The 144,179-nt window shown below is 60.2% G+C and overlaps 1 long non-coding RNA gene across 2 annotated transcripts; it reads left to right on the top strand.

The window, feature by feature from the left end:
* Window positions 1–49,269: 49,269 nt before the first annotated feature.
* On the top strand, window positions 49,270–106,755 carry LOC139826088 (uncharacterized). Of its 2 annotated transcripts, none has more exons than XR_011736154.1 (3): window positions 49,270–49,324; window positions 50,207–50,266; window positions 105,396–105,799. It is a non-coding gene; the product is annotated as an uncharacterized lncRNA (long non-coding RNA). The 2 variants fall into 2 exon arrangements; XR_011736155.1 differs by lacking the exon at window positions 105,396–105,799 and adding an exon at window positions 106,127–106,755 and having other exon boundaries at window positions 49,273–49,324.
* Window positions 106,756–144,179: the final 37,424 nt, after the last annotated feature.

Consider the following 144,179-nt stretch of genomic DNA (forward strand, 5'->3'; position numbering starts at 1 on the left):
TTTGTCCCATGGGCCCATTGTGACCTTCAAGGGACCCCCCATTGTCCCCAGGGCCCATTGTGACATCCTGGGTACCCCCTTTGTCCCCAAGACCCATTGTGACATCCTAGTACCCCCCGCAGTCCCCAGGGTCCATTGTGACATCCTGGGGATCCCCGTTGTCCCCAGGGCCCATTGTGAAACCGTGGGGACCCTCTTGTCCCCAGGGCCCATCGTGGCACCGTGGAGACCCCCCCTTTGTCTCCAGTGCCCATTGTGACATCCTGGGGACCCCCTTTGTCCCCAGTGCTCATTGTGACAGGGTGGGACCCCCCTTGTACCCAGGGCCCGTTGTGACATCCTGGGGACCCCCTTTGTCCCCAGGGCCTATTGTGACATCCTGGGGAGTCCCCTTTATCCCCAGGGCCCATTGTGACATCCTGGGGACCCCCTTTGTCCCTAGGGTTCATTGTGACATCCCAGGACCCCCTTTGTCCCCAGGGCCCATTGTGATATCCTGGGGACTCCCTTTGTCCCCAGGGCCCATTGTGACACCGTGGAGACCCTCCTTGTCCTCAGGGCCCATTATGACATTCAGGGGACTCCTCTTTGTCCCCAGGGCCTATTGTGACATCCTGGGGACCCCCCTTTTCTCCAGGGCCCATTGTGACGTCCCAGGACCCCCTGTTGTTCCCCGGGGCCATTGTGAAATCCTGGGGACCCCCTCTTTTTCCCCAAGGCCCATTGTGACATCCCACGACCCCCCATTGTCCCCAGGCCCCATTATGCACATCCTGCGGTCCCCCTTTATCCCCCGGCCCCATTCTGACACTGTGGGGACCCCCGTTGTCCCCAGGGCCCATTGTGACATCCTGGGGACTCCCTTTGTCCCCAGGGCCCATTGTGATATCCTGGGGACTCCCTTTGTCCCCAGGGCCCATTGTGACACCGTGGAGACCCTCCTTGTCCTCAGGGCCCATTATGACATTCAGGGGACTCCTCTTTGTCCCCAGGGCCTATTGTGACATCCTGGGGACCCCCCTTTTCTCCAGGGCCCATTGTGACGTCCCAGGACCCCCTGTTGTTCCCCGGGGCCATTGTGAAATCCTGGGGACCCCCTCTTTTTCCCCAAGGCCCATTGTGACATCCCACGACCCCCCATTGTCCCCAGGCCCCATTATGCACATCCTGCGGTCCCCCTTTATCCCCCGGCCCCATTCTGACACTGTGGGGACCCCCGTTGTCCCCAGGGCCCATTGTGACATCCTGGGGACTCCCTTTGTCCCCAGGGCCCATTGTGACATCCCAGGACCCCCCATTGTCCCCAGGGCCCATTGTGACATCCTGGGAACCCCCTTGTCCCCAGGGCCCGTCGTGGCACCGTGGGGACCCTCCCCTTTTTCTCCAGTGCCAATTGTGACATCCTTGGGACCCCTCTTGTCCTCAGAGCCCATTGTGACATCCTGGGGAGCCCCCTTTGTCCCCAGGGCCGATTGTGACATCCTGGAGACCCCGTTTGTCCCTAGGGCCCATTGTGGCACCATGGGGACCCCCTTTGTCCCCAGGGCCCATTGTGACGTCCCAGGCCCCCCCATTTTCCCCAGGGCGCATTGTGACATCCTGGGGACCCCCTTTGTCCCCAGGGGCCATTGTGACGTACCAGGACCCACCCTTGTCCCCAGGGCCCTTTGTGACATCCTGGGGACCCCCATTGTCCCCAGAGTCCATTGTGACATCCTGGGCAGCCCCCTTTGTCCCCAGGGCCCATTGTGACATCCCAGGACCCCCCTTGTCTCCAGACCCCATTGTGACATCCTGGGGACCCTGTTGTCACAAGGGCCCATTGTGACACCGTGGGGACCCCCTTTGTCACTGGGGCCCATTGTGGCATACCAGGACTCCACTTTGTCCCCAGGGCCCATTGTGACACCGTGGGGACCCCTTTGTCCCCAGGACCCATTGTGACATCCCATGACCCCCCCTTGTCCCCAGGGCCCATTGTGACATCCTGGGGACCCCTTTGTCCCCAGGGACCATTGTGACAGGGTGGGACACCCCTTGTCTCCAAGGCCCATTGTGACATCATGGGGACCCCCCTTTGTCCCCAGGGCCCATTGTGACATCCTGGGGATCCCGTTTGTCCCCAGGGCCCATTGTTACATCCTGGGGACCCCCTTTGTCCCCAGGGGCCATTGTGACATCCTGGGGACCCCCCTTGTCCCCAGAGCCCATTGTGACATTCAGGGGACCCTCTCTTTGTCTCCAGGGCCGATTGTGACATCCTTGGGACCTCGTTTGTCCCCAGGGCCCATTGTTGTACCATGGGGACCCCCTTTGTCCCCAGGGCCCATTGTGGCACCATGGTGAACCCCTTTGTCACTGGGGCTCATTGTGACATCCCAGGACCCCCCGTTGTCCCCAGGGGCCATTGTGACATCCCAGGACCCCCCGGTGTCCCCAGGGCCCATTGTGACATCCTGGGTCCCCCTTTGTCCCTGTCGAGGGTTAAGATTGCGGGGTGACAATCAAACCCTGGCAGATGTGTTGTCAACCTCCTCTGCCCCCCACTTCCCCCTTCTGCCCCTCCCTCTCCCCCCTTCCCACTCAGGGCAGGCGATCGGGAGGGGAAGAAGCACAGAGGGGAGAGAGTTGGAAAAGTTCAAGATGTTTTACTGATGCTACTGATGAGAACAGAGAAAATAATACAAATATACAAAACCCATCTTGTAAGTCTGAGCAACTGCAGAGCCAGCACCCAAAGTCCTGGATCAGACTCTGCAGCCAACCAGAGCTGGATTCAGTCTCTCACTGGCCTCCGTTCGCAGGGACGACCAGCAAGGTCCTCTCCTGATGTCGGCCATGAGCAGAAGGGAAGGAAAAAGGCAAAAGGGAAGGAAAAGGGACGAGATTCTCGTGATCTCCCGCTTTTATATGAAGTATTCACGTGAACGGAATGTTATACACAGTTGCTCACCGGTTTCTCGTTGCCCCTCTCGCGAGATGTCCATCTGTGCTTGTCAATAAGTTTCCATTCCATTGCTGGGTTTGCCAAAACATGTGTCTGGTTCTCCAGGAAAATGCAGCTGACATGAAGGCTTTGGCTGACAGGCAAAATTCACTAAAAGAGAAACTTATTTTTACCAAAACCAGGACAGGTGGGGGCGCAGAGGCTGCTGAGACATGGAGATGGACTGGGACACGGGGGTGGGCTGGGACATAGAGATAGGCTGGGACATGGATGGCCTGGGTCACAGAGACTGCTGGGATGTGCAGACGGGCTGGGTCATGGGCACGAGTCAGAGCCAGCACAGGAGCAGGGAGGCTGGGGCAGCTCCATCCTGCAGACGTGCTTGTCCTGGCCATGCCAGCCATGGGATACGTGCCCCAGCACAGACACACACCCGTGGGACACACAGCTGGCCACAGGGACCCCAGAGACACACGCACGCCCCGTGCCATCATTCCAGTTCACTGGTGGAGCCGTGGGGGTCACTGGGGTGGCGGTGGCGGTGGCCAAGGGTGGCGAGGGTGGCACCGAGGTGCTCACAGTCCAAACTGATCACTGTGTTTAAAAAGATAATCGAGGGGGAAGGGCAACCAAAGAGCCAGGAATCCATATTTCAAATAAATCAATAAGGTGAGAGGGTTGTTAATTAGATGAATGAGACAGGTAAACTGAGGCCAGCCCTGGGGAGTCTGTAACCCCTGCAGTGCCAAGCGCTGGGGAGCAGGGCAGGGAATGTGCAGCTGGGGTTGGTGGATGTGTAAGCGGGGGCTTTTTGTCCCATTCCCTGTGCTGTCTTTGGGTAGAACACCTGGTCTTGCCAAATCGTTTATAAAATACGCTTTGCTGAGAGATCCTGCCCGGGGCTGTTCTCTTGGCAAGGGGATTGTTTCCCACAGCAGGGTTTGGCAGCAGAAGTTGGGCAGGACAAGAGGGCCCATGAGGTCAGAAAGCACAGCAGAGCTGGAACGTGGGGTCACGGGCACCAAACCCAGCTCGGGTGGAGCCAAGAGGGTGCCCTCGTGTGCAGGGCCCAAAGCGCCATCTGTAGCATCTGCCCGTCCTTCTGAGTGCCCAGAGCCTCCCTCTTGGGGCCAAATCCTCATGTTTAGGGTCCCAACGTGTCTTTCATCACCCACGGCCTTTGGTCAGGGCCCGCAGCTTCATTTTCAGGTGGAGCTCGCTGCCTGGCAACAACCGCCCGGAAGTCTGTGGACAGCCAGGGGATGAAATGCAGCCAATCACATTTGAGGAGGCGGGGTAAGTCATGTGATTGAAACGTAAGCAGCCAATCGAGATTTGAGACCTGCATGACAGTTGGCGACAGTTGGACAAACTGGGCAGCGCTCAGGGGCGGGCTGTGCTGGCTGCACCAATCACACCTGGTGGGAGTGCAGCACAGGGATGATTGACAAATAGTCTGACCAATCATTTGGTGGGGGGAGCCAGTGGGGAAATCCCAGACAGCCAATCAGAGGAAACAGCAGCTCAGGGAAGGCGGACACTGTGGAGGGAGTAACCCCTCAGGCAGCCAATCAGAGAGAGTATCACCTCAGGGCATGGTGAGCCTCAAACCAGGACAGAATCACTGCCCAGGCAGCCAATCAGCTGCAGGATCAGCTCAGGGGAGGAGACTGACAGCCCTCCCGACCAATGGTGGCGCAGCCCAGGCTGAGCAGGCGGTTGCTCTGCAGGCGGCCAGCGTGAGCTTTGCCATGGCGCCCGTGGAGCTGCCCGAGGCCGAGCAGCGCCCGGCCCAGCCCTGGGGCCCTTTTTCCTCCCTCTGGGGCCCTGGAGATGTCTTGCTGCCTCTGGCCCAGGTGTGTGTGGGCTGCTCTGGCCTTGTTCTCCTGGGCGGGGGAGGGGGCAGGGGGCACTTTCTGGAGAGGAGCTGCTGGGGCTGGAGCTGGAGAGAGCAGGAGAAGGGGAAGCAGCTGGAGGGTGGAGTGCAGGGGATCCCCACAGCTGCTGCTGCAGCTGCACCAGAGACAGCTGCCCCTCTGGGTGAGGAAGAGTCCCTGTGAGCAGCCTCAGCAGAGCAGATCACAAACGTGCACCGCAGGGTCTGTGTAAGTGGGGAAAATCACTGTCCGGCCGTATAGTGTGTGTGTGTGTGGGGTGCGTCTGGGGAGCCTCGTGCTGTGAGAGCTGTCAGACACCCATGTGTTCTCTTAGGTGCAGGATGGACAAACGGCTGGAGCTACAGAATAGGAGGGGAGGGAAAGACAGGCAGACAGAAGGGCCTGAACTCCACAGCTTGCCTGGCAGTGCAGAGAGCAGGAACTGTGGTGAGTCCTGGGCCCTTGGGGTCGTTTCATCCTGTTTTGTGCTCCAGTCCCTCCCTGCTCCCTCCTCTTTCCTACTGTGTCCTTCTTCCTCTTCATCTCTTCTGTCTCTGCCCCTCTCTGCTTCTTCCTCACCGTTTCCTCCACCCTTCTCCAACTCTGTGCAGGGTTTCTCGTGGTTTGCAGTGTCTGCTTTTGAGAGGAACGTATTCCTGACTGTCTCCATCTCTGTATGGTGAAGCTTTCTGCCTGCACTATGATTTTGCTGGGCTGTGAGGCTGTGTTGGAGCAGCAGAGGTCAGAAGTGGTGGCTTTAAAGGCATTGAAGCTGTGGTCAAACTAGCAGGAAAAGCTGGTTTCTTCCCAGAGAGCTGCCTGACAAATATAGCTACAAGTAAAGACCCTTGAAGTTGGCTTTTTTTATTTAAATTTACTATTAATATGTAGCTTTTGGGATTGATTGATTGATTGATTTCTGGGAAGCAAGAAGTGAGAGCCTGTGCACTCCCACAGGCAGAGCTGCCTCCCAAAATAGGTGCCCCCTTCTCCACTTCTGTTCCTTCCATGCTGGTGTAGCACAAGGCCATGCAGCAGTGTGCAGATGTGGTGATTCCAATGTGACTGTGAGGTCAGAGCCCCTCGGTGACGTGCTGTGCTGTGTCTTGGCAGCAGCAGCATCATGGGGCGAGCGTGGGGGCCATGGTCCTCACCCTGTTCCTCCTCCTGGTGTCCCTGCCAGCCCGGGACGCCCAGGCTGCTCCAGCCGAGCGCAGGGAGCAGGTGGGCGGGCAGGGGCAGCACCCAGCCCCGAGCAGCTCAGCAGGGCAGCAGTGGGGCCAGGGCTGGGGCTGGGGCCGGGAGAGCAGCCGGGCTGGGCCGGGCAGGGCGAGCCAGGCAGCACCAGGGTGTGGGCAGGGGGCAGACACCCGCAGGGAGGGGAGAGGGGCTGCGGCTGCTTCAGGGGCAGGTTCTGGGCAAGCAGGGGCTGGGAGTGCTGGCACAGGGCAGAAACCAGCACTGAGTCCCTGTGGGGCCCTCCCTGCCCCCCAGCCTCGTGCCACACGGCCCCATCCCAGGGCGCGCTTTGAGCCTTTGGGCCCGTTGCAAATCAAAGCTGGGATTGCTTTGGCACTTTGGGCCACTTTAGAGCTAAACCTGGGCACATTTGTGCCCTTTGGGATCGTTTCTGCCTATATCTGGGAGTTCTTTGGTTTTCCAGTTTTGTTTATACCCAAATCTGGGGGTGTTTGGGCCATTTTTGGCCATTTTTTTACCCAAATCTGGGCATACTTCGACTCTTTGGTCCAGTTTCACCCTGAATCTGGGCATGTTATACCCCTTTTTGGCCAGTTTTGCTCAAATCTAGTGGTGCTTTGGTTTTTTCTGCCTCTCTTGACCCGATATACTCAGGTGCTTTTGCCCATTTTTTCCCCTGATATGGGCACTGTGATCCCAAATATGGGATGTTTTCATGTTTGCCGACAGCTTTGCACCCAAGTGTGGATGTTTTTGCCTCTTTGGGCCACTTTTTGCCCAAATACTCAGATTGTTTTGCCTGTATTGACCAATCTAGCCCCCAAATATTTGGAATATTTTGTCGTTTTGCCAGTTTTTTCCCCAAATACGGCTATTTTTCTGCAAGATATGGGCACTGTTGTCCTAAATATGTTGTGTTGTGTTTTGTTTTTTCTCTCTTGTCTATGTCCTCTTTTACCTGGAATGCAGGAGTGTTGCTCGGTGAGCCTGGAAACCTCTCTGATCTGTGCTTGACTCCAGGACATGGCCTTGGCAGAGTTGATCGAGCTTCTCAGCTGGGTCCTGGTTAGGAGCCTTGGGCTGTCCCAGAGGTGAGTTGTCACTGTCTGTCTGCTTGAGCGAATAAACACTCGTGTTTTAATAGGTTATTCATGTGTGATTGTACCCAAGATCCTCTCAGAGGCTTTCCAAAAGCGTTTTGTGCCTTGGTGGTATTACACAGACAAGTCATGAATGTTCAATTTGCCTGAAAACCTGCTAGGTCTCAGCAAAAAGGTCACCCGTGCTCTGTTTCTAGCTGTGGGAACACACACCTCTGTATGTGTCTCGTGTCATTATCTCACCCTCTCCCATCACAGCAGGTGACTGAGGAAGCAGGAGATCACAACGTGCCATGGAAGCTCCCACCCATGTTTGACTCCCTGTTTGGTTCCTGCAGTCCATGCTGATCAAGCCTCTTGGTGTAATCCTGTTCCTGAGCCTGAGGGGAATCGCAGGGGTAAGTGTTCAGTGTTCATTGGTTACTGGCCTTTTGCGTTTGTTAGTATTTGGTTTATTATTTGTGAACGTTTTCTTGCAATAGTTGAGCCTTGCAGTAGCCAGCAGGCTCTGATTTAGGAGAAACATGGATGATCATTTTTTGCCCTGGTGCTCCATGCTCCCACGTTAGTGTGGGTTTCCTTTTGTGTGTGTGAGAGGTCTCCTGGTCAGAAGGCCCTGAGAGGCCCCGTGTTGGTCCATCTGGTCCTTGAGGGGTGTTGCATGTGGCCTGGACACAGTAGTTTGGAAGCTGCCGGGTCCCAGACAAGGGGTCTGCAGCCCCTCTGCAGCTTTGGCAATTTCAGCATGCGTCTGGGTCCCGTGTTGTTGCCTGACCCCCGTCCAGGCGCTGCAGGTCATTTCACAACGTGAAATGGAAACGCTTTTCCTTTCTGCTCGATTCCAGCCGTCCCTGTAGGCAGCGGCTCCTTGACTGCTTCACTTGAGTGTGTCCGTGAGCCTCGGGGCGATCCCACAGGTACGACCTGGGAACAAATGAGCGTTTCCATGTTAATTTTCCGTTCCTGTGAAATTTAGCTTGCTGCTTTCTTGGCTGACGCTCGGTCACGCAGAGGGGAAGTGGGTCCAGCTCAGTGCTGTGCCCCAGAGGGCTCTGCCTTGCAAAGCTCTTTGCCAACTGCTCCGTCTCTGCGCCGCTCGCAGTGCCGGCTGCCGAGGCAGCAGCAGGTTGGGGCTGAGTTTAGAGCTGGGTGAGCTCCAGGGAGTCCTTTCTCCTGACAGCTCCAGGCCTGCTTAGTGGCCACTGAGTTTGGGTTTGGGTTAGGGTTAGGCTTAGGTTTTGGAGTTTGGGTTAGGGTTAGGCTTAGGAGTTTGGGTTAGGCTTAGTCTTAAGCTTAGGAGTTTGGTTTAGGCTTAGACTTAGGGTTAGGAGTTTGAGTTAGGATTTAGGGTTAGTCTTAAGGCTAGGAGTTTGGGTTAGGGTTAGGAGTTTCCGTTAGGGTTAGGCTTAGTGTTAGGAGTTTGGCTTAGGCGTCTGGGTTGGGCTTAGGCTTAGAGTTAGGAGTTTGGGTTAGGGTTAAGGGATTGGGATAAGGGTTAAGAGATTGGGTTAGGGTTAAGGGATTGGGTTAGGATTGGGTTTAGGGTTAGGAATTAGGCTTAGGTTTAGGATTAGGATTAGCGTTATGGTCTGGGTTAGGAGTTGGGGTTAGGAGTTGGGGTTAGGAATCTTAACCCTCGACAGGGACAAAGGGGGTCCCCAGGATGTCACAATGGGCCCTGGGGACAACATGGGGCCCTGGGAATTCACAATGGGCCCTGGGGACAAAGAGGGGTCCTCTGAATGTCACAATGGGCCCTGGGGACAAATGGGGGTCCCGATGGTGTCACAATGGGCCCTGGGGACAAAGTAAGGTCCTGGAATGTCACAATGGGACCCAGTAACAAAGGGGGTCCCCATGGTGCGAAAATGGGCCCTGGGGACAAAGGGGGTCCCTAGGATGTCACAATGGGCTCTGGGGACAATGGGGGGTCCTGGGATGTCACAATGGGCCCTGGGGACAAGGGGGTCCCCCGAATATCACAATGGGCCCTGGGGACAAAGGGGGTCCCCACGGTGTCCCAATGATCCCTGGGGACAATGGGGGGTCCTAGGAAGTCACAATGCGCCCAGGGGAGAAAGCGGGGTCCTCTGGATGTCACAATGGGCCCTGGGGACAAGGGGGAGTCATGGGACGTCCAATGGGCCCTGGGGACAAAGGGGGTCCCCAGGATGTCACAATGGGCTCTGGGGACAAGGCGGGGTCCCCATGGTGTCACAAAACACCGTCCTCAGGGATACGGGTCAGTGCCAGGGGTGGGTTATGCTTGGCCTCCATGACCTCGAGGGTCTTTTCCAACCAAAATGAGTTTTTAGGGTTTATCCCAAATGATGGGAACCCCCGCTTCCAGCTCTGCTCTTCACCAAACACCTTTTAGAGGATGAAGAGGAAGGAGACGCAACACCTCAGCATACGGAGGGTCTTCCCCAAAGGGGTGGTCTGGGGTATCCAAAACACAAGGGGTGCTGTGGGCATCCGAAGCACAAGGGGTGGTCTGGGGTATCCAAAACACAAGGGGTGGTGTGGGCATCCGAAGCACAAGGGGTGGTCTGGGGTATCCAAAGCTCTCCTGGAGCAACTGCTGCTTCTTCTTGCTTTCCATCAGCTTCTTGATGTCTTCCCGCGTGGGGACACGCTCGTCATCTTCGTCATCTTCGTCATCTTCGTCATCTTCCTCATCTTCGCCATCAGATTCCGAGGATTATGGAGGAGCGAACAGAGAGAAATGGGCTGGGGAGGGTCCAGCACCGGCCCTGGCTCTTCCTGCCCAGCATCCCAGGCCCATCCCCAGCTGCTCCAGCTTCATCCAAAAGAGGTGGCGAGCTCCAAAAACTCAGTGGCTCCTCCAAGAGCGTCCAATGGGAAGAGGCCCCAGGCAGAGAAGTCGTGGGCTCAAAGGAAAGCACCACGTTGCGAGGATCTCCAGAGGATCCCTGGCCTGCTCCAGAAGATCCCCATCATCAACAAGGTGAGGTCGTCCATGTTGTTTTCAAAGGCGAGGAGGAGCTCAAGGGCCCTCAGCATCGGGGCTCGCGTGCGGTTATGAGAGGGCAAGGAAGGAAGGAAGGAAGGAAGGAAGGAAGGAAGGAAGGAAGGAAGGAAGGAAGGAACCGGGGGTTCCCATCATTTGGGATAAACCCTAAAAACTCATTAATCACTTTGGTTGGAAAAAAGCACCCACCTCCATAGGACCCCATAGGGACCCATAGAGACCATAGAGGCCCATAGGGAGCCACAGAGCCCCATGGAACCCTATAGAGACCCATAGGGACCGTAAAGCCTGTAGAGACCCATAGGGACCCATAGAGACCCATAGAGCTCCATAGGACCCCATAGGGACCCATAGAGACCATAGAGGCCCATAGGGAGCCGCAGAGCCCCATGGAACCCCATAGGGACCCATAGAGACCCAAAGGGACCCATAGGGACCCATAGAGACCATAGAGACCCATAGGGACCCATAGGGACCGTAGAGCCTGTAGAGACCCATAGGGACCCATAGAGCTCCATAGGACCCCATAGGGACCCATAGAGACCATAGAGGCCCATAGGGAGCCACAGAGCCCCATGGAACCCCATAGGGACCCATAGAGACCCAAAGGGACCCATAGGGACCCATAGAGACCATAGAGACCCATAGGGACCCATAGGGACCGTAGAGCCTGTAGAGACCCATAGGGACCCATAGAGCTCCATAGGACCCCAGAGGGACCCATAGAGACCATAGAGGCCCATAGGGAGCCACAGAGCCCCATGGAACCCCATAGAGACCCATAGGGACCGTAGAGCCTGTAGAGACCCATAGGGACCCATAGAGCTCCGTAGGACCCCATAGGGACCCATAGAGACCATAGAGGCCCATAGGGAGCCACAGAGCCCCATGGAACCCCATAGAGACCCATAGGGACCGTAGAGCCTGTAGAGACCCATAGGGACCCATAGAGCTCCGTAGGACCCCATAGGGACCCATAGAGACCATAGAGGCCCATAGGGAGCCACAGAGCCCCATGGAACCCCATAGAGACCCATAGGGACCCATAGAGACCCAAAGGGACCCATAGAGAGGGAGGGTTTTAGGACCCTGGGGGTTCCATAGAGACCCATAGAGCATCAAGGAGCCCCATAGGGACCCATAGAGCCTGTAGAGACCCGTAGAGACCCATAGGGACCCGTAGAGACCCATAGAGACCCATAGGGACCCATAGAGACCCAAGGAGCCCCATAGAGACCCATTAAGACCCATAAGGACCCATAGGGACCCATAGGGACCCATAGAGCCCCATAGAGGCCCATAGGAAACCACAGAGCCCCATGGAACCCCATAGGGACCTAGAGAGCTCCATAGGGACCCATAGGGACCCATAGAGCTCCATAGGGACCCATAGAGCCCCATAGGGACCCATAGAGAGGGAGGGTTTTAGGACCCCGGGGGTTCCTGCTGGGCTCAACTATGGCAAGAAAACCTTAACGAATAATTAACCGAATATTAATGAATGCAAAAGGCCAGGAACCAATGAGGAGTGAGCACTGAGCCCTGGGACAGCGGGGACAGGGACAGCGGGAATGCGACCCTGGGACCCATTGACCCCATTGACTCCCATTGACCCCATTGACCCCATTGACTGACCCCATTGACCCCCATTGATCCCCATTGACCGATTGACCCCCATTGACCCATTGACCCCATTGACCCATTGATCCCCATTGCCCCCCATTGATCCCCATTGACCCATTGACCCCATTGACCCATTGATCCCCATTGACCCCATTGACCCCATTGATCCCCATTGACCCATTGATCCCCATTGACCCCATTGACCCCCATTGACCCCATTGATTCCCATTGACCCATTGACCCCACTGACCCCATTGACCCATTGATCCCCATTGACCCCCATTGAGTCATTGAGTCATTGACTTCATTGACCCCCCATTGACCCCCCATTGCCCCCCATTGCCCCCCATTGATCCCCATTGATCCCCATTGCCCCCATTGCCCCCCATTGCCCCCATTGCCCCCATTGACCCCCATTGACCCCGTTGACCCATTGATCCCCATTGCCCCCCATTGACTCCCATTGCCCCCATTGACCCCATTGACCCATTGACCCATTGACCGCATTGACTCCCATTGCCCCCATTGACCCCATTGCCCCCCATTGTCCCATTGCCCCCCATTGCCCCCCACTGCCCCCACTGCCCCCATTGCCCCCCATTGCCCCCCATTGCCCCCATTGCCCCCCATTGCCCCCATTGTACCCACTGCCCCCATTGCCCCCCACTGACCCCATTGCCCCCCACTGACCCCATTGCCCCCCATTGACCCCATTGCCCCCCATTGCCCCCATTGTCCCATTTCAGGTAAAAGAGGACATAAACAAGAGAGAAAAAACAAAACACAACACATTTGGGTACTCCTGGGTCCTTTGGGGCACTCCTGGGTCCCTCCTGAACTCCTGGGTCCTTTGGGGCACTCCTGGGTCCCTCCTGAACTCCTGGGTCCTTTGGGGCACTCCTGGGTCCCTTGGGGTACTCCTGGGTCCCTCCTGAACTCCCCATAGACCCCCATAATTTCCCCCTTAGGGACCCAGGAGTGCCCTATAGTGACCCATAAGTGACTCATGGAGCCCCCTAAGTGTGTTCGGGTCCCTTCGGGTCCCTTCGGGTGAGTGCGGGCCCCACTCGGGTCCCTTCGGGTCCCTTCGGGTGTGTTCGGGTCCCACTCGGGTCCCTTCGGGTGCGTTCGGGTCCCTTCGGGTGCGTTCGGGTCCCTTCGGGTGCCTTCGGGTGCCTTCGGGTCCCCTCGGGTGCGTTCGGGCCCCACTCGGGTCCCTTCGGGTGCGTTCGGGTCCCCTCGGGTCCCTTCGGCTCCCTTCGTGTATCTTCGGCTCCTCTCGGAGCCGCCTCCGCGCACGCCACGCACAGTGGGCGTGGCCACGCACCCCCCCCCCGCTTCCCATTGGCCGCCGCCTGAGGAAGGGGGCATGGCCTCGCTCGCAGCCACCGCCGCGGCGGGAAACGATCGTGAGGCGGGAAAAGGGGAAGAAAGGGGGCGGGGGGAGGAAGAGGAGGGGCCGGGGGGGGAGCGGAACACGGGTTTTGGGGTAAAAAGGGGGGGATTTGGGAGTTTGGCGCCTTTTGGGGCACTTTCGGGTGGGTTCGGGTCCCTTCGGGGAGACTTCGGGTCCCTTCGGGGAGACTTCGGGCCTCTTCGGGTGGGTTCGGGCCCCTTCGGGGAGACTTCGGGTCCCTTCGGGTGCGTTCGGGTCCCTTCGGGTGCGTTCGGCTCCACTTGGACCCCTTCGGGTGCGTTCGGGTCCCTTCGGGTGGGTTCGGGTCCCTTCGGGTGGGTTCGGGTCCCTTCGGGTTTGTTCGGCTCCACTCGGGCCCCTTCGGGTGGGTTCGGGTCCCTTCGGGTGCGTTCGGCTCCACTCGGACCCCTTCGGGAAGACTTCGGGTCCCTTCGGGTGCGTTCGGCCCCTTCGGGTGCGTTCGGGTGCGTTCGGCTCCACTCGGACCCCTTCGGGAAGACTTCGGGTCCCTTCGGGTGCGTTCGGCCCCGGCCGGGACTCGGGCGCCGCTCGGCTCCGCTCGGGCGCCGCTCGGCTCCGCTCGGGCGCCGTTCGGCTCCGCTCGGGCCCATTCGGCTCCGCTCGGCTCTTTCCGTCTCCGCTCGTTTTCCCGCGCTTTCCCTCAGAGCGCGAAGCGAAGCGCGGGGACCCCCGGGGCCGCTTTTTTCGCGCTTTTCCCGAGGTGACAACAGCGGGGGCTTTGGGGACACAGCTCGGGGAGCCTCAGCGGGAGGGTTTTGGGTTGAAAAAGCGCTATTTTCGGTCAATTTTGAGGTGGTTTGTGGCCCTCCCGGCGGGGCAAGATGGCGGCTCCGGACATCGAGGGGCTGCTGGGTGAGTAATGAGGGGGAATTAGGGGTGATTAGCGCGAATTAGGGGGTAATTAGGGGGCAGCGGGGATACGGGGGGGTGGGGGGGGGTGTTAATTAGCGCTGCTGAAGGTGTTAATTGTTAATGAATGCAGAGGAGGAGCCGTTGCAGGAGCTGCACCCCGGGCTGGCCCCGCTGAGGGGGATTGGGGGGGTGGGAGCGGAGCTGGAGAGGGAGGTGAGACAGGTAAGGGGGCATTGGGGACAATGGGGACAGAGAGAGCGAGTGTGTGCGGATCAGCAGTGATCACCCCAAACCTGCCCCGCAGACACGGCACCCAAAATCCTGCACCCCAAAATACTCTTCCCAAACCTGCACCCCAGATCCTGACCCCAAGCCCTGCACCAAAACCCTGCCCCTCAATCCTGCACCCCCAAATCCTCCACCCCCGATCCTGTCTTCCCAAACCCTGCACCCCAGATCCTGCACCCCCAAATTCGGCCCTACCAAACTCTGCACCCCTAAACCCTACAACTGAAACCTTGCACCCCCTAATCCTGCCCTCCCTACCTTCCTGAACCCCGAAACCTGCACCCCAAACCCTGCATTCCCAAATCTTTCCGTCCTATACCCTACACCCCTAAACCTGCCCCCAAACCCTGTACACCAAAGATTTCCCTCCCAAACCCTGCACCTCCAAATCCTGCACCTCAAAGGCCTGGCAACCCAAGCCCTTCAACCCCATCCCTGCAACACCAAATCCTGTACCCCAAACCAGCACCCCAGAATCCTGCACCCCAAATCCTGCCTACCAAACCTTTCACTGCAAACCCCTGCACCCCAAGATTGTGCTGCCCTAAACACTGAACCCCCAAATACTGAAGACCCGGATCCTTGCCTCCCAAGACTCTGCACCCCCAAATCCTGCACCCAAATCTCTCATCCCCACCACCCTGCACTCCCAACCCCTGCACCCCAAAACTCCACACCTCCAAATCCTGAACCCTGAAACCCCGCACCCCCAAATCCTGTGCCCCAGTCCTGTGAACCCCACACTCTGCAACCTTAAATTTCCCCCCAAGCCCCTGCAACCCAAACGCTGCACTCTTAGACCTGATTTCTAAACCCCAAGGGCCCATTGTGACATCCCAGAACCTCCTATTGTCCCCAGGGCCCATTGTGACATCCTGGGGACCCCCTTTGTCCCCAGGGCCCATTGTGACATCGCAGGACCCCCCCTGGTCCCCAGGGCCCATTGTGACATCCTGCGGACCCCTTTTGTCCCCACGGCCCATTGTGGCACCATGGGGACCCCCTTTGTCACTGGGGCCCATTGTGACATCCCAGGACCCCACTTTGTCCCCAGGGCTTATTGTGACACCAGGGGGACCTCCCTTGTCCCCAGGGCCCATTGTGACATCCCGTGACCCCCCTTTGTCCCCAGTGCTATTGTGAAATCCTGGGGACCCCCTTTGTGCCCAGGGCCCATTGTGGCACCATGGGGAACCCCTTTGTCACTGGGGGCCATTGTGACATCCCAGGATTCCACTTTGTCCCCAGGGCTCGTTCTGACACCTTGGGGACTCCCATTGTCCCCAGGGCCCATTGTGACATCCTGGGGACCCACCATTGTCCACAGGGCCCATTGTGACATCCTGGGCAACCCCAATGTCCCCAGGGCCCATTGTGACATCTGGGGGACCCCCTTGTCCCCAGGACCCATCGTGGCACCGTGGGTGCCCTCCTTGTCACTTGGGCCCATTGTGACACCATGGGGACTCCCCCTTTGTCCCCAGTGCCCATTGTGACATCCTGCGGACCCCCCCTTTGTCCCCAGGGCCCATTTTGACATTCAGGACACCCACCATTGTCCCCAGGGCCCATTGTGACCTTCAAGGGACCCCCATTGTTCCTAGGGCCCATTGTGACGTCCTGGGGACCCCCTCTGTTCCCAGGGCTCATTGTCACTTTCAGGGGACCCCCCCCTTGTCCCCAGGGCTGATTGTGACGTCCTAGGGCCCCTCTGTGTCCCCAGGGCCCATTGTGACACTTTAGAGACCCCTCTTTGTCCCCAGGGCCCATTGTGACATCCTGGGGACCCCCCCTTGTCCCCAGGGCCCATTGTGACATCCTCGGCACCCCCTTGTCCCCAGGGCCCATTGTGACATTCAGGGGACCCCTCTTTGTCCCCAGGGCCCATTGTGACATCCTGGGGACCCCCTCTTGTCCCCAGGGCCCATTGTGACGTCCCAGGACCCCCCATTGTCCCCAGGGCCCATTGTGACATCCTGGGGATCCCTCTTTGTCCCCAGGGCCCATTGTGACGTCCCAGGACCCCAGATTGTCCCCAGGGCCCATTGTGACGTCCCAGGACCCCAGATTGTCCCCAGGGCCCATTGTGACATCCTGCGGACCCCCTTTGTCACTGGGGCCCATTGTGACGTCCCAGGACCCCACATTGTCCCCAGGGCCCATTGTGACATCCTGGGGACCCCCTTTGTCTCCAGGGCCCCTTGTGACGTCCCAGGACTCCCCATTGTCCCCAGGGTCCATTGTTACATCCTGGGGACCCCCTTGTCCCCAGGACCCATCGTGACACCATGGGGACCCTCCTTGTCACTGGGGACCCATTCCGACACCCTGGGGAGCCCCCCTTGTCCTCAGGGCCCATTTTGACATCCTGGGCATCCCCCTTTTTCCCCCTGGACCATTGTAACACCGTGGGGACCCCCTTTGTCCCCAGGGCCCATTGTGACACTGTGGGACCCCCCCTTTGTCCCCAGGGCCTATTATTCCGTCCCGGGACCCCCATTGTCCCCAGGGCCCATTGTGACACTTGGGACCCCCCTTGTCACTGGGGACCCATTGTGACAGCATGGGGACCACCCCTTGTCCTCAGGGCCTATTGTGAACATCCTGGGGAACCTCCATTGTCCCCAGAGCCCACTGTGAGTCCTGGGGACCCCCTTGTCCCCAGGTCCCATTGTGACATCCTGGGGAGTCTCTTTGTCCCCAGGGCCCATTGTGACATCCTGGGGACCCCCTTTGTCCCCAGGGCCCATGGTGACATCCTGGCGACCTCCTTGTCCGCAGGACCCATCCTGGCACCGTGGGGACCTCCCTTGTCACTGGGGACCCTTTGTGACACCATGGGGACCTCCCATTGTCCTCAGGGCCCATTGAGACATCCTGGGGACCCCCTTTGTCACTGGGGACCCGTTGTGACATCCCAGGAACCCCATTGTCCCAAGGGCCCATTGTGACATCCTAGGGACCTCCCTTTGTCCCCAGGGCTCATTGTGGCACCATGGGGACCCCCTTTGCACTGTGTCACATTGTGATATCCAAGAACCCCACTTTGTCCCCAAGGCCCATTTTGACATCCTGGGGACCCCCTTTCTCCCCAGGGCCCATTGTGACATTCAGGGGACACCCCCCTTGTCCCCAGGGCCCATTGTGACTTCCCAGGACCCCCCATTGTCCCTAGAGCCCATTGTGACATTCAGGGGACCCCCTTTGTCACTGGGGCCCATTGTGACATCCCAGGACCCCACATTGTCCCCAGGGCCCATTGTGACATTCAGGGGACACCCCCCTTGTCCCCAGGGCCCATTGTGACGTCCCAGGATCCCCCATTGTCCCCAGGGCCCATTGTGACATTCAGGGGACCCCCTTTGGCACTGCGGCCCATTGTGACATCCCAGGACCCCACATTGTCCCCAGGGCCCATTGTGACATTCAGGGGTCCCCCCCTTGTCCCCAGGACCCATTGTGATGTCCCAGGACCCCTCATTGTCCCCACGGCCCATTGTGACATCCTGGGGACCCCCCTTTGTCACTGGGGCTCATTGAGACATCGTGGGGACCAACTTTGTCCCCAGGGCCCATTGTGACGTCCCAGGACCTCCCGTTGTCCCCAGTGTCCATTGTGACATCCGAGGAGCCCACTTTGTCCCCAGGACCCATTTTGATATTGAGGGGAACCACGTTTGTCCCCAGGGCCCATTGTGACACCATGGGGACCCCCCCTTGTCACTGGCGACCCATTGTGACACCATGGAGACCCCTGCTTGTCCTCAGGGTCCATTGTGACATCTTGGGCACCTCCCATTGTCCCCAGGACCCATTGTGACATCCTGGGGACCCCCTTGCTCCCAGGGCCCATTGTGGCACCATGGGGACATCCCCTTTGTCCCCAGGGCCCATTGTGACATTCCAGGACCCCCCATTGTCCCCAGGGCCCATTGTGACATCCACTGCACCCCCTTGTCCCCAGGGCCCATTGTGACATTCAGGGGACCCCTCTTTATCCCCAGGGCCCATTGTGACGTCCCAGGACCCCCCTTTGTCCCCAGGGCCCATTGTGACATCCTGGGGATCCCTCCTTGTCCTCAGGGCCCATTGTGACGTCTTAGGACCCCCCATTGTCCCCAGGGCCCATTGTGACATTCAGGGGACGCCTCTTTGAAACCCAGGGCACATTGTGACATCCTGGGGACCCCCCCTTGTCCCCACAGCCCATTGTGACGTCCCAGGACCCCCCATTGTCCCCAGGGCCCATTGTGACATCCTGGGGATCCCTCCTTGTCCGCAGGGCCCATTGTGACGTCCCAGGACCCCCCATTGTCCCCAGAGCCCATTGTGACATCCTCTGCACCCCCTTGTCCCCAGGGCCCATTGTGACATTCCGGGGACCCCTGTTTGTTCCCAGGGCCCATTGTGACATCCTGGGGACCCCCTCTTGTCACTGGGGCCCATTGTGACGTCCCAGGACCCCCCATTGTCCCCAGGGCCCATTGTGACATTCAGGGGACCCCTCTTTGTCCCCAGGGCCCATTGTGAAGTCTAAGGACCCCCCATTGTGAAGTCTAAGGACCCCCCATTGTCCCCAGGGCCCATTGTGACATCCTGGGGATCCCTCCTTGTCCCCACGGCCCATTGTGACATCCTGGGGACCCTCCTTGTCCCCAGAGCCCATTGTGACATCCAAGGGACCCCCTTTGTCTCCAGGGCCCATTGTGGCACCATGGGGACCCCCTTTGACACTGGGGCCCATTGTGACACCGTCGACACCCCCCTTTGTCCCCAGGGCCCATTGTGACGTCCTGGGGACCCCCCTTGTCCCCAGAGCCCATTGTGACATCCAGGGGACCCCCTCTTGTCCCCAGGGCCCATTGTGACGTCCCAGGACCCTCCATTGTCCCCAGGGCCCATTGTGACATCCTGGGGATTCCTCCTTGTCCTCAGGGCCCATTGTGACGTCCCAGGACCGCCCATTGTCCCCAGGGCCCATTGTGACATCCTGGGGATCCCTCCTTGTCCCCAGGGCCCATTGTGACGTCCCAGGACCCCCCATTGTCCCCAGGACCCATTGTGACATTCAGGGGACCCCCTTTGTCACTGGGGCCCATTGTGACATCCCAGGACCCCACATTGTCCCCAGGGCCCATTGTGACATCCTGGGGACCCCACTTGTCCCCAGGACCCATTGTGACACTATGGGGACCCCCCCTTGTCCCCAGGCCCCATTGTGACGTCCTGGGTACCACCCTTGTCCGCAGGGCTCATTGTGACGTCTCAGGACCCCCCATTGTCCCCAGGGCCCATTGTGACATCCTGGGGATCCCTCCTTGTCCGCAGGGCCCATTGTGACGTCCCAGGACCCCCCATTGTCCCCAGGGCCCATTGTGACATCCTCGGCACCCCCTTGTCCCCAGGGCCCATTGTGACATTGAGGGGGCCCCTGTTTGTCCCCAGGGCCCATTGTGACATCCTGGGGACCCCCTCTTGTCACTGGGGCCCATTGTGACGTCCCAGGACCCCCCATTTTCCCCAGGGCCCATTGTGACATTCAGGGGACCCCTCTTTGTCCCCAGGGGCCATTGTGATGTCTAACGACCCCCCATTGTCCCCAGGGCCCATTGTGACATCCTGGGGATCCCTCCTTGTCCTCAGGGCCCATTGTGACGTCCCAGGACCGCCCATTGTCCCCAGGGCCCATTGTGACATCGTGGGGATCCCTCCTTGTCCCCAGGGCCCATTTGGACGTCCCAGGACCCCCCATTGTCCCCAGGACCCATTGTAGACATTCAGGGGCCCCCGTTTGTCACGGGGGCCCATTGTGACGTCCCAGGACCCCACATTGTCCCCAGGGCCCATTTTGACATCCTGGGGATCCCTCCTTGTCCCCAGGGCCCATTGGGACGTCCCAGGACCCCCATTGTCCCCAGGGCCCATTGTGACATTCAGGGGCCCCCGTTTGTCACTGGGGCCCATTGTGACATCCCAGGACCCCACATTGTCCCCAGGGCCCTTGTGACATCCTGGGGAGCCCACTTGTCCCCAGGACCCATTGTGACACTATAGGGACCCCCCCTTGTGCCCAGTGACCATTGTGACACCGTGGGTACCACCCCTGTCCGCACGGCCCATTGTGACATCCTAGGGACACCCCCTTGTCTCCAGGGCCCATTGTGACATCCTGGGAATCCCTCCTTGTCCCCAGGGCCCATTTTGACATTCAGGGGACCCCCCATTGTCCCCAGGGCCCATTGTGACATCCTCTGCACCCCCTTGTCCCCAGGGCCCATTGTGACATTCAGGGGACCCCTCTTTGTCCCCAGGGCCCATTGTGACATCCTGGGGATCCCTCGTTGTCCCCAGGGCCCATTGTGACGTCCCAGGACCTCCCATTGTCCCCAGGACCTATTGTGACATTCAGGGGAGCCCCTTTGTCACTGGGGCCCATTGTGACACCATGGAGACCCCCGCTTGTCCTCAGGGTCCATTGTGACATCCTGGGCACCCCCCATTTTCCCCAGGACCCATTGTGACATCCTGGCCACCCCCTTGCTCCCAGGGCCCGTTGTGGCACCATGGGGACACCCCCTTTGTCCCCAGGACCCATTGTGACATCCCAGGACCCCCCTTTGTCCCCAGGGCCATTGTAGCACCATGGGGACCCCCTTTGACCCCAGGGCCCATTGTGGCACCATGGCAACCCCTTTTGTCCCCAGGGCCCATTGTGACATTCTTGGACCCCACTTTGTCCCCAGGGCCTATTGTGACACCATGGGGACCCCTCCTTGTCACTGGGGACCCATTGTGACACCATGGGGACCCCCCGTTGTCCTCAGGACTCATTCTCACATCCTGGACACCCCCCATTGTCCCCAGGGCCCATTCTGACATCCTGGGGACCCCCCCTTGTCCCCAGGGCTCATTGAGACGTCCCAGGACCCCCCACTGTCCCCAGGGCCCATTGTGACATTCAGGGGACCCCCTTTGTCCCCAGGGCCCATTCTGATACCGTGGGGACCCGCTATTGTCCCCAGGGCCCATTGTGACATGCTGGGGACGCTCTTTGTCCCCAGGGCCCATTGTGACATCCTGGGGACCCTCCTTGTCCCCAGAGCCCATTGTGACATCCAGGGGACCCCCTTTGTCCCCAGGGCCCATTGTGGCACCATGAGGACCCTCTTTGTCACTGGGGCCCATTGTGACATCCCAGGACCCCCCTTTGTCCCCAGGGCCCATTGTGACATCCTGGGGACCCTCCTTGTCCCCAGAGCCCATTGTGACATCCCAGGACCCCACTTTGTCCCCAGGGCTTATTGTGACGCCATGGGGATCTCTCTTGTCCCCAGGGCCCATTGTGACATCCCATGACCCCCCTTTGTCCCCAGTGCTATTGTGAAATCCTGGGGACCCCTTTTGTCCCCAGGGCCCATTGTGACACCGTGGGGAACCCCTTTGTCACTGGGGCCATTGTGACATTCCAGGATTTCACTTTGTCCCCAGGGCTCTTTCTGACACCTTGAGGACTCCCATTGTCCCCAGGGCCCATTGTGACATCCTGGGCAACCCCATTGTCCCCAGGGCCCATTGTGACATCCTGGGGACCCCCATTGTCCCCAAGGCCCATTGTGACATTCCAGGACCCCCCATTGTCCCCAGGGCCCATTGTGACATCCACTGCACCCCCTTGTCCCCAGGGCCCATTGTGACATTCAGGGGACCCCTCTTTGTCCCCAGAGCCCATTGTGACATCCTGGGGACCCCCCTTCTCACTGGGGCCCATTGTGACGTCCCAGGACCCCCCATTGTCCCCAGGGCCCATTGTGACATCCTGGGGATCCCTCCTAGTCCCCAGGGCCCATTGTGACATCCCAGGACCCCCCATTGTCCCCAGGACCCATTGTGACATTCAGGGGGCCCCTTTGTCACTGGGGCCCATTGTGACATCCCAGGACCCCACATTGTCCCCAGGACACATTGTGACATCCTGGGGACCCTCCTTGTCCCCAGAGCCCATTGTGACATCCAGGGGACCCCCCATTGTCCCCAGGGCCATTGTGACATCCTGGGGTCCCCACTTTGTCCCCAGGGCCTATTGAAATGTCCCAGGACCACCGTTTGTCCCCAGGGTTCATTGTGACATCCTGGGGACCCCATTTGTCCCCACGGCCCATTGTGGCACCATGGGGACCCCCTTTGTCACTGGGGCCCATTGTGACATCCCAGGACCCCCCTTGTCCCCAGGGCTTATTGTGACACCATGGGGATCTCCCTTTGTCCCCAGGGCCCATTGTGACATCCCATGACCCCCCTTTATCCCCAGTGCTATTGTGAAATCCTGGGGACCCCTTTTGTCCCCAGGGCCCATTGTGGCACCATGGGGAACCCCTTTGTCACTGGGGGCCATTGTGACATCCCAGGATTCCACTTTGTCCCCAGGGCTCGTTCTGACACCTTGGGGACTCCCATTGTCCCCAGGGCCCATTGTGACATCCTGGGCAACCCCATTGTCCCCAGGGCTCATTGTGACATCTGGGGGACGCCCTTGTCCCCAGGACCCATCGTGGCACCGTGGGGACCCTCCTTGTCACTTGGGCCCATTGTGACACCATGGGGACCCCCCCTTTATCCCCAGTGCCCATTGTGACATCCTGGGGATCCCTCCTTGTCCCCAGGGCCCATTGTGACGTCCCAGGACCCCCCATTGTCCCCAGGACCCATTGTGACATTCAGGGGACCCCCTTTGTCACTTGGGCCCATTGTGAAATCCCAGGACCCCACATTGTCCCCAGGGCCCTTGTGACATCCTGGGGACCCCACTTGGGGACCCCACTTGTCCCCAGGACCCATTGTGACACTATAGGGACCCCCCCTTGTGCCCAGTGACCATTGTGACACCGTGGGTACCACCCTTGTCCGCAGGGCCCATTGTGACATCCTGGGGACACCCCCTTGTCTCCAGGGCCCATTGTGACATCCTGGGAATCCCTCCTTGTCCCCAGGGCCCATTTTGACATTCTGGGGACCCCCCATTGTCCCCAGGGCACATTGTGACATCCTGTGGACCCCACTTGTCCCCAGGACCCATTGTGACTACTATGGGTTCGCCCCCTTGTGCCCAGGGCCCATTGTGACACTGTGGGTACCACCCTTGTCTGCAGGGCTCATTGTTTCATCCCAGGACCCCCCATTGTCCCCAGGGCCCATTGTGACATTCAGGGGACCCTCCTTGTCCCCAGAGCTCATTGTGACATCCAGGGGACCCCCTTTGTCCCCAGGGCCCATTGTGACATCCTGGGGACGCTCTTTGTCCCCAGGGCCCATTGTGACACTATGGGGACCCTCCTTGTCCCCAGAGCCTATTGTGACATCCAGGGGACCCCCTTTGTCCCCAGGGCCCATTGTGGCACCATAGGGACCCCCTTTGTCACTGGGGCCCATTGTGACATCCCAGGACCCCCCCTGGTCCCCAGGCCCCATTGTGACATCCTGGGGACCCAGCTTGTCCTCAGGGTCCATTGTGACAGCCCAGGACCTTACATTGTCCCCAGGGCCCATTGTGACATCCCAGGACCCCCCATTGTCCCCAGGGCCCATTGTGACATCCTCGGCACCCCCTTGTCCCCAGGGCCCATTGTGACGTCTCACGACCCCCCATTGTCCCCAGGGCCCATTGTGACATCCTGGGGATCCCTCCTTGTCCCCAGGGCCCATTGTGACGTCCCAGGACCCCCCATTGTCCCCAGGACCTATTGTGACATTCAGGGGAGCCCCTTTGTCACTGGGGCCCATTGTGACACCATGGAGACCCCCGCTTGTCCTCAGGGTCCATTGTGACATCCTGGGCACCCCCCATTTTCCCCAGGACCCATTGTGACATCCTGGCCACCCCCTTGCTCCCAGGGCCCGTTGTGGCACCATGGGGACACCCCCTTTGTCCCCAGGGCCCATTGTGACATCCCAGGACCCCCCTTTGTCCCCAGGGCCATTGTAGCACCATGGGGACCCCCTTTGACCTCAGGGCCCATTGTGGCACCATGGCAACCCCTTTTGTCCCCAGGACCCATTGTGACATTCTTGGACCCCACTTTGTCCCCAGGGCCTATTGTGACACCATGGGGACCCCTCCTTGTCACTGGGGACCCATTGTGACACCATGGGGACCCCCCCTTGTCCTCAGGACTCATTCTCACATCCTGGACACCCCCCATTGTCCCCAGGGCCCATTGTGACATCCTGGGGACCCTCCTTGTCCCCAGAGCCCATTGTGACATCCAGGGGACCCCCTTTGTCCCCAGGGCCCATTGTGGCACCATGAGGACCCTCTTTGTCACTGGGGCCCATTGTGACATCCCAGGACCCCCCTTTGTCCCCAGGGCCCGTTGTGACATCCTGGGGACCCTCCTTGTCCCCATAGCCCATTGTGACATCCCAGGACCCCACTTTGTCCCCAGGGCTTATTGTGACACCATGGGGATCTCCCTTGTCCCCAGGGCCCATTGTGAGATCCCATGACCCCGCTTTGTCCCCAGTGCTATTGTGAAATCCTGGGGACCCCTTTTGTCCCCAGGGCCCATTGTGACACCATGGGGAACCCCTTTGTCACTGGGGGCCATTGTGACATTCCAGGATTCCACTTTGTCCCCAGGGCTCGTTCTGACACCTTGGGGACTCCCATTGTCCCCAGGGCCCATTGTGACATCCTGGGCAACCCCATTGTCCCCAGGGCCCATTGTGACATCCTGGGCAACCCCATTGTCCCAAGGGCCCATTGTGACATCCTGGGACCCCCATTGTCCCCAAGGCCCATTGTGACATTCCAAGACCCCCCATTGTCCCCAGGGCCCATTGTGACATCCTCTGCACCCCCTTGTCCCCAGGGCCCATTGTGACATTCAGGGGACCCCTCTTTGTCCCCAGGGCCCATTGTGACATCCTGGGGACCCCCCCTTGTCACTGGGGCCCATTGTGACGTCCCAGGACCCCCCACTGTCCCCAGGGCCCATTGTGACATCCTGGGGATCCCTCCCTGTCCCCAGGGCCCATTGTGACGTCCCAGGACCCCCCATTGTCCCCAGGGCCCATTGTGAACATTCAGGGGGCCCCTCTGTCACTGGGGCCAATTGTGACATCCCAGGACCCCACATTGTCCCCAGGACACATTGTGACATCCTGGGCACCCCACTTGTCCCCAGGACCCATTGTGACACTATGGGGACCCCCCCTTGTTCCCAGGGCCCATTGTGACACCGTGGGTACCACCCTTGTCCGCAGGGCTCATTGTGACATCCCAGGACCCCCCTTTGTACCCAAGGCCCATTCTGATACCGTGGGGATCCCCTTTGTCCCCAGAGCCCATTGTGACATCCAGGGGACCCCCTTTGTCCCCAGGGCCCATTGTGACATCGCAGGACCCCCCTGGGCCCCAGGGCGCATTTTGACAGCCTGGGGATGCCCCCTTGTCACCGGGACCCATTGTGTCGTCCCAGGACCCCCCATTGTCTCCAGGGCCCATTGTGACATCCTGGGGATCCCTGCTTGGCCCCAGGGCCCATTGTGACGTCTTAGGACCGCCCATTGTGACGTCTTAGGACCCCCCATTGTCCCCAGGGCCCATTGCGACATTCAGGGGACGCCTCTTTGTACCCAGGGCACATTGTGATATCCTGGGGACCCCCCCTTGTTCCCAGGGCCCATTGTGACACCGTGGGTACCACCCTTGTCCGCAGGGCTCATTGTGACATCCCAGGACCCCCCTTTGTCCCCAGAGTCCATTCTGACATCCAGGGGACCCCCTTTGTCCCCAGGGCCCATTGTGACATCGCAGGACCCACCCTGGTCCCCAGGGCCCATTGTGACATCCTGGGCACCCCTTTTGTCCCCACAGCCCATTGTGGCACCATGGGGACCCCCTTTGTCACTGGGGCCCATTGTGACATCCCAGGACCCCACATTGTCCCCAGGGCCCTTGTGACATCCTGGGGACCCCACTTGTCCCCAGGACCCATTGTGACACTATAGGGACCCCCCTTGTGCCCAGTGACCATTGTGACACCGTGGGTACCACCCTTGTCTGCAGGGCCCATTGTGACATCCTGGGGACACCCCCTTGTCCCCAGGGCCCATTGTGACATGCTGGGGACCCCCCTTGTCCCCAGAGCCCATTGTGACATCCAGGGGACCCCCTTTGTCCCCAGGGCCCATTGTGGCACCGTGAGGACCCTCTTTATCACTGGGGCCCATTGTGACATCCCGGGACCCCCTTTGTCCCCAGGGCCCATTGTGACATCCTGGGGGACCCTCCTTGTCCCCAGAGCCCATTGTGACATCCCAGGACCCCACTTTGTCCCCAGGGCTTATTGTGACACCGTGGGGATCTCCCTTGTCCCCAGGGCCCATTGTGACATCCCATGACCCCCCTTTGTCCCCAGTGCTATTGTGAAATCCTCGGGACCCCTTTTGTCCCCAGGGCCCATTGTGACACCATGGGGAACCCCTTTGTCACTGGGGGCCATTGTGACATTCCAGGATTCCACTTTGTCCCCAGGGCTCGTTCTGACACCTTGGGGACTCCCATTGTCCCCAGGGCCCATTGTGACATCCTGGGCAACCCCATTGTCCCCAGGGCCCATTGTGACATCCTGGGGACCCCCATTGTCCCCAAGGCCCATTGTGACATTCCAGGACCCCCCATTGTCCCCAGGGCCCATTGTGACATCCACTGCACCCCCTTGTCCCCAGGGCCCATTGTGACATTCAGTGGACCCCTCTTTGTCCGCAGGGCCCATTGTCACATCCTGGGGACCCCCGTTGTCACTGGGGCCCGTTGTGACGTCCCAGGACCCCCCATTGTCCCCAGGGCCCATTGTGACATCCTGGGGATCCCTCCTTGTCCCCAGGGCCCATTGTGACGTCGCAGGACCCCCCGTTGTCCCCAGGACCCATTGTGACATTCAGGGGGCCCCTTTGTCACTGGGACCCATTGTGACATCCCAGGACCCCACATTGTCCCCAGGACACATTGTGACATCCTGGGGACCCCACTTGTCCCCAGGACCCATTGTGACACTATGGGGACCCCCCCTTGTTCCCAGGGCCCATTGTGACACCGTGGGTACCACCCTTGTCCGCAGGGCTCATTGTGACATCCCAGGACCCCCCTTTGTCCCCAGGGCCCATTCTGATACCGTGGGGATCCCCTTTGTCCCCTGAGCCCATTGTGACATCCAGGGGACCCCCTTTGTCCCCAGGGCCCATTGTGACATCGCAGGACCACCCTTTGTCCCCAGAGCCCATTGTGAAAACCAGGGGACACCCTTTGTCCCCAGGGCCCATTGTGACATCGCAGGACCACCCTGGTCCCCAGGGCCCATTGTGACATCCTGGGCACCCCTTTTGTCCCCACGGCCCATTGTGGCACTATCGGGACCCCCTTTGTCACTGGGGCCCATTGTGACATCCCAGGACCCCACTTTGTCCCCAGGGCTGATTGTGACACTTTAGGGACCCCTCTTTGTCCCCAGGGCCCATTGTGACATCCTGGAGACCCGCCCTTGTCCCCAGGGCCCATTGTGACGTCCCAGGACCCCCCATTGTTTTCAGGGCCCATTGTGATGTCCTGGGGAGCCCCCTCTGTTCCCAGGGCTCATTGTGACTTTCAGGGGACCCCCCCTTGTCCCCAGGGCTGATTGTGACGTCCTAGGGCCCCTCTGTGTCCCCAAGGCCCATTGTGACATCCCATGACCCCCCTTTGTCCCCAGTGCTATTGCGAAATCCTGGGGACCCCTTTTGTCCCCAGGGCCCATTGTGACACCATGGGGAACCCCTTTGTCACTGGGGGCCATTGTGACATTCCAGGATTCCACTTTGTCCCCAGGGCTCGTTCTGACACCTTGGGGACTCCCATTGTCCCCAGGGCCCATTGTGACGTCTTAGGACCCCCCATTTTCCCCAGGCCCCATTGTGACATTCAGGGCACCCCCTTGTCCCCAGGGCCCATTGTGACATTCCGGGGACGCCTCTTTGTACCCAGGGCACACTGTGACATCCTGGGGACCCCCCCTTGTCACTGGGGCCCATTGTGACGTCCCAGGACCCCCCATTGTCCCCAGGGCCCATTGTGACATCCTGGGGATCCCTCCTTGTCCCCAGGGCCCATTGTGACGTCCCAGGACCCACCATTGTCCCCAGGACCCATTGTGACATTCAGGGGGCCCCTTTGTCCCCAGGGCCCATTGTGACATCCCAGGACCCCCCATTGTCCCCAGGGCCCATTGTGACGTCCCAGGACCCCCCATTGTCCCCAGGGCCCATTGTGACATCCTCAGCACCCCCTTGTCCCCAGGGCCCATTGTGACATTCAGGGGACCCCTCTTTTTCCCCAGGGCCCATTGTGACATCCTGGGGACCCCCCCTTGTCCCCAGGGCCCATTGTGACGTCCCAGGACCCGCCATTGTCCCCAGGGCCCATTGTGACATCCTGGAGATCCCTGCTTGTCCCCAGGGCCCATTGGGACGTCCCAGGACCCGCCATTGTCCCCAGGGCCCATTGTGACATTCAGGGGCCCCCGTTTGTCACTGGGGCCCATTGTGACATCCCAGGACCCCCCATTGTCCCCAGGGCCCATTGTGACATTCAGGGGACCCCTCTTTTTCCCCAGGGCACATTGTGATATCCTGGGGACCCCCCCTTGTTCCCAGGGCCCATTGTGACACCGTGGGTACCACCCTTGTCCGCAGGGCTCATTGTGACATCCCAGGACCCCCCTTTTTCCCCAGAGTCCATTCTGACATCCAGGGGACCCCCTTTGTCCCCAGGGCCCATTGTGACATCGCAGGACCCACCCTGGTCCCCAGGGCCCATTGTGACATCCTGGGCACCCCTTTTGTCCCCACAGCCCATTGTGGCACCATGGGGACCCCCTTTGTCACTGGGGCCCATTGTGACATCCCAGGACCCCACATTGTCCCCAGGGCCCTTGTGACATCCTGGGGACCCCACTTGTCCCCAGGACCCATTGTGACACTATAGGGACCCCCCTTGTGCCCAGTGACCATTGTGACACCGTGGGTACCACCCTTGTCTGCAGGGCCCATTGTGACATCCTGGGGACACCCCCTTGTCCCCAGGGCCCATTGTGACATGCTGGGGACCCCCCTTGTCCCCAGAGCCCATTGTGACATCCAGGGGACCCCCTTTGTCCCCAGGGCCCATTGTGGCACCGTGAGGACCCTCTTTATCACTGGGGCCCATTGTGACATCCCGGGACCCCCTTTGTCCCCAGGGCCCATTGTGACATCCTGGGGGACCCTCCTTGTCCCCAGAGCCCATTGTGACATCCCAGGACCCCACTTTGTCCCCAGGGCTTATTGTGACACCGTGGGGATCTCCCTTGTCCCCAGGGCCCATTGTGACATCCCATGACCCCCCTTTGTCCCCAGTGCTATTGTGAAATCCTCGGGACCCCTTTTGTCCCCAGGGCCCATTGTGACACCATGGGGAACCCCTTTGTCACTGGGGGCCATTGTGACATTCCAGGATTCCACTTTGTCCCCAGGGCTCGTTCTGACACCTTGGGGACTCCCATTGTCCCCAGGGCCCATTGTGACATCCTGGGCAACCCCATTGTCCCCAGGGCCCATTGTGACATCCTGGGGACCCCCATTGTCCCCAAGGCCCATTGTGACATTCCAGGACCCCCCATTGTCCCCAGGGCCCATTGTGACATCCACTGCACCCCCTTGTCCCCAGGGCCCATTGTGACATTCAGTGGACCCCTCTTTGTCCGCAGGGCCCATTGTCACATCCTGGGGACCCCCGTTGTCACTGGGGCCCGTTGTGACGTCCCAGGACCCCCCATTGTCCCCAGGGCCCATTGTGACATCCTGGGGATCCCTCCTTGTCCCCAGGGCCCATTGTGACGTCGCAGGACCCCCCGTTGTCCCCAGGACCCATTGTGACATTCAGGGGGCCCCTTTGTCACTGGGACCCATTGTGACATCCCAGGACCCCACATTGTCCCCAGGACACATTGTGACATCCTGGGGACCCCACTTGTCCCCAGGACCCATTGTGACACTATGGGGACCCCCCCTTGTTCCCAGGGCCCATTGTGACACCGTGGGTACCACCCTTGTCCGCAGGGCTCATTGTGACATCCCAGGACCCACCTTTGTCCCCAGGGCCCATTCTGATACCGTGGGGATCCCCTTTGTCCCCAGAGCCCATTGTGACATCCAGGGGACCCCCTTTGTCCCCAGGGCCCATTGTGACATCGCAGGACCACCCTTTGTCCCCAGAGCCCATTGTGAAAACCAGGGGACACCCTTTGTCCCCAGGGCCCATTGTGACATCGCAGGACCACCCTGGTCCCCAGGGCCCATTGTGACATCCTGGGCACCCCTTTTGTCCCCACGGCCCATTGTGGCACTATGGGGACCCCCTTTGTCACTGGGGCCCATTGTGACATCCCAGGACCCCACTTTGTCCCCAGGGCTGATTGCGACACTTTAGGGACCCCTCTTTGTCCCCAGGGCCCATTGTGACATCCTGGAGACCCGCCCTTGTCCCCAGGGCCCATTGTGACGTCCCAGGACCCCCCATTGTTTTCAGGGCCCATTGTGATGTCCTGGGGAGCCCCCTCTGTTCCCAGGGCTCATTGTGACTTTCAGGGGACCCCCCCTTGTCCCCAGGGCTGATTGTGACGTCCTAGGGCCCCTCTGTGTCCCCAAGGCCCATTGTGACATCCCATGACCCCCCTTTGTCCCCAGTGCTATTGCGAAATCCTGGGGACCCCTTTTGTCCCCAGGGCCCATTGTGACACCATGGGGAACCCCTTTGTCACTGGGGGCCATTGTGACATTCCAGGATTCCACTTTGTCCCCAGGGCTCGTTCTGACACCTTGGGGACTCCCATTGTCCCCAGGGCCCATTGTGACGTCTTAGGACCCCCCATTTTCCCCAGGCCCCATTGTGACATTCAGGGCACCCCCTTGTCCCCAGGGCCCATTGTGACATTCCGGGGACGCCTCTTTGTACCCAGGGCACACTGTGACATCCTGGGGACCCCCCCTTGTCACTGGGGCCCATTGTGACGTCCCAGGACCCCCCATTGTCCCCAGGGCCCATTGTGACATCCTGGGGATCCCTCCTTGTCCCCAGGGCCCATTGTGACGTCCCAGGACCCACCATTGTCCCCAGGACCCATTGTGACATTCAGGGGGCCCCTTTGTCCCCAGGGCCCATTGTGACATCCCAGGACCCCCCATTGTCCCCAGGGCCCATTGTGACGTCCCAGGACCCCCCATTGTCCCCAGGGCCCATTGTGACATCCTCAGCACCCCCTTGTCCCCAGGGCCCATTGTGACATTCAGGGGACCCCTCTTTTTCCCCAGGGCCCATTGTGACATCCTGGGGACCCCCCCTTGTCCCCAGGGCCCATTGTGACGTCCCAGGACCCGCCATTGTCCCCAGGGCCCATTGTGACATCCTGGGGATCCCTGCTTGTCCCCAGGGCCCATTGGGACGTCCCAGGACCCGCCATTGTCCCCAGGGCCCATTGTGACATTCAGGGGCCCCCGTTTGTCACTGGGGCCCATTGTGACATCCCAGGACCCCCCATTGTCCCCAGGGCCCATTGTGACATCCTCTGCACCCCCTTGTCCCCAGGGCCCATTGTGACATTCAGGGGACCCCTCTTAGTCCCCAGGGCCCATTGTGACATCCTGGGGACCCCACTTGTCCCCAGGACCCATTGTGACACTATGGGGACCCCCCCTTGTGCCCAGTGCCCATTCTGACACCGTGGGTACCACCCTTGTCTGCAGGGCTCATTGTTTCATCCCAGGACCCCCCATTGTCCCCAGGGCCCATTGTGACATTCAGGGGACCCCCCTTTGTCCCCAGGGCCCATTCTGATACCGTGGGGACCCCCTTTGTCCCCAGGGCCCATTGTGACATGCTGGGGACGCTCTTTGTCCCCAGGGCCCATTGTGACATCCTGGGGACCCTCCTTGTCCCCAGAGCCCATTGTGACATCCAGGGGACCCCCTTTGTCCCCAGGGCCCATTGTGGCACCATAGGGACCCCCTTTGTCACTGGGGCCCATTGTGACATCCCAGGACCCCTCCCTGGTCCCCAGGCCCCATTGTGACATCCTGGGGACCCCTTTGTCCCAAGACTTCATTGTGACATCCTGGGGACCCCCCTTGTCCTCAGGGTCCATTGTGACAGCCCAGGACCTTACATTTTCCCCAGGACCCATTGTGACATCCTGGGGCCACCCCCTTGCTCCCAGGGCCCGTTGTGGCACCGTGGGGACACCCCGTTTGTCCCCAGGGCCCATTGTGACATCCCAGGACCCCCCTTTGTACCCAGGGCCATTGTAGCACCATGGGGTCCCCTTTGACCCCATGGCCCATTGTGGCACCATGGCAACCCCTTTTGTCCCCAGGGCCCATTGTGACATTCTTGGACCCCACTTTGTCCCCAGGGCCTATTGTGACACCATGGGGACCCCTCCTTGTCACTGGGGACCCATTGTGACACCATGGGGACCCCCCCTTGTCCTCAGGACTCATTCTCACATCCTGGACACCCCCCATTGTCCCCAGGGCCCATTGTGACATCCACTGCACCCCCTTGTCCCCAGGGCCCATTGTGACATTCAGGGGACCCCTCTTTGTCCCCAGGGCCCATTGTGACATCCTGGGGACCCCCCCTTGTCCCCAGGGCCCATTGTGACGTCCCAGGACCCCCCACTGTCCCCAGGGCCCATTGTGACATTCAGGGGACCCCCCTTTGTCCCCAGGGCCCATTGTGACATCCTGGGGACCCCCCCTTGTCCCCAGGGCCCATTGTGACGTGCCAGGACCCCCCACTGTCCCCAGGGCCCATTGTGACATTCAGGGGACCCCCCTTTGTCCCCAGGGCCCATTGTGACATGCTGGGGACGCTCTTTGTCCACAGGGCCCATTGTGACATCCTGGGGACCCCCTTTGTCCCCAGGGCCCATTGTGACATTCAGGGGACCCCCCTTTGTCCCCAGGGCCCATTGTGACATGCTGGGGACGCTCTTTGTCCACAGGGCCCATTGTGACATCCTGGGGACCCTCCTTGTCCCCAGAGCCCATTGTGACATCCTGGGGACCCCCTTTGTCCCCAGGGCCCATTGTGGCACCATGAGGACCCTCTTTGTCACTGGGGCCCATTGTGACATCCCATGACCCCCCTTTGTCCCCAGTGCTATTGTGAAATCCTGGGGACCCCTTTTGTCCCCAGGGCCCATTGTGACACCATGGGGAACCCCTTTGTCACTGGGGGCCATTGTGACATCCTGGGGATCCTCCTTGTCCCCAGAGCCCATTGTGACATCCCAGGACCACACTTTGTCCCCAGGGCTTATTGTGACACCATGGGGATCTCCCTTGTCCCCAGGGCCCATTGTGGCACCATGGGGAACCCCTTTGTCACTGGGGGCCATTGTGACATTCCAGGATTCCACTTTGTCCCCAGGGCTCGTTCTGTCACCTTGGGGACTCCCATTGTCCCCAGGGCCCATTGTGACATCCTGGGCAACCCCATTGTCCCCAGGGCCAATTGTGACATCCTGGGGACCCCCATTGTCCCCAGGGCCCATTGTGACATTCCAGGACCCCCCATTGTCCCCAGGGCCCATTGTGACATCCACTGCACCCCCTTGTCCCCAGGGCCCGTTGTGACGTCCCAGGACCCCCCATTGTCCCTAGGACCCATTGTGACATTCAGGGGGCCCCTTTGTCACTGGGGCCCATTGTGACATCCCAGGACCCCACATTGTCCCCAGGACACATTGTCACATCCTGGGGACCCCACTTGTCCCCAGGACCCATTGTGACACTATGGGGACCCCCCCTTGTGCCCAGGGCCCATTGTTACACCGTGGGTACCACCCTTGTCCGCAGGGCTCATTGTGACATCCCAGGACCCCCCTTTGTCCCCAGGGCCCATTCTGATACCGTGGGGATCCCCTTTGTCCCCAGAGTCCATTGTGACATCCAGGGGACCCCCTTTGTCCCCAGGGCCCATTGTGACATCGCAGGACCCCCCTGGGCCCCAGGGCGCATTTTGACATCCTGGGGATGCCCCCTTGTCAACGAGGCCCATTGTGACGTCCCAGGACCCCCCATTGTGTCCAGGGCCCATTGTGACATCCTGGGGATCCCTGCTTGGCCCCAGGGCCCATTGTGACGTCTTAGGACCCCCCGTTGTCCCCAGGGCCCATTGTGACATCCTGGGGATCCCTCCTTGTCCCCAGGGCCCATTGTGACGTCCCAGGACCCCCCACTGTCCTCAGGACCTATTGTAACATTCAGGGGACCCCCTTTGTCACTGGGGCCCATTGTGACATCCCAGGACCCCACATTGTCCCCAGGGCCCATTGTGACATCCTGGGGACCCCATTTTCCCCAGGACCCATTGTGACACTATGGGTACCCCTCCTTGTCCCCAGGGCCAATTGTGACGTCCCAGGACCCCCCATTGTTCCCAGGGCCCATTGTGATGTCCTTGGGAGCCCCCTCTCTTCCCAGGGCTCATTGTGACTCTCAGGGGACCCCACCTTGTCCCCAGGACTGATTGTGACGTCCTAGGGCCCCTCTGTGTCCCCAGGGCCCATTGTGACGTCCCAGGACCCCCATTGTCCCCAGGGCCCATTGTGACATCCTCGGCACCCCCTTGTCCCCAGGGCCCATTGTGACATTCAGGGGACCCCTCTTTGTCCCCAGGGCCCATTGTGACATCCTGGAGACCCCCTCTTGTCCCCAGGGCCCATTGTGACATCCCAGGACCCCCCATTGTCCCCAGGGCCCATTGTGACATCCTGGGGATCCCTCCTTGTCCCCAGGGCCCATTGTGACGTCCCAGGACCCCCCATTGTCCCCAGGGCCCATTGTGACATTCAGGGGACCCCCTTTGTCACTGGGGCCCATTGTGACATCCCAGGACCCCCCTTTGTCCCCAGGGCCCATTGTGACATCCTGGGGATCCCCATGTCACTGGGGCCCATTGTGACGTCCCAGGACCCCGCATTGTCCCCAGAGCCCATTGTGACATCCTGGAGACCCCCTTTGTCTCCAGGGCCCATTGTGACGTCCCAGGACCCCCCATTGTCCCCAGGGTCCATTGTTACATCCTGGGGACCCCCTTGTCACTGGGACCCATCATGACACCATGGGGACCCTCCTTGTCACTGGGGACCCATTGTGACACCATGCGGACCCCCCCTTGTCCTCAGGGCCCATTGTGACATCCTGGGCATCCCCCCTGTCCCCCGGGACCATTGTAACACCGTGCAGACCCCCTTTGTCCCCAGGGCCCATTGTGACACTGTGGGGAACCCCCTTGTCCCCAGGTCCTATTGTTACGTCCCAGGAACCCCCATTGTCCCCAGGACCCATTGTGACACCTTGGGGACCCCCTTGTCACTGGAGACCCATTGTGACAGCATGGGGACCACCCCTTGTCCTCAGGGCCTATTGTGAACATCCTGGGGAACCTCCATTGTCCCCAGAGCCCACTGTGAGTTCCTGGAGACCCCCTTGTCCCCAGGTCCCATTGTGACATCCTGGGGAGCCTCTTTGTCCCCACGGCCCATTGTGACATCCTGGGGACCTCCTTGTCCCCAGGACCCATCCTGGCACCGTGGAGACCTCCCTTGTTACTGGGGACCCATTGTGACACCATGGGGACCTCCCATTGTCCTCAGGGCCCATTGAGACATCCTGGGGACCCCCTTTGTCACTGGGGACCCAATGTGGCATCCCAGGAACCCCATTGTCCCAAGGGCACATTGTGACATCCTGGGGACCCCCCTTTGTCTCCAGGACATATTGTGACACCGTGGGGACCACATTAGTCCCCAGGGCCCATTGTGACATCCTAGGGATCCCCTCTTGTCCCCAGGGCCCATTGTGACGTCCCAGGACCCCCCATTGTCCCCAGGGCCCATTGTGACATCCTGGGGACCCTCCTTGTCCCCAGAGGCCATTGTGACATCCAGGGGACCCCCTTTGTCCCCAGGGCCCATTGTGACATCCTGGGGACCCTCCTTGTCCCCAGAGGCCATTGTGACATCCAGGGGACCCCCTTTGTCCCCAGGGCCCATAGTGACATCCTGGGGTCCCCCCTTTGTCCCCGGGGCCCATTGTGATATCCTGGGGATCCCTCCTTGTCCCCAGGGCCCATTGTGACGTCCCAGGACCCCCCATTGTCCCCAGGGCCCATTGTGACATTCAGGGGACCCCCTTTGTCACTGGGGCCCATTGTGACATCCCAGGACCCCCCTTTGTCCCCAGGGCCCATTGTGACATCCTGGGGATCCCCATGTCACTGGGGCCCATTGTGACGTCCCAGGACCCCGCATTGTCCCCAGAGCCCATTGTGACATCCTGGAGACCCCCTTTGTCTCCAGGGCCCATTGTGACGTCCCAGGACCCCCCATTGTCCCCAGGGTCCATTGTTACATCCTGGGGACCCCCTTGTCACTGGGACCCATCATGACACCATGGGGACCCTCCTTGTCACTGGGGACCCATTGTGACACCATGGGGACCCCCCCTTGTCCTCAGGGCCCATTGTGACATCCTGGGCATCCCCCCTGTCCCCCGGGACCATTGTAACACCGTGCGGACCCCCTTTGTCCCCAGGGCCCATTGTGACACTGTGGGGAACCCCCTTGTCCCCAGGACCTATTGTTACATCCCAGGACCCCCCATTGTCCCCAGGGCCCATTGTGACACCTTGGGGACCCCCTTGTCACTGGAGACCCATTGTGACAGCATGGGGACCACCCCTTGTCCTCAGGGCCTATTGTGAACATCCTGGGGAACCTCCATTGTCCCCAGAGCCCATTGTGATTTCCTGGAGACCCCCTTTGTCCCCAGGGCCCATTGTGACATCCTGGGGTCCCCCCTTTGTCCCCAGGGCCCATTGAAATGTCCCAGGATCACCGTTTGTCCCCAGGGCTCATTGTGACGTCCCAGGACCCCTCGTTGTCCCCAGTGCCCATTGTGACATCCTGGGGACCCCCCTTGTCCCCAGGGCCCATTGTGAAATCCGGGGAACCCCCTGGTCTCCAGGGCCCATAGTGGTACCGTGGGGACTCGTCCTGTCACTTGGGTCCATTGTGACACCATGGGGACCCCGCCTTTGTCCCCAGTACCCATTGTGACATCCTGGAGACCCCCTTTGTCTCCAGGGCCCATTGTGACGTCCCAGGACCCCCTATTGTCCCCAGAGCCCATTGTGACATCCCAGGACCCCCCATTGTCCCCAGGCCCCATTATACACATCCTGGGGTCCCCCTTTATCCCCAGGGCCACTGTGACACCATGGGGACCCCCTTTGTCCCCAGGGCCCATTGTGACGTCCCAGGATGCCCCATTGTCCCCTGGGCCCATTGTGAAATCATGGGGACCCCCTTTGTCCCCAGGGCCTATTGTGACATCCCAGGACCCCCCATTGTCCCCAGGGCCCATTGTGACACCGTGGAGACCCTCCTTGTCCTCAGGGCCCATTATGACATTCAGGGGACTCCTCTTTGTCCCCAGGGCCTATTGTGACATCCTGGGGACCCCCCTTTACTCCAGGGCCCATTGTGACGTCCCAGGACCACCTATTGTTCCCAGGGCCCATTGTGACATTCTGGGGGCCCCAAATGTCCCCAGGGCCCGTTGTGACATCCTGGGGACCCCCTTTATCCCCAGGGCCTATTGTGACATCCTGGGGACCCCCTTTGTCCCTAGGGTTCATTGTGACATCCCAGGACCCCTCGTTGTCCCCAGTGCCCATTGTGACATCCTGGGGACCCCCCTTGTCCCCAGGGCCCATTGTGAAATCTGGGGAACCCCCTGGTCTCCAGGGCCCATAGTGGTACCGTGGGGACTCGTCCTGTCACTTGGGTCCATTGTGACACCATGGGGACCCCGCCTTTGTCCCCAGTACCCATTGTGACATCCTGGGGACCCCTTTGTCCCCGGGGCCCATTGTGACATCCTGGGGACCCCCCTTTGTCCCCAAGGCCCATTGTGACACCGTGGGGACCCCACTTCTTTCCAGGACCCATTGTGGCATTCTGGGGACTTCCTTTGTCCCCAGGGCCCATTGTGACATCCTGGAGACCCCCTTTATCCCCAGAGCTCGTTGTCACACCATGGGGACCCCCTTTGTCACTGGGGCCCATTGTGACATCCCAGGACCCCCCATTGTCCCCAGGGCCCATTGTGACACCGTGGGGACCCCGCCTTTTCCGCAGGGCCCATTGTGACGTCTCAGGACCCCCTTTGTCCCCAGGGCCCACTGTGGCACCATGGGGACCCCCTTTGTCCTCTGGGCCCATTGTGACATTCCAGGACCCCACTTTGTCCCCAGGGCCCATTGTGACACCGTGGGGACCCCCCTTGTCCCCAGGGCCCATTGTGACAATTAAGGGACCCCCTTTGTCCCCAGGGCCCATTTTGACATCCCAGGACCCCACTTTGTCCCCAGTGCTCATTGTGAAATTCTGGGGACCCCCCTTGTCCTCAGGGCTCATTGTGACAGCCGAGGACCTTACTTTGTCCCCAGGGCCCATTGTGACATCCCAGGACCCCCCACTGTCTCCAGTGCCCATTGTGACATCATGGGGACCACCCTTTTTCCCCAGGGCTCATTGTGACGTCCCAGGACCCCTCGTTATCCCCAGGCCCCATCGTGACATCCTGGGGACCCCCCTTGTCTCCAGGGCCCATAGTGGCACTGTGGGGACTCATCACTTGGGCCCATTGTGACATCCTGGAGACCCCCCTTTATCCCCAGGGCCCATTGTGACACCGTGGAGACCCCATTTGTCACTGGGGCCCATTGTGACATCCCAGGACACCCCATTGTCCCCAGGGCCCACTGAGACATCCCGGCGACCACCCTTTGTCCCCAGGGCCCATTATGCACATTCAGGGGACACCCCTTTGTCCCCAAGGCCCATTGTGACATCCTGGGGAGACCCCATTGTCCCCAAGGCCCATTGTGGCACCATGGGGACCCCCTTTGTCCCCAGTGCCCATTGTGACATCTTAGGACCCCACTTTGTCCCCAGGGCCCATTGTGACATCCTGGGGACCACCTGTGTCCCCAGGGCCCATTGTGACATCCTGGGGACCCCCTTGTCCCCAGTGTCCATTGTGGCATCCATGTGGACCCCCGTTTTCCCCAGGGCCCATTGTGGCACCATGTGGACCCCCTTTTTCCCGAGGGCCCATTATAACGTCCCAGGACCCCCCATTGTCCCCTGGGCCCATTGTGACACTGTGGGGATCTCCTTTGTCCCCAGGGACCATTGTGACACTGTGGGGACCCCCTTTGTCCCCAGGGCCCATTGTGACATCCTGGGGAATCCCTTTGTCTCCAGGGCCCATTGTGACGTCCCAGGACCCTGCTTTGTCCCCGGGGCCCATTGTGACATCCTGGGGAACCGCTTTGTCCCCAGGACCCATTGTGATGTCCCAGGACCCCCCCTTGTCCCCAGGGCTCATTGTGATGTCCCAGGATCCCCATTGTCCCCAGAGCCCATTGTGATGTCCTGGGAACCCCCTTTGACCCCAGGGTCCATTGTGACACCATGGGGACCCCCTCTTGTCCCCAGGGCCCATCGTGGCACCGTGGGGACCCCCTTGTCACTGGGGACCCATTGTGACACTATGGGGACCCCCCTTTGTGCCCAGGGCCCATTGTAACATCCTGGGGACCCCCTTGCCTCCAGGGCCCCTTGTGACATCAAAGGATCACCCTTTGTCCCCAGGACCCATTGTGACATCCCAGGACCCCACTTACTCCCCAGGGCCCATTGTGGCACCATGAGGACCCCCTTTGTCACTGGTGCCCATTGTGACATCCCAGGACCCCCCATTGTCTGCAGAGCCCATTGTGACACTATAGGGACCCCCCTTGTCACTGAGGACCCATTGTGACACCATGGGCACCTCCCCTTGTCGTCAGAGCCCATCGTGACATCCCAAAACCCCCAATTGTCTCCAGGGCCCATTGTGACATCCTGGGGACCTCCCTTTCTCCCCAGGGCCCATTGTGACGTTCCAGGAACCCCCATTGTCCTCAGGGCCCATTGTGACATTCAGGGGACCCCCTTTGTCTTCAGGGCCCATTGTGACACCATGGAGACCCCATTTGTCACTCGGGCGCATTGTGACATCCTAGGACCCCCCATTGTCCCCAAGGCCCATTGCGACATCCTGGGGACCCCCCTTTGTCCTCAGGGCCCATTGTGACATTCAGGGCACCCCTCTTTGTCCCCAGGGCCCATTCTGATACCATGGGGACCACTTTGTCCCCAGGGCCCACTGTGACATCCTGGGGACGCCCTTTGTCCCCAGGGCCCATTTTGACACCATGAGCACCCCCCTTTGTGCCCAGGGCCGATTGTGACATCCTGGGGACCCTCTTTGTCCCCAGGGCCCATTGTGACATCCTGGGGACACCCCATTGTCTCCAGGGCCCATTGTGAACATCCTGGGGACCCCCTTGTCCCCAGGGCCCATCGTGGCACCGTGGGGACCCCCCGTTGTCCCCAGGGCCTATAGTGACACCGTGGGTACCCCCTTTGTCCCCAGTGCCCATTGTGACATCCTGGGGACCCCCCTTGTCCCCAGGGCTTATTGTGACATCCTGGGGACCGCCTTTGTCCCCAGGGCCCATTGTGACATCCCAGGACCCCAAGTTGTCCCCAGGGACCATTGTGACACCGTGGGGACCCCCTTTGTCCTCAGGGCCCGTTGTGAACATCCTGGGGACCCCCTTGTCCACACGACCCATCGTGGCACCGTGGGGACCCCCCGTTGTCCCCAGGGCCTATAGTGACACCGTGGGTACCCCCTTTATCCCATGAGCCCATTGTGACATCCTGGGGACCCCCTTGTCCCCAGGGCCCATTGTGACACCATGGGGATCGCCTTTGTCCCCGTGGCCCATTGTGACATCCCAGGACCCCGCGTTGTCCCCAGGGCCCATTCTGACATCCTGGGGACCCCCCTTGTCCCCATGGCTTATTGTGACATCCTGGGACCGCCTTTGTCCCCAGGGCCCATTGTGATGTCCCAGGACCCCCCATTGTCCCCAGGGACCATTGTGACATCCTGGGGACCCCCCTTGTCCCCATGGCTTATTGTGACACCCTGGGACCGCCTTTGTCCCCAGGGCCCATTGTGATGTCCCAGGACCCCCCATTGTCCCCAGGGACCATTGTGACATCCTGGGGACCCCCTTTGTCCCAAGACCCTATTGTGACATCCTGGGGACCCCGCCTTGTCCCCAAAGCCCATTGTGACATCCTGGGGACCCTCTTTGTCCCCAGGGCCCATTGTGGCACCATGGGGACACCCTTTGTCACTGGGGCCAGTTGTGACATCCCAGGACCCCACTTTGTCCCCAGGGCTTATTGTGATACCATGGGGACCCCCCTTGTCCCCAGGGCCCATTGTGACATTCAGGGGGACTCCTCTTTGTCCCCAGGGCCTATTGTGTCATCCTGGGGATCTCCCCTTGTCTCTAGGGCCCATTGTGAGACTGTGGAAGACCCCCTTTGTCCCCAAGTCCCATTGTGACGTCCCAGGACGCCTCGTTGTCCCCAGGACCCATTGTGACTCCATGGGAACCCCCCCTTGTCCCCAGGGCCCATTGTGACATCCTGGGACCCCCCTTTGTCCCCAGTGCTCATTGTGAAATCCTGGGGACCCACTTTGTCCCCAGGGCCCATTGTGGCACCATGGGGAGCGCCTTTGTCACTGGGGACCATTGTGACATTCCAGGATTTTACTTTGTCCCCGGGGCCCATTGTGACATCCTGGGGATCCCCCTTTGTCGCCAGGGCCCACTGTGACACCGTGGGCACCCTCTTTGTCCCATGGGCCCATTGTGACCTTCAAGGGACCCCCCATTGTCCCCAGGGCCCATTGTGACATCCTGGGTACCCCCTTTGTCCCCAAGACCCATTGTGACATCCTAGTACCCCCCGCAGTCCCCAGGGCCCATTGTGACATCCTGGGGATCCCTTTGGCCCCAGGGCCCATTGTGACAGGGCGGGGATCCCCCTTGTCCCCAGGGCCCATTGTGAAACCGTGGGGACCCTCTTGTCCCCAGGGCCCATTGTGGCACCGTGGAGACCCCCCCTTTGTCTCCAGTGCCCATTGTGACATCCTGGGGACCCCCTTTGTCCCCAGTGCTCATTGTGACAGGGTGGGACCCCCCTTGTACCCAGGGCCCGTTGTGACATCCTGGGGACCCCCTTTGTCCCCAGGGTTCATTGTGACATCCCAGGACCCCCATTGTCCCCAGGGCCCATTGTGAACAACCTGGGGACCCCCCTTTTTCCCCGGGCCCATTGTGGCGTCCCAGGATGCTTCGTTGTCCCCTGGGCCCATTGTGACATCCCGGGGACCCCTTTTGTCCCCAGGGTCCATTGTGACATCCTGGGGCCTCCCTTTGTCCCCAGGGCCGATTGTGACATCGCAGGAGCCCCCATTGTCCCAAGGGCACATTGTTACATCCTGGGGACCCCCTTGTCCCCAGGGCCCATCGTGGCACCGTGGGGACCCCCCCTTTGTCTCCAGTGCCCATTGTGACATCCTTGGGACCCCCCTTGTCCCCAGGACCCGTTGTGACATCTTGGGGACCCCTATGTCACCAGAGCCCATTGTGATATCCTGGGGAGCCCCCTTTGTCCCCAGGGCCCATTGTGCACATCCTGTGGACCCCTCTTTGTCCCCAGGGCCCATTGTGATATCCTGGGGACCCCCTTTGTCCCCAGGGCCCATTGTGCACATCCTGTGGACCCCTCTTTGTCCCCAGGGCCTATTGTGACATCCTGGGGACCCCCTTTGTCCCCAAGGCCCATTGTGACACCGTGGGGACCCCACTTCTTTCCAGGACCCATTGTGGCATTCTGGGGACTTCCTTTGTCCCCAGGGCCCATTGTGACATCCTGGAGACCCCCTTTATCCCCAGAGCTCGTTGTCGCACCATGGGGACCCCCTTTGTCACTGGGGCCCATTGTGACATCCCAGGACCCCCCATTGTCCCCAGGGCCCATTGTGACACCGTGGGGACCCCGCCTTTTCCGCAGGGCCCATTGTGACGTCTCAGGACCCCCTTTGTCCCCAGGGCCCACTGTGGCACCATGGGGACCCCCTTTGTCCTCTGGGCCCATTGTGACATTCCAGGACCCCACTTTGTCCCCAGGCCCCATTGTGACAATTAAGGGACCCCCTTTGTCCCCACGGCCCATTTTGACATCCCAGGACCCCACTTTGTCCCCAGTGCTCATTGTGAAATTCTGGGGACCCCCCTTGTCCTCAGGGCTCATTGTGACAGCCGAGGACCTTACTTTGTCCCCAGGGCCCATTGTGATATCCCAGGACCCCCCACTGTCTCCAGTGCCCAGTGTTCAGTGTTCATTGGTTACTGGCCTTTTGCGTTTGTTAGTATTTGGTTTATTATTTGTGAACGTTTTCTTGCAATAGTTGAGCCTTGCAGTAGCCAGCAGGCTCTGATTTAGGAGAAACATGGATGATCATTTTTTGCCCTGGTGCTCCATGCTCCCACGTTAGTGTGGGTTTCCTTTTGTGTGTGTGAGAGGTCTCCTGGTCAGAAGGCCCTGAGAGGCCCCGTGTTGGTCCATCTGGTCCTTGAGGGGTGTTGCATGTGGCCTGGACACAGTAGTTTGGAAGCTGCCGGGTCCCAGACAAGGGGTCTGCAGCCCCTCTGCAGCTTTGGCAATTTCAGCATGCGTCTGGGTCCCGTGTTGTTGCCTGACCCCCGTCCAGGCGCTGCAGGTCATTTCACAACGTGAAATGGAAACGCTTTTCCTTTCTGCTCGATTCCAGCCGTCCCTGTAGGCAGCGGCTCCTTGACTGCTTCACCTGAGTGTGTCCGTGAGCCTCGGGGCGATCCCACAGGTACGACCTGGGAACAAATGAGCGTTTCCATGTTAATTTTCCGTTCCTGTGAAATTTAGCTTGCTGCTTTCTTGGCTGACGCTCGGTCACGCAGAGGGGAAGTGGGTCCAGCTCAGTGCTGTGCCCCAGAGGGCTCTGCCTTGCAAAGCTCTTTGCCAACTGCTCCGTCTCTGCGCCGCTCGCAGTGCCGGCTGCCGAGGCAGCAGCAGGTTGGGGCTGAGTTTAGAGCTGGGTGAGCTCCAGGGAGTCCTTTCTCCTGACAGCTCCAGGCCTGCTTAGTGGCCACTGAGTTTGGGTTTGGGTTAGGGTTAGGCTTAGGTTTTGGAGTTTGGGTTAGGGTTAGGCTTAGGAGTTTGGGTTAGGCTTAGTCTTAAGCTTAGGAGTTTGGTTTAGGCTTAGACTTAGGGTTAGGAGTTTGAGTTAGGATTTAGGGTTAGTCTTAAGGCTAGGAGTTTGGGTTAGGGTTAGGAGTTTCCGTTAGGGTTAGGCTTAGTGTTAGGAGTTTGGCTTAGGCGTCTGGGTTGGGCTTAGGCGTCTGGGTTGGGCTTAGGCTTAGAGTTAGGAGTTTGGGTTAGGGTTAAGGGATTGGGATAAGGGTTAAGAGATTGGGTTAGGGTTAAGGGATTGGGTTAGGATTGGGTTTAGGGTTAGGAATTAGGCTTAGGTTTAGGATTAGGATTAGCGTTATGGTCTGGGTTAGGAGTTGGGGTTAGGAGTTGGGGTTAGGAATCTTAACCCTCGACAGGGACAAAGGGGGTCCCCAGGATGTCACAATGGGCCCTGGGGACAACATGGGGCCCTGGGAATTCACAATGGGCCCTGGAAACAAAGAGGGGTCCTCTGAATGTCACAATGGGCCCTGGGGACAAATGGGGGTCCCGATGGTGTCACAATGGGCCCTGGGGACAAAGGGGGTCCCCACGGTGTCCCAATGATCCCTGGGGACAATGGGGGGTCCTAGGAAGTCACAATGCGCCCAGGGGAGAAAGCGGGGTCCTCTGGATGTCACAATGGGCCCTGGGGACAAGGGGGAGTCATGGGACGTCCAATGGGCCCTGGGGACAAAGGGGGTCCCCAGGATGTCACAATGGGCTCTGGGGACAAGGCGGGGTCCCCATGGTGTCACAAAACACCGTCCTCAGGGATACGGGTCAGTGCCAGGGGTGGGTTATGCTTGGCCTCCATGACCTCGAGGGTCTTTTCCAACCAAAATGAGTTTTTAGGGTTTATCCCAAATGATGGGAACCCCCGCTTCCAGCTCTGCTCTTCACCAAACACCTTTTAGAGGATGAAGAGGAAGGAGACGCAACACCTCAGCATACGGAGGGTCTTCCCCAAAGGGGTGGTCTGGGGTATCCAAAACACAAGGGGTGCTGTGGGCATCCGAAGCACAAGGGGTGGTCTGGGGTATCCAAAGCTCTCCTGGAGCGACTGCTGCTTCTTCTTGCTTTCCATCAGCTTCTTGATGTCTTCCCGCGTGGGGACACGCTCGTCATCTTCATCATCTTCGTCATCTTCGTCATCTTCGTCATCTTCGTCATCTTCGTCATCTTCGCCATCAGATTCCGAGGATTCTGGAGGAGCGAACAGAGAGAAATGGGCTGGGGAGGGTCCAGCACCGGCCCTGGCTCTTCCTGCCCAGCATCCCAGGCCCATCCCCAGCTGCTCCAGCTTCATCCAAAAGAGGTGGCGAGCTCCAAAAACTCAGTGGCTCCTCCAAGAGCGTCCAATGGGAAGAGGCCCCAGGCAGAGAAGTCGTGGGCTCAAAGGAAAGCACCACGTTGCGAGGATCTCCAGAGGATCCCTGGCCTGCTCCAGAAGATCCCCATCATCAACAAGGTGAGGTCGTCCATGTTGTTTTCAAAGGCGAGGAGGAGCTCAAGGGCCCTCAGCATCGGGGCTCGCGTGCGGTTATGAGAGGGCAAGGAGGGAAGGAAGGAGGGAAGGAAGGAGGGAAGGAAGGAGGGAAGGAAGGAAGGAGGGAAGGAAGGAGGGAAGGAAGGAGGGAAGGAGGGAAGGAAGGAAGGAGGGAAGGAAGGAAGGAGGGAAGGAAGGAAGGAGGGAAGGAAGGAAGGAGGGAAGGAAGGAAGGAGGGAAGGAAGGAAGGAAGGAAGGAAGGAAGGAAGGAAGGAACTGGGGGTTCCCATCATTTGGGATAAACCCTAAAAACTCATTAATCACTTTGGTTGGAAAAAAGCACCCACCTCCATAGGACCCCATAGGGACCCATAGAGACCATAGAGGCCCATAGGGAGCCACAGAGCCCCATGGAACCCCATAGAGACCCATAGGGACCGTAAAGCCTGTAGAGACCCATAGGGACCCATAGAGACCCATAGAGCTCCATAGGACCCCATAGGGACCCATAGAGACCATAGAGGCCCATAGGGAGCCGCAGAGCCCCATGGAACCCCATAGGGACCCATAGAGACCCAAAGGGACCCATAGGGACCCATAGAGACCATAGAGACCCATAGGGACCCATAGGGACCGTGGAGCCTGTAGAGACCCATAGGGACCCATAGAGCTCCATAGGACCCCATAGGGACCCATAGAGACCATAGAGGCCCATAGGGAGCCACAGAGCCCCATGGAACCCCATAGGGACCCATAGAGACCCAAAGGGACCCATAGGGACCCATAGAGACCATAGAGACCCATAGGGACCCATAGGGACCGTAGAGCCTGTAGAGACCCATAGGGACCCATAGAGCTCCATAGGACCCCAGAGGGACCCATAGAGACCATAGAGGCCCATAGGGAGCCACAGAGCCCCATGGAACCCCATAGAGACCCATAGGGACCGTAGAGCCTGTAGAGACCCATAGGGACCCATAGAGCTCCGTAGGACCCCATAGGGACCCATAGAGACCATAGAGGCCCATAGGGAGCCACAGAGCCCCATGGAACCCCATAGAGACCCATAGGGACCGTAGAGCCTGTAGAGACCCATAGGGACCCATAGAGCTCCGTAGGACCCCATAGGGACCCATAGAGACCATAGAGGCCCATAGGGAGCCACAGAGCCCCATGGAACCCCATAGAGACCCATAGGGACCCATAGAGACCCAAAGGGACCCATAGAGAGGGAGGGTTTTAGGACCCTGGGGGTTCCATAGAGACCCATAGAGCATCAAGGAGCCCCATAGGGACCCATAGAGCCTGTAGAGACCCATAGAGACCCATAGGGACCCGTAGAGACCCATAGAGACCCATAGGGACCCATAGAGACCCAAGGAGCCCCATAGAGACCCATTAAGACCCATAAGGACCCATAGGGACCCATAGGGACCCATAGAGCCCCATAGAGGCCCATAGGAAACCACAGAGCCCCATGGAACCCCATAGGGACCTAGAGAGCTCCATAGGGACCCATAGGGACCCATAGAGCTCCATAGGGACCCATAGAGCCCCATAGGGACCCATAGAGAGGGAGGGTTTTAGGACCCCGGGGGTTCCTGCTGGGCTCAACTATGGCAAGAAAACCTTAACGAATAATTAACCGAATATTAATGAATGCAAAAGGCCAGGAACCAATGAGGAGTGAGCACTGAGCCCTGGGACAGCGGGGACAGGGACAGCGGGAATGCGACCCTGGGACCCATTGACCCCATTGACTCCCATTGACCCCATTGACTGACTCCATTGACCCCCATTGATCCCCATTGACCGATTGACCCCCATTGACCCATTGACCCCATTGACCCCATTGACCCATTGATCCCCATTGCCCCCCATTGATCCCCATTGACCCATTGACCCATTGATCCCCATTGACCCCATTGACCCATTGACCCCATTGATCCCCATTGACCCATTGACCCCCATTGACCCCATTGACCCCATTGACCCCCATTGACCCCATTGACACCCATTGACCCCACTGACCCCATTGACCCATTGATCCCCATTGACCCCCATTGAGTCATTGAGTCATTGACTTCATTGACCCCCCATTGCCCCCCATTGCCCCCCATTGATCACCATTGATCCCCATTGCCCCCCATTGCCCCCCATTGCCCCCCATTGATCCCCATTGCCCCCATTGCCCCCATTGACCCATTGACCCCCATTGACCCCCATTGACCCCGTTGACCCATTGATCCCCATTGCCCCCCATTGACTCCCATTGCCCCCATTGACCCCATTGACCCATTGACCCATTGACCGCATTGACTCCCATTGCCCCCATTGACCCCATTGCCCCCCATTGTCCCATTGCCCCCCATTGCCCCCCACTGCCCCCATTGCCCCCCATTGCCCCCCACTGACCCCATTGCCCCCCACTGACCCCATTGCCCCCCACTGACCCCATTGCCCCCCATTGACCCCATTGCCCCCCATTGCCCCCATTGTCCCATTTCAGGTAAAAGAGGACATAAACAAGAGAGAAAAAACAAAACACAACACATTTGGGTACTCCTGGGTCCTTTGGGGCACTCCTGGGTCCCTCCTGAACTCCTGGGTCCTTTGGGGCACTCCTGGGTCCCTCCTGAACTCCTGGGTCCCTTGGGGCACTCCTGGGTCCCTTGGGGTACTCCTGGGTCCCTCCTGAACTCCCCATAGACCCCCATAATTTCCCCCTTAGGGACCCAGGAGTGCCCCATAGTGACCCATAAGTGACTCATGGAGCCCCCTAAGTGTGTTCGGGTCCCTTCGGGTCCCTTCGGGTGAGTGCGGGCCCCACTCGGGTCCCTTCGGGTCCCTTCGGGTGTGTTCGGGTGCGTTCGGGTCCCTTCGGGTGCGTTCGGGTCCCTTCGGGTGCCTTCGGGTCCCCTCGGGTGCGTTCGGGCCCCACTCGGGTCCCTTCGGGTGCGTTCGGGTCCCTTCGGGTGCGTTCGGGTCCCTTCGGGTGCGTTCGGGTCCCTTCGGGTCCCCTCGGGTCCCTTCGGCTCCCTTCGTGTATCTTCGGCTCCTCTCGGAGCCGCCTCCGCGCACGCCACGCACAGTGGGCGTGGCCACGCACCCCCCCCGCTTCCCATTGGCCGCCGCCTGAGGAAGGGGGCGTGGCCTCGCTCGCAGCCACCGCCGCGGCGGGAAACGATCGTGAGGCGGAAAAAGGGGAAGAAAGGGGGCGGGGGGAGGAAGAGGAGGGGCCGGGGGGGGAGCGGAACACGGGTTTTGGGGTAAAAAGGGGGGGATTTGGGAGTTTGGCGCCTTTTGGGGCACTTTCGGGTGGGTTCGGGTCCCTTCGGGGAGACTTCGGGTCCCTTCGGGGAGACTTCGGGCCCCTTCGGGTGGGTTCGGGCCCCTTCGGGGAGACTTCGGGTCCCTTCGGGTGCGTTCGGGTCCCTTCGGGTGCGTTCGGCTCCACTCGGACCCCTTCGGGTGCGTTCGGGTCCCTTCGGGTGCGTTCGGGTCCCTTCGGGTGCGTTCGGGTCCCTTCGGGTGGGTTCGGGTCCCTTCGGGTTTGTTCGGCTCCACTCGGGCCCCTTCGGGTGGGTTCGGGTCCCTTCGGGTGCGTTCGGCTCCACTCGGACCCCTTCGGGAAGACTTCGGGTCCCTTCGGGTGCGTTCGGCCCCTTCGGGTGCGTTCGGGTGCGTTCGGCTCCACTCGGACCCCTTCGGGAAGACTTCGGGTCCCTTCGGGTGCGTTCGGCCCCGGCCGGGACTCGGGCGCCGTTCGGCTCCGCTCGGGCGCCGTTCGGCTCCGCTCGGGCGCCGCCCGGCTCCGCTCGGGCGCCGTTCGGCTCCGCTCGGGCCCATTCGGCTCCGCTCGGGCCCATTCGGCTGCGCTCGGCTCTTTCCGTCTCCGCTCGTTTTCCCGCGCTTTCCCTCAGAGCGCGAAGCGAAGCGCGGGGACCCCCGGGACCGCTTTTTTCGCGCTTTTCCCGAGGTGACAACAGCGGGGGCTTTGGGGACACAGCTCGGGGAGCCTCAGCGGGAGGGTTTTGGGTTGAAAAAGCGCTATTTTGGGTCAATTTTGAGGTGGTTTGTGGCCCTCCCGGCGGGGCAAGATGGCGGCTGCGGACATCGAGGGGCTGCTGGGTGAGTAATGAGGGGGAATTAGGGGTGATTAGCGCGAATTAGGGGGTAATTAGGGGGCAGCGGGGATACGGGGGGGTGGGGGGGGTGTTAATTAGCGCTGCTGAGGGTGTTAATTGTTAATGAATGCAGAGGAGGAGCCGTTGCAGCAGCTGCACCCCGGGCTGGCCCCGCTGAGGGGGATTGGGGGGGTGGGAGCGGAGCTGGAGAGGGAGGTGAGACAGGTAAGGGGGCATTGGGGACAATGGGGACAGAGAGAGAGAGTGTGTGCGGATCAGCAGTGATCACCCCAAACCTGCCCCGCAGACACGGCACCCAAAATCCTGCACCCCAAAATACTCTTCCCAAACCTGCACCCCAGATCCTGACCCCAAGCCCTGCACCAAAACCCTGCCCCTCAATCCTGCATCCCCAAATCCTCCACCCCCGATCCTGTCTTCCCAAACCCTGCACCCCAGATCCTGCACCCCCAAATTCGGCCCTACCAAAGTCTGCACCCCTAAACCCTACAACTGAAACCTTGCACCCCCTAATCCTGCCCTCCCTACCTTCCTGAACCCCGAAACCTGCACCCCAAACCCTGCATTCCCAAATCTTTCCGTCCTATACCCTCCACCCCTAAACCCTGCCCCCAAACCCTGTACCCCAAAGAATTCCCTCCCAAACCCTGCACCTCCAAATCCTGCACCTCAAAGGCCTGGAAACCCAAACCCTTCAACCCCATCCCTGCAACACCAAATCCTGTACCCCAAACCAGCACCCCAGAATCCTGCACCCCAAATCCTGCCTACCAAACCTTTCACTGCAAACCCCTGCACCCCAAGATTGTGCTGCCCTAAACACTGAACCCCCAAATCCTGAAGACCCGGATCCTTGTCTCCCAAGACTCTGCACCCCCAAATCCTGCACCCAAATCTCTCACCCCCACCACCCTGCACTCCCAGCCCCTGCACCCCAAAACTCCACACCTCCAAATCCTGAACCCTGAAACCCCGCACCCCCAAATCCTGTGCCCCAGTCCTGTGCACCCCACACTCTGCAACCTTAAATTTCCCCCCAAGCCCCTGCACCCCAAACGCTGCACTCTTAGACCTGACTTCTAAACCCCAAGGGCCCATTGTGACATCCCAGAACCTCCTATTGTCCCCAGGGCCCATTGTGACATCCTGGGGACCCCCATTGTCCCCAGGGCCCATTGTGACATTCAGGGGACTCCTCTTTGTCCCCAGGGCCCATTGTGACATCCTGGGGACCGCCCCTTGTCACTGGGGCCCATTGTGACGTCCCAGGACCCCCCGTTGTCCCCAGGGCCCATTGTGACATCCACTGCACCCCCCTGTCCCCAGGGCCCATTGTGACATTCAGGGGACCCCTCTTTGTCCCCAGGGCCCATTGTGACATCCTGGGGACCCCCCCTTGTCCCCAGGGCCCATTGTGACGTCCCAGGACCCACCATTGTCCCCAGGACCCATTGTGACATTCAGGGGACCCCCTTTGTCACTGGGGCCCATTGTGAAATCCCAGGACCCCACATTGTCCCCAGGGCCCATTGTGACATCCTGGGGACCCCCCCTTTGTCCCCAGTGCCCATTGTGACATCCTGCGGACCCCCCTTTGTCCCCAGGGCCCATTTTGACATTCAGGGGACCCACCATTGTCCTCAGGGCCCATTGTGCGGTCCCAGGACCCCCCATTGTCCCCAGGGCCCATTGTGACATCCTCGGCACCCCCTTGTCCCCAGGGTCCATTGTGACACTATGGGGACCCCCCCTTGTGCCCAGGGCCCATTGTGACACTGTGGGTACCACCCTTGTCTGCAGGGCTCATTGTGACATCCCAGGACCCCCCATTGTCCCCAGGGCCCATTGTGACATTCAGGGGACCCCCCTTGTCCCCAGGGCCCATTCTGATACCGTGGGGACCCCCTTTGTCCCCAGGGCCCATTGTGACATCCTGGGGACCCCCCTTGTCCTCAGGGTCCATTGTGACAGCCCAGGACCCCCCATTGTCCCCAGAGCCCATTGTGACATCCTCGGCACCCCCTTGTCCCCAGGGCCCATTGTGACATCATGGGGACCCCCCTTTCTTCCCAGGGCCCATTGTGACGTCCCAGGACCCCCCATTGTCCCCAGGGCCCATTCTGACATCCTGGGGATCCCTCTTTGTCCCCAGGGCCCATTGTGACGTCCCAGGACCCCCCATTGTCCCCAGGACCTATTGTGACATTCAGGGGACCCCCTTTGTCACTGGGGCCCATTGTGACACCATGGAGACCCCCGCTTGTCCTCAGGGTCCATTGTGACATCCTGGGCATCCCCCATTTTCCCCAGGACCCATTGTGACATCCTGGCCACCCCCTTGCTCCCAGGGCCCGTTGTGGCACCATGGGGACACCCCCTTTGTCCCCAGGGCCCATTGTGACATCCCAGGACCCCCCTTTGACCCCAGGGCCCATTGTGGCACCATGGCAACCCCTTTTGTCCCCAGGGCCCATTGTGACATTCTTGGACCCCACTTTGTCCCCAGGGCCTATTGTGACACCATGGGGACCCCTCCTTGTCACTGGGGACCCATTGTGACACCATGGGGACCCCCCCTTGTCCTCAGGACTCATTCTCACATCCTGGACACCCCCCATTGTCCCCAGGGCCCATTGTGACATCCACTGCACCCCATTGTCCCCAGGGCCCATTGTGACATTCAGGGGACCCCTCTTTGTCCCCAGGGCCCATTGTGACATCCTGGGGACCCTCCTTGTCCCCAGAGCCCATTGTGACATCCAGGGGACCCCCTTTGTCCCCAGGGCCCATTGTGGCACCATGAGGACCCTCTTTGTCACTGGGCCCCATTGTGACATCCCAGGACCCCCCTTTGTCCCCAGGGCTTATTGTGACACCATGGGGACCTCCCTTGTCCCCAGGGCCCATTGTGACGTCCCAGGACCCCCCATTGTCTTCAGGACCCATTGTGACATTCAGGGCACCCCCTTTGTCACTGGGGCCCATTGTGACATCCCAGGACCCCACTTTGTCCCCAGGGCTTATTGTGACACCATGGGGACCTCCCTTGTCCCCAGGGCCCATTGTGACATCCCGTGACCCCCCTTTGTCCCCAGTGCTATTGTGAAATCCTGGGGACCCCCTTTGTGCCCAGGGCCCATTGTGGCACCATGGGGAACCCCTTTGTCACTGGGGGCCATTGTGACATCCCAGGATTCCACTTTGTCCCCAGGGCTCGTTCTGACACCTTGGGGACTCCCATTGTCCCCAGGGCCCATTGTGACATCCTGGGGATCCCCCTTTGTCCTCAGGGCCCATTGTGACACCATGGGGACGCCCCCTTTGTCCCCAGTACCCATTGTGACATCCTGCTACCCCCCTTTGTCCCCAGGGCCCATTTTGACATTCAGGGGACCCACCATTGTCCCCAGTGCCCATTGTGACATCCTGGGCAACCCCAATGTCCCCAGGGCCCATTGTGACATCTGGGGGACCCCCTTGTCCCCAGGACCCATCGTGGCACCGTGGGTGCCCTCCTTGTCACTTGGGCCCATTGTGACACCATGGGGACTCCCCCTTTGTCCCCAGTGCCCATTGTGACATCCTGCGGACCCCCCCTTTGTCCCCAGGGCCCATTTTGACATTCAGGACACCCACCATTGTCCCCAGGGCCCATTGTGACCTTCAAGGGACCCCCATTGTTCCTAGGGCCCATTGTGACGTCCTGGGGACCCCCTCTGTTCCCAGGGCTCATTGTGACTTTCAGGGGACCCCCCCCTTGTCCCCAGGGCTGATTGTGACGTCCTAGGGCCCCTCTGTGTCCCCAGGGCCCATTGTGACACTTTAGAGACCCCTCTTTGTACCCAGGGCCCATTGTGACATCCTGGGGACCCCCCCTTGTCCCCAGGGCCCATTGTGACATCCTCGGCACCCCCTTGTCCCCAGGGCCCATTGTGACATTCAGGGGACCCCTCTTTGTCCCCAGGGCCCATTGTGACATCCTGGGGACCGCCTCTTGTCCCCAGGGCCCATTGTGACGTCCCAGGACCCCCCATTGTCCCCAGGGCCCATTGTGACATCCTGGGGATCCCTCCTTGTCCCCAGGGCCCATTGTGACGTCCCAGGACCCCAGATTGTCCCCAGGGCCCATTGTGACATCCTGGGGACCCCCTTTGTCACTGGGGCCCATTGTGACGTCCCAGGACCCCACATTGTCCCCAGGGCCCATTGTGACATCCTGGGGACCCCCTTTGTCTCCAGGGCCCATTGTGACGTCCCAAGACCCCCCATTGTCCCCAGGGTCCATTGTTACATCCTGGGGACCCCCTTGTCCCCAGGACCCATCGTGACACCATGGGGACCCTCCTTGTCACTGGGGACCCATTCCGACACCCTGGGGAACCCCCTTGTCCTCAGGGCCCCTTGTGATATCCTGGGCATCCCCCTTTTTCCCCCTGGACCATTGTAACACCGTGGGGACCCCCTTTGTCCCCAGGGCCCATTGTGACACTGTGGGACCCCCCCTTTGTCCCCAGGGCCTATTATTCCGTCCCGGGACCCCCATTGTCCCCAGGGCCCATTGTGACACTTGGGGACCCCCCTTGTCACTGGGGACCCATTGTGACACCATGGGGACCACTCCTTGTCCTCAGGGCCTATTGTGAACATCCTGGGGAACCTCCATTGTCCCCAGAGCCCACTGTGAGTCCTGGGGACCCCCTTGTCCTCAGGTCCCATTGTGACATCCTGGGGAGCCTCTTTGTCCCCAGGGCCCATTGTGACGTCCCAGGACCCCCCATTGTCCCCAGGGCCCATTGTGGCATCCTGGGGACCTCCTTGTCCCCAGGACCCATCCTGGCACTGTGGAGACCTCCCTTGTCACTGGGGACCCTTTGTGACACCATGGGGGCCTCCCATTGTTCTCAGGGCCCATTGAGACATCCTGGGGACCCCCTTTGTCACTGGGGACCCATTGTGACATCCCAGGAACCCCATTGTCCCAAGGGCCCATTGTGACATCCTGGGGACCCCTCTTTGTCTCCAGGACATATTGTGACACCGTGGGGACCACATTAGTCCCCAGGGCCCATTGTGACATCCTAGGAATCCCCTCTTGTCCCCAGGGCCCATTGTGACATCCCAGGACCCCCCTTTGTCCCCAGGGCTCATTGTGACATTCTAGGACCCCACTTTGTCCCCAGGGCCTATTGTGACACCATGGGGAACCCTCCTTGTCACTGGGGACCCATTGTGACACCATGGGGACCCCCCCTTTGTCCCCAGTGCCCATTGTGACATCCTGCCCACCCCCCTTTGTCCCCAGGGTCCATTGTGACATCCTGGGCAACCCCATTGTCCCCAGGGCCCATTGTGACATCTAGGGGGACGCCCTTGTCCCCAGGACCCATCGTGGCACCATGGGGACCCCCATTGTCCCCAGGGCCCATTGTGACATCCCAGGAACCCCATTGTGCCAAGAGCAGATTGTAACATCCTGGGGACCCCCCTTTTTCTCCAGGACGCATTGTGACACCGTGGGGACCTCATTAGTCCCCAGGGCCCATTGTGACATTGTAGGGACCTCCCTTTGTCCCCAGAGCTCATTGTGGCACCATGGGGACCCCCCCGTGTCACTGGGGACCCATTGTGACACCATGGGGACCCCCCCATGTCCTCAGGGTCCATTGTGACATCCTGGCCACCCCCTTGCTCCCAGGGCCCATTTTAGCACCATGGGGACCGCCTTTGACCCCAGGGCCCCTTGTGGCACCATGGCAACCACTTTTATTCCCAGGGCCCATTGTGACATTCAGGGGACCCCATTGTCCCCAGGGCCTATTGTGACACCATGGGGACCCCTCCTTGTCACTGGGGACCCATTGTGACACCATGGGGACCCCCCCATGTCCTCAGGACTCATTTTCACATCCTGGGCACCCCCCATTGTCCCCAGGGCCCATTGTGACATCCCAGAACCTCCTATTGTCCCCAAGGCCCATTGTGACATCCTGGGGACCCCCATAGTCCCCAGTGCCCATTGTGACATTCCAGGACCCCCCATTGTCCCCAGGGCCCATTGTGACATCCTCGGCACGCCCTTGTCCCCAGGGCCCATTGTGACATTCAGGGGACCCCTCTTTGTCCTCAGGGCCCATTGTGACATCCTGGGGACCCCCCCTTGTCACTGGGGCCCATTGTGACGTCCCAGGACCCCCCATTGTCCCCAGGGCCCATTGTGACATCCTGGGGATCCCTCCTTGTCCCCAGGGCCCATTGTGACGTCCCAGGACCCCACATTGTACCCAGGACCCATTGTGACATTCAGGGGACCCCCTTTGTCACTGGGGCCCATTGTGACATCCCAGGACCCCACATTGTCCCCAGGACCTATTGTGACATCCTGGGGACCCCACTTGTCCCCAGGACCCATTGTGACACTATGGGGACCCCCCCTTGTGCCCAGGGCCCATTGTGACACTGTGGGTACCACCCTTGTCCGCAGGGCTCATTGTGACATCCCAGGATCCCCATTGTCCCCAGGGCCCATTGTGACATTCAGGGGACCCCCCTTTGTCCCCAGGGCCCATTCTGATACCGTGGGGACCCCCTTTGTCCCCAGGGCATATTGTGACATCCTGGGGACGCCCTTTGTCCCCAGGACCCATTTTGACACCGTCGACACCCCCGTTTGTCCCCAGGGCCCATTGTGACATCCTGGGGACACTCCTTGTCCCCAGAGCCCATTGTGACATCCAGGGGACCCCCTTTCTCCCCAGGGCCCATTGTGACATTGCAGTACCCCCCCTGGTCCCCACGGCCCATTGTGGCACCATGGGGACCCCCTTTTGTCACTGGGGCCCATTGTGACATCCCAACACCCCACTTTGTCCCCAGGGCTTATTGTGACACCATGGGGACCTCCCTTGTCCCCAGGGCCCACTGTGACATCCCATGACCCCCATTTGTCCCCATTGCTATTGTCAAATCCTGGGGACCCCCTTTGTCTCCAGGGACCATTGTGGCGCCATGGGGAACCCCTTTGTCACTGGGGCCCATTGTGACATCCCAGGACCCCACATTGTCCCCAGGACCCATTGTGACATCCTGGGGACCCCACTTGTCCCCAGGACCCATTGTGACACTATGGGGACCCCACCTTGTTCCCAGGGCCCATTGTGAAACCATCGACACCCCCCTTGTCCCCAGGGCCCATTGTGACATCGCAGGACCCCCCTGGTCCCCAGGGCGCATTGTGACATCCTGGGGATCCCCCTTTGTCCCCAGGGTCCATTGTGACATCCTGGGCAACCCCATTGTCCCCAGGGCCCATTGTGACATCTGGGGGACCCCCTTGTCCCCAGGACCCATCGTGGCACCGTGGGGACCCTCCTTGTCACTTGGGCCCATTGTGACACCATGGGGACCTCCCCTTTGTCCCCAGTGCCCATTGTGACATCCTGCGGACCCCCCTTTGTCCCCAGGGCCCATTTTGACATTCAGGGGACCCACCATTGTTCCCAGGGCCCATTGTGACCTTCAAGGGACCCCCATTGTTCCCAGGGCCCATTGTGACGTCCTGGGGAGCCCCCTCTGCTCCCAAGGCTCATTGTGACTTTCAGGGGATCCCCCCATGTACCCAGGGCTGATTGTGACGTTGTAGGGCCCCTCTTTGTCCCCAGGGCCCATTGTGACATCCTGGGGAACCCCCTTGTTCCCCGGGCCCATTGTGATGTCCCAGGACCCCCCATTGTCCCCATGGCCCATTGTGACATCCTGGGGATCCCTCCTTGTCCCCAGGGCCCATTTTGACGTCCCAGGACCCCCCATTGTCCCCAGGGCCCATTGTGACATCCTCTGCACCCCCTTGTCCCCAGGGCCCATTGTGACATTCAGGGGACACCTCTTTGTCCCCAGGGCCCATTGTGACATCCTGGGGACCCCCTCTTGTCCCCAGGGCCCATTGTGACGTCCCAGGACCCCCCATTGTCCCCAGGGCCCATTGTGACATCCTGGCGATCCCTCCTTGTCCCCAGGGCCCATTGTGACGTCCCAAGACCCCCCCATTGTCTCCAGGGCCCATTGTGACATTCAGGGCACCCCCTTTGTCACTGGGGCCCATTGTGACATCGCAGGACCCCACATTGTCCCCAGGGCCCATTGTGACATCCTGGGGACCCCTCTTTGTCCTAAGGACCCATTGTGACGTCCCAGGACCCTGCATTGTCCCCAGAGCCCGTTGTGACATCCTGGAGACACCCTTTGTCCCCAGGACCCATTGTGACGTCCCAGGACCCCCCATTGTCCCCAGGGTTCATTCTTACATCCTGGGGACCCCCTTGTCCCCAGGACCCATCGTGACACCATGGAGACCCCTCCTTGCCTCAGGGCCCATTGTGACATCCTGGGCATCCCCCTTTGTCACCCGGGACCATTGTAACACCGTGGGGACCCCCTTTGTCCCTAGGGCCTATTGTTACGTCCCAGGACCCCCCGTTGTTCCCAGGGCCCATTGTGACACCTTGGGGACCCCCTTGTCACTGGAGACCCATTGTGACAGCATGGGGACCACCCCTTGTCCTCAGGGCCTATTGTGAACATCCTGGGGAACCTCCATTGTCCCCAGAGCCCATTGTGAGTTCCTGGGGACCCCCTTGTCCCCAGGTCCCATTGTGACATCCTGGGGACCCCCTTTGTCCCCAGGGCCCATGGTGACATCCTGGGGACCTCCTTGTCCGCAGGACCCATCCTGGCACCGTGGGGACCTCCCTTGTCACTGGGGACCCTTTGTGACACCATGGGGACCTCCCATTGTCCTCAGGGCCCATTGAGACATCCTGGGGACCCCCTTTGTCACTGGGGACCCGTTGTGACATCCCAGGAACCCCATTGTCCCAAAGGCCCATTGTGACATCCTAGGGACCTCCCTTTGTCCCCAGGGTTCATTGTGGCACCATGGGGACCCCCTTTGCACTGTGTCACATTGTGATATCCAAGAACCCCAGTTTGTCCCCAAGGCCCATTTTGACATCCTGGGGACCCCCTTTGTCCCCAGGGCCCATTGTGACTTCCTAGGACCCCCCATTGTCCCCAGGGCCCATTGTGACATTCAGGGGACCCCCTTTGTCACTGGGGCCCATTGTGACATCCCAGGACCCCACATTGTCCCCAGGGCCCATTGTGACATTCAGGGGACACCCCCCTTGTCCCCAGGGCCCATTGTGACGTCCCAGGATCCCCCATTGTCCCCAGGGCCCATTGTGACATTCAGGGGACCCCCTTTGGCACTGGGGCCCATTGTGACATCCCAGGACCCCACATTGTCCCCAGGGCCCATTGTGACATTCAGGGGTCCCCCCCTTGTCCCCAGGACCCATTGTGATGTCCCAGGAGCCTCATTGTCCCCACGGCCCATTGTGACATCCTGGGGACCCCCCTTTGTCACTGGGGCTCATTGAGACATCGTGGGGACCAACTTTGTCCCCAGGGCCCATTGTGACGTCCCAGGACCTCCCGTTGTCCCCAGTGTCCATTGTGACATCCGAGGAGCCCATTTTGTCCCCAGGACCCATTTTGATATTGAGGGGAACCACGTTTGTCCCCAGGGCCCATTGTGACACCATGGGGACCCCCCCTTGTCACTGGGGACCCATTGTGACACCATGGAGACCCCTGCTTGTCCTCAGGGTCCATTGTGACATCTTGGGCACCTCCCATTGTCCCCAGGACCCATTGTGACATCCTGGGGACCCCCTTGCTCCCAGGGCCCATTGTGGCACCATGTGGACATCCCCTTTGTCCCCAGGGCCCATTGTGACATTCCAGGACCCCCCATTGTCCCCAGGGCCCATTGTGACATCCACTGCACCCCCTTGTTCCCAGGGCCCATTGTGACATTCAGGGGACCCCTCTTTGTCCCCAGGGCCCATTGTGACATTCAGGGGACGCCTCTTTGAAACCCAGGGCACATTGTGACATCCTGGGGACCCCCCCTTGTCCCCACAGCCCATTGTGACGTCCCAGGACCCCCCATTGTTCCCAGGGCCCATTGTGACATCTGGGGATCCCTCCTTGTCCCCAGGGCCCATTGTGACACTATGGGGACCCCCCCTTGTTCCCAGGGCCCATTGTGACATCCTGGGTACCACCCTTGTCCGCAGGGCTCATTGTGACGTCCCAGGACCCCCCATTGTCCCCAGGGCCCATTGTGACGTCCCAGGACCCCCCATTGTCCCCAGGGCCCATTGTGACATCCTGGGGATCCCTCCTTGTCCCCACGACCCATTGTGACATCCTGGGGATCCCTCCTTGTCCCCAGAGCCCATTGTGACATCCAAGGGACCCCCTTTGTCTCCAGGGCCCATTGTGGCACCATGGGGACCCCCTTTGACACTGGGGCCCATTGTGACACCGTCGACATCCCCCTTTGTCCCCAGGGCCCATTGTGACATCCTGGGGACCCCCCTTGTCCCCAGAGCCCATTGTGACATCCAGGGGACCCCCTCTTGTCCCCAGGGCCCATTGTGACGTCCCAGGACCCTCCATTGTCCCCAGGGCCCATTGTGACATCCTGGGGATTCCTCTTTGTCCTCAGGGCCCATTGTGACGTCCCAGGACCGCCCATTGTCCCCAGGGCCCATTGTGACATCCTGGGGATCCCTCCTTGTCCCCAGGGCCCATTGTGACGTCCCAGGACCCCCCATTGTCCCCAGGACCCATTGTGACATTCAGGGGACCCCTTTTGTCACTGGGGCCCATTGTGACATCCCAGGACCCCACATTGTCCCCAGGGCCCATTGTGACATCCAAGGGACCCCACTTGTCCCCAGGACCCATTGTGACACTATGGGGACCCCCCCTTGTCCCTAGGGCCCATTGTGACGTCCTGGGTACCACCCTTGTCCCCAGGGCCCATTGTGACGTCCCAGGACCCCCCATTGTCCCCAGGGCCCATTGTGACATCCTCGGCACCCCCTTGTCCCCAGGGCCCATTGTGACATTCAGGGGACCCCTGTTTGTCCCCAGGGCCCATTGTGACATCCTGGGGACCCCCTCTTGTCACTGGGGCCCATTGTGACGTCCCAGGACCCCCCATTGTCCCCAGGACCCATTGTGACATTCAGGGGACCCCCTTTGTCACTGGGGCCCATTGTGACATCCCAGGACCCCACATTGTCCCCAGGGCCCATTGTGACATCCTCTGCACCCCCTTGTCCTCAGGGCCCATTGTGACATTCAGGGGACCCCTCTTTGTCCCCAGGGCCCATTGTGACATCCTGGGGATCCCTCGTTGTCCCCAGGGCCCATTGTGACGTCCCAGCACCCCCCATTGTCCCCAGGACCTACTGTGACATTCAGGGGAGCCCCTTTGTCACTGGGGCCCATTGTGACACCATGGAGACCCCCGCTTGTCCTCAGGGTCCATTGTGACATCCTGGGCACCCCCCATTTTCCCCAGGACCCATTGTGACATCCTGGCCACCCCCTTGCTCCCAGGGCCCGTTGTGGCACCATGGGGATACCCCCTTTGTCCCCAGGGCCCATTGTGACATCCCAGGACCCCCCTTTGTCCCCAGGGCCATTGTGAAATCCTGGGGACCCCTTTTGTCCCCAGGGCCCATTGTGACACCGTGGGGAACCCCTTTGTCACTGGGGACCATTGTGACATTCCAGGATTCCACTTTGTCCCCAGGGCTCGTTCTGACACCTTGGGGACTCCCATTGTCCCCAGGGCCCATTGTGACATCCCAGGACCCCACTTTGTCCCCAGGGCTTATTGTGACATCTGGGGGATGCCCTTGTCCCCAGGACCCATCCTGGCACCGTGGGGACCCTCCTTGTCACTTGGGCCCATTGTGACACCATGGGGACCCCCCCTTTGTCCCCAGTGCCCATTGTGACATCCTGCGGACCCCCCGTTGTCCCCAGGGCCCATTGTGACATTCAGGGGACCCACCATTGTCCTCAGGGCCCATTGTGACGTCCCAGGACCCCCCATTGTCCCCAGGGCCCATTGTGAGATCCTCAGCACCCCCTTGTCCCCAGGGCCCATTGTGACATTCAGGGGACCTCTCTTTTTCCCCAGGGCCCATTGTGACATTCAGGGGACCCCTCTTTTTCCCCAGGGCCCATTGTGACATCCTGGGGACCCCCCCTTGTCCCCAGGGCCCATTGTGACGTCCCAGAACCCGCCATTGTCCCCAGGGCCCATTGTGACATCCTCGGCACGCCCTTGTCCCCAGGGCCCATTGTGACATTCAGGGGACCCCTCTTTGTCCTCAGGCCCCATTGTGACATCCTGGGGACCCCCCCTTGTCACTGGGGCCCATTGTGACGTCCCAGGACCCCCCATTGTCCCCAGGGCCCATTGTGACATCCTGGGGATCCCTCCTTGTCCCCAGGGCCCATTGTGACGTCCCAGGACCCCACATTGTACCCAGGACCCATTGTGACATTCAGGGGACCCCCTTTGTCACTGGGGCCCATTGTGACATCCCAGGACCCCACATTGTCCCCAGGACCTATTGTGACATCCTGGGGACCCCCCTTTGTCCCCAGGGCCCATTCTGATACCGTGGGGACCCCCTTTGTCCCCAGGGCATATTGTGACATCCTGGGGACGCCCTTTGTCCCCAGGACCCATTGTGACACTATGGGGACCACCCCTTGTGCCCAGGGCCCATTGTGACACTGTGGGTACCACCCTTGTCCGCAGGGCTCATTTTGACATCCCAGGACCCCCATTGTCCCCAGGGCCCATTGTGACATTCAGGGGACCCCCCTTTGTCCCCAGGGCCCATTCTGATACCGTGGGGACCCCCTTTGTCCCCAGGGCATATTGTGACATCCTGGGGACGCCCTTTGTCCCCAGGACCCATTTTGACACCGTCGACACCCCCGTTTGTCCCCAGGGCCCATTGTGACATCCTGGGGACACTCCTTGTCCCCAGAGCCCATTGTGACATCCAGGGGACCCCCTTTCTCCCCAGGGCCCATTGTGACATTGCAGTACCCCCCCTGGTCCCCACGGCCCATTGTGGCACCATGGGGACCCCCTTTTGTCACTGGGGCCCATTGTGACATCCCAACACCCCACTTTGTCCCCAGGGCTTATTGTGACACCATGGGGACCTCCCTTGTCCCCAGGGCCCACTGTGACATCCCATGACCCCCATTTGTCCCCATTGCTATTGTCAAATCCTGGGGACCCCCTTTGTCTCCAGGGACCATTGTGGCGCCATGGGGAACCCCTTTGTCACTGGGGCCCATTGTGACATCCCAGGACCCCACATTGTCCCCAGGACCCATTGTGACATCCTGGGGACCCCACTTGTCCCCAGGACCCATTGTGACACTATGGGGACCCCACCTTGTTCCCAGGGCCCATTGTGAAACCATCGACACCCCCCTTGTCCGCAGGGGTCATTGTGACATCCTGGGGACCCTCCTTGTCCCCAGAGCCCATTGTGACATCCAGGGGACCCCCTTTCTCCCCAGGGCCCATTGTGACATCGCAGGACCCCCCTGGTCCCCAGGGCCCATTGTGATATCTTGGGGATCCCCCTTTGTCCCCAGGGTCCATTGTGACATCCTGGGCAACCCCATTGTCCCCAGGGCCCATTGTGACATCTGGGGGACCCCCTTGTCCCCAGGACCCATCGTGGCACCGTGGGGACCCTCCTTGTCACTTGGGCCCATTGTGACACCATGGGGACCTCCCCTTTGTTCCCATTGCCCATTGTGACATCCTGCGGACCCCCCTTTGTCCCCAGGGCCCATTTTGACATTCAGGGGACCCACCATTGTCCCCAGGGGCCATTGTGACCTTCAAGGGACCCCCATTGTTCCCAGGGCCCATTGTGACGTCCTGGGGAGCCCCCTCTGCTCCCAAGGCTCATTGTGACTTTCAGGGGATCCCCCCATGTACCCAGGGCTGATTGTGACGTTGTAGGGCCCCTCTTTGTCCCCAGGGCCCATTGTGACATCCTGGGGAACCCCCTTGTTCCCCGGGCCCATTGTGATGTCCCGGGACCCCCCATTGTCCCCATGGCCCATTGTGACATCCTGGGGATCCCTCCTTGTCCCCAGGGCCCATTGTGACGTCCCAGGACCCCCCATTGTCCCCAGGGCCTATTGTGACATCCTCTGCACCCCCTTGTCCCCAGGGCCCATTGTGACATTCAGGGGACACCTCTTTGTCCCCAGGGCCCATTGTGACATCCTGGGGACCCCCTCTTGTCCCCAGGGCCCATTGTGACGTCCCAGGACCCCCCATTGTCCCCAGGGCCCATTGTGACAACCTGGCGATCCCTCCTTGTCCCCAGGGCCCATTGTGACGTCCCAAGACCCCCCCATTGTCCCCAGGGCCCATTGTGACATTCAGGGCACCCCCTTTGTCACTGGGGCCCATTGTGACATCCCAGGACCCCACATTGTCCCCAGGGCCCATTGTGACATCCTGGGGACCCCTCTTTGTCCTAAGGACCCATTGTGACGTCCCAGGACCCTGCATTGTCCCCAGAGCCCATTGTGACATCCTGGAGACACCCTTTGTCCCCAGGACCCATTGTGACGTCCCAGGACCCCCCATTGTCCCCAGGGTTCATTCTTACATCCTGGGGACCCCCTTGTCCCCAGGACCCATCGTGACACCATGGAGACCCCTCCTTGCCTCAGGGCCCATTGTGACATCCTGGGCATCCCCCTTTGTCACCCGGGACCATTGTAACACCGTGGGGACCCCCTTTGTCCCTAGGGCCTATTGTTACGTCCCAGGACCCCCCGTTGTCCCCAGGGCCCATTGTGACACCTTGGGGACCCCCTTGTCACTGGGGACCCATTGTGACAGCATGGGGACCACCCCTTGTCCTCAGGGCCTATTGTGAACATCCTGGGGAACCTCCATTGTCCCCAGAGCCCATTGTGAGTTCCTGGGGACCCCCTTGTCCCCAGGTCCCATTGTGACATCCTGGGGAGTCTCTTTGTCCCCAGGGCCCATTGTGACATCCTGGGGACCCCCTTTGTCCCCAGGGCCCATGGTGACATCCTGGGTACCTCCTTGTCCGCAGGACCCATCCTGGCACCGTGGGGACCTCCCTTGTCACTGGGGACCCTTTGTGACACCATGGGGACCTCCCATTGTCCTCAGGGCCCATTGAGACATCCTGGGGACCCCCTTTGTCACTGGGGACCCGTTGTGACATCCCAGGAACCCCATTGTCCCAAGGGCCCATTGTGACATCCTAGGGACCTCCCTTTGTCCCCAGGGTTCATTGTGGCACCATGGGGACCCCCTTTGTCACTGTGTCACATTGTGATATCCAAGAACCCCAGTTTGTCCCCAAGGCCCATTTTGACATCCTGGGGACCCCCTTTCTCCCCAGGGCCCATTGTGACATTCAGGGGACACCCCCCTTGTCCCCAGGGCCCATTGTGACTTCCCAGGACCCCCCCTTGTCCCCAGGGCCCATTGTGACGTCCCAGGATCCCCCATTGTCCCCAGGGCCCATTGTGACATTCAGGGGACCCCCTTTGGCACTGGGGCCCATTGTGACATCTCAGGACCCCACATTGTCCCCAGGGCCCATTGTGACAATCAGGGGTCCCCCCCTTGTCCCCAGGACCCATTGTGATGTCCCAGGACCCCTCATTGTCCCCACGGCCCATTGTGACATCCTGGGGACCCCCCTTTGTCACTGGGGCTCATTGAGACATCGTGGGGACCAACTTTGTCCCCAGGGCCCATTGTGACGTCCCAGGACCTCCCGTTGTCCCCAGTGTCCATTGTGACATCCGAGGAGCCCACTTTGTCCCCAGGACCCATTTTGATATTGAGGGGAACCACGTTTGTCCCCAGGGCCCATTGTGACACCATGGGGACCCCCCCTTGTCACTGGGGACCCATTGTGACACCATGGAGACCCCTGCTTGTCCTCAGGGTCCATTGTGACATCTTGGGCACCTCCCATTGTCCCCAGGACCCATTGTGACATCCTGGGGACCCCCTTGCTCCCAGGGCCCATTGTGGCACCATGTGGACATCCCCTTTGTCCCCAGGGCCCATTGTGACATTCCAGGACCCCCCATTGTCCCCAGGGCCCATTGTGACATCCACTGCACCCCCTTGTCCCCAGGGCCCATTGTGACATTCAGGGGACCCCTCTTTGTCCCCAGGGCCCATTGTGACGTCCCAGGACCCCCCATTGTCCCCAGGGCCCATTGTGACATCCTGGGGATCCCTCCTTGTCCTCAGGGCCCATTGTGACGTCTTAGGACCCCCCATTGTCCCCAGGGCCCATTGTGACATTCAGGGGACGCCTCTTTGAAACCCAGGGCACATTGTGACATCCTGGGGACCCCCCCTTGTCCCCACAGCCCATTGTGACGTCCCAGGACCCCCCATTGTTCCCAGGGCCCATTGTGACATCCTGGGGATCCCTCCTTGTCCCCAGGGCCCATTGTGACACTATGGGGACCCCCCCTTGTTCCCAGGGCCCATTGTGACATCCTGGGTACCACCCTTGTCCGCAGGGCTCATTGTGACGTCCCAGGACCCCCCATTGTCCCCAGGGCCCATTGTGACATCCTGGGGATCCCTCCTTGTCCGCAGGGCCCATTGTGACGTCCCAGGACCCCCCATTGTCCCCAGGGCCCATTATGACATCCTCTGCACCCCCTTGTCCCCAGGGCCCATTGTGACATTCCGGCGACCCCTGTTTGTCCGCAGGGCCCATTGTGACATCCTGGGGACCCCCTCTTGTCACTGGGGCCCATTGTGACGTACCAGGACCCGCTATTGTCCCCAGGGCCGATTGTGACATTCAGGGGACTCCTCTTTGTCCCCAGGGCCCATTGTGAAGTCTAAGGACCCCCCATTGTCCCCAGGGCCCATTGTGACATCCTGGGGATCCCTCCTTGTCCCCACGACCCATTGTGACATCCTGGGGACCCTCCTTGTCCCCAGAGCCCATTGTGACATCCAAGGGACCCCCTTTGTCTCCAGGGCCCATTGTGGCACCATGGGGACCCCCTTTGACACTGGGGCCCATTGTGACACCGTCGACACCCCCCTTTGTCCCCAGGGCCCATTGTGACGTCCTGGGGACCCCCCTTGTCCCCAGAGCCCATTGTGACATCCAGGGGACCCCCTCTTGTCCCCAGGGCCCATTGTGACGTCCCAGGACCCTCCATTGTCCCCAGGGCCCATTGTGACATCGTGGGGATCCCTCCTTGTCCCCAGGGCCCATTGTGACGTCCCAGGATCCCCCATTGTCCCCAGGACCCATTGTGACATTCAGGGGACCCCCTTTGTCACTGGGGCCCATTGTGACATCCCAGGACCCCACATTGTCCCCAGGGCCCATTGTGACATCCTCTGCACCCCCTTGTCCCCAGGGCCCATTGTGACATCCTGGGGATCCCTCGTTGTCCCCAGGGCCCATTGTGACGTCCCAGCACCCCCCATTGTCCCCAGGACCTACTGTGACATTCAGGGGAGCCACTTTGTCACTGGGGCCCATTGTGACACCATGGAGACCCCCGCTTGTCCTCAGGGTCCATTGTGACATCCTGGGCACCCCCCATTTTCCCCAGGACCCATTGTGACATCCTGGCCAACCCTTGCTCCCAGGGCCCGTTGTGGCACCATGGGGATACCCCCTTTGTCCCCAGGGCCCATTATGACATCCCAGGACCCCCATTTGTCCCCAGGGCCATTGTGGAATCCTGGGGACCCCTTTTGTCCCCAGGGCCCATTGTGGCACCATGGGGAACCCCTTTGTCACTGGGGACCATTGTGACATTCCAGGATTCCACTTTGTCCCCAGGGCTCGTTCTGACACCTTGGGGACTCCCATTGTCCCCAGGGCCCATTGTGAGATCCCAGGACCCCACTTTGTCCCCAGGGCGTATTGTGACATCTGGGGGACGCCCTTGTCCCCAGGACCCATCCTGGCACCGTGGGGACCCTCCTTGTCACTTGGGCCCATTGTGACACCATGGGGACCCACCCTTTGTCCCCAGTGCCCATTGTGACATCCTGCGGACCCCCCGTTGTCCCCAGGGCCCATTGTGACATTCAGGGGACCCACCATTGTCCTCAGGGCCCATTGTGACGTCCCAGGACCCCCCATTGTCCCCAGGGCCCATTGTGACATCCTCAGCACCCCCTTGTCCCCAGGGCCCATTGTGACATTCAGGGGACCCCTCTTTTTCCCCAGGGCCCATTGTGACATCCTGGGGACCCCCCCTTGTCCCCAGGGCCCATTGTGACGTCCCAGAACCCGCCATTGTCCCCAGGGCCCATTGTGACATCCTGGGGATCCCTGCTTGTCCACAGGGCCCATTAGGACGTCCCAGGACCCGCTATTGTCCCCAGGGCCCATTTTGACATCCTGGGGATCCCTCCTTGTCCCCAGGGCCCATTGGGACGTCCCAGGACCCCCATTGTCCCCAGGGCCCATTGTGACATTCAGGGGCCCCCATTTGTCACTGGGGCCCATTGTGACATCCCAGGACCCCACATTGTCCCCAGGGCCCTTGTGACATCCTGGGGAGCCCACTTGTCCCCAGGACCCATTGTGACACTATAGGGACCCCCCCTTGTGCCCAGTGACCATTGTGACACCGTGGGTACCACCCTTGTCCGCACGGCCCATTGTGACATCCTAGGGACATCCCCTTGTCTCCAGGGCCCATTGTGACATCCTGGGAATCCCTCCTTGTCCCCAGGGCCCATTTTGACTTTCAGGGGACCCCCCATTGTCCCCAGGGCCCATTGTGACATCCTCAGCACCCCCTTGTCCCCAGGGCCCATTGTGACATTCAGGGGACCCCTCTTTGTCCCCAGGGCCCATTGTGACATCCTGGGGATCCCTCGTTGTCCCCAGGGCCCATTGTGACGTCCCAGCACCCCCCATTGTCCCCAGGACCTACTGTGACATTCAGGGGTGCCCCTTTTTCACTGGGGCCCATTGTGACACCATGGAGACCCCCGCTTGTCCTCAGGGTCCATTGTGACATCCTGTCCACCCCCTTGCTCCCAGGGCCCGTTGTGGCACCATGGGGACACCCCCTTTGTCCCCAGGACCCATTGTGACATCCCGGGACCCCCCTTTGTCCCCAGGGCCATTGTAGCACCATGGGGACCCCATTTGACCCCAGGGCCCATTGTGGCACCATGGCAACCCCTTTTGTCCCCAGGGCCCATTGTGACATTCTTGGACCCCACTTTGTCCCCAGGGCCTATTGTGACACCATGGGGACCCCTCCTTGTCACTGGGGACCCATTGTGACACCATGGGGAACCCCCTTGTCCTCAGGACTCATTCTCACATCCTGGACACCCCCCATTGTCCCCAGGGCCCATTGTGACATCCACTGCACCCCCTTGTCCCCAGGGCCCATTGTGACATTCAGGGGACCCCTCTTTATCCCCAGGGCCCATTGTGACATCCTGGGGACCCCCCCTTGTCCCCAGGGCTCATTGAGACGTCCCAGGACCCCCCACTGTCCCCAGGGCCCATTGTGACATTCAGGGGACCCCCTTTGTCCCCAGGGCCCATTCTGATACCGTGGGGACCCCCCATTGTCTCCAGGGCCCATTGTGACATGCTGGGGACGCTCTTTGTCCACAGGGCCCATTGTGACATCCTGGGGACCCTCCTTGTCCCCAGAGCCCATTGTGACATCCAGGGGACCCCCTTTGTCCCCAGGGCCCATTGTGGCACCATGAGGACCCTCTTTGTCACTGGGGCCCATTGTGACATCCCAGGACCTCCCTTTGTCCCCAGGGCCCATTGTGACATCCTGGGGACCCTCCTTGTCCCCAGAGCCCATTGTGACATCCCAGGACCCCACTTTGTCCCCAGGGCTTATTGTGACGCCATGGGGATCTCCCTTGTCCCCAGGGCCCATTGTGACATCCCATGACCCCCCTTTGTCCCCAGTGCTATTGTGAAATCCTGGGGACCCCTTTTGTCCCCAGGGCCCATTGTGACACCGTGGGGAACCCCTTTGTCACTGGGGCCATTGTGACATTCCAGGATTTCACTTTGTCCCCAGGGCTCGTTCTGACACCTTGGGGACTCCCATTGTCCCCAGGGCCCATTGTGACATCCTGGGCAACCCCATTGTCCCCAGGGCCCATTGTGACATCCTGGGGACCCCCATTGTCCCCAAGGCCCATTGTGACATTCCAGGACCCCCCATTGTCCCCAGGGCCCATTGTGACATCCACTGCACCCCCTTGTCCCTAGGGCCCATTGTGACATTCAGGGGACCCCTCTTTGTCCCCAGAGCCCATTGTGACATCCTGGGGACCCCCCTTCTCACTGGGGCCCATTGTGACGTCCCAGGACCCCCCATTGTCCCCAGGGCCCATTGTGACGTCCTGGCGATCCCTCCTAGTCCCCAGGGCCCATTGTGACATCCCAGGACCCCCCATTGTCCCTAGGACCCATTGTGACATTCAGGGGGCCCCTTTGTCACTGGGGCCCATTGTGACATCCCAGGACCCCACATTGTCCCCAGGACACATTGTGACATGCTGGGGACGCTCTTTGTCCCCAGGGCCCATTGTGACATCCTGGGGACCCTCCTTGTCCCCAGAGCCCACTCTGACATCCAGGCGACCCCCTTTGTCCCCATGGCCCATTGTGGCACCATAGGGACCCCCTTTGTCACTGGGGCCCATTGTGACATCCCAGGACACCCCCTGGTCCCCAGGCCCCATTGTGACATCCTGGGGACCCCCCTTGTCCTCAGGGTCCATTGTGACAGCCCAGGACCTTACATTGTCCCCAGGGCCCATTGTGATATCTGGGGGACCCCCTTGTCCCCAGGGCCCATTGTGACATCCCAGGACCCCCCATTGTCCCCAGGGCCCATTGTGACATCCCAGGACCCCCCATTGTCCCCAGGGCCCATTGTGACATCCTCGGCACCCCTTTGTCCCCCGGGCCCATTGTGACATCCTGGGGACCCCCCCTTGTCCCCAGGGCCCATTGTGACGTCCCAGGACCCCCCATTGTCCCCAGGGGCCATTGTGACATCCTAGGGATCCCTCCTTGTCCCCAGGGCCCATTGTGACATTCAGGGGACCCCTCTTTGTCCCTAGGGCCCATTGTGACATCCTGGGGATCCCTCCTTGTCCCCAGGACCCATTGTGACGTCCCAGGATCGCCATTGTCCCCAGGACCTATTGTGACATTCAGGGGACCCCCTTTGTCACTGGGGCCCATTGTGACACCATGGACACCCCCGCTTGTCCCCAGGGCCCATTGTGACATCCCAGGACCCCCCTTTGTCCCCAGGGCCCATTGTAGCACCATGGGGACCCCCTTTGACCCCAGGTCCCATTGTGGCACCATGGCAACCCCTTTTGTCCCCAGGGCCCATTGTGACATTCTTGGACCCCACTTTGTCCCCAGGACCTATTGTGACACCATGGGGACACCCCTTGTCCTCAGGACTCATTCTCACATCCTGGACACCCCCCATTGTCCCCAGGGCCCATTGTGACATCCACTGCACCCCATTGTCCCCAGGGCCCATTGTGACATTCAGGGGACCCCTCTTTGTCCCCAGGGCCCATTGTGACATGCTGGGGACGCTCTTTGTCCCCAGGGCCCATTGTGACATCCTGGGGACCCTCCTTGTCCCCAGAGCCCATTGTGACATCCAGGGGACCCCCTTTGTCCCCAGGGCCCATTGTGGCACCATGAGGACCCTCTTTGTCACTGGGGCCCATTGTGACGTCCCAGGACCCCCCATTGTCGCCAGGGCCCATTGTGACATCCTGGGGATCCCTCCTTGTCCCCAGGGCCCATTGTGACGTCCCAGGACCCCCCATTGTCCCCAGGACCCATTGTGACATTCAGGTGGCCCCTTTGTCACTGGGGCCCATTGTGACATCCCAGGACCCCACATTGTCCCCAGGACACATTGTCACATCCTGGGGACCCCACTTGTCCCCAGGACCCATTGTGACACTATGGGGACCCCCCCTTGTTCCCAGGGCCCATTGTGACACCGTGGGTACCACCCTTGTCCGCAGGGCTCATTGTGACATCCCAGGACCCCCCTTTGTCCCCAGGGCCCATTCTGATACCGTGGGGATCCCCTTTGTCCCCAGAGTCCATTGTGACATCCAGGGGACCCCCTTTGTCCCCAGGGCCCATTGTGACATCGCAGGACCCCCCTGGGCCCCAGGGCGCATTTTGACATCCTGGGGATGCCCCCTTGTCAACGGGGCCCATTGTGACGTCCCAGGACCCCCCATTGTTTCCAGGGCCCATTGTGACATCCTGGGGATCCCTGCTTGTCCCCAGGGCCCATTGTGACGTCTTAGGACCCCCCGTTGTCCCCAGGGCCCATTGTGACATCCTGGGGATCCCTCCTTGTCCCCAGGGCCCATTGTGACGTCCCAGGACTCCCCACTGTCCTCAGGACCTATTGTAACATTCAGGGGACCCCCTTTGTCACTGGGGCCCATTGTGACATCCCAGGACCCCACATTGTCCCCAGGGCCCATTGTGACATCCTGGGGACCCCATTTTCCCCAGGACCCATTGTGACACTATGGGTACCCCCCCTTGTCCCCAGGGCCAATTGTGACGTCCCAGGACCCCCCATTGTTCCCAGGGCCCATTGTGATGTCCTTGGGAGCCCCCTCTCTTCCCAGGGCTCATTGTGACTCTCAGGGGACCCCACCTTGTCCCCAGGACTGATTGTGACGTCCTAGGACCCCTCTGTGTCCCCAGGGCCCATTGTGACGTCCCAGGACCCCTCTTTGTCCCCAGGGCCCATTGTGACATCCTGGCGATCCCTCCTTGTCCCCAGGGCCCATTGTGACGTCCCAGGAACCCCCATTGTCCCCAGGACCCATTGTGACATTCAGGGGACCCCCTTTGTCACTGGGGCCCATTGTGACATCCCAGGACCCCACATTGTCCCCAGGGCCCATTGTGACATCCTGGGGACCCCCATGTCACTGGGGCCCATTGTGACGTCCCAGGACCCCGCATTGTCCCCAGGGCCCATTGTGACACCTTGGGGACCCCCTTGTCACTGGAGACCCGTTGTGACATCATGGGGACCACCCCTTGTCCTCAGGGCCTATTGTTACGTCCCAGGACCCCCCATTGTCCCCAGGCCCCATTGTGACACCTTGGGGACCCCCTTGTCACTGGAGACCCGTTGTGACAGCATGGGGACCACCCCTTGTCCTCAGGGCCTATTGTTACGTCCCAGGACCCCCCATTGTCCCCAGGGCCCATTGTGACACCTTGGGGACCCCCTTGTCACTGGAGACCCGTTGTGACAGCATGGGGACCACCCCTTGTCCTCAGGGCCTATTGTGAACATCCTGGGGAACCTCCATTGTCCCCAGAGCCCATTGTGAGTTCCTGGGGACCCCCTTGTCCCCAGGTCCCATTGTGACATCCTGGGCAGCCTCTTTGTCCCCAGGGCCCATTGTGACATCCTGGGGACCTCCTTGTCCCCAGGACCCATCCTGGCACCGTGGAGACCTCCCTTGTTACTGGGGACCCATTGTGACACCATGGGGACCTCCCATTGTCCTCAGGGCCCATTGAGACATCCTGGGGACCCCCTTTGTCACTGGGGACCCAATGTGACATCCCAGGAACCCCATTGTCCCAAGGGCCCATTGTGACATCCTGGGGACCCCCCTTTGTCTCCAGGACATATTGTGACACCGTGGGGACCACATTAGTCCCCAGGGCCCATTGTGACATCCTAGGGATCCCCTCTTGTCCCCAGGGCCCATTGTGACGTCCCAGGACCCCCCATTGTCCCCAGGGCCCATTGTGACCTCCTCGGCACCCCCTTGTCCCTAGGGCCCATTGTGACATTCACGGGACCCCCCTTTGTCCCCAGGACCCATTGTGACATCCTGGGGACCCTCCTTGTCCCCAGAGCCCATTGTGACATCCAGGGGACCCCCTTTGTCCCCAGGGCCCATTGTGACATCCTGGGGTCCCCCCTTTGTCCCCAGGGCCCATTGAAATGTCCCAGGACCACCGTTTGTCCCCAGGGTTCATTATGACATCCTGGGAACCCCATTTGTCCCCACGGCCCATTGTGGCACCATGGGGACCCCCTTTGTCACTGGGGCCCATTGTGACATCCCAGGACCCCACTTTGTCCCCAGGGCTTATTGTGACACCATGGGGATCTCCCTTGTCCCCAGGGCCCATTGTGACATCCCATGACCCCCCTTTATCCCCAGTGCTATTGTGAAATCCTGGGGACCCCTTTTGTCCCCAGGGCCCATTGTGCCACCATGGGGAACCCCTTTGTCACTGGGGGCCATTGTGACATCCCAGGATTCCACTTTGTCCCCAGGGCTCGTTCTGACACCTTGGGGACTCCCATTGTCCCCAGGGCCCATTGTGACATCCTGGGCAACCCCATTGTCCCCAGGGCCCATTGTGACATCCTGGGGACCCCCATTGTCCCCAAGGCCCATTGTGACATTCCAGGACCCACCATTGTCCCCAGGGCCCATTGTGACATCCACTGCACCCCCTTGTCCCCAGGGCCCACTGTGACATTCAGTGGACCCCTCTTTGTCCCCAGGGCCCATTGTGACATCCTGGGGACCCCCGTTGTCACTGGGGCCCATTGTGACGTCCCAGGACCCCCCATTGTCCCCAGGACCCATTGTGACATTCAGGGGGCCCCTTTGTCACTGGGACCCATTGTGACATCCCAGGACCCCACATTGTCCCCAGGACACATTGTGACATCCTGGGGACCCCACTTGTCCTCAGGACCCATTGTGACACTATGGGGACCCCCCCTTGTTCCCAGGGCCCATTGTGACACCGTGGGTACCACCCTTGTCCGCAGGGCTCATTGTGACATCCCAGGACCCACCTTTGTCCCCAGGGCCCATTCTGATACCGTGGGGATCCCCTTTGTCCCCAGAGCCCATTGTGACATCCAGGGGACCCCCTTTGTCCCCAGGGCCCATTGTGACATCGCAGGACCCCCCTGGGCCCCAGGGCGCATTTTGACATCCTGGGGATGCCCCCTTGTCACCGGGACCCATTGTGACGTCCCAGGACCCCCCATTGTCTCCAGGGCCCATTGTGACATCCTGGGGATCCCTGCTTGGCCCCAGAGCCCATTGTGACGTCTTATGACCCCCCCTTGTCCCCAGGGCCCATTGCGACATTCAGGGGACGCCTCTTTGTCCCCAGGGCCCATTGTGACACTATGGGGACCCCCCCTTGTTCCCAGGGCCCATTGTGACACCGTGGGTACCACCCTTGACCGCAGGGCTCATTGTGACATCGCAGGACCCCCCTTTGTCCCCAGAGCCCTTTGTGAAAACCAGGGGACACCCTTTGTCCCCAGGGCCCATTGTGACATCGCAGGACCACCCTGGTCCCCAGGGCCCATTGTGACATCCTGGGCACCCCTTTTGTCCCCACGGCCCATTGTGGCACTATGGGGACCCCCTTTGTCACTGGGGCCCATTGTGACATCCCAGGACCCCACTTTGTCCCCAGGGCTGATTGTGACGTCCCAGGGCCACTCTGTGTCCCCAGGGCCCATTGTGACACTTTAGGGACCCCTCTTTGTCCCCAGGGCCCATTGTGACATCCTGGAGACCCCCCCTTGTCCCCAGGGCCCATTGTGACGTCCCAGGACCCCCCATTGTTCCCAGGGCCCATTGTGATGTCCTGGGGAGCCCCCTCTGTTCCCAGGGCTCATTGTGACTTTCAGGGGACCCCCCCTTGTCCCCAGGGCTGATTGTTACGTCCTAGGGCCCCTCTGTGTCCCCAAGGCCCATTGTGACATCCCATGACCCCCCTTTGTCCCCAGTGCTATTGCGAAATCCTGGGGACCCCTTTTGTCCCCAGGGCCCATTGTGACACCATGGGGAACCCCTTTGTCACTGGGGGCCATTGTGACATCCCAGGACCCCACATTGTCCCCAGGGCCCTTGTGACATCCTGGGGACACCCCCTTATCTCCAGGGCCCATTGTGACATCCTGGGAATCCCTCCTTGTCACTGGGGCCCATTTTGACATTCAGGGGACCCCCCATTGTCCCCAGGGCCCATTGTGACATCCTCTGCACCCCCTTGTCCCCAGGGCCCATTGTGACATTCAGGGGACCCCTCTTAGTCCCCAGGGCCCATTGTGACATCCTGGGGACCCCACTTGTCCCCAGGACCCATTGTGACACTATGGGGACCCCCCCTTGTGCCCAGTGCCCATTGTGACACCGTGGGTACCACCCTTGTCTGCAGGGCTCATTGTTTCATCCCAGGACCCCCCATTTTCCCCAGGGCCCATTGTGACATTCAGGGGACCCCCCTTTGTCCCCAGGGCCCATTCTGATACCGTGGGGACCCCCTTTGTCCCCAGGGCCCATTGTGACATGCTGGGGACGCTCTTTGTCCCCAGGGCCCATTGTGACATCCTGGGGACCCTCCTTGTCCCCAGAGCCCATTGTGACATCCAGGGGACCCCCTTTGTCCCCAGGGCCCATTGTGGCACCATAGGGACCCCCTTTGTCACTGGGGCCCATTGTGACATCCCAGGACCCCCCCTGGTCCCCAGGCCTCATTGTGACATCCTGGGGACCCCTTTGTCCCAAGACTTCATTGTGACATCCTGGGGACCCCCCTTGTCCTCAGGGTCCATTGTGACGGCCCAGGACCTTACATTTTCCCCAGGACCCATTGTGACATCCTGGGGCCACCCCCTTGCTCCCAGGGCCCGTTGTGGCACCGTGGGGACACCCCGTTTGTCCCCAGGGCCCATTGTGACATTCAGGGGACCCCTCTTTGTCCCCAGGGCCCATTGTGACATCCTGGGGACCCCCCCTTGTCCCCAGGGCCCATTGTGACATCCTGGGGATCCCTCCTAGTCCCCAGGGCCCATTGTGACGTCCCAGGACCCCCCATTGTCCCCAGGGCCCATTGTGACATTCAGGGGACCCCCTTTGTCACTGGGGCCCATTGTGACGTCCCAGGACCCCCCATTGTTCCCAGGGCCCATTGTGATGTCCTTGGGAGCCCCCTCTCTTCCCAGGGCTCATTGTGACTCTCAGGGGACCCCATCTTGTCGCCAGGGCTGATTGTGACGTCCTAGGGCCCCTCTGTGTCCCCAGGGCCCATTGTGACGTCCCAGGACCCCCATTGTCCCCAGGGCCCATTGTGACATCCTCGGCACCCCCTTGTCCCCAGGGCCCATTGTGACATTCAGGGGACCCCTCTTTGTCCCCAGGGCCCATTGTGACATCCTGGGGACCCCCTCTTGTCCCTAGGGCCCATTGTGACGTCCCAGGACCCCCCATTGTCCCCAGGGCCCATTGTGACATCCTGGGGATCCCTCCTTGTCCCCAGGGCCCATTGTGATGTCCCAGGACCCCCCATTGTCCCCAGGGCCCATTGTGACATTCAGGGGACCCCCTTTGTCACTGGGGCCCATTGTGACATCCCAGGACCCCACATTGTCCCCAGGGCCCATTGTGACATCCTGGGGACCCCCATGTCACTGGGACCCATTGTGACGTCCCAGGACCCCCCATTGTCCCCAGGGTCCATTGGTACATCCTGGGGACCCCCTTGTCCCCAGGACCCATCATGACACCATGGGGACCCTCCTTGTCACTGGGGACCCATTGTGACACCATGGGGACCCCCCCTTGTCCTCAGGGCCCATTGTGACATCCTGGGCATCCCCCTTTGTCCCCCGGGACCATTGTAACACCGTGCGGACCCCCTTTGTCCCCAGGGCCCATTGTGACACTGTGGGGAACCCCCTTGTCCCCAGGGCCTATTGTTACGTCCCAGGACCCCCCATTGTCCCCAGGGCCCATTGTGACACCTTGGGGACCCCCTTGTCACTGGAGACCCATTGTGACAGCATGGGGACCACCCCTTGTCCTCAGGGCCTATTGTGAACATCCTGGGGAACCTCCATTGTCCCCAGAGCCCATTGTGAGTTCCTGGAGACCCCCTTGTCCCCAGGTCCCATTGTGACATCCTGGGGAGCCTCTTTGTCCCCACGGCCCATTGTGACATCCTGGGGACCTCCTTGTCCCCAGGACCCATCCTGGCACTGTGGAGACCTCCCTTGTCACTGGGGACCCATTGTGACACCATGGGGACCTCCCATTGTCCTCAGGGCCCATTGAGACATCCTGGGGACCCCCTTTGTCACTGGGGACCCATTGTGACATCCCAGGAACCCCATTGTCCCAAGGGCCCATTGTGACATCCTGGGGACCCCTCTTTGTCTCCAGGACATATTGTGACACCGTGGGGACCACATTAGTCCCCAGGGCCCATTGTGACATCCTAGGAATCCCCTCTTGTCCCCAGGGCCCATTGTGACATCCCAGGACCCCCCTTTGTCCCCAGGGCTCATTGTGACATTCTAGGACCCCACTTTGTCCCCAGGGCCTATTGTGACACCATGGGGAACCCTCCTTGTCACTGGGGACCCATTGTGACACCATGGGGACCCCCCCTTTGTCCCCAGTGCCCATTGTGACATCCTGCCCACCCCCCTTTGTCCCCAGGGTCCATTGTGACATCCTGGGCAACCCCATTGTCCCCAGGGCCCATTGTGACATCTAGGGGGACGCCCTTGTCCCCAGGACCCATCGTGGCACCGTGGGGACCCCCATTGTCCCCAGGGCCCATTGTGACGTCCCAGGACCCCCATTGTCCCCAGGGCCCATTGTGACATCCCAGGACCCCACTTTGTCCCCAGGGCTTATTGTGACACCATGGGGATCTCCCTTGTCCCCAGGGCCCATTGTGACATCCTCGGCACCCCCTTGTCCCCAGGGCCCATTGTGACATTCAGGGGACGCCTCTTTGTCCCCAGGGCCCATTGTGACATCCTGGGGATCCCTCCTTGTCCCCAGGGCCCATTGTGACGTCCCGGGACCCCCCATTGTCCCCAGGGCCCATTGTGACATTCAGGGGCCCCCGTTTGTCACTGGCGCCCATTGTGACATCCCAGGACCCCACATTGTCCCCAGGGCCCATTGTGACTTTCAGGGGACCCCACTTGTCCCCAGGACCCATTGTGACACTATAGGGACCCCACCTTGTGCCCAGTGCCCATTGTGACACCGTGGGTACCACCCTTGTCTGCAGGGCCCATTGTGACATCCTGGGTACACCCCCTTGTCCCCAGGGCCCATTGTGACGTCCTGGGAATCCCTCCTTGTCCCCAGGGCCCATTGTGACATCCAGGGGACCCCCCCTTGTCCCCAGGGCCCATTGTGACGTCCCAGGACCCGCCATTGTCCCCAGGGCCCATTGTGACATCCACTGCACCCCCTTGTCCCCAGGGCCCATTGTGACATCCACTGCACCCCCTTGTCCCCAGGGCCCATTGTGACATCCTGGGGACCCTCCTTGTCCCCAGAGCCCATTGTGACATCCAGGGGACCCCCTTTGTCCCCAGGGCCCATTGTGAACATCCTGGGGACCCCCTTTGTCCCAAGACTTCATTGTGACATCCTGGGGACCCCCCTTGTCCTCAGGGTCCATTGTGACAGCCCAGGACCTTACATTGTCCCCAGGGCCCATTGTGATATCTGGGGGACCCCCTTGTTCCCAAGGCCCATTGTGACACCATGGGGACCCCCCCTTTATCCCCAGTGCCCATTGTGACATCCTGCGGACCCCCCTTTGTCCCCAGGGCCCATTTTGACATTCAGGGGACCCACCATTGTCCTCAGGGCCCATTGTGAGGTCCCAGGACCCCCCATTGTCCCCAGGGCCCATTGTGACATCCTCGGCACCCCCTTGTCCCCAGGGCCCATTGTGACATTCAGGGGACCCCCCTTTGTCCCCAGGGCCCATTGTGACATCGTGGGGACCCCCTTTGTCCCAAGACTTCATTGTGACATCCTGGGGTCCCCCCTTGTCCTCAGGGTCCATTGTGACAGCCCAGGACCTTACATTGTCCCCAGGGCCCATTGTGATATCTTGGGGACCCCCTTGTTCCCAAGGCCCATTGTGACATCCTGGGGACCCCCCCTTGTCCCCAGGGCCCATTGTGACATCCCAGGACCCCCCATTGTCCCCAGGGCCCATTGTGACATCCTCGGCACGCCCTTGTCCCCAGGGCCCATTGTGACATCCTGGGGACCCCCCCTTGTCCCCAGGGCCCATTGTGACGTCCCAGGACCTTACTTTGTCCCCAGGGCCCATTGTGACATCCTGGAGACCCCCCCTTGTCCCCAGGGCCCATTGTGACATCCTGGGGATCCCTCCTTGTCCCCAGGGCCCATTGTGACATCCCAGGACCCCCCATTGTCCCCAGGGCCCATTGTGACATCCTCTGCACCCCCTTGTCCCCAGGGCCCATTGTGACATTCAGGGGACCCCTCTTTGTCCCCAGGGCCCATTGTGACATCCTGGGGACCCCCCCTTGTCCCCAGGGCCCATTGTGACATCCTGGGGATCCCTCCTAGTCCCCAGGGCCCATTGTGACGTCCCAGGACCCCCCATTGTCCCCAGGGCCCATTGTGACATTCAGGGGACCCCCTTTGTCACTGGGGCCCATTGTGACGTCCCAGGACCCCCCATTGTTCCCAGGGCCCTTTGTGATGTCCTTGGGAGCCCCCTCTCTTCCCAGGGCTCATTGTGACTCTCAGGGGACCCCATCTTGTCGCCAGGGCTGATTGTGACGTCCTAGGGCCCCTCTGTGTCCCCAGGGCCCATTGTGACGTCCCAGGACCCCCATTGTCCCCAGGGCCCATTGTGACATCCTCGGCACCCCCTTGTCCCCAGGGCCCATTGTGACATTCAGGGGACCCCTCTTTGTCCCCAGGGCCCATTGTGACATCCTGGGGACCCCCTCTTGTCCCTAGGGCCCATTGTGACGTCCCAGGACCCCCCATTGTCCCCAGGGCCCATTGTGACATCCTGGGGATCCCTCCTTGTCCCCAGGGCCCATTGTGATGTCCCAGGACCCCCCATTGTCCCCAGGGCCCATTGTGACATTCAGGGGACCCCCTTTGTCACTGGGGCCCATTGTGACATCCCAGGACCCCACATTGTCCCCAGGGCCCATTGTGACATCCTGGGGACCCCCATGTCACTGGGACCCATTGTGACGTCCCAGGACCCCCCATTGTCCCCAGGGTCCATTGGTACATCCTGGGGACCCCCTTGTCCCCAGGACCCATCATGACACCATGGGGACCCTCCTTGTCACTGGGGACCCATTGTGACACCATGGGGACCCCCCCTTGTCCTCAGGGCCCATTGTGACATCCTGGGCATCCCCCTTTGTCCCCCGGGACCATTGTAACACCGTGCGGACCCCCTTTGTCCCCAGGGCCCATTGTGACACTGTGGGGAACCCCCTTGTCCCCAGGGCCTATTGTTACGTCCCAGGACCCCCCATTGTCCCCAGGGCCCATTGTGACACCTTGGGGACCCCCTTGTCACTGGAGACCCATTGTGACAGCATGGGGACCACCCCTTGTCCTCAGGGCCTATTGTGAACATCCTGGGGAACCTCCATTGTCCCCAGAGCCCATTGTGAGTTCCTGGAGACCCCCTTGTCCCCAGGTCCCATTGTGACATCCTGGGGAGCCTCTTTGTCCCCACGGCCCATTGTGACATCCTGGGGACCTCCTTGTCCCCAGGACCCATCCTGGCACTTTGGAGACCTCCCTTGTCACTGGGGACCCATTGTGACACCATGGGGACCTCCCATTGTCCTCAGGGCCCATTGAGACATCCTGGGGACCCCCTTTGTCACTGGGGACCCATTGTGACATCCCAGGAACCCCATTGTCCCAAGGGCCCATTGTGACATCCTGGGGACCCCTCTTTGTCTCCAGGATATATTGTGACACCGTGGGGACCACATTAGTCCCCAGGGCCCATTGTGACATCCTAGGAATCCCCTCTTGTCCCCAGGGCCCATTGTGACATCCCAGGACCCCCCTTTGTCCCCAGGGCTCATTGTGACATTCTAGGACCCCACTTTGTCCCCAGGGCCTATTGTGACACCATGGGGAACCCTCCTTGTCACTGGGGACCCATTGTGACACCATGGGGACCCCCGCTTTGTCCCCAGTGCCCATTGTGACATCCTCGGCACCCCCTTGTCCCCAGGGCCCATTGTGACATTCAGGGGACGCCTCTTTGTCCCCAGGGCCCATTGTGACATCCTGGGGATCCCTCCTTGTCCCCAGGGCCCATTGTGACGTCCCGGGACCCCCCATTGTCCCCAGGGCCCATTGTGACATTCAGGGGCCCCCGTTTGTCACTGGCGCCCATTGTGACATCCCAGGACCCCACATTGTCCCCAGGGCCCATTGTGACTTTCAGGGGACCCCACTTGTCCCCAGGACCCATTGTGACACTATAGGGACCCCACCTTGTGCCCAGTGCCCATTGTGACACCGTGGGTACCATCCTTGTCCGCAGGGCCCATTGTGAACATCCTGGGTACACCCCCTTGTCCCCAGGGCCCATTGTGACGTCCTGGGAATCCCTCCTTGTCCCCAGGGCCCATTGTGACATCCAGGGGACCCCCCCTTGTCCCCAGGGCCCATTGTGACGTCCCAGGACCCGCCATTGTCCCCAGGGCCCATTGTGACATCCACTGCACCCCCTTGTCCCCAGGGCCCATTGTGACATCCACTGCACCCCCTTGTCCCCAGGGCCCATTGTGACATCCTGGGGACCCTCCTTGTCCCCAGAGCCCATTGTGACATCCAGGGGACCCCCTTTGTCCCCAGGGCCCATTGTGAACATCCTGGGGACCCCCTTTGTCCCAAGACTTCATTGTGACATCCTGGGGACCCCCCTTGTCCTCAGGGTCCATTGTGACAGCCCAGGACCTTACATTGTCCCCAGGGCCCATTGTGATATCTGGGGGACCCCCTTGTTCCCAAGGCCCATTGTGACACCATGGGGACCCCCCCTTTATCCCCAGTGCCCATTGTGACATCCTGCGGACCCCCCTTTGTCCCCAGGGCCCATTTTGACATTCAGGGGACCCACCATTGTCCTCAGGGCCCATTGTGAGGTCCCAGGACCCCCCATTGTCCCCAGGGCCCATTGTGACATCCTCGGCACCCCCTTGTCCCCAGGGCCCATTGTGACATTCAGGGGACCCCCCTTTGTCCCCAGGGCCCATTGTGACATCGTGGGGACCCCCTTTGTCCCAAGACTTCATTGTGACATCCTGGGGTCCCCCCTTGTCCTCAGGGTCCATTGTGACAGCCCAGGACCTTACATTGTCCCCAGGGCCCATTGTGATATCTTGGGGACCCCCTTGTTCCCAAGGCCCATTGTGACATCCTGGGGACCCCCCCTTGTCCCCAGGGCCCATTGTGACATCCCAGGACCCCCCATTGTCCCCAGGGCCCATTGTGACATCCTCGGCACGCCCTTGTCCCCAGGGCCCATTGTGACATCCTGGGGACCCCCCCTTGTCCCCAGGGCCCATTGTGACGTCCCAGGACCTTACTTTGTCCCCAGGGCCCATTGTGACATCCTGGAGACCCCCCCTTGTCCCCAGGGCCCATTGTGACATCCTGGGGATCCCTCCTTGTCCCCAGGGCCCATTGTGACATCCCAGGACCCCCCATTGTCCCCAGGGCCCATTGTGACATCCTCTGCACCCCCTTGTCCCCAGGGCCCATTGTGACATTCAGGGGACCCCTCTTTGTCCCCAGGGCCCATTGTGACATCCTGGGGACCCCCCCTTGTCCCCAGGGCCCATTGTGACATCCTGGGGATCCCTCCTAGTCCCCAGGGCCCATTGTGACGTCCCAGGACCCCCCATTGTCCCCAGGGCCCATTGTGACATTCAGGGGACCCCCTTTGTCACTGGGGCCCATTGTGACGTCCCAGGACCCCCCATTGTTCCCAGGGCCCTTTGTGATGTCCTTGGGAGCCCCCTCTCTTCCCAGGGCTCATTGTGACTCTCAGGGGACCCCATCTTGTCGCCAGGGCTGATTGTGACGTCCTAGGGCCCCTCTGTGTCCCCAGGGCCCATTGTGACGTCCCAGGACCCCCATTGTCCCCAGGGCCCATTGTGACATCCTCGGCACCCCCTTGTCCCCAGGGCCCATTGTGACATTCAGGGGACCCCTCTTTGTCCCCAGGGCCCATTGTGACATCCTGGGGACCCCCTCTTGTCCCTAGGGCCCATTGTGACGTCCCAGGACCCCCCATTGTCCCCAGGGCCCATTGTGACATCCTGGGGATCCCTCCTTGTCCCCAGGGCCCATTGTGATGTCCCAGGACCCCCCATTGTCCCCAGGGCCCATTGTGACATTCAGGGGACCCCCTTTGTCACTGGGGCCCATTGTGACATCCCAGGACCCCACATTGTCCCCAGGGCCCATTGTGACATCCTGGGGACCCCCATGTCACTGGGACCCATTGTGACGTCCCAGGACCCCCCATTGTCCCCAGGGTCCATTGGTACATCCTGGGGACCCCCTTGTCCCCAGGACCCATCATGACACCATGGGGACCCTCCTTGTCACTGGGGACCCATTGTGACACCATGGGGACCCCCCCTTGTCCTCAGGGCCCATTGTGACATCCTGGGCATCCCCCTTTGTCCCCCGGGACCATTGTAACACCGTGCGGACCCCCTTTGTCCCCAGGGCCCATTGTGACACTGTGGGGAACCCCCTTGTCCCCAGGGCCTATTGTTACGTCCCAGGACCCCCCATTGTCCCCAGGGCCCATTGTGACACCTTGGGGACCCCCTTGTCACTGGAGACCCATTGTGACAGCATGGGGACCACCCCTTGTCCTCAGGGCCTATTGTGAACATCCTGGGGAACCTCCATTGTCCCCAGAGCCCATTGTGAGTTCCTGGAGACCCCCTTGTCCCCAGGTCCCATTGTGACATCCTGGGGAGCCTCTTTGTCCCCACGGCCCATTGTGACATCCTGGGGACCTCCTTGTCCCCAGGACCCATCCTGGCACTTTGGAGACCTCCCTTGTCACTGGGGACCCATTGTGACACCATGGGGACCTCCCATTGTCCTCAGGGCCCATTGAGACATCCTGGGGACCCCCTTTGTCACTGGGGACCCATTGTGACATCCCAGGAACCCCATTGTCCCAAGGGCCCATTGTGACATCCTGGGGACCCCTCTTTGTCTCCAGGATATATTGTGACACCGTGGGGACCACATTAGTCCCCAGGGCCCATTGTGACATCCTAGGAATCCCCTCTTGTCCCCAGGGCCCATTGTGACATCCCAGGACCCCCCTTTGTCCCCAGGGCTCATTGTGACATTCTAGGACCCCACTTTGTCCCCAGGGCCTATTGTGACACCATGGGGAACCCTCCTTGTCACTGGGGACCCATTGTGACACCATGGGGACCCCCGCTTTGTCCCCAGTGCCCATTGTGACATCCTCGGCACCCCCTTGTCCCCAGGGCCCATTGTGACATTCAGGGGACGCCTCTTTGTCCCCAGGGCCCATTGTGACATCCTGGGGATCCCTCCTTGTCCCCAGGGCCCATTGTGACGTCCCGGGACCCCCCATTGTCCCCAGGGCCCATTGTGACATTCAGGGGCCCCCGTTTGTCACTGGCGCCCATTGTGACATCCCAGGACCCCACATTGTCCCCAGGGCCCATTGTGACTTTCAGGGGACCCCACTTGTCCCCAGGACCCATTGTGACACTATAGGGACCCCACCTTGTGCCCAGTGCCCATTGTGACACCGTGGGTACCATCCTTGTCCGCAGGGCCCATTGTGAACATCCTGGGTACACCCCCTTGTCCCCAGGGCCCATTGTGACGTCCTGGGAATCCCTCCTTGTCCCCAGGGCCCATTGTGACATCCAGGGGACCCCCCCTTGTCCCCAGGGCCCATTGTGACGTCCCAGGACCCGCCATTGTCCCCAGGGCCCATTGTGACATCCACTGCACCCCCTTGTCCCCAGGGCCCATTGTGACATCCACTGCACCCCCTTGTCCCCAGGGCCCATTGTGACATCCTGGGGACCCTCCTTGTCCCCAGAGCCCATTGTGACATCCAGGGGACCCCCTTTGTCCCCAGGGCCCATTGTGAACATCCTGGGGACCCCCTTTGTCCCAAGACTTCATTGTGACATCCTGGGGACCCCCCTTGTCCTCAGGGTCCATTGTGACAGCCCAGGACCTTACATTGTCCCCAGGGCCCATTGTGATATCTGGGGGACCCCCTTGTTCCCAAGGCCCATTGTGACACCATGGGGACCCCCCCTTTATCCCCAGTGCCCATTGTGACATCCTGCGGACCCCCCTTTGTCCCCAGGGCCCATTTTGACATTCAGGGGACCCACCATTGTCCTCAGGGCCCATTGTGAGGTCCCAGGACCCCCCATTGTCCCCAGGGCCCATTGTGACATCCTCGGCACCCCCTTGTCCCCAGGGCCCATTGTGACATTCAGGGGACCCCCCTTTGTCCCCAGGGCCCATTGTGACATCGTGGGGACCCCCTTTGTCCCAAGACTTCATTGTGACATCCTGGGGTCCCCCCTTGTCCTCAGGGTCCATTGTGACAGCCCAGGACCTTACATTGTCCCCAGGGCCCATTGTGATATCTTGGGGACCCCCTTGTTCCCAAGGCCCATTGTGACATCCTGGGGACCCCCCCTTGTCCCCAGGGCCCATTGTGACATCCCAGGACCCCCCATTGTCCCCAGGGCCCATTGTGACATCCTCGGCACGCCCTTGTCCCCAGGGCCCATTGTGACATCCTGGGGACCCCCCCTTGTCCCCAGGGCCCATTGTGACGTCCCAGGACCTTACTTTGTCCCCAGGGCCCATTGTGACATCCTGGAGACCCCCCCTTGTCCCCAGGGCCCATTGTGACATCCTGGGGATCCCTCCTTGTCCCCAGGGCCCATTGTGACATCCCAGGACCCCCCATTGTCCCCAGGGCCCATTGTGACATCCTCTGCACCCCCTTGTCCCCAGGGCCCATTGTGACATTCAGGGGACCCCTCTTTGTCCCCAGGGCCCATTGTGACATCCTGGGGACCCCCCCTTGTCCCCAGGGCCCATTGTGACATCCTGGGGATCCCTCCTAGTCCCCAGGGCCCATTGTGACGTCCCAGGACCCCCCATTGTCCCCAGGGCCCATTGTGACATTCAGGGGACCCCCTTTGTCACTGGGGCCCATTGTGACGTCCCAGGACCCCCCATTGTTCCCAGGGCCCTTTGTGATGTCCTTGGGAGCCCCCTCTCTTCCCAGGGCTCATTGTGACTCTCAGGGGACCCCATCTTGTCGCCAGGGCTGATTGTGACGTCCTAGGGCCCCTCTGTGTCCCCAGGGCCCATTGTGACGTCCCAGGACCCCCATTGTCCCCAGGGCCCATTGTGACATCCTCGGCACCCCCTTGTCCCCAGGGCCCATTGTGACATTCAGGGGACCCCTCTTTGTCCCCAGGGCCCATTGTGACATCCTGGGGACCCCCTCTTGTCCCTAGGGCCCATTGTGACGTCCCAGGACCCCCCATTGTCCCCAGGGCCCATTGTGACATCCTGGGGATCCCTCCTTGTCCCCAGGGCCCATTGTGATGTCCCAGGACCCCCCATTGTCCCCAGGGCCCATTGTGACATTCAGGGGACCCCCTTTGTCACTGGGGCCCATTGTGACATCCCAGGACCCCACATTGTCCCCAGGGCCCATTGTGACATCCTGGGGACCCCCATGTCACTGGGACCCATTGTGACGTCCCAGGACCCCCCATTGTCCCCAGGGTCCATTGGTACATCCTGGGGACCCCCTTGTCCCCAGGACCCATCATGACACCATGGGGACCCTCCTTGTCACTGGGGACCCATTGTGACACCATGGGGACCCCCCCTTGTCCTCAGGGCCCATTGTGACATCCTGGGCATCCCCCTTTGTCCCCCGGGACCATTGTAACACCGTGCGGACCCCCTTTGTCCCCAGGGCCCATTGTGACACTGTGGGGAACCCCCTTGTCCCCAGGGCCTATTGTTACGTCCCAGGACCCCCCATTGTCCCCAGGGCCCATTGTGACACCTTGGGGACCCCCTTGTCACTGGAGACCCATTGTGACAGCATGGGGACCACCCCTTGTCCTCAGGGCCTATTGTGAACATCCTGGGGAACCTCCATTGTCCCCAGAGCCCATTGTGAGTTCCTGGAGACCCCCTTGTCCCCAGGTCCCATTGTGACATCCTGGGGAGCCTCTTTGTCCCCACGGCCCATTGTGACATCCTGGGGACCTCCTTGTCCCCAGGACCCATCCTGGCACTTTGGAGACCTCCCTTGTCACTGGGGACCCATTGTGACACCATGGGGACCTCCCATTGTCCTCAGGGCCCATTGAGACATCCTGGGGACCCCCTTTGTCACTGGGGACCCATTGTGACATCCCAGGAACCCCATTGTCCCAAGGGCCCATTGTGACATCCTGGGGACCCCTCTTTGTCTCCAGGATATATTGTGACACCGTGGGGACCACATTAGTCCCCAGGGACCATTGTGACATCCTAGGAATCCCCTCTTGTCCCCAGGGCCCATTGTGACATCCCAGGACCCCCCTTTGTCCCCAGGGCTCATTGTGACATTCTAGGACCCCACTTTGTCCCCAGGGCCTATTGTGACACCATGGGGAACCCTCCTTGTCACTGGGGACCCATTGTGACACCATGGGGACCCCCGCTTTGTCCCCAGTGCCCATTGTGACATCCTGGGCAACCCCATTGTCCCCAGGGCCCATTGTGACATCTAGGGGGACGCCCTTGTCCCCAGGACCCATCGTGGCACCGTGGGGACCCCCATTGTCCCCAGGGCCCATTGTGACGTCCCAGGACCCCCATTGTCCCCAGGGCCCATTGTGACATCCCAGGACCCCACTTTGTCCCCAGGGCTTATTGTGACACCATGGGGATCTCCCTTGTCCCCAGGGCCCATTGTGACATCCTCGGCACCCCCTTGTCCCCAGGGCCCATTGTGACATTCAGGGGACGCCTCTTTGTCCCCAGGGCCCATTGTGACATCCTGGGGATCCCTCCTTGTCCCCAGGGCCCATTGTGACGTCCCGGGACCCCCCATTGTCCCCAGGGCCCATTGTGACATTCAGGGGACCCCGTTTGTCACTGGCGCCCATTGTGACATCCCAGGACCCCACATTGTCCCCAGGGCCCATTGTGACTTTCAGGGGACCCCACTTGTCCCCAGGACCCATTGTGACACTATAGGGACCCCACCTTGTGCCCAGTGCCCATTGTGACACCGTGGGTACCACCCTTGTCCGCAGGGCCCATTGTGACATCCTGGGGACACCCCCTTGTCCCCAGGGCTCATTGTGACGTCCTGGGAATCCCTCCTTGTCCCCAGGGCCCATTGTGACATCCAGGGGACCCCCCCTTGTCCCCAGGGCCCATTGTGACGTCCCAGGACCCCCCATTGTCCCCAGGGCCCATTGTGACATCCTGGGGATCCCTCCTTGTCCCCAGGGCCCATTGTGACGTCCCGGGACCCCCCATTGTCCCCAGGGCCCATTGTGACATTCAGGGGCCCCCGTTTGTCACTGGGGCCCATTTTGACATTCAGGGGACCCACCATTGTCCTCAGGGCCCATTGTGACTTTCAGGGGACCCCACTTGTCCCCAGGACCCATTGCGACACTATAGGGACCCCCCTTGTGCCCAGTGCCCATTGTGACACCGTGGGTACCACCCTTGTCCGCAGGGCCCATTGTGACATCCTGGGGACACCCCCTTGTCCCCAGGGCCCATTGTGACATCCTGGGGATCCCTCCTTGTCCCCAGGGCCCATTGTGACGTCCCAGGACCCCCCATTGTCCCCAGGACCCATTGTGACATTTAGGGGACCCCCTTTGTCACTGGGGCCCATTGTGAAATCCCAGGACCCCACATTGTCCCCAGGGCCCATTGTGACATCCTGGGGACACCCCCTTTGTCCCCAGTGCCCATTGTGACATCCTGCGGACCCCCCTTTGTCCCCAGGGCCCATTTTGACATTCAGGGGACCCACCATTGTCCTCAGGGCCCATTGTGAGGTCCCAGGACCCCCCATTGTCCCCAGGGCCCATTGTGACATCCTCGGCACCCCCTTGTCCCCAGGGCCCATTGTGACACTATGGGGACCCCCCCTTGTGCCCAGGGCCCATTGTGACACTGTGGGTACCACCCTTGTCTGCAGGGCTCATTGTGACATCCCAGGACCCCCCATTGTCCCCAGGGCCCATTGTGACATTCAGGGGACCCCCCTTGTCCCCAGGGCCCATTCTGATACCGTGGGGACCCCCTTTGTCCTCAGGACCCATTGTGACATGCTGGGGACCCTCCTTGTCCCCAGAGCCCATTGTGACATCCAGGGGACCCCCTTTGTCCCCAGGGCCCATTGTGGCACCATAGGGACCCCCTTTGTCACTGGGGCCCATTGTGACATCCCAGGACCCCCCCTGGTCCCCAGGGCCCATTGTGAACATCCTGGGGACCCCCTTTGTCCCAAGACTTCATTGTGACATCCTGGGGACCCCCCTTGTACTCAGGGTCCATTGTGACAGCCCAGGACCTTACATTGTCCCCAGGGCCCATTGTGATATCTGGGCGACCCCCTTGTTCCCAAGGCGCATTGTGACATCCTGGGGACCCCCCCTTGTCCCCAGGGCCCATTGTGACATCCCAGGACCTTACTTTGTCCCCAGGGCCCATTGTGACATCCCAGGACCCCCCATTGTCCCCAGGGCCCATTGTGACATCCTCTGCACCCCCTTGTCCCCAGGGCCCATTGTGACATTCAGGGGACCCCTCTTGGTCCCCAGGGCCCATTGTGACATCCTAGGAATCCCCTCTTGTCCCCAGGGCCCATTGTGACATCCCAGGACCCCCCTTTGTCCCCAGGGCTCATTGTGACATTCTAGGACCCCACTTTGTCCCCAGGGCCTATTGTGACACCATGGGGAACCCTTCTTGTCACTGGGGACCCATTGTGACACCATGGGGACCCCCCCTTTGTCCCCAGTGCCCATTATGACATCCTGCCCACCCCCCTTTGTCCCCAGGGTCCATTGTGACATCCTGGGCAACCCCATTGTCCCCAGGGCCCATTGTGACATCTAGGGGGACGCCCTTGTCCCCAGGACCCATCGTGGCACCGTGTGGACCCCCATTGTCCCCAGGGCCCATTGTGACGTCCCAGGACCCCCATTGTCCCCAGGGCCCATTGTGACATCCCAGGACCCCACTTTGTCCCCAGGGCTTATTGTGACACCATGGGGATCTCCCTTGTCCCCAGGGCCCATTGTGACATCCTCAGCACCCCCTTGTCCCCAGGGCCCATTGTGACATCCTGGGGACCCCCCCTTTGTCCCCAGGGCCCATTGTGACATCCTGGGGATCCCTCCTTGTCCCCAGGGCCCATTGTGACATCCTCTGCACCCCCTTGTCCCCAGGGCCCATTGTGACATTCAGGGGACCCCTCTTTGTCCCCAGGGCCCATTGTGACATCCTGGGGACCCCCCCTTGTCCCCAGGGCCCATTGTGACATCCTGGGGATCCCTCCTAGTCCCCAGGGCCCATTGTGACGTCCCAGGACCCCCCATTGTCCCCAGGGCCCATTGTGACATCCTGGGGACGCTCTTTGTCCCCAGGGCCCACTGTGACATCCTGGGGACCCTCCTTGTCCCCAGAGCCCATTGTGACATCCAGGGGACCCCCTTTGTCCCCAGGGCCCATTGTGGCACCATAGGGACCCCCTTTGTCACTGGGGCCCATTGTGACATCCTGGGGACCCCCTTTGTCCCAAGACTTCATTGTGACATCCTAGGGACCCCCCTTGTCCTCAGGGTCCATTGTGACATCCCAGGACCTTACATTGTCCCCAGGGGCCATTGTGATATCTGGGGGACCCCCTTGTTCCCAAGGCCCATTGTGACATCCTGGGGACCCACCCTTGTCCCCAGGGCCCATTGTGACATCCTGGGGATCCCTCCTTGTCCCCAGGGCCCATTGTGACATCCTGGGGATCCCTCCTTGTCTCCAGGGCCCATTGTGACGTCCCAGGACCCCCCATTGTCCCCAGGACCTTTTGTGACATTCAGGGGACCCCCTTTGTCACTGGGGCCCATTGTGACACCATGGAGACCCCTGCTTGTCCTCAGGGTCCATTGTGACATCCTGGGCACCCCCCATTTTCCCCAGGACCCATTGTGACATCCTGGCCACCCCCTTGCTCCCAGGGCCCGTTGTGACATCCTCTGCACCCCTTTGTCCCCAGGGCCCATTGTGACATTCTTGGACCCCACTTTGTCCCCAGGGCGTATTGTGACACCATGGGGACCCCTCCTTGTCACTGGGGACCCATTGTGACACCATGGGGACCCCCCCTTGTCCTCAGGACTCATTCTCACATCCTGGACACCCCCCATTGTCCCCAGGGCCCATTGTGACATCCTGGGGACCCCTCTTTGTCCCCAGGGCCCATTGTGACATCCTGGGGACCCCCCCTTGTCCCCAGGGCCCATTGTGACGTCCCAGGACCCGACATTGTCCCCAGGGCCCATTGTGACATCCTCTGCACCCCCTTGTCCCCAGGGCCCATTGTGACGTCCCAGGACCCCCCCTTGTCCCCAGGGCCCATTGTGACGTCCCAGGACCCCCCTTTGTCCCCAGGGCCCATACTGATACCGTGGGGACCCCCTTTGTCCCCAGGGCCCATTGTGACATGCTGGGGACCCTCCTTGTCCCCAGGGCCCATTGTGACATCCAGGGGACCCCCTTTGTCCCCAGGGCCCATTGTGGCACCATGAGGACCCTCTTTGTCACTGGAGCCCATTGTGACATCCCATGACCCCCCTTTGTCCCCAGGGCTATTGTGAAATCCTGGGGACCCCTTTTGTCCCCACGGCCCATTGTGACACCATGGGGAACCCCTTTGTCACTGGGGGCCATTGTGACACGCCAGGATTCCACTTTGTCCCCAGGGCTCGTTCTGACACCTTGGGGACTCCCATTGTCCCCAGGGCCCATTGTGACATCCTGGGCAACCCCATTGTCCCCAGGGCCCATTGTGACATCTGGGGGACGCCCTTGTCCCCAGGGCCCATTGTGACATTCAGGGGACCCCTCTTTGTCCCCAGGGCACATTGTGACATCCTGGGGACCCCCCCTTGTCCCCAGGGCCCATTGTGACGTCCCAGGACCCCCCATTGTCCCCAGGACCCATTGTGACATTCAGGGGACCCCCTTTGTCACTGGGGCCCATTGTGAAATCCCAGGACCCCACATTGTCCCCAGGGCCCATTGTGACATCCTGGGGACCCCCCCTTTGTCCCCAGTGCCCATTGTGACATCCTGCGGACCCCCCTTTGTCCCCAGGGCCCATTTTGACATTCAGGGGACCCACCATTTTCCTCAGGGCCCATTGTGCGGTCCCAGGACCCCCCATTGTCCCCAGGGCCCATTGTGACATCCTCGGCACCCCCTTGTCCCCAGGGTCCATTGTGACACTATGGGGACCCCCCCTTGTGCCCAGGGCCCATTGTGACACTGTGGGTACCACCCTTGTCTGCAGGGCTCATTGTGACATCCCAGGACCCCCCATTGTCCCCAGGGCCCATTCTGATACCGTGGGGATCCCCTTTGTCCCCAGGGCCCATTGTGACATCCTGGGGACCCCCTTTGTCCCAAGACTTCATTGTGACATCCTAGGGACCCCCCTTGTCCTCAGGTTCCATTGTGACAGCCCAGGACCTTACATTGTCCCCAGGGCCCATTGTGATATCTGGGGGACCCCCTTGTTCCCAAGGCCCATTGTGACATCCTGGGCACCCACCCTTGTCCCCAGGGCCCATTGTGACATCCCAGGACCCCCCATTGTCCCCAGAGCCCATTGTGACATCCTCGGCACCCCCTTGTCCCCAGGGCCCATTGTGACATCCTGGGGACCCCCCCTTCTTCCCAGGGCCCATTGTGACGTCCCAGGACCCCCCATTGTCCCCAGGGCCCATTGTGACATCCTGGGGATCCCTCCTTGTCCCCAGGGCCCATTGTGACGTCCCAGGACCCCCCATTGTCCCCAGGACCTATTGTGACATTCAGGGGACCCCCTTTGTCACTGGGGCCCATTGTGACACCATGGAGACCCCCGCTTGTCCTCAGGGTCCATTGTGACATCCTGGGCACCCCCTTGCTCCCAGGGCCCGTTGTGGCACCATGGGGACACCGCCTTTGTCCCCAGGGCCCATTGTGACATGCCAGGACCCCCCTTTGTCCCCAGGGCCCATTGTAGCACCATGGGGACCCCCTTTGACCCCAGGGCCCATTGTGGCACCATGGCAACCCCTTTTGTCCCCAGGGCCCATTGTGACATTCTTGGACCCCACTTTGTCCCCAGGGCCTATTGTGACACCATGGGGACCCCCCCTTGTCCTCAGGACTCATTCTCACATCCTGGACACCCCCCATTGTCCCCAGGGCCCATTGTAACATCCACTGCACCCCCTTGTCCCCAGGGCCCATTGTGACATTCAGGGGACCCCTCTTTGTCCCCAGGGCCCATTGTTACATCCTGGGGACCCCCCCTTGTCCCCAGGGCCCATTGTGACGTCCCAGGACCCGACATTGTCCCCAGGGCCCATTGTGACATCCTCTGCACCCCCTTGTCCCCAGGGCCCATTGTGACGTCCCAGGACCCCCCTTTGTCCCCAGGGCCCATACTGATACCGTGGGGACCCCCTTTGTCCCCAGGGCCCATTGTGACATGCTGGGGACCCTCCTTGTCCCCAGGGCCCATTGTGACATCCAGGGGACCCCCTTTGTCCCCAGGGCCCATTGTGGCACCATGAGGACCCTCTTTGTCACTGGAGCCCATTGTGACATCCCATGACCCCCCTTTGTCCCCAGTGCTATTGTGAAATCCTGGGGACCCCTTTTGTCCCCACGGCCCATTGTGACACCATGGGGAACCCCTTTGTCACTGGGGGCCATTGTGACATTCCAGGAATCCACTTTGTCCCCAGGGCTCGTTCTGACACCTTGGGGACTCCCATTGTCCCCAGGGCCCATTGTGACATCCTGGGCAACCCCATTGTCCTCAGGGCCCCTTGTGACATCTGGGGGACGCCCTTGTCCCCAGGACCCATCGTGGCACCGTGGGGACCCTCCTTGTCACTTGGGCCCATTGTGACACCATGGGGACGCCCCCCTTTGTCCCCAGTGCCCATTGTGACATCCTGCGGACCCCCCTTTGTCCCCAGGGCCCATTGTGACATTCAGGGGACCCACCATTGTCCTCAGGGCCCATTGTGACATCCCAGGACCCCCCATGGTCCCCAGGGCCCATTGTGACATCCTCGGCACCCCCTTGTGCCCAGGGCCCATTGTGACATTCAGGGGACCCCTCTTTGTCCCCAGGGCCCATTGTGACGTCCTGGAGACCCCCCCTTGTCCCCAGGGCCCATTGTGACGTCCCAGGACCCGCCATTGTCCCCAGGGCCCATTGTGACATCCTGGGTATCCCTCCTTGTCCCCAGGGCCCATTGTGACGTCCCAGGACCCCCCATTGTCCCGAGGGCCCATTGTGACATTCAGGGGCCCCCTCTTTGTCCCCAGGGCCCATTGTTACATCCTGGGGACCCCCCCTTGTCCCCAGGGCCCATTGTGACGTCCCAGGACCCGACATTGTCCCCAGGGCCCATTGTGACATCCTCTGCACCCCCTTGTCCCCAGGGCCCATTGTGACGTCCCAGGACCCCCCTTTGTCCCCAGGGCCCATACTGATACCGTGGGGACCCCCTTTGTCCCCAGGGCCCATTGTGACATGCTGGGGACCCTCCTTGTCCCCAGGGCCCATTGTGACATCCAGGGGACCCCCTTTGTCCCCAGGGCCCATTGTGGCACCATGAGGACCCTCTTTGTCACTGGAGCCCATTGTGACATCCCATGACCCCCCTTTGTCCCCAGTGCTATTGTGAAATCCTGGGGACCCCTTTTGTCCCCACGGCCCATTGTGACACCATGGGGAACCCCTTTGTCACTGGGGGCCATTGTGACATTCCAGGAATCCACTTTGTCCCCAGGGCTCGTTCTGACACCTTGGGGACTCCCATTGTCCCCAGGGCCCATTGTGACATCCTGGGCAACCCCATTGTCCTCAGGGCCCCTTGTGACATCTGGGGGACGCCCTTGTCCCCAGGACCCATCGTGGCACCGTGGGGACCCTCCTTGTCACTTGGGCCCATTGTGACACCATGGGGACGCCCCCCTTTGTCCCCAGTGCCCATTGTGACATCCTGCGGACCCCCCTTTGTCCCCAGGGCCCATTGTGACATTCAGGGGACCCACCATTGTCCTCAGGGCCCATTGTGACATCCCAGGACCCCCCATGGTCCCCAGGGCCCATTGTGACATCCTCGGCACCCCCTTGTGCCCAGGGCCCATTGTGACATTCAGGGGACCCCTCTTTGTCCCCAGGGCCCATTGTGACGTCCTGGAGACCCCCCCTTGTCCCCAGGGCCCATTGTGACGTCCCAGGACCCGCCATTGTCCCCAGGGCCCATTGTGACATCCTGGGTATCCCTCCTTGTCCCCAGGGCCCATTGTGACGTCCCAGGACCCCCCATTGTCCCGAGGGCCCATTGTGACATTCAGGGGCCCCCGTTTGTCACTGGCGCCCATTGTGACATCCCAGGACCCCACATTGTCCCCAGGGCCCATTGTGACTTTCAGGGGACCCCACTTGTCCCCAGGACCCATTGTGACACTATAGGGACCCCCCCTTGTCCCAGTGACCATTGTGACACCGTGGGTACCACCCTTGTCCGCAGGGCCCATTGTGACATCCTGGGGACACCCCCTTGTCCCCAGGGCCCATTGTGACATCCTGGGAATCCCTCCTTGTCCCCAGGGCCCATCGTGACGTGCCAGGACCCCCATTTTCCCCAGGACCCATTGTGACATCCTCGGCACCCCCTTGTGCCCAGGGCCCATTGTGACATTCAGGGGACCCCTCTTTGTCCCCAGGGCCCATTGTGACATCCTGGGGACCCCCCCTTGTTCCCAGGGCCCACTCTGACGTCCCAGGACCCGCCATTGTCCCCAGGGCCCTGTGTGACATCCTGGGGTGCCCTCCTTGTCCCCAGGGCCCATTGTGACGTCCCAGGACCCCCCATTGTCCCCAGAGCCCATTGTGACATCCAGGGGACCCCCTTTGTCACTGGGGCCCATTGTGGCACCATGAGGACCCTCTTTGTCACTGGGGCCCATTGTGACATCCCAGGACCCCCCCTGGTCCCCAGGGCCCATTGTGACATCTGGGGGACCCCCCTTGTCCTCAGGGTCCATTGTGACAGCCCAGGACCTTACTTTGTCCCCAGGGCCCATTGCGATATCTGGCGGACCCCCTTGTCCCCAGGGCCCATTGTGACACCATGGGGACCCCCCTTTGTCCCCAGGGCCCATTGTGACATGCCAGGACCCCCCTTTGTCCCCAGGGCCCATTGTAGCACCATGGGGACCCCCTTTGACCCCAGGGCCCATTGTGGCACCATGGCAACCCCTTTTGTCCCCAGGGCCCATTGTGACATTCTTGGACCCCACTTTGTCCCCAGGGCCTATTGTGACACCATGGCTACCCCTCCTTGTCACTGGGGACCCATTGTGACACCATGGGGACCCCCCCTTGTCCTCAGGACTCATTCTCACATCCTGGACACCCCCCATTGTCCCCAGGGCCCATTGTAACATCCACTGCACCCCCTTGTCCCCAGGGCCCATTGTGACATTCAGGGGACCCCTCTTTGTCCCCAGGGCCCATTGTTACATCCTGGGGACCCCGCCTTGTCCTCAGGACTCATTCTTACATCCTGGACACCCCCCATTGTCCCCAGGGCCCATTGTGACATTCAGGGGACCCCTCTTTGTCCCCAGGGCCCATTGTGACATCCTGGGGATCCCCCCTTGTCCCCAGGGCCCATTGTGACGTCCCAGGACCCGACATTGTCCCCAGGGCCCATTGTGACATCCTCTGCACCCCCTTGTCCCCAGGGCCCATTGTGACGTCCCAGGACCCCCCCTTGTCCCCAGGGCCCATTGTGACGTCCCAGGACCCCCCTTTGTCCCCAGGGCCCATACTGATACCGTGGGGACCCCCTTTGTCCCCAGGGCCCATTGTGACATGCTGGGGACCCTCCTTGTCCCCAGGGCCCATTGTGACATCCAGGGGACCCCCTTTGTCCCCAGGGCCCATTGTGGCACCATGAGGACCCTCTTTGTCACTGGAGCCCATTGTGACATCCCATGACCCCCCTTTGTCCCCAGTGCTATTGTGAAATCCTGGGGACCCCTTTTGTCCCCACGGCCCATTGTGACACCATGGGGAACCCCTTTGTCACTGGGGGCCATTGTGACATTCCAGGAATCCACTTTGTCCCCAGGGCTCATTCTGACACCTTGGGGACTCCCATTGTCCCCAGGGCCCATTGTGACATCCTGGGCAACCCCATTGTCCTCAGGGCCCATTGTGACATCTGGGGGACGCCCTTGTCCCCAGGACCCATCGTGGCACCGTGGGGACCCTCCTTTTCACTTGGGCCCATTGTGACACCATGGGGACGCCCCCCTTTGTCCCCAGTGCCCATTGTGACATCCTGCGGACCCCCCTTTGTCCCCAGGGCCCATTGTGACATTCAGGAGACCCACCATTGTCCTCAGGGCCCATTGTGACATCCCAGGACCCCCCATGGTCCCCAGGGCCCATTGTGACATCCTCGGCACCCCCTTGTGCCCAGGGCCCATTGTGACATTCAGGGGACCCCTCTTTGTCCCCAGGGCCCATTGTGACATCCTGGGGACCCCCCCTTGTTCCCAGGGCCCACTCTGACGTCCCAGGACCCGCCATTGTCCCCAGGGCCCTGTGTGACATCCTGGGGTGCCCTCCTTGTCCCCAGGGCCCATTGTGACGTCCCAGGACCCCCCATTGTCCCCAGAGCCCATTGTGACATCCAGGGGACCCCCTTTGTCACTGGGGCCCATTGTGGCACCATGAGGACCCTCTTTGTCACTGGGGCCCATTGTGACATCCCAGGACCCCCCCTGGTCCCCAGGGCCCATTGTGACATCTGGGGGACCCCCCTTGTCCTCAGGGTCCATTGTGACAGCCCAGGACCTTACTTTGTCCCCAGGGCCCATTGCGATATCTGGCGGACCCCCTTGTCCCCAGGGCCCATTGTGACACCATGGGGACCCCCCTTTGTCCCCAGGGCCCATTGTGACATGCCAGGACCCCCCTTTGTCCCCAGGGCCCATTGTAGCACCATGGGGACCCCCTTTGACCCCAGGGCCCATTGTGGCACCATGGCAACCCCTTTTGTCCCCAGGGCCCATTGTGACATTCTTGGACCCCACTTTGTCCCCAGGGCCTATTGTGACACCATGGGGACCCCTCCTTGTCACTGGGGACCCATTGTGACACCATGGGGACCCCCCCTTGTCCTCAGGACTCATTCTCACATCCTGGACACCCCCCATTGTCCCCAGGGCCCATTGTAACATCCACTGCACCCCCTTGTCCCCAGGGCCCATTGTGACATTCAGGGGACCCCTCTTTGTCCCCAGGGCCCATTGTTACATCCTGGGGACCCCCCCTTGTCCCCAGGGCCCATTGTGACGTCCCAGGACCCGACATTGTCCCCAGGGCCCATTGTGACATCCTCTGCACCCCCTTGTCCCCAGGGCCCATTGTGACGTCCCAGGACCCCCCTTTGTCCCCAGGGCCCATACTGATACCGTGGGGACCCCCTTTGTCCCCAGGGCCCATTGTGACATGCTGGGGACCCTCCTTGTCCCCAGGGCCCATTGTGACATCCAGGGGACCCCCTTTGTCCCCAGGGCCCATTGTGGCACCATGAGGACCCTCTTTGTCACTGGAGCCCATTGTGACATCCCATGACCCCCCTTTGTCCCCAGTGCTATTGTGAAATCCTGGGGACCCCTTTTGTCCCCACGGCCCATTGTGACACCATGGGGAACCCCTTTGTCACTGGGGGCCATTGTGACATTCCAGGAATCCACTTTGTCCCCAGGGCTCGTTCTGACACCTTGGGGACTCCCATTGTCCCCAGGGCCCATTGTGACATCCTGGGCAACCCCATTGTCCTCAGGGCCCATTGTGACATCTGGGGGACGCCCTTGTCCCCAGGACCCATCGTGGCACCGTGGGGACCCTCCTTGTCACTTGGGCCCATTGTGACACCATGGGGACGCCCCCCTTTGTCCCCAGTGCCCATTGTGACATCCTGCGGACCCCCCTTTGTCCCCAGGGCCCATTGTGACATTCAGGGGACCCACCATTGTCCTCAGGGCCCATTGTGACATCCCAGGACCCCCCATGGTCCCCAGGGCCCATTGTGACATCCTCGGCACCCCCTTGTGCCCAGGGCCCATTGTGACATTCAGGGGACCCCCCCTTGTCCCCAGGGCCCATTGTGACGTCCCAGGACCCGCCATTGTCCCCAGGGCCCATTGTGACATCCTGGGTATCCCTCCTTGTCCCCAGGGCCCATTGTGACGTCCCAGGACCCCCCATTGTCCCGAGGGCCCATTGTGACATTCAGGGGCCCCCGTTTGTCACTGGCGCCCATTGTGACATCCCAGGACCCCACATTGTCCCCAGGGCCCATTGTGACTTTCAGGGGACCCCACTTGTCCCCAGGACCCATTGTGACACTATAGGGACCCCCCCTTGTCCCAGTGACCATTGTGACACCGTGGGTACCACCCTTGTCCGCAGGGCCCATTGTGACATCCTGGGGACACCCCCTTGTCCCCAGGGCCCATTGTGACATCCTGGGACTCCCTCCTTGTCCCCAGGGCCCATCGTGACGTGCCAGGACCCCCATTTTCCCCAGGACCCATTGTGACATCCTCGGCACCCCCTTGTGCCCAGGGCCCATTGTGACATTCAGGGGACCCCTCTTTGTCCCCAGGGCCCATTGTGACATCCTGGGGACCCCCCCTTGTTCCCAGGGCCCACTCTGACGTCCCAGGACCCGCCATTGTCCCCAGGGCCCTGTGTGACATCCTGGGGTGCCCTCCTTGTCCCCAGGGCCCATTGTGACGTCCCAGGACCCCCCATTGTCCCCAGAGCCCATTGTGACATCCAGGGGACCCCCTTTGTCACTGGGGCCCATTGTGGCACCATGAGGACCCTCTTTGTCACTGGGGCCCATTGTGACATCCCAGGACCCCCCCTGGTCCCCAGGGCCCATTGTGACATCTGGGGGACCCCCCTTGTCCTCAGGGTCCATTGTGACAGCCCAGGACCTTACTTTGTCCCCAGGGCCCATTGCGATATCTGGGGGACCCCCTTGTCCCCAGGGCCCATTGTGACACCATGGGGACCCCCCTTTGTCCCCAGGGCCCATTGTGACATCCTGGGGTCCCCCCTTTGTCCCCAGGGCCCATTGAAATGTCCCAGGACCACCCTTTGTCCCCAGGGCTTATTGTGACACCATGGGGATCTCCCTTGTCCCCAGGGCCCATTGTGACATCCCACGACCCCCCTTTGTCCCCAGTGCTATTGTGAAATCCTGGGGACCCCTTTTGTCCCCAGGGCCCATTGTGACACCATGGGGAACCCCTTTGTCACTGGGGGCCATTGTGACATTCCAGGATTCCACTTTGTCCCCAGGGCTCGTTCTGAACACCTTGGGGCCTCCCATTGTCCCCAGGGCCCATTGTGACATCTGGGGGACGCCCTTGTCCCCAGGACCCATCGTGGCACCGTGGGGACCCTCCTTGTCACTTGGGCCCATTGTGACACCATGGGGACCCCCCCTTTATCCCCAGTCCCCATTGTGACATCCTGCGGACCCCCCTCTGTCCCCAGGGCCCATTTTGACATTCAGGGGACCCACCATTGTCCTCAGGGCCCATTGTGAGGTCCCAGGACCCCCCATTGTCCCCAGGGCCCATTGTGACATCCTCGGCACCCCCTTGTCCCCAGGGTCCATTGTGACACTATGGGGACCCCCCCTTGTGCCCAGGGCCCATTGTGACACCGTGGGTACCACCCTTGTCCCCAGGACTCATTGTGACATCCCAGGACCCCCCATTGTCCCCAGGGCCCATTGTGACATTCAGGGGACCCCCCTTGTCCCCAGGGCCCATTCTGACACCGTGGGGACCCCCTTTGTCCCCAGGGCCCATTGTGACATCCTGGGGACCCCCTTTGTCCCAAGATGTCATTGTGACATCCTGGGGTCCCCCCTTGTCCTCAGGGTCCATTGTGACAGCCCAGGACCTTACATTGTCCCCAGGGCCCATTGTGATATCTGGGGGACCCCCTTGTTCCCAAGGCCCATTGTGACATCCTGGGGACCCCACCTCGTCCCCAGGGCCCATTGTGACATCCCAGGACCCCCCATTCTCCCCAGGGCCCATTGTGACATCCTCGGCACGCCCTTGTCCCCAGGGCCCATTGTGACATCCTGGGGACCCCCCCTTGTCCCCAGGGCCCATTGTGACGTCCCAGGACCCCCCATTGTCCCCAGGGCCCATTGTGACATCCTGGGGATCCCTCCTTGTCCCCAGGGCCCATTGTGATGTCCCAGGACCCCCCATTGTCTCCAGGGCCCATCGTGACATCCTCTGCACCCCCTTGTCCCCAGGGCCCATTGTGACATCCTGGGGACCCCCCCTTGTCCCCAGGGCCCATTGTGACGTCCCAGGACCCCCCATTGTCCCCAGGGCCCATTGTGACATTCAGGGGACCCCTCTTTGTCCCCAGGGCCCATTGTGACATCCTGGGGACCCCCCCTTGTCCCCAGGGCCCATTGTGACGTCCCAGGACCCCCTATTGTCCCCACGACCTATTGTGACATTCAGGGGACCCCCTTTGTCACTGGGGCCCATTGTGACACCATGGAGACCCCCGCTTGTCCTCAGGGTCCATTGTGACATCCTGGGCACCCCCCATTTTCCCCAGGACCCATTGTGACATCCTGGCCATCCCCTTCCTCCCAGGGCCCGTTGTGGCACCATGGGGACACCCCCTTTGTCCCCAGGGCTCATTGTGGCATCCCAGGACCCCCCTTTGTCCCCAGGCCCCATTGTAGCACCATGGGGACCCCCTTTGACCCCAGGGCCCATTGTGGCACTATGGCAACCCCTTTTGTCCCCAGGGCCCATTGTGACATTCTTGGACCCCACTTTGTCCCCAGGGCCTATTGTGACACCATGGGGACCCCTCCTTGTCACTGGGGACCCATTGTGACACCATGGGGACCCCCCCTTGTCCTCATGACTCATTCTGACATCCTGGATTTCCCCCATTGTCCCCAGGGCCCATTGTGACATCCACTGCACCCCCCTGTCCCCAGGGCCCATTGTGACATTCAGGGGACCCCTCTTTGTCCCCAGGGCCCATTGTGACATCCTGGGGACCCCCCCTTGTCCCCAGGGCCCATTGTGACGTCCCAGGACCCCCCATTGTCCCCAGGACCCATTGTGACATTCAGGGGACCCCCTTTGTCACTGGGGCCCATTGTGAAATCCCAGGACCCCACATTGTCCCCAGGGCCCATTGTGACATCCTGGGGACCCCCCCTTTGTCCCCAGTGCCCATTGTGACATCCTGCGGACCCCCTTTTGTCCCCAGGGCCCATTTTGACATTCAGGGGACCCACCATTGTCCTCAGGGCCCATTGTGCGGTCCCAGGACCCCCCATTGTCCCCAGGGCCCATTGTGACATCCTCGGCACCCCCTTGTCCCCAGGGTCCATTGTGACACTATGGGGACCCCCCCTTGTGCCCAGGGCCCATTGTGACACTGTGGGTACCACCCTTGTCTGCAGGGCTCATTGTGACATCCCAGGACCCCCCATTGTCCCCAGGGCCCATTGTGACATTCAGGGGACCCCCCTTGTCCCCAGGGCCCATTCTGATACCGTGGGGACCCCCTTTGTCCCCAGGGCCCATTGTGACATCCTGGGGACCCTCCTTGTCCCCAGAGCCCATTGTGACATCCAGGGGACCCCCTTTGTCCCCAGGGCCCATTGTGGCACCATAGGGACCCCCTTTGTCACTGGGGCCCATTGTGAGATTCCAGGACCCCCGCTTTGTCCCCAGGGCCCATTGTGACATCCTGGGGACCCCCTTTGTCCCAAGACTTCATTGTGACATCCTGGGGACCCCCCTTGTCCTCAGGTTCCATTGTGACAGCCCAGGACCTTACATTGTCCCCAGGGCCCATTGTGATATCTGGGGGACCCCCTTGTTCCCAAGGCCCATTGTGACACCCTGGGGACTCCCATTGTCCCCAGGGCCCATTGTGACATCCCAGGACCCCCCATTGTCCCCAGGGCCCATTGTGACATCCTCTGCACCCCCTTGTCCCCAGGGCCCATTGTGACATTCAGGGGACCCCTCTTTGTCCCCAGGGCCCATTGTGACATCCTGGGGACCCCCCCTTGTCCCCAGGGCCCATTGTGACGTCCCAGGACCCCCCATTGTCCCCAGGACCCATTGTGACACTATGGGGACCCCCCGTTGTGCCCAGGGCCCATTGTGACACCGTGGGTACCACCCTTGTCCGCAGGGCTCATTGAGACATCCCAGGACCCCCCATTGTCCCCAGGGCCCATTGTGACATTCAGGGGACCCCCCTTTGTCCCCAGGGCCCATTCTGATACCGTGGGGACCCCCTTTGTCCCCAGGGCCCATTGTGACATGCTGGGGACGCTCTTTGTCCCCAGGGCCCATTGTGACATCCTGGGGACCCCCCCTTGTCCCCAGGGCCCATTGTGACGTCCCAGGACCCCCCATTGTCCCCAGGGCCCATTGTGATATGCTGGGGAGCCCTCTTTGTCCCCAGGGCCCATTGTGAAATTCAGGGGACCCCAACTTGTCCCCAGTGCCCATTGTGACATCCTGGGGACCCCATTGTCACCAGAGCCCATTGTGATATCCTGGCGACCGCCCTTTGTCCCCAGGGCCCATTGTGACATCCCGGGACCCCCTTTGTCCCTGTCGAGGGTTAGGATTGCGGGGTGACAATCAAACCCTGGCAGATGTGTTGTCAACCTCCTCTCCCCCCCCCAGTTCCCCCTTTTGCCCCTCCCTCTCCCCCCTTCGCACTCAGCACAGGCGATCGGGAGGGGAAGAAGCACAGAGGGGAGAGAGCTGGAAAAGTTCAAGATGTTTTACTGATGCTACTGATGAGAACAGAGAAAATAATACAAATATACAAAACCAATCTTGTAAGTCTGAGCAACTGCAGAGCCAGCACCCAAAGTCCTGGATCAGACTCTGCAGCCAACCGGAGCTGGATTCAGTCTCTCACTGGCCTCCGTTCGCAGGGACGACCAGCAAGGTCCTCTCCTGATGTCGGCCATGAGGGAAAAAGGGAGAAAGGGAAAAGGGGCGAGATCCTCGTGATCTCCCACTTTTATATGAAGTATTCACGTGAATGGAATGTTATTCACCGTTGGTCAGTCTCTCGATCACCAGTTTCTCGTTGCCCCTCTCGCGAGATGTCCATCTGTGCTTGTCAATAAGTTTCCATTCCCTTGCTGGGTTTAACCAAAACATGTGTCTGGTTCTCCAGGAAAATGCAGCTGACATGAAGGCTTGAGCTGACAGGCAAATTCACTAAAAGAGAAACTTGTTTTTAACAAAACCAGGACATTCCACCCCTTATCATATGACATTCACTGAATACTTAAACCTTATCAATACAATCTATCAATACAATCTAATTAATCACTACTACTATATATGTATATATATATACATATGTACATATATACACAGGAGTAATTAATCAGTGGACCATCCTTTGAAAAGTTCATTAAGTTCATTTTGTCACCACAGTCTCCCAGGGCAGGGAAAATGGTCCAAGTGCATCTCATGACCCCTGTTGGTGGGTTAAGGACACCAACTTCCAAGAAGGTGTCGGGCGCCACTCGAAGAAGCCAGCGCTGGTTTCATCACCATTGTCTTGATCTGAAAGACACTTATTAAACATTGTTAGTGCGGCAATTCACATCGTACAGTTCAGCATTGCATATTTTCACCTAAAATCAAATCCCCTTGAGGTGCACACCGAACTTCTCCATCCTTAAGCATCACCCACCAGGTGCTGCCAGGTCCCTGGGCAAAAACAATCCCACGAATAGGTTTGCCTGTGCCTGAGGCAGGAGGAACCCAGACTGCCTTTCCTAACATATTTTCCATGTGTACTACAGGGACTTTATCTCCTTCCACAGTCCATAGAATTTCTGATTGGGCAGGCCCGGCTCGATTGGTTGATCCCCTGGTGTTGACCAACCAAGTGGCTTTTGCTAAATGTGAATCCCAGTTTTTAAAGGCTCCACCACCCAGTGCCTTTAGTGTAGTTTTTAACAAACCATTGTACCTTTCAATTTTCCCAGAGGCTGGTGCATGATATGGAATATGATATACCCACTCAATACCATGTTCTTTGGCCCAATTGTCTATAATACTGGTTTTGAAATGAGTACCATTGTCTGATTCAATTCTTTCTGGCGTACCCGGCCACCAAAGGACTTGCTTCTCAAGGCCCAAGATGGTATTTCGGGCTGTAGCATGAGGTACGGCAGATGTTTCCAACCATCCAGTGGTTGCTTCCACCACTGTAAGTACATAACGCTTACCTTGACGTGTTTGTGGAAGTGTAATATAATCAATCTGCCAAGCTTCTCCATACTTATACTTTAACCATCGCCCCCCATACCATACAGGTTTTAACCGTTTTGCTTGTTTGATTTCGGCGCAAGTTTCACATTCATGAATAACCTGTGAAACAGTGTCCATAGTTAAATCCACCCCTCGATCACGAGCCCATTTTCATGTTGCATCTCTACCTTGATGCCCTGAAGCACCATGGGCCCACCGAGCTAGGAAAAGTTCACCTTTATGTTGCCAGTCCAAGTCCACCTCAGCTACTTTAATCTTAGCAGCTTGATCTGCTTGTTGGTTGTTTCGATGTTCCTCGGTGGCTTGACTTTTAGGCACATGAGCATCTACATGACCAACTTCCCCAGGCAGGCTCTCCAGCCGAGCAGCAATGTCTTCCCACAGCGTGGTTCCCAATGGTTTCACCTCTGCGCTGCCAGTTGCTTTTCTTCCATTGCCGTAGCCACCCCCACAAGGCATTTGCTCCCATCCATGAGTCAGTATAGAGACAAAGCATTGGCCACTTCTCTCGTTCGGCAATGTCCAAAGCCAGCTGGATGGCTTTCACTGCTGCAAACTGACTGGATTCACCTTGTCCTTCAGTGGCTTCTGTAACTTGTCGTGTGGGACTCCACACAGCAGCTTTCACCGTCGATGTTTTCCTACAGACGACAGGATCCACCTGTGAACAGTGCACACTGCTTATCAGTCTCTGAAAGCGGATTATATGGTGGTGCTTCTTCAGCACGTTTTACTTCCTCCTCATCTGCAGACATCCCAAAGTCTTTGCTTTCTGGCCAGTCTGTAATCACTTCCAAGATCCCTGGACGGTTGGGACTTCCAATCCGAGCTCATTGCGTGATCAGTGCAATCCATTTACTCCATGTAACTTCGGTGCCATGATGTGGAGAGGGAACCGTCCCTTTGCACACCCAGCTCAGCACCGGCAGTCGAGGTGCAGGAGGAGCTGTGCTTCAGTGCCCATCACTTCTGAAGCAGCTCGAACTCCTTCATATGCTGCCAGTATCTCCTTTTCAGTTGCAGTACAGTTGGCCTCATATCCTTTGTATCCTCGACTCCAAAAACCTAAGGGTCGACCTCGGGTTTCTCCTGGTGCTTTGTGCCAGAGGCTCCAGGTAAGTCCATTATCTCCGGCTGCGGTGTAGAGCACATTTTTAACATCTGGTCCAGTTCGGACTGGTCCCAGGGCCACCGCATGAGTTATCTCACGCTTCATTTGTTCAAAGGCTTGGCGTTCAGGGCCCCACTCAAATTGGTTCTTTTTACGAGTCACTCGATAGAGAGGCTCACAATGTGGCTGTAGTCAGGAATGTGCATTCTCCAAAAACCTGCAACGCCCAAGAAAGTCTGTGTCTCCTTTTTATTAGTAGGTGGAGACATTGCTGCAGTTTTGTTGATCACATCCACTGGGATCTGACGACGGCCATCTTGCCATTTTATTCCTAAAAACTGGATCTCCCGTGCATGTCCCTTGACCTTGCTTCGTTTTATGGCAAAACCAGCATCCAAAAGAACAGGAATTATTCTCTCACCTTTTTTGAAGACTTCTTTCGCTGTGTCGCCCCATACGATGATGTCATCAATGTATTGCAAGTGTTCTGGAGCTTCACCTTGCTCCAGCGTGGTCTGGATCAGCCCATGGCAGATGGTAGCACTGTGGTCCCTGGGGTCATTGGTTGGGTCATGGAGTCACTGGTTGGGTGATGGGGTCATTAGTTGAATAATGGGGTCATTGGTTGAATGATGGGGTCATTGGTTGAATGATGGGGTCATTGGTTGGGTCATGGGGTCACTGATTGCGTGATGGGGTCATTGGTTGAACGATGGAGTCATTGGTTGGGTTGTGGAGTCACTGATTGGGTGATGGGGTCACTGGTTGGGTTCAGGATTGGTTGGTTGGATGATGATGATGATGGTTGGATGATGATGGTGGTTGGATGATGATGGTGGTTGGATGATGATGGTGGTGGTTGGATGATGATGGTGGTGGTTGGATGATGATGGTGGTTGGATGATGATGGTGGTGGTTGGATGATGATGATGGTGGTTGGATGATGATGGTGGTTGGATGATGATGGTGGTTGGATGATGATGGTGCTCTATGCCAAGGATGCACGGAGCATCTGGGCCAGTCACAAGAGGATGCTTTTGGATATTGGGGTGCAGGGCTTTGGTGTGAAGGTTCGGGAGACAGACTTTTGGGTGCAGGGATTTGGGCACCAAGAGTTCTGGGTGCAGCATTTGGGTCTGCAGGGTTCAGGTGTTCAGGACCTGGGGGTGCAGGACTTGTGGGCTGGAGGATTTGAGCGTGCAGGGATTTGGGGTGAGGGATTTCAGGGTGCCAGTTATGGGAGGGAAGGATCTGGGGTGCAGGGTTAAGGGGTTTAGGATTTTGGGGTGCACAGTTTAGGGTGCACGTTCTGGGCATGTATGATTTGAGAGTGCAGGGCTTTGGGGTACAGGATTTGGGGTGCAGGGTTTTGGGGTCAGGATCTGGGGGTGCAGGGTGTTGGGGAGAAGGATTTGGGGGTGCAGCATTTTGAAGTGCAGGGTTTGGAGGAGGGAGGTTTTGGGGGTGAAGGATTTGGTGGTTCAGGTTTTGGGGGTGCAGTGTTAAGGGCGTGGAAGATTAGGGGTGCAGGATTTGTGGGGTTCAGGATTTGGGGCTCCAGGGTATGGGAGGGAAGGATCTGGGGCTTCAGGATTTGGGGGTGCACCGTTTGGGGGTGCAGGGTTTAGAAGTCAGGTCTAAGAGTGCAGAGTTTGGGGTGCAGGGATTTGGGGGGAAATTTAAGGTTGCAGAGTGTGGGGTGCACAGGACTGGGGCACAGGATTTGGGGGTGCGGGGTTTCAGGGTTCAGGATTTGGAGGTGTGGAGTTTTGGGGTGCAGGGGATGGGGGTGAAGGATTTGAGGCTGCAGGGTGGTGGGGGAAGGATTTGGGGGTGAGAGATTTGGGGTGCAGGATTTGGGGGTGCAGAGTTTTGGGAGGCAAGGATCTGGGGCTGCAGGATTTGGGGGTTCAGTGTTTAGGGCAGCACAATCTTGGGGTGCAGGGGTTTGCACTGAAGGGTTTGGTAGAGCAGGATTTGGGGGTGCAGGACTTTCGGGTGAGGTTGGGGGTGCAGGGGTCGTGTGTTCAGGGATAGGGGTGCAGGATTTGAGGGTGCAGGGCTCTGGGTGCAGAGTTTGGGAGTTCAGGGTTTGGGGTGCAGGGTTTTTGGCAGGAGGATCTGAGGGTGCAGGATCTGGGGGGCAGGATTTGGGGTTCAGCATTTTCAGTGCAGGTTTGGGGGGACTTGATTTTAGGGTGCTCGCTTTGGGCTGCAGGATCTGGGTGCAGGATTTAGGGTTCGGGGTTCAGGGATGCAGTGAAGTGCGGGATCTGGGGTGCTCGATTTTGGGGTGCAGAGTCTTGCAGGAAGGATGTGGCGGTGCAGGGTTTAGGGTGCAGAATTCGGGGGTGTAGGGTTTTAGGGAGAAAGGCTTGGGGGTGCAGGTCTAGGGGGGTAAAATTTGGGGGCAAAGGGTTTGAAGGAGCAGGATTTGGGGTGCAGGATTTGGGGGTGCAGGGTTTGGGCGTGCAGTGCTAAGGTGGTGGAGGGTGCAGGGTTTGTAGTGAAGGTTTTGGGGTGCAGGATCTGGGGGTGCAGGATTTGGGCATGAATACTTTTGGGGTGCAGGATTTGAGGATGCAAAATGTGATGGTGCAAGGTTTGGGTGTTCAAGATGTAGGCGAGCAGGATCTTGGGTTTTGGGGCACAGGGCTGGGTGAGGCCAGATTTGGGGTGCAGGTCTGGGTGAGGGATCTGGGGGTGCAGGGTTTGGTAGTGCGGGAATTGAGGGTGCAGAGTTTGGGGGGCAGGGCTTGGGGGAGCAGGAGTTTGGGGTTCAGAACCTGTGGGTGCAGAGTTTGGGGTGCAGAACCCGTGGGTACCGGGTTTGGGGAGGCAGAATTGGGGGTGCAGGGTTTTGGGGTTCAGGACATGGGGTTGAGGATTTGGGGGTGCAAGGTTTGGAAGTGCATTGATTAGGGGGAAGGATTTAGGGTGGTGGGATTTGGGGGCACGGGGTTTGGGGGTCAGCATTTGGGGGTGCAAAGCTTAGGGGGCAGCGTTTTGAGTGCAAGTTGGGGGAGGACTTGATTTTAGGGTGCAGGGTTTGGGGTGCGAGTTTGGGGATGGCAGCATTTCGGGTATACAGTTTGGGGGTGCAGGGTTTTGGGGAGCAGTATCTGGGGGTACAGGATTATGGGATGTGCAGGGTTTGGGGGCGCAGGGTTCAGGGTTGCAGGGTTTGGTATCACAGGTTTGAGGGGTTCATGGCTTGGGAGGAAGGATTTGGGGGTGCAGAATTTAGGGGTGCACGTTTTAAGGGTGCAGAGCTTAGGGGGAAGAATCGGAGATGTAGGGGTTTTGGGGACATTATCTGGGGGTCAGGATTTGGGGTGCAGGGTTTTGAGGTGCAGGGTTCAGGTGTTCAGGGTTTGAGGGAAGGATCTGGAGGTGCAGGGTTTTGGAGTGGAGGATTTTGGGGTGCAGGGTTAGTTGGGATTTGGGGTTGCAGGGATTTGGGGTGCAGGGTTTGGTGGTGCATTGGTTTTGGGGGTGGAGGACTGGGGGACACAGGGTTTCAGGGTGCAGGATGTGGGGGTGCAGGATTTGGGAGTGCAGAGTTGGGGGGCAGAATTTTTGGTGCAGGGCTTTGGGGTACAGGACTTGGGGGTGCAGGGGTTTGGGTGGGGAATTTGGGGTGCAGGGTGCTGAGGAAGGATCTGGGGGTGCATTGTTTGGGGGGCTGGATGAGGAGGTGCACGATTTAGGGCTGCAGAGCCTGGGGGACAGGGGTTTGTTGGCAGAATGTGGGGGTGCGGGGTTCTGGGGTGCAGAGTTTGGGAGATCAGGGGTTTGGGGTGCAGGGGTTTGGGGGGAAATTTAACGTTGCGCAGTGTGGGTTGCATTGGTTTTGGGGTGAAGGATTTGGGGGTGCGGGGTTTGGGGGTCAGGATCTGGGGGTGAAAGGCAGTGGGGAAGGATCTGGGGGTGAGATATTTGGGGTGCAGGGTTTGGGATGCCAGGTTTGGGGTGAAGGGTTTGGGGGCAAGGATCTGGGGTGCAGGATTAGGGCAATCAGGGCTGGGGGGGTAAGTTTGTGTGGGGCAGAATTTCGGGGTGCAGGGTCTGGGTGGGCAGGATTTCGGGGCATCCGGGCTTGGGAGTGCAGGATTTTGGAGTACAGGGTTTGGGGGTGCAGGCTTGGGGAGGCAGAATTTGGGGGTGCAGGTTTGGAAGGGTCAGGACCTCGGGGGGCACAGTTTGACAGTACAATGTGGGGTGCAGGATTTGGGAGAGAAGGATCTGGGGGGGCAGGGTTTGGGCTGAAGGGTTTGGTAGGGCAGGGGTTGGGGGGGCAGGATTTGCGGGTTCAGAACCTGAGGGTGCAGGGTATTGGGGAGCAGGATCTAGAAGGGCAGGGTTTGGGGGTGCAGGATTTTGGGGAGCAGAGTTTGGGGGTTCATGACGTGGGGATGGAGGAATTCGGGGCGCAGGGTTTGTGGGTGCAGGGTTCACATGTTTAGGACCTGGGGGTGCAGAATTTAGGTGCGCAGGGGTCTGGGGTGCTGGGTTTTGGGGTGCAGGATCAGGGGGTGCAAGGTTTGGAAGTGCAGGGTTTTGGGGTGCAGGGTTTGGGAAATCAAGGTTTGGGGTTCCAGGATTTGGGGGTGCAGTGTTAGGGGGTGAATGCTTTCGAGGGGCAGGGTTTGGGGGTGTATGATCTGGGGGTGAAGGGTTTCAGGGTGCAGGGTCAGGGGGAAGGATTTGGGGGGCAGGGTTAGGTGGGATGTGGGGCTGCAGGGTTTAAGCGTGCAGGATTTTGGGGTGTAGGGGTTTGTAGTGCAAGGTTCGGTAGGGCAGGATTTGGGGGTGCAGGGCTTTGGGGTGAGGGATTTCAGGGTGCCGGGTTTGGGAGGGAAGGATCTGGGGGTACAGGTTTTGGGGCTTCGGGCTTTTAGGGTGCAACTTGTGGAGCACGGGGTTTCAGGGTGCAAGGTTCCGTGGTGTGGGGTTTGAGGGTGAAGGGTTTGGGGAGACAGAATTGGGGGTGCAGGGTTTGGGATTGCAGGGTGTGGGGGAAGGATCTGGGGGTACAAGGTTTGGGGTAGCAGGGTTTTGGGGAGCAGGGTTTCGGGGTCAGGCTTTAGGGGAGAGGGTTTGGGGGGCAGGGCTGGGAGGGATGATGTGGGGGTGCAGGGTTTAGGGCAGGAGGATCTTGGGGTGAAGGGGTTTGGGCTGAAGGGTTGGGTAGGACAGGATTTGGGGTGCAGGATTTTAGGGTGCAACTTGGGGCAGGATTTGGGGTACAGGAGGTTGGGGGTGCAGGGTTTGGGGTGTAGGATTTGTGGAGCAGGGACTGGGGGTGAAGGTCTTGTGGAGGCAGAATTGGGGGTGCAGATTTTGGGTGTTCAGGACCTGGGGCTTCAGGATTTGGGGGTGCACTGTTTGGGGGTGCAGGGTTTAGAAGTCAGGTCTAAGAGTGCAGCGTTTGGGGTGCAGAGTGTGGGGTGCACAGGACTGGGGCACAGGATTTGGGGGTGCAGGGTTTCAGGGTTCAGGATTTGGAGGTGTGGAGTTTTGGGGTGCAGGGGATGGGGGTGAAGGATCTGAGGGTGTAGGGTGGTGGGGGAAGGATTTGGGGGTGAGAGATTTGGGGTGCAGGATTTGGGGGTGCAGAGTTTTGGGAGGCAAGGATCTGGGGCTGCAGGATTTGGGGGTTCAGTGTTTAGGGCAGCACAATCTTGGGGTGCAGGGGTTTGCAGTGAAAGGTTTGGTAGGCAGGATTTGGGGTGCAGGATTCTGGGGTGCTGGTTTGGGGTACAGGATTTGGTGTTGCAGGGATGGGGTTGAAGGGCTTGGGTTTCCAGGCCTTTGAGGTGCAGGATTTGGAGGTGCAAGGTTTGGGAGGGAATTCTTTGGGGTGCAGGGTTTGGGGGCAGGTTTAGGGGTGTAGGCAACGAGAAGAGAGGAGATGGAGAGAACAGTGGGGAGGTGGAGGAGCAGGAGTGGAGGTGAATACCAGAGAGAGCGAGTGTGTGCGGATCAGCAGTGATCACCCCAAACCTGCCCCGCAGACACGGCACCCAAAATCCTGCACCCCAAAATACTCTTCCCAAACCTGCACCCCAGATCCTGACCCCAAGCCCTGCACCAAAACCCTGCCCCTCAATCCTGCACCCCCAAATCCTCCACCCCGATCCTGTCTTCCCAAACCCTGCACCCCAAATCCTGCACCCCCAAATTCGGCCCTACCAAACTCTGCACCCCTAAACCCTACAACTGAAACCTTGCACCCCCTAATCCTGCCCTCCCTACCTTCCTGAACCCCGAAACCTGCACCCCAAACCCTGCATTCCCAAATCTTTCCGTCCTATACCCTACACCCCTAAACCTGCCCCCAAACCCTGCACCCCAAAGAATTCCCTCCCAAACCTTGCACCTCCAAATCCTGCACCTCAAAGGCCTGGAAACCCAAGCCCTTCAACCCCATCCCTGCAACACCAAATCCTGTACCCCAAACCAGCACCCCAGAATCCTGCACCCCAAATCCTGCCTGCCAAACCTTTCACTGCAAACCCCTGCACCCCAAGATTGTGCTGCCCTAAACACTGAACCCCCAAATCCTGCAGCCCCAGATCCTTGCCTCCCAAAACTCTGCACCCCCAAATCCTGCACCCCAAATCTCTCACCCCCAAATCCTTCCCCCACCACCCTACACCCTCAGATCCTTCACCCCCATCCCCTGCACCCCAAAACTCCACACCTCCAAATCCTGAACCCTGAAACCCTGCACCCCCAAATCCTGTGCCCCAGTCCTGTGCACCCCACACTCTGCACCCCAAACGCTGCACTCTTAGACCTGACTTCTAAACCCTGCACCCCCAAACAGTGCACCCCCAAATCCTGAAGCCCCAGGTCCTGAACACCCAAAATCTGCACCCCCAATTCTGCCTCCACAAGACCTTCACCCCCAGTCCCTGCTCCACAAATCCTACACCCCAAACCCTGCACCCCCAACCTCCTGTACCCCAAATCCTGCCCCCACAAGTTGCACCCTAAAATCCTGCACCCCAAATCCTGTCCTACCCAACCCTTCAGCCCAAACCCCTTCACCCCAAGATCCTCCTGCCCTAAACCCTGCACCCCCACATCATCCCTCCCAGCCCTGCCCCCCAAACCCTGTCCCCTAAAGCCTGACCCCGAAACCCTGCTCCCCAAAACCCTGCTACCCCAAACCTTGTACCCCTAGATCCTTCCCCCACACCCTGCACCCCAAATCCTGCACCCCCAAATTCGGCCCTACCAAACTCTGCACCCCTAAACCCTACAACTGAAACCTTGCACCCCCTAATCCTGCCCTCCCTACCTTCCTGAACCCCGAAACCTGCACCCCAAACCCTGCATTCCCAAATCCTTCCGTCCTATACCCTCCACCCCTAAACCTGCCCCCAAACCCTGCACCCCAAAGAATTCCCTCCCAAACCCTGCACCTCCAAATCCTGCACCTCAAAGGCCTGGAAACCCAAGCCCTTCAACCCCATCCCTGCAACACCAAATCCTGTACCCCAAACCCAGCACCCCAGAATCCTGCACCCCAAATCCTGCCTGCCAAACCTTTCACTGCAAACCCCTGCACCCCAAGATTGTGCTGCCCCAAACACTGAACCCCCAAATCCTGCAGCCCCAGATCCTTGCCTCCCAAAACTCTGCACCCCCAAATCCTGCACCCAAATCTCTCACCCCCACCACCCTGCACTCCCAACCCCTGCACCCCAAAGCTCCACACCTCCAAATCCTGAACCCTGAAACCCCGCACCCCCAAATCCTGAGCCCCAGTCCTGTGCACCCCACACTCTGCAACCTTAAATTTCCCCCCAAGCCCCTGCACCCCAAACGCTGCACTCTGAGACCTGACTTCTAAACCCTGCACCCCCAAACAGTGCACCCCCAAATCCTGAAGCCCCAGATCCTTCCCTCCCATACCCTGCAGCCCCAAATCCTGAACCCCCAGATCCTGAATTCCAGGATCTTGCACCCCCAGACCCTGCACCCCCAAATCAGACACACGAACACCCTGCACCCCCAAATCTTGCACCTCTAAGCCTCCACCCCTTAACACTGCACCCCCAAATCTTTCACCCCAAAACCTCAACCCAGAACCCTGTACCCCAAAACCCTACACCTCCAAATCCTGAACCCTTAAACCCTGCACCCCCAGATCCTCCCCCCAAAGGAATGAACCCCCAAAACCTGCACCCCCAGATCCTGCTGCCCCATACCCAGCACCCCAAACTCTGCACCCAGAAATCCTGCACTCTCATAACCCTGCACCTCAAACAATTCCCTCAACCCTGCACCCCCAAAACCTGTAACCCCAAATGCTGCACCCCCAGGTCCTGTCCCCACACTCTGCACTGCCAGATCCTGCCCCCCTAAACCCTTAAAGCCCAAATATTGCACCCTCAGATCCTTCCTCAACACCCTGCACCCCCAAATTCCCCACCGCAAACCTGCACCCCCAGATCCTGCACCACCAAGTTCTGTGCCCTGAAGCCCTGCACTGAAAATCCTGCCCCCTAACTCTGCACTTCCAAATCCTGCACCCCCAAATCCTGCATCCCTAAACCCTGCACCCCCAAATCCTTCAACCCCCAAAGCCAATGCACTGCCAAACCCTGGACCCCCAGATACTGCACCCCAGAACCCTGCACGTTGAAATCCTGCACCCCCAAACCCTGCAGCCCAGAACCCTGTACCCGATATCCTGCCGCCCCACAACTTGCACCCCCAAACCTGCAACCCCAAATACTGCACCCCAAATCCTGCATCTTGAAACCCTGCTCCCCTAAATCCTTCCTCCCAAGCCATGTTTCCCCAAAACCTGTAATACCAAATCCTGCACCCCCAAATTCAGCCCTACCATACTTTGCACCCCTGTAATTCAGCCCTACCATACTTTGCACCCCTAAACCCTGAAATCTTACACCCCCTGATCCTGCCCTCCCAAATCCTGAGCCCTGCACCCCCAAAGCCTGCATTCCCAAACGCAGCAACCCCAGGCCCTGAACACCCAAACACTGCACCCCCAAATTAGGCAGCCCCAAACCCAGCACCCCAAAATCCTCCATTCACAAACTCTGCATCCCCCAAAGCTGGACCCCCACATGTGCACCCCCAAAATCATGCCCCCCTGAAACGCTGCACTTCAAAACCCTGCACCCCTAAATCCTTCCCCCAAAACCCTGCCCCCCAAACCCTACACCCCAAGGTCCTTCCCCCACCTCCTGGAACCCCAAACCCTGCACCCCAAAGAATTCCCTCCCAAACCTTGCACCTCCAAATCCTGCACCTCAAAGGCCTGGAAACCCAAGCCCTTCAACCCCATCCCTGCAACACCAAATCCTGTACCCCAAACCCAGCACCCCAGAATCCTGCACCCCAAATCCTGCCTACCAAACCTTTCACTGCAAACCCCTGCACCCCGAGGTTGTGCTGCCCTAAACACTGAACCCCCAAATCCTGCAGCCCCAGTCCTATGCACCCCACACTCTGCAACCTTAAATTTCCCCCCAAGCCCCTGCACCCCAAACGCTGCACTCTTAGACCTGACTTCTAAACCCTGCACCCCCAAACAGTGCACCCCCAAATCCTGCACCCCTAATCCTCCACCCTTTTAACACTGCACCCCCAAAACCTGAACCACCAAATCTTGCACCCCCAAAACCTCCCTCCTCCAAACCCTGCACTTCAAAATGCTCCACCCCCGAATCCTTCTCCCCAACACCCTGCACCCCCAGATCCTGACCCCAAATCCTGTACCCCAAAGCCCTGCACTCTCAAATCATACATGCCCAGAACGTGCACCCTAAACTGTGCACCCCAAAATCCTAAACCCCTTAACCCTGCACCCCCAAATCCTCCAGACCCATGTGCCGAACCCAGCACCCCAAAATCTACCCCCCAAAACCTACATCCCCAAATCCTGCACCCCCAGGTCCTGAACAGCCAAAATCTGCACCCCCAATTCTGCCTCCCCAAGACCTGCACCCCCAATTCTGCCTCCACAAGACCTTCACCCCCAGTCCCTGCTCCACTAAATCCTACACCCCAAACCCTGCACCCCCAACCTCCTGTACCCCAAATCCTGCCCCCACAAGTTGCACCCCAAAACCCTGCTACCTCACATCTTGTACCCCCAGATCCTTCCCCCAACACCCTGCAATCCCAAACCCTGCACCCCCAATTCTGGCGCTAAACCCTGCACCCCCAGAACCCTGCACCACTGAACCTTGCACCCTGAAACCCTGCTCCCCCAATCCCCCCCCCCAAAACTCTGCACCCCAAAATCCTATACCCAAAACTCTGCACCCCACAAGTTGCACCCCATATCCCTGCACCCCCAAATCCCTGCACCCCCAAATCCTCCAACCCTCAGGTCCTGCACCCCCAGGTGCTGAACACCTGAACCCCTCACCCCAGACCCCTCACCCCAAAGCCCTGCACCCCCAAATCCTGCCTCTAAACGCTGAACTACAAGGTTCTGTACCCCAACAGCCTGCTCACCCAGATCCTGCACCCCAGAACCCTGCACCCCCATATTCTGATCCCTACAGCCTGCACCCCCAGCTCCTGCACCCCCAAAACCTGTACCCCTAAATCCTGCACCCTTCAACCCTGCAGCCCACAACGCTGCACCCCCAACCTCTGCAGCCCCAGTTCCTTAACGTGTGAAACCTGCACCCCCAAGTCCTGCACCTCAAAACCTTACACCCGGAATCCTGCCCCCCAAACCATGCACCCCAAAATCAAGGCCCCTCAAACTTGCACTCAAAAGTCCGCACCAAGAAACCCTCCCCGCCCAGTTCCTAAAGACATGGAACCTGCACCTCCAAATCCCGCACCCCAAAACCCTGCACCCCAGTACCCCAGACCACCAAATCTTGCAACTCCAAATCCTGCCCCCTTTAGCCCTGCACTTCAAACCCTGCACCCCAAATCCTGCAACCAAACCCTGCACCCCAAATCCTGCAACCAGCCCTTGTACCCCTAAATCCTTGACCTCCGCATCCCGAATCTCCAAACGCAGCAACCCCAAAACCCTACACCCCCAATCCCTGCACCCCCAAATCATTGTCCTTCAAATCCCACACCCAACGCTCGTACACCCCAAGATCTTGCACCCCCACACACTGCACCCCAAATCCTGCACCCCCAAATCCTCCAGCCCCATGTCCCAAACCCCCAAACCCTGCACCCTCAAGTCTTGCACCCCCAAACCATTCTCCCCGAAATCCTGCAACCCCAAACCCCACACCTCCTGCACCCCAAAATTCGACACCTCCAATTCTAAACCCTTAAACCCTGCATCTCGCAAATCCTTCCCCCCAAAACAGTGCCCCCCAAACCCTGCACCCCAGATCCTGCAGCCTCTAACTCTGCACCCCAAACGCTGCACCCTCAGATCCTGCGTCCCCAACCCTGCACCCCAAATCCTTTACCGCAAAATTCCCCAAACCTGCAAACCCAAATTCTGCACCCCCAGTTCCTAAACATGCGAACCCTGCACCCCCAAACCCTCAGCCCAAAGCCCTGCACCCCCAAATCCTGCCGTACACAACCCTTCACCCCAAACCTCTTCAACCCAAGATACTGAAACCCTAAGCCCTGCCCCCCAAACCTACATCCCCAAATCCTGCACCCCCAGGTCCTGAACACCCAAAATCTGCACCCCCAAATCCCTTAACTCCAAAAACTTGAACCCTCAATTCTGCGTCCCCAAGACCCGCACCCCCAAACCCTGCACCACTAAACCCTGCACCCCCAAACCCTGTACCCCAAATCCTGACCCACACAAGTTGCACCCTAAAAACCTGCACCCCAAATCCTGTCCTACCCAACCCTTCACCCCAAACCCCTTCACCCCAAGATCCTGCTGCCCTAAACCCTGCACCCCAAAATCATCCCTCCCAACCCTGCCCCCCAAACCCTGTCCCCCTAAAGCCTGACCCCGAAACCCTGCTCCCCAAAACCCTGCTACCCCCAATCTTGCACCCCCCAACTCTGCACCCCCAGATCCTGCTGCTCCAAACCCTGCACCCCCAAATCCTCCAGCCCCACGTACCGATCTCCCAAACCCTGCACCCCACAACCCTGCACCCCACAACCCCTTCACCCCCAAATCCTGAACCCCAGCCCTACCCAATAAAATTTCCACCCCCAAACCCTGCCCTACCAAGCCCTCCACCCCAAACCCTTGCACCCCAAGATCCTGCTCTCCTAAACCCTGCACCCCCATATCCTCCTTCCCCAAACCCTGCACCCCAAAACACTGCACTCCAAACCACTGCACCCCTAAATCCTGCAACCCCAAATCCTGGCCCCCAAACCCGGCACCCCAAACTCCTGCACCCAAAGATCCTACTGCCCTAAACCCTGAACCCCCAAATCCTGCAGCCCTGGAACCTTCAACCCCAGACTCTGTAGCCACAAATCAGGCCCCACGAAATCCTGCTCCCCTGGCCTTGCACCCCCAAATCCTGCACGACCTAATCCTCCAACCCCCTAACACAAACACCTAACCCCTTCTCCTCAGGGCCCATTGTGACACCCTGGGGATCCCCCTTGTCCCCAGGGCCCATTGTGACACCATGGGGGACCCCCTTCTCACTGAGGACCCATTGTGACACCATGGGGTCCTCCCCTTGTCCTCAGGGCCCATTGTGACATCCTGGGGATCCCCTTTGTCCCCAGGGCTCATTGTGGCACCATGGGGACCCCCTTTGTCCCCAGGGCCAATTGTGACATCCCAGGACCCCTCTTGTCCCCAGGGCCCATTGTGACAGGGTGGAGATCCCCCTTGTCCCCAGGCCTGTTGTGATGTCCCAGGACCCCCCATTGTCCCCAGGGCCCATTGTGACACCTTGGGGACCCCCCTTGTCACTGGGGACCCATTGTGACACCATGGGGACCACCCCTTGTCCTAAGGGCCCATTGTGACATCCTGGGGAACCCCTTGTCCCCAGGGCCCATAGTGAAGTCCCAGGACCCCCTTTGTCCCCAGGGCCCAATTGTGACATCCTGGGGACCCCCTTGTCCCCAGGACCCATTGTGACATCTTGGGGACCCCCCCTTGTCCCCAGGGCCCATAGTGAAGTCCCAGGACCCCCTTTGTCCCCAGGGCCCATTGTGACATCCTGGGGACCCCCTTTGTAACTGGGGACCCATTGTAACACTAGGGGGACCCCCCCTTGTCCCCAGGTCCCATTGTGACATCCTGGGGACCCCCTTTTTCCCCAGGACCCATTGTGGCACCATTGGGACCCCCTTTGTCACTGGGGCCCATTGTGACGTCCTGGGGACCCCGTTTGTCCCCAGGGCCCATTGTGACGTCCCCGGATCCCCCATTGTCCCCAGAGCCCATTGTGACATCCTGGGAACCCCCATTGTCCACAGGGCCCATTGTGACATTCAGGGGACAGCCTTTGTCCCTAGGGCCCATTGTGACACCGTCGGGACCCCCGTTGTCCCCAGGGGGCCCATTGTGACATCCCAGGACCCCGCATTGTCCCCAGGGCCCATTGTGACATACTGGGGACTCCCCTTTGTCCCGAGAGCCCATTGTGACACCGTGGGGACCCCCTTTGTCCCCAGAGCCCATTGTGGCATCCAAGGACCCCCCAATTGTGCCCAGGGTTCATTGTAACATATCAGGACACCCCATTGTCCCCAGGGCCCATTGTGACGTCCCAGGACCCCCTTTGTCCCCAGGGCCCATTGTGTCATCCTGGGGACCTCCTTTGTCCCCAGAGCCCATTGTGACATCCTGGGGAACCCTTTGTCCCCAGGGTCCATTGTGAAATCCTGGGGACCCCTCTTTGTCCCCACGGCCCACTGTGAGATCCTGAGGACCCCCTTGTCCCCAGGGCCCATTTTGAAACCGTGGGTATCCCCCTAGTCCCCAGGGCCCACTGTGACATCCTGAGGACCCCCATTGTCCCCAGAGCCCATTGTAACATCCAGGGCACCATCCTTGATCCGCAGGGCCCATTGTGACGTCCCAGGACCCCCCTTTGTCCCCAGGGCCCATTGTGACATCCCAGGACCCCACTTTATACTGAAGGCCCATTGTGACATCCTGGGGACCCCCTTTGCCCCAGGGCCCATTGTGACGTCCCCGGACCCCCCATTGTCCCCAGGGCCCATTGTGACATTCAGGGGACAGCCTTTGTCCCAAGGGCCCATTGTGACACCGTCGGGACCCCTGTTGTCCCCAGAGCCCATTGTGACATCCTGGAAACCCCCTTTGTCCCCAGGGCCCATTGTGACCTCCCAGGACCTCACTTTGTCCCCAGGGCCCATTGTGACATCCTCGGGACGCCCCTGGTCCCCAGAGCCCGTTGTGACATCCTGGGGAGCCCCCTCTGTCCCCTGGGCCCATTGTGACACCGTGGGGACCCCCTTTGTCCCCAGGGCCCATTGTGAGATTTAGGGACCTCCCAGTTGTGCCCAGGGCTCATTGTGACATCCCAAGACCCCCCATTGTCCCCAGGGCCCATTGTGACGTCCCAGGACCCCCCGTCATCCCCAGGGCCCATTGTGACATCCTGGGGACCCCCTTGTCCCCAGTGCCTATTGTGAAATCCTGGGGACCCCCTTTGTCCCCAGGGCCCATTGTGACATTCCAGGACCCCCCTTGTCCCCATGGCCCATTGTGAAATCCTGGGGACCTCCTTTGTCCCCAGGGCCCATTGTGACGTCCCAGGACCCCCCTTTGTCCCCAGGGTCCATTGTGACATCCTGGGGACCCTCTTTGTCCCCAGGGCCCATTGTGACAGGGTGGGGACTCCCTTTGTCCCCAGGGGCCATTGTGACGTCCCAGGATCCCCCTTTGTCCCCAGGGCCCATTGTGACATCTCAGAACACCCCAATTGTTTCCAGGGCCCATTGTGACGTCCTGGGGACCGCCCAGTTGTCCCCAGGGCCCATTGTGGCATCCTGGGGACCCCCCTTTTTCCCCAGGGCCCATTGTGACATTCAGGGGATATTGTTTTGTCCCCAGGGCACATTGCGACATCTCAGGACCCCCCAATTGTCCCCAGGGCCCATTGTGGCATATTGGGTACCCCTTTTATCCCCGGGGCCCATTGTGACATCCTGGGGACCCCTTTGTCCCCAGAGCCCATTGTGACATCCTGGTGAGCCCCCTTTGTCCCCAGGGCCCATTGTGACATCCCAGGACACCCCTTTGTCACCAGGGCCCATTGTGACGTCCCAGGACCCCTCTTTGTCCCCAGGGCCCATTGTGACATCCCCGGACCCCCCATTGTCCCCAGAGCCCATTGTGACATCCTTGGGACCCCCATTGTCCCCAGGGCCCATTGTGACATTCAGGGGACAGCCTTTTTCCCAAGGGCCCATTGTGACACCATCGGGACCCCCGTTGTCCCCAGGGCCAATTGTGACACCATGGGGACCCTCCTCGTCACTGCGGACCCATTGTGACACCATGGGGACCTGCCCTTGTCCTCAGGGCCCATTGTGACATCCTGGGGACCCTCTTGTCCCCAGGGCCCATAGTTGCACCCTGGGGACGCCCTCTTTATTCCCAGTGCCCATTGTGACATCCCAGGACCCCCCTATGTCCACAGGGCCCATTGTGACACCATGGGGACACCCCTTTGACTCCAGGGCCCATTGTCACATCCCAGGACCCCCCAATTGTCCCCAGGGCCCATTGTGACATCCTGGGGACCCCCTTGTCCCCAGTGCCTATTGTGAAATCCTGGGGACCCCCTTTGTCCCCAGGGCCCATTGTGACATTCCAGGACCCCCCTTGTCCCCATGGCCCATTGTGAAATCCTGGGGACCTCCTTTGTCCCCAGGGCCCATTGTGACGTCCCAGGACCCCCCTTTGTCCCCAGGGTCCATTGTGACATCCTGGGGACCCTCTTTGTCCCCAGGGCCCATTGTGACAGGGTGGGGACTCCCTTTGTCCCCAGGGGCCATTGTGACGTCCCAGGATCCCCCTTTGTCCCCAGGGCCCATTGTGACATCTCAGAACACCCCAATTGTTTCCAGGGCCCATTGTGATGTCCTGGGGACCGCCCAGTTGTCCCCAGGGCCCATTGTGGCATCCTGGGGACCCCCCTTTTTCCCCAGGGCCCATTGTGACATTCAGGGAATATTGTTTTGTCCCCAGGGCACATTGCGACATCTCAGGACCCCCCAATTGTCCCCAGGGCCCATTGTGGCATATTGGGTACCCCTTTTATCCCCGGGGCCCATTGTGACATCCTGGGGACCCCTTTGTCCCCAGAGCCCATTGTGACATCCTGGTGAGCCCCCTTTGTCCCCAGGGCCCATTGTGACATCCCAGGACCCCCCTTTGTCACCAGGGCCCATTGTGACGTCCCAGGACCCCTCTTTGTCCCCAGGGCCCATTGTGACATCCCCGGACCCCCCATTGTCCCCAGAGCCCATTGTGACATCCTTGGGACCCCCATTGTCCCCAGGGCCCATTGTGACATTCAGGGGACAGCCTTTTTCCCAAGGGCCCATTGTGACACCATCGGGACCCCCGTTGTCCCCAGGGCCAATTGTGACACCATGGGGACCCTCCTCGTCACTGCGGACCCATTGTGACACCATGGGGACCTGCCCTTGTCCTCAGGGCCCATTGTGACATCCTGGGGACCCTCTTGTCCCCAGGGCCCATAGTTGCACCCTGGGGACGCCCTCTTTATTCCCAGTGCCCATTGTGACATCCCAGGACCCCCCTATGTCCACAGGGCCCATTGTGACACCATGGGGACACCCCTTTGACTCCAGGGCCCATTGTCACATCCCAGGACCCCCCAATTGTCCCCAGGGCCCATTGTGACATCCTGGGGACCCCCTTGTCCCCAGTGCCTATTGTGAAATCCTGGGGACCCCCTTTGTCCCCAGGGCCCATTGTGACATTCCAGGACCCCCCTTGTCCCCATGGCCCATTGTGAAATCCTGGGGACCTCCTTTGTCCCCAGGGCCCATTGTGACGTCCCAGGACCCCCCTTTGTCCCCAGGGTCCATTGTGACATCCTGGGGACCCTCTTTGTCCCCAGGGCCCATTGTGACAGGGTGGGGACTCCCTTTGTCCCCAGGGGCCATTGTGACGTCCCAGGATCCCCCTTTGTCCCCAGGGCCCATTGTGACATCTCAGAACACCCCAATTGTTTCCAGGGCCCATTGTGATGTCCTGGGGACCGCCCAGTTGTCCCCAGGGCCCATTGTGGCATCCTGGGGACCCCCCTTTTTCCCCAGGGCCCATTGTGACATTCAGGGAATATTGTTTTGTCCCCAGGGCACATTGCGACATCTCAGGACCCCCCAATTGTCCCCAGGGCCCATTGTGGCATATTGGGTACCCCTTTTATCCCCGGGGCCCATTGTGACATCCTGGGGACCCCTTTGTCCCCAGAGCCCATTGTGACATCCTGGTGAGCCCCCTTTGTCCCCAGGGCCCATTGTGACATCCCAGGACCCCCCTTTGTCACCAGGGCCCATTGTGACGTCCCAGGACCCCTCTTTGTCCCCAGGGCCCATTGTGACATCCCCGGACCCCCCATTGTCCCCAGAGCCCATTGTGACATCCTTGGGACCCCCATTGTCCCCAGGGCCCATTGTGACATTCAGGGGACCCCCTTGTCCCCAGTGCCTATTGTGAAATCCTGGGGACCCCCTTTGTCCCCAGGGCCCATTGTGACACCATGGGGACCCTCCTCGTCACTGCGGACCCATTGTGACACCATGGGGACCTGCCCTTGTCCCCAGGGCCCATAGTTGCACCCTGGGGACCCCCTCTTTATTCCCAGTGCTCATTGTGACATCCCAGGACCCCCCTATGTCCCCAGGGCCCATTGTGACACCATGGGGACACCCCTTTGACTCCAGGGCCCATTGTCACATCCCAGGACCCCCCAATTGTCCCCAGGGCCCATTGTGACATCCTGGGGACCCGCCCTTGTCCGCAGGGCCCATTGTGACATCCTGGGGACCCCCCTTGTCACTGGGGACCCATTGTATACACCATGGGGACCCCCATTGTCCCCAGGGCCCATTGTGACATGCTGGGGACCCCCCTTGTCACTGGTGACCCATTGTGACACCATGGGGACCCCCGTTTGTCCCCAGGACTCATTGTGACATCCCAGGACCCCCCATTGTCCCAAGGACCCATTGTGACATCTCAGGACCCCACTTGTCACTGGGGACCCATTGTGACACCATAGGGACCCCCGTTTGTCCCCAGGGCTCATTGTGACATCCCAGGACCTCCCATTGTCCCCAGGGCCCATTGTGACATCATGGGGACCGCCTTGTCCCTCTGGCCCGTTGTGGCACCGTGGGGACCTCCTTTGTCCCCAGGGCCCGTTGTGACACCATGGGGACCCCTTTTGTCACTGTGGCCCAATGTGACATCCCAGGACCCCACTTTGTACCCAAGGCCCATTGTGACACCGTGGGGACCCCCCTTGTCCCCAGAGCCCACTGTGACATCCTGGGGACCCCCCTTGTCTGCAGGGCCCACCGTGGCACCGTGGGGACCACCCTTGTCACTGGGCCCCATTGTAACACTATGGGGACCCCCCCTTGTCCACAGAGCCCATTGTGACATCCTGGGGACCCCCTTGTTCCCCAGCGCCCACTGTGATGTCCCAGGACCCCCCCTTGTCCCCAGAGCCCATTGTGACATCCTGGGGACGCCCTTTTTCCCCAGGAACCATTGTGGCACCATTGGGACCCCCTTTGTCACTGGGGCCCATTGTGACTTCCCAGGACCTCACTTTGTCCCCAGGGCCCATTGTGACTTCCGGGGGACCCCCTTTGTCACCAGGGCCCATTGTGACGTCCCAGGACCTCCCATTGTCCCCAGGGCCCATTGTGACATTCAGGGGACAGGCTTTGTCCCAAGGGCCCATTGTGACACCGTTGGAATCCCCGTTGTCCCTAGAGCCCATTGTGACATCCTGGGAATCCCCTTTGTGCCCAGGGCCCATTGTGACATTTCAGGACCCCACTCCAGGGCCCATTGTGACATCCTGGAGACGCCCTTTGTCCCCAGAGCCCGTTGTGACTTCTAAGTACCCCCCAATTGTGCCCAGGGCTCATTGTGACATCCCAGGACCCCCCATTGTCCCCAGGGCCAATTGTGACGTCCCAGGCCCCCACTTTGTCCCCAGGGTCCATTGTGAGTTCCTGGGGACCCCCTTGTCCCCAGGGCCCATTGTGACATCCTGGGGACCCCGTTTGTCACTAGGGTCCATTGTGGCACCATGGGGATGCCCTTTGTCCCCAGGACCCATTGTGACATCCTGGGCACCCCCTTTGTCCCCAGGGCCTATTGTGACAGGGTGGGGACTCCCTTTGTCCCTAGGGCCCATTGTGACATCCTGGGGACCTCGTTTGTCCCCAGGGTCCATTGTGGCACCATGGGGACCCCCTTTGTCCCCAGGGCCCATTGTGACATCACAGGACCCCCTTTGTCCCCAGGGCCCATTGTGAAATCCTGGGGACCCCCTTTGTCCCCAGGGCCCATTGTGACATCTCAGGACCCCCCAATTGTTTCCAGGGCTTATTGTGACATCCTGGGGACCCCCCTTTGTCCCCAGGGCCCATTGTGACATTCAGGGGACCCCTCTTTGTCCCCAGGGCTTATTGTGACATCCTGGGGACCCCCCTTTGTCCCCAAGGCCCATTGTGATAGGGTGGGGAACCCCTTTGTCTCCAGGGCCCATTGTGCCATCCTGGGGACCCCACTTTGTTCCCAGGACCCATTGTGATGTCCACAATGGCCCCGTTGTCCCAAGGGGTCATTGTGACATCCTGGGGACCTCCTTTGTCCCCAGGGCCCATTGTGACGTCCCAGGACCCTCCATTTTTCCAAGAGCCCATTGTGACATCCTGGCGACCCCGCTTTTTCCTCAGGGCCCATTGTGGCACCATGGGGAGCCCCTCTGTCTCCAGGGCCCATTGTGACATTTAGGGGACTCCTCTTTGTCCCCAGGGCCCATTGTGACATCCCAGGATCCCTCAATTGTCCCCAGGGCCCATTGTGACATCCTCGGGACCGCCCTTTGTCCCCAGGGCCCATTGTGACACCGTGGGTACCCTGCTTGTCCCCAGGGCTCATTGTGACATCCTGAGGACCCCCCGTTGTCCCAGGTCCCATTGTGACATCCCAGGACCCCCCTTTGTTCCCAGGGCCCATTGTGACTTCCTGGGGACCCCTTTGTCCCCAGGGCCCATTTTGGCACCATAGGGACGCCCTTTGTCACTGGGGCCCATTGTGACATCCCAGGACACCCCTTGTCTCCAGGGCCCATTGTGATATTCAGGGAACTGCTATTTGTCCCCAGGGTCCATTGTGACATCCCAGGACACCCCCTTGTCCCCAGGGCCCTTTGTGACATTCAGGGGACCCCTCTTTGTCCCCAGGGCCCGTTGTTGCATCCTGGGGTCCCCCCTTGTCCCCAGGGCCCATTTTGACATTCAGGAGAGCCCTCTTTGTCCCCAGGGCCTGTTGTGACATCCTGGGGACCCCCTTTGTCACTGGGGCCCATTGTGACATCCCAGGACCCCCCTTTGTCTGCAGGTCCCATTGTGACATTCGGGGACCCCACTTTGTCCCCAGGGCCCACTGTGACGTCCTAGGACCTCCCTTTGTCCCCAGGGCCCATTGTGACACCGTGGGGACCCCCTGTTTTCCCCAGGGCCCATTGTGACATCTGGTGGACCCCCTTGTCCCCAGGGCCCATCGTGGAACCGTGGGGACCCTCCTTGTCACTAGGGCCCATTGTGACACCATGGGGACCACCCCTTTCTCCCCAGTGCCCATTGTGACATCCTGGGGACCCCACTTGTCCCCAGAGCCCATTATCACATCCTGGGGACCCCTGTGTCCCCAGGGTCCATTGTGACGTCCCAGGACCCCCCATTGTCCCCAGGGTGCATTGTGACACCGTGGGGACCCCCTCTGTCCCCAGAGCCCATTGTGACATCCTGGGGAGCCCCCTTTGTCCCCAGGGCCCATTGTGACACTTCTGGACCCCCCACTGTCTCCATGGCCCATTGTGAACATCCTGGGGACCCCTCTTTGTCCCCAGGGCCCATTGTGACATCCTGGGGAGCTCCGTATGTCACCAGGGCCCATTTTGACAGCGTGGGGAACCCTGTTGTCCTCAGGGCCCATTGTGACATCCCAGGACCCCCAATTGTCCCCAGGGCCCATTGTGACACCATGGTGAACCCTCTTGTCACTGCGGACGCATTGTGATACAATGGGGACCCCACCTTTGTCTCAAGTGCCCATTGTGACATCCTGGGGACCCCCTTTATCCCCAGGACCCATTGTGACGTCCCAGGACCCCGTTTGTCCCCAGGGCCCATTGTTACAGGGTGGGACCCCCCTTGTCCCCAGGGCCCATTGTGACATCCTGGGGACCCCCTTGTCCCCAGTGCCTATTGTGAAATCCTGGGGACCCCCTTTGTCCCCAGGGCCCATTGTGACATTCCAGGACCCCCCTTGTCCCCATGGCCCATTGTGAAATCCTGGGGACCTCCTTTGTCCCCAGGGCCCATTGTGACGTCCCAGGACCCCCCTTTGTCCCCAGGGTCCATTGTGACATCCTGGGGACCCTCTTTGTCCCCAGGGCCCATTGTGACAGGGTGGGGACTCCCTTTGTCCCCAGGGGCCATTGTGACGTCCCAGGATCCCCCTTTGTCCCCAGGGCCCATTGTGACATCTCAGAACACCCCAATTGTTTCCAGGGCCCATTGTGACGTCCTGGGGACCGCCCAGTTGTCCCCAGGGCCCATTGTGGCATCCTGGGGACCCCCCTTTTTCCCCAGGGCCCATTGTGACATTCAGGGAATATTGTTTTGTCCCCAGGGCACATTGCGACATCTCAGGACCCCCCAATTGTCCCCAGGGCCCATTGTGGCATATTGGGTACCCCTTTTATCCCCGGGGCCCATTGTGACATCCTGGGGACCCCTTTGTCCCCAGAGCCCATTGTGACATCCTGGTGAGCCCCCTTTGTCCCCAGGGCCCATTGTGACATCCCAGGACCCCCCTTTGTCACCAGGGCCCATTGTGACGTCCCAGGACCCCTCTTTGTCCCCAGGGCCCATTGTGACATCCCCGGACCCCCCATTGTCCCCAGAGCCCATTGTGACATCCTTGGGACCCCCATTGTCCCCAGGGCCCATTGTGACATTCAGGGGACAGCCTTTTTCCCAAGGGCCCATTGTGACACCATCGGGACCCCCGTTGTCCCCAGGGCCAATTGTGACACCATGGGGACCCTCCTCGTCACTGCGGACCCATTGTGACACCATGGGGACCTGCCCTTGTCCTCAGGGCCCATTGTGACATCCTGGGGACCCTCTTGTCCCCAGGGCCCATAGTTGCACCCTGGGGACGCCCTCTTTATTCCCAGTGCCCATTGTGACATCCCAGGACCCCCCTATGTCCACAGGGCCCATTGTGACACCATGGGGACACCCCTTTGACTCCAGGGCCCATTGTCACATCCCAGGACCCCCCAATTGTCCCCAGGGCCCATTGTGACATCCTGGGGACCCCCTTGTCCCCAGTGCCTATTGTGAAATCCTGGGGACCCCCTTTGTCCCCAGGGCCCATTGTGACATTCCAGGACCCCCCTTGTCCCCATGGCCCATTGTGAAATCCTGGGGACCTCCTTTGTCCCCAGGGCCCATTGTGACGTCCCAGGACCCCCCTTTGTCCCCAGGGTCCATTGTGACATCCTGGGGACCCTCTTTGTCCCCAGGGCCCATTGTGACAGGGTGGGGACTCCCTTTGTCCCCAGGGGCCATTGTGACGTCCCAGGATCCCCCTTTGTCCCCAGGGCCCATTGTGACATCTCAGAACACCCCAATTGTTTCCAGGGCCCATTGTGATGTCCTGGGGACCGCCCAGTTGTCCCCAGGGCCCATTGTGGCATCCTGGGGACCCCCCTTTTTCCCCAGGGCCCATTGTGACATTCAGGGAATATTGTTTTGTCCCCAGGGCACATTGCGACATCTCAGGACCCCCCAATTGTCCCCAGGGCCCATTGTGGCATATTGGGTACCCCTTTTATCCCCGGGGCCCATTGTGACATCCTGGGGACCCCTTTGTCCCCAGAGCCCATTGTGACATCCTGGTGAGCCCCCTTTGTCCCCAGGGCCCATTGTGACATCCCAGGACCCCCCTTTGTCACCAGGGCCCATTGTGACGTCCCAGGACCCCTCTTTGTCCCCAGGGCCCATTGTGACATCCCCGGACCCCCCATTGTCCCCAGAGCCCATTGTGACATCCTTGGGACCCCCATTGTCCCCAGGGCCCATTGTGACATTCAGGGGACAGCCTTTTTCCCAAGGGCCCATTGTGACACCATCGGGACCCCCGTTGTCCCCAGGGCCAATTGTGACACCATGGGGACCCTCCTCGTCACTGCGGACCCATTGTGACACCATGGGGACCTGCCCTTGTCCCCAGGGCCCATAGTTGCACCCTGGGGACCCCCTCTTTATTCCCAGTGCTCATTGTGACATCCCAGGACCCCCCTATGTCCACAGGGCCCATTGTGACACCATGGGGACACCCCTTTGACTCCAGGGCCCATTGTCACATCCCAGGACCCCCCAATTGTCCCCAGGGCCCATTGTGACATCCTGGGGACCCCCTTGTCCCCAGTGCCTATTGTGAAATCCTGGGGACCCCCTTTGTCCCCAGGGCCCATTGTGACATTCCAGGACCCCCCTTGTCCCCATGGCCCATTGTGAAATCCTGGGGACCTCCTTTGTCCCCAGGGCCCATTGTGACGTCCCAGGACCCCCCTTTGTCCCCAGGGTCCATTGTGACATCCTGGGGACCCTCTTTGTCCCCAGGGCCCATTGTGACAGGGTGGGGACTCCCTTTGTCCCCAGGGGCCATTGTGACGTCCCAGGATCCCCCTTTGTCCCCAGGGCCCATTGTGACATCTCAGAACACCCCAATTGTTTCCAGGGCCCATTGTGATGTCCTGGGGACCGCCCAGTTGTCCCCAGGGCCCATTGTGGCATCCTGGGGACCCCCCTTTTTCCCCAGGGCCCATTGTGACATTCAGGGAATATTGTTTTGTCCCCAGGGCACATTGCGACATCTCAGGACCCCCCAATTGTCCCCAGGGCCCATTGTGGCATATTGGGTACCCCTTTTATCCCCGGGGCCCATTGTGACATCCTGGGGACCCCTTTGTCCCCAGAGCCCATTGTGACATCCTGGTGAGCCCCCTTTGTCCCCAGGGCCCATTGTGACATCCCAGGACCCCCCTTTGTCACCAGGGCCCATTGTGACGTCCCAGGACCCCTCTTTGTCCCCAGGGCCCATTGTGACATCCCCGGACCCCCCATTGTCCCCAGAGCCCATTGTGACATCCTTGGGACCCCCATTGTCCCCAGGGCCCATTGTGACATTCAGGGGACAGCCTTTTTCCCAAGGGCCCATTGTGACACCATCGGGACCCCCGTTGTCCCCAGGGCCAATTGTGACACCATGGGGACCCTCCTCGTCACTGCGGACCCATTGTGACACCATGGGGACCTGCCCTTGTCCCCAGGGCCCATAGTTGCACCCTGGGGACCCCCTCTTTATTCCCAGTGCTCATTGTGACATCCCAGGACCCCCCTATGTCCCCAGGGCCCATTGTGACACCATGGGGACACCCCTTTGACTCCAGGGCCCATTGTCACATCCCAGGACCCCCCAATTGTCCCCAGGGCCCATTGTGACATCCTGGGGACCCGCCCTTGTCCGCAGGGCCCATTGTGACATCCTGGGGACCCCCCTTGTCACTGGGGACCCATTGTATACACCATGGGGACCCCCATTGTCCCCAGGGCCCATTGTGACATGCTGGGGACCCCCCTTGTCACTGGTGACCCATTGTGACACCATGGGGACCCCCGTTTGTCCCCAGGACTCATTGTGACATCCCAGGACCCCCCATTGTCCCAAGGACCCATTGTGACATCTCAGGACCCCACTTGTCACTGGGGACCCATTGTGACACCATAGGGACCCCCGTTTGTCCCCAGGGCTCATTGTGACATCCCAGGACCTCCCATTGTCCCCAGGGCCCATTGTGACATCATGGGGACCGCCTTGTCCCTCTGGCCCGTTGTGGCACCGTGGGGACCTCCTTTGTCCCCAGGGCCCGTTGTGACACCATGGGGACCCCTTTTGTCACTGTGGCCCAATGTGACATCCCAGGACCCCACTTTGTACCCAAGGCCCATTGTGACACCGTGGGGACCCCCCTTGTCCCCAGAGCCCACTGTGACATCCTGGGGACCCCCCTTGTCTGCAGGGCCCACCGTGGCACCGTGGGGACCACCCTTGTCACTGGGCCCCATTGTAACACTATGGGGACCCCCCCTTGTCCACAGAGCCCATTGTGACATCCTGGGGACCCCCTTGTTCCCCAGCGCCCACTGTGATGTCCCAGGACCCCCCCTTGTCCCCAGAGCCCATTGTGACATCCTGGGGACGCCCTTTTTCCCCAGGAACCATTGTGGCACCATTGGGACCCCCTTTGTCACTGGGGCCCATTGTGACTTCCCAGGACCTCACTTTGTCCCCAGGGCCCATTGTGACTTCCGGGGGACCCCCTTTGTCACCAGGGCCCATTGTGACGTCCCAGGACCCCTCTTTGTCCCCAGGGCCCATTGTGACATCCCCGGACCCCCCATTGTCCCCAGAGCCCATTGTGACATCCTTGGGACCCCCATTGTCCCCAGGGCCCATTGTGACATTCAGGGGACAGCCTTTTTCCCAAGGGCCCATTGTGACACCATCGGGACCCCCGTTGTCCCCAGGGCCAATTGTGACACCATGGGGACCCTCCTCGTCACTGCGGACCCATTGTGACACCATGGGGACCTGCCCTTGTCCTCAGGGCCCATTGTGACATCCTGGGGACCCTCTTGTCCCCAGGGCCCATAGTTGCACCCTGGGGACGCCCTCTTTATTCCCAGTGCCCATTGTGACATCCCAGGACCCCCCTATGTCCACAGGGCCCATTGTGACACCATGGGGACACCCCTTTGACTCCAGGGCCCATTGTCACATCCCAGGACCCCCCAATTGTCCCCAGGGCCCATTGTGACATCCTGGGGACCCCCTTGTCCCCAGTGCCTATTGTGAAATCCTGGGGACCCCCTTTGTCCCCAGGGCCCATTGTGACATTCCAGGACCCCCCTTGTCCCCATGGCCCATTGTGAAATCCTGGGGACCTCCTTTGTCCCCAGGGCCCATTGTGACGTCCCAGGACCCCCCTTTGTCCCCAGGGTCCATTGTGACATCCTGGGGACCCTCTTTGTCCCCAGGGCCCATTGTGACAGGGTGGGGACTCCCTTTGTCCCCAGGGGCCATTGTGACGTCCCAGGATCCCCCTTTGTCCCCAGGGCCCATTGTGACATCTCAGAACACCCCAATTGTTTCCAGGGCCCATTGTGATGTCCTGGGGACCGCCCAGTTGTCCCCAGGGCCCATTGTGGCATCCTGGGGACCCCCCTTTTTCCCCAGGGCCCATTGTGACATTCAGGGAATATTGTTTTGTCCCCAGGGCACATTGCGACATCTCAGGACCCCCCAATTGTCCCCAGGGCCCATTGTGGCATATTGGGTACCCCTTTTATCCCCGGGGCCCATTGTGACATCCTGGGGACCCCTTTGTCCCCAGAGCCCATTGTGACATCCTGGTGAGCCCCCTTTGTCCCCAGGGCCCATTGTGACATCCCAGGACCCCCCTTTGTCACCAGGGCCCATTGTGACGTCCCAGGACCCCTCTTTGTCCCCAGGGCCCATTGTGACATCCCCGGACCCCCCATTGTCCCCAGAGCCCATTGTGACATCCTTGGGACCCCCATTGTCCCCAGGGCCCATTGTGACATTCAGGGGACAGCCTTTTTCCCAAGGGCCCATTGTGACACCATCGGGACCCCCGTTGTCCCCAGGGCCAATTGTGACACCATGGGGACCCTCCTCGTCACTGCGGACCCATTGTGACACCATGGGGACCTGCCCTTGTCCCCAGGGCCCATAGTTGCACCCTGGGGACCCCCTCTTTATTCCCAGTGCTCATTGTGACATCCCAGGACCCCCCTATGTCCACAGGGCCCATTGTGACACCATGGGGACACCCCTTTGACTCCAGGGCCCATTGTCACATCCCAGGACCCCCCAATTGTCCCCAGGGCCCATTGTGACATCCTGGGGACCCCCTTGTCCCCAGTGCCTATTGTGAAATCCTGGGGACCCCCTTTGTCCCCAGGGCCCATTGTGACATTCCAGGACCCCCCTTGTCCCCATGGCCCATTGTGAAATCCTGGGGACCTCCTTTGTCCCCAGGGCCCATTGTGACGTCCCAGGACCCCCCTTTGTCCCCAGGGTCCATTGTGACATCCTGGGGACCCTCTTTGTCCCCAGGGCCCATTGTGACAGGGTGGGGACTCCCTTTGTCCCCAGGGGCCATTGTGACGTCCCAGGATCCCCCTTTGTCCCCAGGGCCCATTGTGACATCTCAGAACACCCCAATTGTTTCCAGGGCCCATTGTGATGTCCTGGGGACCGCCCAGTTGTCCCCAGGGCCCATTGTGGCATCCTGGGGACCCCCCTTTTTCCCCAGGGCCCATTGTGACATTCAGGGAATATTGTTTTGTCCCCAGGGCACATTGCGACATCTCAGGACCCCCCAATTGTCCCCAGGGCCCATTGTGGCATATTGGGTACCCCTTTTATCCCCGGGGCCCATTGTGACATCCTGGGGACCCCTTTGTCCCCAGAGCCCATTGTGACATCCTGGTGAGCCCCCTTTGTCCCCAGGGCCCATTGTGACATCCCAGGACCCCCCTTTGTCACCAGGGCCCATTGTGACGTCCCAGGACCCCTCTTTGTCCCCAGGGCCCATTGTGACATCCCCGGACCCCCCATTGTCCCCAGAGCCCATTGTGACATCCTTGGGACCCCCATTGTCCCCAGGGCCCATTGTGACATTCAGGGGACAGCCTTTTTCCCAAGGGCCCATTGTGACACCATCGGGACCCCCGTTGTCCCCAGGGCCAATTGTGACACCATGGGGACCCTCCTCGTCACTGCGGACCCATTGTGACACCATGGGGACCTGCCCTTGTCCCCAGGGCCCATAGTTGCACCCTGGGGACCCCCTCTTTATTCCCAGTGCTCATTGTGACATCCCAGGACCCCCCTATGTCCCCAGGGCCCATTGTGACACCATGGGGACACCCCTTTGACTCCAGGGCCCATTGTCACATCCCAGGACCCCCCAATTGTCCCCAGGGCCCATTGTGACATCCTGGGGACCCGCCCTTGTCCGCAGGGCCCATTGTGACATCCTGGGGACCCCCCTTGTCACTGGGGACCCATTGTATACACCATGGGGACCCCCATTGTCCCCAGGGCCCATTGTGACATGCTGGGGACCCCCCTTGTCACTGGTGACCCATTGTGACACCATGGGGACCCCCGTTTGTCCCCAGGACTCATTGTGACATCCCAGGACCCCCCATTGTCCCAAGGACCCATTGTGACATCTCAGGACCCCACTTGTCACTGGGGACCCATTGTGACACCATAGGGACCCCCGTTTGTCCCCAGGGCTCATTGTGACATCCCAGGACCTCCCATTGTCCCCAGGGCCCATTGTGACATCATGGGGACCGCCTTGTCCCTCTGGCCCGTTGTGGCACCGTGGGGACCTCCTTTGTCCCCAGGGCCCGTTGTGACACCATGGGGACCCCTTTTGTCACTGTGGCCCAATGTGACATCCCAGGACCCCACTTTGTACCCAAGGCCCATTGTGACACCGTGGGGACCCCCCTTGTCCCCAGAGCCCACTGTGACATCCTGGGGACCCCCCTTGTCTGCAGGGCCCACCGTGGCACCGTGGGGACCACCCTTGTCACTGGGCCCCATTGTAACACTATGGGGACCCCCCCTTGTCCACAGAGCCCATTGTGACATCCTGGGGACCCCCTTGTTCCCCAGCGCCCACTGTGATGTCCCAGGACCCCCCCTTGTCCCCAGAGCCCATTGTGACATCCTGGGGACGCCCTTTTTCCCCAGGAACCATTGTGGCACCATTGGGACCCCCTTTGTCACTGGGGCCCATTGTGACTTCCCAGGACCTCACTTTGTCCCCAGGGCCCATTGTGACTTCCGGGGGACCCCCTTTGTCACCAGGGCCCATTGTGACGTCCCAGGACCTCCCATTGTCCCCAGGGCCCATTGTGACATTCAGGGGACAGGCTTTGTCCCAAGGGCCCATTGTGACACCGTTGGAATCCCCGTTGTCCCTAGAGCCCATTGTGACATCCTGGGAACCCCCTTTGTGCCCAGGGCCCATTGTGACATTTCAGGACCCCACTCCAGGGCCCATTGTGACATCCTGGAGACGCCCTTTGTCCCCAGAGCCCGTTGTGACTTCTAAGTACCCCCCAATTGTGCCCAGGGCTCATTGTGACATCCCAGGACCCCCCATTGTCCCCAGGGCCAATTGTGACGTCCCAGGCCCCCACTTTGTCCCCAGGGTCCATTGTGAGTTCCTGGGGACCCCCTTGTCCCCAGGGCCCATTGTGACATCCTGGGGACCCCGTTTGTCACTAGGGTCCATTGTGGCACCATGGGGATGCCCTTTGTCCCCAGGACCCATTGTGACATCCTGGGCACCCCCTTTGTCCCCAGGGCCTATTGTGACAGGGTGGGGACTCCCTTTGTCCCTAGGGCCCATTGTGACATCCTGGGGACCTCGTTTGTCCCCAGGGTCCATTGTGGCACCATGGGGACCCCCTTTGTCCCCAGGGCCCATTGTGACATCACAGGACCCCCTTTGTCCCCAGGGCCCATTGTGAAATCCTGGGGACCCCCTTTGTCCCCAGGGCCCATTGTGACATCTCAGGACCCCCCAATTGTTTCCAGGGCTTATTGTGACATCCTGGGGACCCCCCTTTGTCCCCAGGGCCCATTGTGACATTCAGGGGACCCCTCTTTGTCCCCAGGGCTTATTGTGACATCCTGGGGACCCCCCTTTGTCCCCAAGGCCCATTGTGATAGGGTGGGGAACCCCTTTGTCTCCAGGGCCCATTGTGCCATCCTGGGGACCCCACTTTGTTCCCAGGACCCATTGTGATGTCCACAATGGCCCCGTTGTCCCAAGGGGTCATTGTGACATCCTGGGGACCTCCTTTGTCCCCAGGGCCCATTGTGACGTCCCAGGACCCTCCATTTTTCCAAGAGCCCATTGTGACATCCTGGCGACCCCGCTTTTTCCTCAGGGCCCATTGTGGCACCATGGGGAGCCCCTCTGTCTCCAGGGCCCATTGTGACATTTAGGGGACTCCTCTTTGTCCCCAGGGCCCATTGTGACATCCCAGGATCCCTCAATTGTCCCCAGGGCCCATTGTGACATCCTCGGGACCGCCCTTTGTCCCCAGGGCCCATTGTGACACCGTGGGTACCCTGCTTGTCCCCAGGGCTCATTGTGACATCCTGGGGACCCCCCGTTGTCCCAGGTCCCATTGTGACATCCCAGGACCCCCCTTTGTTCCCAGGGCCCATTGTGACTTCCTGGGGACCCCTTTGTCCCCAGGGCCCATTTTGGCACCATAGGGACGCCCTTTGTCACTGGGGCCCATTGTGACATCCCAGGACACCCCTTGTCTCCAGGGCCCATTGTGATATTCAGGGAACTGCTATTTGTCCCCAGGGTCCATTGTGACATCCCAGGACACCCCCTTGTCCCCAGGGCCCTTTGTGACATTCAGGGGACCCCTCTTTGTCCCCAGGGCCCGTTGTTGCATCCTGGGGTCCCCCCTTGTCCCCAGGGCCCATTTTGACATTCAGGAGAGCCCTCTTTGTCCCCAGGGCCTGTTGTGACATCCTGGGGACCCCCTTTGTCACTGGGGCCCATTGTGACATCCCAGGACCCCCCTTTGTCTGCAGGTCCCATTGTGACATTCGGGGACCCCACTTTGTCCCCAGGGCCCACTGTGACGTCCTAGGACCTCCCTTTGTCCCCAGGGCCCATTGTGACACCGTGGGGACCCCCTGTTTTCCCCAGGGCCCATTGTGACATCTGGTGGACCCCCTTGTCCCCAGGGCCCATCGTGGAACCGTGGGGACCCTCCTTGTCACTAGGGCCCATTGTGACACCATGGGGACCACCCCTTTCTCCCCAGTGCCCATTGTGACATCCTGGGGACCCCACTTGTCCCCAGAGCCCATTATCACATCCTGGGGACCCCTGTGTCCCCAGGGTCCATTGTGACGTCCCAGGACCCCCCATTGTCCCCAGGGTGCATTGTGACACCGTGGGGACCCCCTCTGTCCCCAGAGCCCATTGTGACATCCTGGGGAGCCCCCTTTGTCCCCAGGGCCCATTGTGACACTTCTGGACCCCCCACTGTCTCCATGGCCCATTGTGAACATCCTGGGGACCCCTCTTTGTCCCCAGGGCCCATTGTGACATCCTGGGGAGCTCCGTATGTCACCAGGGCCCATTTTGACAGCGTGGGGAACCCTGTTGTCCTCAGGGCCCATTGTGACATCCCAGGACCCCCAATTGTCCCCAGGGCCCATTGTGACACCATGGTGAACCCTCTTGTCACTGCGGACGCATTGTGATACAATGGGGACCCCACCTTTGTCTCAAGTGCCCATTGTGACATCCTGGGGACCCCCTTTATCCCCAGGACCCATTGTGACGTCCCAGGACCCCGTTTGTCCCCAGGGCCCATTGTTACAGGGTGGGACCCCCCTTGTCCCCAGGGCCCATTGTGACATCCTGGGGACCCCCTTGTCCCCAGTGCCTATTGTGAAATCCTGGGGACCCCCTTTGTCCCCAGGGCCCATTGTGACATTCCAGGACCCCCCTTGTCCCCATGGCCCATTGTGAAATCCTGGGGACCTCCTTTGTCCCCAGGGCCCATTGTGACGTCCCAGGACCCCCCTTTGTCCCCAGGGTCCATTGTGACATCCTGGGGACCCTCTTTGTCCCCAGGGCCCATTGTGACAGGGTGGGGACTCCCTTTGTCCCCAGGGGCCATTGTGACGTCCCAGGATCCCCCTTTGTCCCCAGGGCCCATTGTGACATCTCAGAACACCCCAATTGTTTCCAGGGCCCATTGTGACGTCCTGGGGACCGCCCAGTTGTCCCCAGGGCCCATTGTGGCATCCTGGGGACCCCCCTTTTTCCCCAGGGCCCATTGTGACATTCAGGGAATATTGTTTTGTCCCCAGGGCACATTGCGACATCTCAGGACCCCCCAATTGTCCCCAGGGCCCATTGTGGCATATTGGGTACCCCTTTTATCCCCGGGGCCCATTGTGACATCCTGGGGACCCCTTTGTCCCCAGAGCCCATTGTGACATCCTGGTGAGCCCCCTTTGTCCCCAGGGCCCATTGTGACATCCCAGGACCCCCCTTTGTCACCAGGGCCCATTGTGACGTCCCAGGACCCCTCTTTGTCCCCAGGGCCCATTGTGACATCCCCGGACCCCCCATTGTCCCCAGAGCCCATTGTGACATCCTTGGGACCCCCATTGTCCCCAGGGCCCATTGTGACATTCAGGGGACAGCCTTTTTCCCAAGGGCCCATTGTGACACCATCGGGACCCCCGTTGTCCCCAGGGCCAATTGTGACACCATGGGGACCCTCCTCGTCACTGCGGACCCATTGTGACACCATGGGGACCTGCCCTTGTCCTCAGGGCCCATTGTGACATCCTGGGGACCCTCTTGTCCCCAGGGCCCATAGTTGCACCCTGGGGACGCCCTCTTTATTCCCAGTGCCCATTGTGACATCCCAGGACCCCCCTATGTCCACAGGGCCCATTGTGACACCATGGGGACACCCCTTTGACTCCAGGGCCCATTGTCACATCCCAGGACCCCCCAATTGTCCCCAGGGCCCATTGTGACATCCTGGGGACCCCCTTGTCCCCAGTGCCTATTGTGAAATCCTGGGGACCCCCTTTGTCCCCAGGGCCCATTGTGACATTCCAGGACCCCCCTTGTCCCCATGGCCCATTGTGAAATCCTGGGGACCTCCTTTGTCCCCAGGGCCCATTGTGACGTCCCAGGACCCCCCTTTGTCCCCAGGGTCCATTGTGACATCCTGGGGACCCTCTTTGTCCCCAGGGCCCATTGTGACAGGGTGGGGACTCCCTTTGTCCCCAGGGGCCATTGTGACGTCCCAGGATCCCCCTTTGTCCCCAGGGCCCATTGTGACATCTCAGAACACCCCAATTGTTTCCAGGGCCCATTGTGATGTCCTGGGGACCGCCCAGTTGTCCCCAGGGCCCATTGTGGCATCCTGGGGACCCCCCTTTTTCCCCAGGGCCCATTGTGACATTCAGGGAATATTGTTTTGTCCCCAGGGCACATTGCGACATCTCAGGACCCCCCAATTGTCCCCAGGGCCCATTGTGGCATATTGGGTACCCCTTTTATCCCCGGGGCCCATTGTGACATCCTGGGGACCCCTTTGTCCCCAGAGCCCATTGTGACATCCTGGTGAGCCCCCTTTGTCCCCAGGGCCCATTGTGACATCCCAGGACCCCCCTTTGTCACCAGGGCCCATTGTGACGTCCCAGGACCCCTCTTTGTCCCCAGGGCCCATTGTGACATCCCCGGACCCCCCATTGTCCCCAGAGCCCATTGTGACATCCTTGGGACCCCCATTGTCCCCAGGGCCCATTGTGACATTCAGGGGACAGCCTTTTTCCCAAGGGCCCATTGTGACACCATCGGGACCCCCGTTGTCCCCAGGGCCAATTGTGACACCATGGGGACCCTCCTCGTCACTGCGGACCCATTGTGACACCATGGGGACCTGCCCTTGTCCCCAGGGCCCATAGTTGCACCCTGGGGACCCCCTCTTTATTCCCAGTGCTCATTGTGACATCCCAGGACCCCCCTATGTCCCCAGGGCCCATTGTGACACCATGGGGACACCCCTTTGACTCCAGGGCCCATTGTCACATCCCAGGACCCCCCAATTGTCCCCAGGGCCCATTGTGACATCCTGGGGACCCGCCCTTGTCCGCAGGGCCCATTGTGACATCCTGGGGACCCCCCTTGTCACTGGGGACCCATTGTATACACCATGGGGACCCCCATTGTCCCCAGGGCCCATTGTGACATGCTGGGGACCCCCCTTGTCACTGGTGACCCATTGTGACACCATGGGGACCCCCGTTTGTCCCCAGGACTCATTGTGACATCCCAGGACCCCCCATTGTCCCAAGGACCCATTGTGACATCTCAGGACCCCACTTGTCACTGGGGACCCATTGTGACACCATAGGGACCCCCGTTTGTCCCCAGGGCTCATTGTGACATCCCAGGACCTCCCATTGTCCCCAGGGCCCATTGTGACATCATGGGGACCGCCTTGTCCCTCTGGCCCGTTGTGGCACCGTGGGGACCTCCTTTGTCCCCAGGGCCCGTTGTGACACCATGGGGACCCCTTTTGTCACTGTGGCCCAATGTGACATCCCAGGACCCCACTTTGTACCCAAGGCCCATTGTGACACCGTGGGGACCCCCCCTTGTCCCCAGAGCCCACTGTGACATCCTGGGGACCCCCCTTGTCTGCAGGGCCCACCGTGGCACCGTGGGGACCACCCTTGTCACTGGGCCCCATTGTAACACTATGGGGACCCCCCCTTGTCCCCAGAGCCCATTGTGACATCCTGGGGACGCCCTTTTTCCCCAGGAACCATTGTGGCACCATTGGGACCCCCTTTGTCACTGGGGCCCATTGTGACTTCCCAGGACCTCACTTTGTCCCCAGGGCCCATTGTGACTTCCGGGGGAACCCCTTTGTCACCAGGGCCCATTGTGACGTCCCAGGACCTCCCATTGTCCCCAGGGCCCATTGTGACATTCAGGGGACAGGCTTTGTCCCAAGGGCCCATTGTGACACCGTTGGAATCCCCGTTGTCCCTAGAGCCCATTGTGACATCCTGGGAACCCCCTTTGTGCCCAGGGCCCATTGTGACATTTCAGGACCCCACTCCAGGGCCCATTGTGACATCCTGGAGACGCCCTTTGTCCCCAGAGCCCGTTGTGACTTCTAAGTACCCCCCAATTGTGCCCAGGGCTCATTGTGACATCCCAGGACCCCCCATTGTCCCCAGGGCCAATTGTGACGTCCCAGGCCCCCACTTTGTCCCCAGGGTCCATTGTGAGTTCCTGGGGACCCCCTTGTCCCCAGGGCCCATTGTGACATCCTGGGGACCCCGTTTGTCACTAGGGTCCATTGTGGCACCATGGGGATGCCCTTTGTCCCCAGGACCCATTGTGACATCCTGGGCACCCCCTTTGTCCCCAGGGCCTATTGTGACAGGGTGGGGACTCCCTTTGTCCCTAGGGCCCATTGTGACATCCTGGGGACCTCGTTTGTCCCCAGGGTCCATTGTGGCACCATGGGGACCCCCTTTGTCCCCAGGGCCCATTGTGACATCACAGGACCCCCTTTGTCCCCAGGGCCCATTGTGAAATCCTGGGGACCCCCTTTGTCCCCAGGGCCCATTGTGACATCTCAGGACCCCCCAATTGTTTCCAGGGCTTATTGTGACATCCTGGGGACCCCCCTTTGTCCCCAGGGCCCATTGTGACATTCAGGGGACCCCTCTTTGTCCCCAGGGCTTATTGTGACATCCTGGGGACCCCCCTTTGTCCCCAAGGCCCATTGTGATAGGGTGGGGAACCCCTTTGTCTCCAGGGCCCATTGTGCCATCCTGGGGACCCCACTTTGTTCCCAGGACCCATTGTGATGTCCACAATGGCCCCGTTGTCCCAAGGGGTCATTGTGACATCCTGGGGACCTCCTTTGTCCCCAGGGCCCATTGTGACGTCCCAGGACCCTCCATTTTTCCAAGAGCCCATTGTGACATCCTGGCGACCCCGCTTTTTCCTCAGGGCCCATTGTGGCACCATGGGGAGCCCCTCTGTCTCCAGGGCCCATTGTGACATTTAGGGGACTCCTCTTTGTCCCCAGGGCCCATTGTGACATCCCAGGATCCCTCAATTGTCCCCAGGGCCCATTGTG

Source organism: Patagioenas fasciata, chromosome 34, assembly GCF_037038585.1.
Source record: "Patagioenas fasciata isolate bPatFas1 chromosome 34, bPatFas1.hap1, whole genome shotgun sequence".
Classification (NCBI taxonomy): Eukaryota; Metazoa; Chordata; class Aves; order Columbiformes; family Columbidae; genus Patagioenas; species Patagioenas fasciata.